Source organism: Pyrus communis, chromosome 4 (assembly GCF_963583255.1).
Source record: "Pyrus communis chromosome 4, drPyrComm1.1, whole genome shotgun sequence".
Taxonomy (NCBI): Eukaryota; Viridiplantae; Streptophyta; class Magnoliopsida; order Rosales; family Rosaceae; genus Pyrus; species Pyrus communis.
In genome coordinates this window covers 23,543,007-23,687,185 of record NC_084806.1, presented here as the reverse complement: position 1 = coordinate 23,687,185, position 144,179 = coordinate 23,543,007, and the positions used below count along the sequence as shown (strand labels likewise).

The window sequence follows — 144,179 nt, the reverse complement described above, 5'->3', positions numbered from 1 at the left end:
TTAAGTGGTTTAACACTTCAACACTCAATGATTCAAAATCATCATAAGTCCATGTTGATGGACTATTTTTGTCAACCAACCATTATGTTCTAAACATAATTACAAACTTTCAAGAGTTGTTCAAGGCAACTCTCATTTCTTCATACAACAATTTGTATTTGAAGAATTATGACATTAAAAGTGTTGTCCTTCTCATGTTAGACTTATCTAACATATTCTTCCAATGATACATTATCAATAGGAAGATTGTGAGGATGAGACTACTTAGTTACATCTACAAGCCATTAAAGACAATCTATGGGTTTGTAGAACTAAGTTCGGAAATTAAAGCATTCGGCTTTTCTTTGTCAAGTTTTGGATAGCGTTTGCAAATATATTGGTAAACAAATACATAACGAATATAAATTGATTGATTTTAAGCCATTTGATTCGGGTCTTTAAATCAAATAGCACCACCCACTATTTTTGGCAAATTCCATATCCCTTATCGGAATTCGAGAGTTTTGTTGAACTCTTAGCGGGGTATAGGAGACTCACCATTACCAAGCCCACCTCACGATGATATGATATCGGTTAGCAAAAATAATGATGAGAGAATAACACTTTACTCATTTACAACTCTTGTAATTACCCATCTAGTTTGGCCTCTAGAGAATGTGGGCTCACGATGATACGATATCGGCACCATTGCACTTAGTTAAGTTATTCCCACCATGCTTAGTTCATGAAGGGGTTCAAGAATAGCCTCACAATGATATGATATCGGCCATCCTCGTTGCCTACACTTACCTCATCATATGTTTATAGACTCCTCCTGAGTGTAAGCATGCACTTTGTACTCCCCCATGATAGGGTGAAGCCGGTGTACAAGTCACAAACGATTGGAGCCCACCACGGTGGAAGGCCTAGAAGAAATGTTCAAAACATCTCTCGTTTATCAACTTAATATTCGTTTGTTGAGGGTTTTAGGTCTCATCACATATATATATTCATTTTAATCATATTAAAAGAACATGGCCCTATCATAACTATTGGTCCAAGTTAATATGATTTAGTAGCATATAATACTCCCACAGTTTCGTTGAAACAAGCGAGACTATATGGAACTACTAACGAACGCATTGCATCCTCATATGGACTATATAGTCATATTAGGTTTTAGGATGATTATGAACCGTTTGATTTGATCCAACACGAGCCTTGTGTTGGACCTTGGGTTTAAGGTAGATAGTTGTTGATTTTAGTTACGCGTTTAATCCAATTAAACCGTTATTTCCTATTGGGCGTTGGACACAACTATTCCAATTTGCATACATATAAACAAAGAGGAATACATGAAATAATAAGAAGGGCTTATGCCCTTTTACAACACAAATAATGGGCTTATGCCCTTTACAACAAATTGAAGGACTTATGCCCAATACAACAACTTGAATTAATCAAATTACATTCAAATCTACATTACTTAAAACCCAAGCATTCATAATGTAAATCGGCTAATCACATAGCTCAATTATCGAGGCCTTTGGTTCATAATCACCCTTTTCTTAATTAACTAAATTAACTAAGAAAGCAACTTTAAACAATTGGTTTTTGGATCCATAGAATTGATTTAAATGAAACTAAATATAATGAAAATCAAATTCTCATTAAAGAGACAAAACAATTTTTGTTCTCATTTTGTTTTGGGCCAAAAACAATGACCACAACAATTTGGGTCACTTTGTTAAAACAAAAACTTTTGGGGTCAAAATGCAAATACACAAAAGTATCAAAACTTTATATAATTGCACAAAAGTCCCTCCAACACCTTTTCCAAAGGTGGCCGGCCATATTGTTGAAAATTTGAAAAAATCTAAAGTTTTGTAAGTGGTTTTTGGTAGGTGAGACAAAGGTGACTTTGATGGTTTGTAAGAGGGTTAATATCCTAGGGTACTTAGGGGTTCCAAAAAGCACTTTAAAACCATTTTAACAAGACTAACAAGAACCCAAAAAATCACCCTTTGGATTTGGCCGAAAATCCCAAAACACTTGGCACCAACTTTTAGTTCCAATATTCATGCTTTAATGAAATACATCTACAACATTTGAGATGCTAAATTTTCAAGCAAAATTTATATTCAAAGCAAGAACAAAGCTTGTAACATTTACAACACTTCAATCACAAAATATGAAAAATCACAAAACCCAAAAGGATCCACCATAAACTAGGCCTAGGCTCTGATACCACTTGAAGGATTATTTTGGAAGATGACATGTTCATTTAAGCAACATCATTAGCATGCAATTAACAAATTAAAGGCGGAATCATGCTAGGATGCACTTAAAAACAAAACATTACCCATGAATGTTCAAAGCCTAGTAAAATGGTGAACCAATAATCAACTCAAAACAAAGTGAGTTGAAATATATACCTTTGTAGATTCCTCTTTGTATTTAAACAAAGGCTAATCACCCAAAGAGAGGGCCTTCATTCCTTGCATCTTAGATCTATGGATTTGGATGGATGAAAAAGGTTTCTCCAAAGTTCCCAAAATTGAGAACCTCTAATGATTCATCACCAAGGCATAATGAAGAAGAAATGAGTGACCTTGGAGGAGTTTGATTGCTAGATGATCCCTCCAAGGTGGCCAAAATTTTAGAGAGAAAGGAGAGCTTGTGTTCTCATCCTTTCCCCAAAAACAACCCTTAATGAATTTTAGGCTATAAAGTCCTTTATATAGTCCCTTCAAATAAGTGACCTAATGGACCAAAAGCCCTATTCTTCTAACATGGCCGGCCTATAGGGTTTATTGGGCTTTCAAGCCCTTTGTTTATTCAAGTTGTCATACAACTTGAGTTAATGGGCTTGACATTCAAATCCCATTGGGCCTTGCGGCCCAAAACTAACCCGAGGTCTTTAACGAACTTATTCGTTTGATTAATTAACATATTAATTAATCCTAGCCTTAGATAAATAATTAAACCATTTAATTATTCTTACTCATCTCCGTTGTTTCTTCAAACTCTACCTTACTCGGTGAACGATCCATTAGGTTCCTTTTAGCGAGGCAGTGGGCGATTAAAACTCTTTCTAATCGATTGTGAATTGAAACTTACTTTCAATTCTCCCGTTAGTGATAATACACTTTTAGGGCTTCCACAAACCATGGTTGACGCCTAGCAGCATGTCATGGTTACCCAAGCTAATCAGAAGAGGTGGAGAACCTATTCAGTTTTAGGATTACAAATGCAATACGGTATTTCTCTAATACAATACTCTTGACCACATTGTTTGGTTTGATAGTTTATTCATGTCTACTATCCAATGTGAGTCTTGTTCTTATATGATTACCTTGAATGTGATTTGGAACACATTCCTAAATCTCATTCATACTTTGGCCAAAGATTCTTAATCATATCATAGAGTATTCTCCCTCAAACAGTTTGAAGGTTAGAGATCCCTTGTTGCGCATTCACTTGCCTCCATGGCTAAGTGGCTTAACCCCAACGATGCCGTGGCCACCCTCCTGATGGAGTGACTTTGACATAATCAAAGATTAAGGACCTAACCACAAGACAACTGTGATGCCTCAGGTCAAAAGACTAATTTGCATTATCCCAACCATGAGTTCTCATGTGACATGAATATGAGAACTCTTCGTTGATCGTGTTCAGTGAACTCATTCTCTATTGAGCACCTACGTACTTGTCTTGATGTCACACACACCAATGACTCGAGACTAGTCACTCTCCCTGAGAGAAGACATAACACGTACTGATCTTAACGGACTGTCAATGCCCAATTGACAATCCTATGATCAGGAACGTTTAGGATGTGTCAACGAAAGAATGGTCTCATGAATCTAACTTCTTTAGATCGCATTCTTCCAATCACATATTCCTTGGACTTATCGTTTAAGCATATAACATTTATATGAGACGGCTCAAACAATAATCTTTGCCCTTTACATTTAAACTACATTAGTTTAACTTTGTGAAATGTCCGTAAAGTATCATCATATGATTGGTTTTAGGGCACATTTCCAACATGTCCTTGCATGGTGCACATGCCACATACACTTGCTTTTTGCACTTTGGATCCATCAACAACCTGTGACACAAGAACAGTGAGATTAACCAATTAAGATTGAATTTCAGAAATTGCACTTACCTTCACTTGTGGTTGCTGCCGTGAGGTGTCCCTTTGTCCAACTCCCTCGTATTGTTGTGCATTCAAGGCTCGATTGGCAATTAGGGTCTTGGCAGCAACGGGTGTTTTGTCAATGAAATCTCCTCCCACCGAGGCATTTAGCATTTTACTTTCAATTGGAAGAAGTCCTTCGTAGAAATAATGAATTAGAAGCTCTTCTTTCATTTCATGTTGAGGGCATGATGCAACTAGAGTCTTGAAACGCTCATAATACATTGGAAAAGATTATCCTTGGTTTTGTTGAATGCCACTAATCTTCTTCCTCAAAAGAATGACACTTGAAGTTGGGAAAATTTTCTCTAAGAATGCTCTCTTCATGCTTTCCCAAGAGGTGACGGTTCTAGGTGCCAATTCATGCAACCAATCCTTAGCTTTTTCCAAAAGAGAGAATTGAAAAGCTTTCATCTTCAAAATATTACCATCCACGTTGTCACATCCCAACCCGGGACGGATCACTTCCCGGGCCCACTCCACCATCGTAGCACGATATTGTCCGCTTTGGGCTTACCATTCCCTTACGGTTTTGTTTTTGGGAACTCACGAGCAACTTCCCAGTGGGTCACCCATCATGGGATTGCTTTAGCCCCCTTCTCGCTTAACTTCGGAGTTCCTACAGAACCCGAAGCCAGTGAGCTCCCAAAAGGCCTCGTGCTAGGTAGGGATGGGAATATACATTTAAGGATGAATCCCCTGGGCGATGTGGGATGTCACAATCCACCCTCCTTAGGGGCTCGACGTCCTCGTCGGCATACACGCGGCCAGGGTTAGGCTCTGATACCAATTGTCACATCCCAACCCGGGACGGATCACTTCCCGGGCCTACTCCACCATCGTAGCACGATATTGTCCGCTTTGGGCTTACCATTGCCTCACGGTTTTGTTTTTGGGAACTCATGAGCAACTTCCCAGTGGGTCACCCATCATAAGATTGCTCTAGCCCCCTTCTCGCTTAACTTCGGAGTTCCTACAGAACCCGAAGCCAGTGAGCTCCCAAAAGGCCTTGTGCTAGGTAGGGATGGGAATATACATTTAAGGATCACTCCCCTGAGCGATGTGGGATGTCACACACGTTGATTGGGGTCATGCTTGAACATACCATTTCAAATTCCTTCGAGTGCTTGTTTGGATCTTCCATGGACAACCCATGGTATTTAGGAATATGATGCAGCAAGCTAGACTTTAATTCGAACTCATCGGTCTTGTCTTGGGCTGCCCTAAGATATTGAATGCATAGGGGTACAACATTGGCCAATCCCGAGGTGGAAAGTTCCTTGATTGCTCGATTATCTGCAGCCATGATTTGTTCTTCCTCTAATTCATGAGCCGTGGCCTCTTCTTCCTCTTCAAATTCAGATTCTGAGCTAGAACTAGGTGGATTAGGTTCTGGCTCTTTCCTCTTCCTTCTCAAAGTTCGTTCAAAATCGTTGTCAAAATCAAAGATATGCTCACGAACCGGTTGAGAACTTCGAGTCATAAACTAGTACCTAAAAACAAGAAAACAAAACAAAGTCAGAAACTAAAACAAAATACATGAAAAAGAAACAGGGGGGATTAGCAAAGTTGCTAATCCCTGACAATGGTGCCAAAAATTTGATGTGTTATAAAGTAGCACTCAAATCAAACCCTCTTATTGACAATTGTAGTAAAGATGTAAGTAGGGATCATTCTAGGTCGGGGATTAGGAGGGATTGCTAATCTACTTAAAACTGACTCAAAAACACAAAACTAGGCTAAAAAACACTTCACTAGACTCAAAGAACTCAAAACAAACTAAAGAGACTTGAAACAACACAAAATAATCAAATAGACTCAAACTAGACGCTAAAGGGTGATTTGGACAAAAGTTGATTTTAACTTGACTCCAAACACTTAGAAACACAAGTTTGGACAGATTCTAAGTAATTTGACACAACAAAGTAAAGGGGATTGGATTTTTGACGAATTTAAAACTTAAACAAACAAATTGCGGAAACTAAGTAAAGGGATATGAATTTGGGTGAATTGATGGGTGATTGGCTAGCTAGAGGGTTCTTCTCCACACATGACACATATCCATACAAATCGATTTCCAATTATTATTCCAATAAACCATGAACCTCAACGCCCCAGATTAACCGTGAACAACACTGATTAACCCTCAGATTTTCCTTAAATCATTGAATTGGATGGAATACGCATCAACAACCAAATTATTCATCAATAGTTCCCTACATGAACATCATAATAGAGATACAATCAAAGTTTATTAAGCTTTGTGAAAATCATAAGCATTGACAAGGCATTCGTAACTATGAAAAGCATGATACTCTTGCCAGGAATTTACTTAACACGATTGTGACTAGCAACCTCCACTACTTGCAAATATAAGTTCATAATGATTAGGTGAAAATCCCTTATATTTTAGCATCAAATTCATGCATGCAAACTAATTAGGCCTCCTTAATCAACATACAAGAATAAGTTATCAATCAAGTAGTTAAGCAAATTGCATTCACAATTTATGAAACAATAATTGGATGAAATCAATTCATATCACATATATGTTCATGGCTTTGAATTCTCCTCTAGCCAAAATGAAATTAGTTCCTCATATTCGCACTTAAACAAAGAAAACTTAAATTAAACATTGAAAACAAAAGATAGAATACACTTAAGAACGTTCCAACAATCCAAAACTTGAATGGCAAGCATGGCTCCAAGGGTCTTCTCTCTATTCTCCTTGAAAAGTTATGGCACAAGGTGTGTGTGTATGAAATTAGGTGATGGTGTGACATGGATAGGTGGTGCGGCTTGTGTATGTGAGGGATGGATGGCTGAATGAATGAATGGTTATGGGATGATTGAATGGTGAATCCAATCTGGTCGTTTTGTGTGGCAGATTGTATATATTTTAGGAGAGGAAAGGAATGGATTAATTAAATGTTCTGGGAAAGATTTGGACCCAAAATCCTCAAGGAAAAAGGGTAATTAAATCAAAATCCAAGAGAGAAAAGGGTAACAAGGGTGCGGCAAGGAATGGGAAAGGGTTTGCCTTGCACAGCAAGGGAAAAGGAAAGGAAAAATTGGTGCGGCAAGGACTGGGAAATAGGACTAGGTCTTCTAAAACATATATTTAAATGTCCTAAATTAATTAGGGATCCTCCTTGCAACTGGAACTTAGGTAGTGAAGGATTAGGATTGACTAAGTCAAAATAAGGAAGTTTGACTCATGTTTCCTTCTTTCTTGCTAATTCCTTGTCTTCCAAGTCTTGAATTAATTTCTTCAACTCTTTAGCATATTCCTAGCCCTTCTTGAACTTCAATTTCATCCATCCACATTGCTCCAAGCATGTGCTAACCATTCCAAGCCCAAAACTGCTCCAAAATGCTCCAAATTGCCTTTTCTTGCCACTTTAGTGATAAGAGCATATTTAGGCGACTTAGTTAGCTTGTTTTGTTACATTTATGTTGTTAGTTCATGGTTATTTTAGTATTTTGAGCTATTTTCGTGTGTTTGTAGGTTCAAATGGCTAAAGTAACAAGAAAGTGCATTTTGGTGCATTTTGGAGCAGTTTTGGGCTTGGAATGGATAGCATATGCAAGAATTCAAGGTGGATGGACGAAATTGAAGACCAAAGGAGGCTAGGAATGAATAAAGAGATGAAGAAATGAAAATGAAGAACTAAGAGTTCAGAATGGGAAACCAAAGTTTCAAATTTTGAAAGTTTCTATTCTTGGCTTAGAAGTTTCCTAATCCTACCTCACTTATGTTCTAGTAAAAAAAAAGGGTTCCAAAACATGTTAGGTTGCTAAATAACATGTTTCTAGAAATCCTAGAACCTACCATAGAGGTTGCCGTACCTACCTATGGATCCCTTATTCCTTGCCGCACAAGGTAGCCTAAATCCTTACCTAATTTTGAGCCTTAAAACACATTCCTATTCTATTCTAATTCCTTGCCGTGCAAGGGGATTATTTCTTCCCTATTTTGTGTCCCAAGATCACATTCCCTTTTAATCCTAATCTCTGCCTCACCCTACATTCCTTTTCTCTCCTACTTTCTGGCTTTAATCTTCCTTTCCCTTTTCTTGCCACATGTCACCTTCCTATTATATTTAATTTCTGATCTTACTTACTTATTTTGATAGTTTCTGACCCTTATCACCCTTTGCCGCACCCATACACACATATACTCATTCACATACACAACCAGCCATTATTCATCCTTGAAGACATCATTCACCTATTCAGCCATCATCCTTCCCTTCCACACCACAATTCCACAACTTCCCTTCACCATTCAACCAACCATACACCACAACCTAATTTCACACCCATTCACCCTTGTGCCGTAGCAAAGAAAAAGGAGAGAAGACCCTTGGATGTTTTGGCCATTCAAGTTGGATTGTTAGAGCATTTCTAGGTGTATTCAATATTTGTTTTCAATGTTTAAATTAAGTTTTCTTTGTTTTGCTGTGAACATGAGAGGCTAAACTCATTTTAGCTAGAGGAGAATTCTAAACCATGATTATATTTGCAATATAAATTGATTACTTTCAGTTGTGATTTCATAAAATTGTGAATGCAATTTCCTTAACTGCTTGATTGATAACTTATTCTTGTATGTTGATTAAGGAGGCCCGCTTAGTTTGCATGCATGAATTTGATGCTAGAATATAAGGGAGTTTCACATAATCGTTATGAACTTATATTCACAAGTAGTGGAGGTCGCTTATAAACGATCGCGTTAAGTAAATTCCTAGCAGGAGTATCATGTTGTTCATAGTTACGAATGCCTTGTCAATGCTTATGGTTTTCACAAAGCTTAATGATCTTTGATTGTATCTCTATTATGCTTTTCATGTAGGGAACTTTTGAAGAATAATTTGGGTTAACGATGCGTATCCCATCCAATTCAATGACTTAAGGAAAATCTGAGGATTAATTAGTGATGTCACGGTTAATCTGCGGTGTTGAGGTTTATGGTTTATTGAAAAAGCAACTGGAAATCAATTTGTATGCAAGTGTGTCATGTGTGGAGAAGGACCCTCTAGCTAGCTTATCACCCATAGTTTTCCCCAAATTCGTCCAAACTTTGTTTAAGTCTTTAAGTTACTTGTTTTTACTTTAAATTCGTCAAAAACCCAATTCCCTTTACTTTGTTGTGTCAAATTAGTTAGAATCTGTCCTATTGTGTGTTTTTAAGTGTTTTGAGTCAAAACTAATTCAATTTTCGTCCAAAGTAAGTCCTAGAGCCTAGTTTGAGTCTACTTGATTGTTTTGTGCTGTTTTGAGTCTTTTCAATTTGTTTTGAGTTATATAAGTTTAGTTAAGAGTCTTTGAGTTTATTTAAGTGTTTTTAAGCCTAGTTTTGTATCTTTGAGTCAGTTTTTATTAGATTAGCAATCCCTCCTAATCCCCGGCCTAGAACGATCCCTACGTACATCTTTACTACAATTGTCAATAAGAGGGTTTAATTTGAGTGCTATTATTTATCACATCAAATTTTTGGCGTCGTTGCCGGGGATTAGCAACTTTGCTAATCCCCCGTTGTTTCTTTTTGTTTCTTTTTCATATGTTTTGTTTTAGTTGCTGACCTTGTTTTGTTTTCTTGTTTGTAGGTACTAGTTTATGACTCGTAGCTCTTAACCTGTTCGTGCAAACATCTTGGACTTTGAGCGAACTTTGAGAAGGAGGAGGAAGGAGCCAGAACTTAACCCACCAAGTTCTAGCTCAGAATCTGATTTTGAGGAGGAAGAGGAACCCACGGCAAAAGAGGAAAAAGAAGTACAAGTCATGGTAGCGAACAATCAAACAATCAAGGAGCTTTCCGCCTCGGGAATGGACAATGCCGCACCCCTATGCATCCAATATCCTAGGGCAGCTCAAGATAAGGCCGATGAGTTTGAATTAAAGTCTAGTTTGCTGCACCACATTCCAAAGTTCCATGGGTTATCTATGGAGGATCCAAACAAGCATTTAAAAGAGTTCGAGGTGGTGTGTTCAAGCATGACTCCAATTAATGTTGATAGCAATATTTTGAAGATGAAGGCTTTTCTATTCTCTCTTTTGGAAAAGGCTAAAGATTGGTTATACGAATTAGCACCTGGAACTGTCACTTCTTGGGAGAGCATGAAGAGAGCATTTTTAGAGAAATTCTTCCCTACTTCAAGAGTCATTCTTTTGAGGAAGAAGATTAGCGGAATCCAACAAAGCCAAGGAGAGTTTTTTCTAGCATATTATGAGTGTTTCAAGGCCCTTGTCGCATCATGCCCTCAACACCAAATGAAGGAAGAGCTTCTACTTCAATATTTCTATGAAGGCCTTTTTCCAATTGAAAGATAAATGCTCGATGCTTCAGCGGGAGGTGCATTGGTTGACAAAACTCCTATGGCAGCAAAGACACTAATTGCAAACCGCGCGTTGAATGCACAACAATACGAAAGAATTGGGCAAAGGGACCCCCCACGGCAGCAAGTAAAGGAGGTAAGTTCCACTTCAAACATTCAATCTCAATTAGCTAATCTTACTTCTATTGTGTCTCAGATGGCCGAAGGAATGAGGATGCAAGGACCCAATGTATGTGGCGTGTGTTCTATCCAAGGACACTTCTTTGAAAAGTGCCTTCAATTGATTGAGAATGGGGGATGGGAAAGTGCAAATGCTATTGGATTTCCAAGCCAAAATCAGCCACGGAATGATCCATATTCCAACACATACAATCCGGGCTGGAGAGATCACCCAAATTTCAAGTGGAGGGAGCCTCAACAACCCCAACAAGAAGGAGGATTTAGGCAACAACCCCCGGACTTCTATACAAAGCCATTCACACCAAATCAACCCCAAACACAACCTGCCCAAACAAATTCAGGTACATCTTTGGATCATGATACGCTTATTAAGTTACTCACCAATTTGTCTCAGGGGCAAGAAAATCAAAACAAAGCAATGCAAAATCAAGACAAAAGGGTGGACCACTTGGAAAAGCAAACTCGACAGATTGTGGAGTTCGTAGGATAATTTCGAGACCAAGGCAAACTCCCTAGTTCAACCATTGTAAATCCAAAAGGAGCATTTGAAACCGCCAATGCTATCACGTTATGAAGTGGCAAGGAAGTTGGAACCACCCCACAACCACCCAAATCAAGCCAAAAAGAAGAGGACAAGCTGCTGCACAAAGAGGATGAGCAAGGCCAAGCCACGGAAAGGGTAGAACCACCCTTGCCGCATCCTCATAGGGAGTTCAAATCATCCACCAAAGGTAAGGTACATCCAAATTCAATTGTTTTGAATGTTATTCCACCAAATTTGCCTTTCCCTCGCAGATTTTTACAATCAAAGAAGGAAGAGAATGACAAGTACATTCTTGAGACATTTAGAAAAACGCAAGTCAATAGTCCACTCCTTGATGCAATCAAGCAAGTTCCAAAGTATGCCAAGTTCTTGAAAGAGCTTTGCACAACAAGGAAGAAGATTTTGAACAAGGAAGTAGTGCATGTAAGTGAACATGTCTCTACCATGTTACAAAGGAAATTGCCTCCTAAATGCAAAGATCCAGGTAGTTTCACTATCCCTTGTGTAATTGGTAATAAAAGGTTTGAGCATGCTATGTTAGACTTAGGTGCATCCATTAATGTCATGCCTTACTCTATTTATGCATCTATGAAGTTAAGAGAGCTTAAAAATGATGGAGTTATTATTCGATTAGCCGATCGTTCTAATGCATATCCAAAAGGAGTTTTGGAAGATGTTTTGGTGCAGGTTGATCATTTAAACTTTCCGGCTGATTTTTATTTGCTTGAAATGGAAGATTCGGCTCATTCTCCACCATTGCCACTCCTACTTGGAAGACCATTCATGAAAACAGCCCAAACCAAGATTGATGTGGCCAAATGAGCATTAACAATGGAGTTTGGTGGTGATATAATTAAATTCAATGTTTTTGAATCTATTAAGCACCCTAATGATGTTCATCCTTGTTTTGTCATTAATGTGAATAAAGATATAGGGCAGGAACAATCAACACCTATCAAGAAAGATGCATCTAGCACTACCATCGAAGAAGGAATTGGAGTGGAGGCCCTAAGAACATCCAATCTGGGCGAGAGTTGCCATAGTGATTTTGTTGACAGTGCTACCACTTTTGAGCCTCCATCACAATATGTTTGTAAGCCTCTAACCCCAATTCCAATTCCCATTTCAACTAATAGGTTGTTACCTTCTTTGGTTCAGATTTCCAATCTATTTCAAGGTGGTGGGAGTGTTTACATGGACTTTAGGAAGCTCAATACCACAATCAAGGAGGATCACAATCCCCTTCCATTCATAAAGCCTTACCACGACCTTTTTGAGGAGCATATGGTGGAGGAAATACCCCTCCATGCCGTGGGCTCCAATGAATCTTAAGAGGAGGTATCGTCCGGCTGGAAGACGTTAAAGCAAGCGCTTCTTGGGAGGCAACCCATGCATTCAAATAAAGAAGACCTAGGAATATCCAACAATCCACAACCAGATTTGCGTTCTTAATCTCTCCTCTTTATTGCTTTTACTTTGCCATAATAGTTGTGTTTGTTAGTTGTGTTGTTTGTTTGATTATGTGTGAGTCTTTGTTTGAAACATTGAGGACAATGTTTAGTTTAAGTGTTGGGGGGGGGGTGTTAAACAAGTTGTTTTTGCATGATTTTCGTGGGATTTTATCACCTATCACTTCTAATGTTGTTTCTCACTGTTTTTAAGTGTTTTTAGTGTGTTTTGAAGTGTTTTTATGTGTTTTGAACAGAAAATACGAAAATTTGTAAAAAAAAATTGAAAAACCCAAAAAGAGTTGTTTTAGAGTTGTTTTTATGTGTTTGTTTGTGTCTTAGGGTACCTTCCAACACAATGATGAGGATTTGGTTTTTAATTGCATGACTGTTAAAGAAAGTTACAAACATGGATGGAAGTTTGATTTGCTCTTTGGTTTATGCTTAATTGTAGTTGTTGTTTACGAATTCGCATGTAATTACAAAGAAAAAAAATCAGTTTTTGTAACATGCTTCAATTTGTTTTTGCATGATTTTCGTGGGATTTTATCACCTATCACTTCTAATGTTGTTTCTCACTGTTTTTAAGTGTTTTTAGTGTGTTTTGAAGTGTTTTTATGTGTTTTGAACAGAAAATTTGAAAATTTGAAAATTTGAAAAAAAAATTGAAAAACAGTTTTGAAAAGCCCAAAAAGAGTTGTTTTAGAGTTGTTTTTATGTGTTTGTTTGTGTCTTAGGGTACCTTACAACACAATGATGAGGATTTGGTTTTTAATTGCATGACTGTTAAAGAAAGTTACAAACATGGATGGAAGTTTGATTTGCTCTTTGGTTTATGCTTAATTGTAGTTGTTGTTTACGAATTCGCAAGTAATTACAAAGAAAAAAAATTGTGACATCCCACATCGCCCAGGGGAGTGATCCTTAAATGTATATTTCCATCCCTACCTAACACGAGGCCTTTTGGGAGCTCACTGGCTTCGGGTTCCGTAGAAACTTCGAAGTTAAGCGAGAAGGGGGCTAGAGCAATCCCATGATGGGTGACCCACTGGGAAGTTGCTCGTGAGTTCCCAAAAACAAAACCGTGTGGGAATGGTAAGCCCAAAACGAACAATATCGTGCTATGGTGGTGGAGCGGGGCCCGGGAAGTGTCCCCCTGGGCGGGGATGTGACAATTGGTATCAGAGCCTAACCCTGGTCGTGGTGTGCCGACGAGGACGTCGGGCCCCTAAGGGGGGTGGATTGTGACATCCCACATCGCCCAGGGGAGTGATCCTTAAATGTATATTCCCATCCCTACCTAGCACGAGGCCTTTTGGGAGCTCACTGGCTTCGGGTTTCGTAGGAACTTTGAAGTTAAGCGAGAAGGGGGCTAGAGCAATCCCATGATGGGTGACCCATTGGGAAGTTGCTCGTGAGTTCCCAAAAACAAAACCGTGAGGCCCAAAGCGGACAATATCATCCTACGGTGGTGGAGCGGGCCCGGGAAATGATCCGCCCCGGGCCAGGATGTGACAATTTGGTATCAGAGCCTAACCCTGGTCGTGGTGTGCCGACGATGACGTCGGGCCCCTAAGGGGGGTGGATTGTGACATCCCACATCGCCCAGGGGAATGATCCTTAAATGTATATTCCCATCCCTACCTAGCACGAGGCCTTTTGGGAGCTCACTGGCTTCGGGTTCCGTAGGAACTTCGAAGTTAAGCGAGAAGGGGGCTAGAGCAATCCCATGATGGGTGACCCACTGGGAAGTTGCTTGTGAGTTCCCAAAAACAAAACCGTGAGGGAATGGTAAGCCTAAAGCGGACAATATCGTGCTACGGTGGTGGAGCGGGCCCGGGAAATGATCCACCCCGGGCCGGGATGTGACAAAATCATTTTTTGTAACATGCTTGAAGGAAGGAACTCAAACTAACGCTACAACCCCGAGAGACTTGAGCCTAAACTTTGCTTGGAGAGTTATAAATCTGTGGATTATTGTTTTCTAAAGTTGTTGCATGATTTCATTATTCTTTGCTTGGTTGCTACTTAGAATGCGTTTCATCATTATAGTTCCAAATACTAGAACTCATGCCCATTTCATTCAAAGCATGATATTGATTGCATAACATACAATAAGATGAAGTTGTTTAGTTAAACCAAAGCCAAAAAGCCTAAACGTTTTGCATATTGATTGTAGGATTAACCATTTTGAGCTTTATCTAGCCTATTTTCTTTGTTAACCACATTATCCTCACCTAGCCTAGATTAGGATTATCCATACCCTTGTTTTTAAAGGATAGTGAAGCATGACTTAGAAGGAATTCCTTTTGACTTACATATTGCAGAAAACAATTGTGGGAGAGTTTAAAAGGGCACGGCAAAGAAAGAAAGAAAAAAAAAACAAAAAAAAAAAGAAGAAAAGTTGTGAAAAGAAAGAAAAAGAGTTAAGAAATAAGTGAGAATGAATTCACAAGTATTGGTTGAAAGTTTGAATTTGACCTTAAGTGTTGTATGAACTCTTCCCTTGTGTTAAGTTAATTTCTGCCATCAAAAGTGAGTTTAAGTGTCAATTTCATACTTTGCTTCCTATTGCTTTAAGAACGTTTTATTATTCTTTACCTTTCTTTGTTAGCCAATACCTTAGCCTCATTACAACCCTTGACTTCTATCTTTATGTTATGTGTTCAATATGTGGAGTTTGAAATTGGTATGAGCATATGGAATTCCTGGTTCTCATTCTAAGTAGTAGCATTCCATTCATGAGATCATATACATGTCATTGTAATAATTCCAGAAAATGCTTTCTTTGTTATAACATATGTGAGTGCTAGTCTACATGTTTACATCAATCTTCTCACATATACCTAGTATGGGGAGTGTAGTAAAAAAATCTGTGTGAAAATAGAGAGTATATCTAGTGAGGAATTGAGGGAGTTCTCTAAGGCATGTTACTACATTCAAAATGTTGTTTTAATCAATTAATTGTGAGCTAGTAAGTGGTAACTATGGTTAAGTGTTTGCTCAAGTGTAAAGAGAGCTAAAATATGTGGGAGTAGTGTTTTTTAATGTGTCATGTTCATTGGAAATCCCTGAGGTAAATGTTGGAAGGTCTAGATTGTGTTTTATTTGGTTTGTTTATTTGTTTTGCTCGAGGACTAGCAAAAGCTAAGTGTGGGGGAATTTGATAGGAGCATATTTAGGCGACTTAGTTAGCTTGTTTTCTTACATTTATGTTTTTAGTTCATAGTTATTTTAGTATTTTGAGCTATTTTCGTGTGTTTGTAGGTGCAAATGGCTAACGTAGCAAGAAAGTGCATTTTGGTGCATTTTGGAGCAATTTTGGGCTTGGAATGGATAGCATATGCAAGAATTCAAGGTGGATGGACAAAATTGAAGACCAAAGGAGGCTAGGAATGAATAAAGAGATAAAGAAATGAAAATGAAGAACAAAGAGTTCAGAATGGGAAACCAAAGTTTCTATTCTTGGCTTAGAAGTTTCCTAATCCTACCTCACTTATGTTCTAGCCAAACAAAAGGGTTCCAAAACAACCCAATTTCACCATTCAACCAACCATCCACCACAACCCAATTTCACACCCATTCACCCTTGTGCCGCAGCAAAGAAGAAGGAGAGAAGACCCTTGGACGTTTTGGCCATTCAAATTGGATTGTTGGAGCGTTTCTAGGTGTATTCAATCTTTGTTTTCAATGTTTAAATTAAGCCTTCTTTGTTTTACTGTGAACATCAGAGGCTAAACTCGTTTTAGCTAGAAGAGAATTCAAAACCATGATTATATTTGCAATATAAATTGATTACTTTCAATTGTGATTTCATAAAATTGTGAATGCAATTTACTTAACTGCTTGATTGATAACTTATTCTTGTATGTTGATTAAGAGGGCCCGCTTAGTTTGCATGCATGAATTTGATGCTAGAATATAAGGGAGTTTCACATAATCGTTATGAACTTATATTCACAAGTAGTGGAGGTCGCTTATAAACGATTACGTTAAGTAAATTCCTGGTAGGAGTATCATGTTGTTCATAGTTACGAATGTCTTGTCAATGCTTATGGCTTTCACAAAGCTTAATGATCTTTGATTGTATCTCTATTATGCCTTTCATGTAGGGAACTTTTGAAGAATAATTTGGGTTGACGATGCGTATCCCATCCAATTCAATGACTTAAGGAAATCTGAGGGTTAATTAGTGATGTCAGGGTTAATCTGGGGTGTTGAGGTTCATGGTTTATTGAAAAAGCAACTGGAAATCAATTTGTATGCAAGTGTGTCATGTGTGGAGAAGGACCCTCTAGCTAGCTTATCACCTATAGTTTTCCCCAAATTCGTCCAAACTTTGTTTAAGTCTTTAAGTTACTTGTTTTTACTTTAAATTCGTCAAAACCCCAATTCCCTTTACTTTGTTGTGTCAAATTAGTTAGAATTTGTCCTATTGTGTGTTTTTAAGTGTTTTGAGTCAAAACTAATTCAATTTTCGTCCAAAGTAAGTTCTAGAGTCTAGTTTGAGTCTATTTGATTGTTTTGTGTTGTTTTGAGTCTTTTCAATTTGTTTTGAGTCATATAAGTTTAGTTAAGAGTCTTTGAGTTTATTGAAGTGTTTTTAAGCTTAGTTTTGTATCTTTGAGTCAGTTTTTATTAGATTAGAAATCTCTCCTAATCCCCGGCCTAGAACGATTCCTACTTACATCTTTACTACAATTGTCAATAAGAGGGTTTAATTTGAGTGCTATTATTTATCACATCATTTAGCCCTTTGGTCTTACAAACACACGAAAATAGCTTAAAATACTAAAATAACTAGGAACTAACAACATAAATGCAAGAAAACAAGCTAACTAAGTCGCATAAATATGCTCCTATCAAACTAGAACCATAAGAATGCGTACTCAAAAGGTCAAAAGCTTATTGGGTGTCAAAAGTACATAGTTTTTTTATTTGGAGTGCATTTGGACTATTTTCTTCATAAATAAGAACAAACAAGCGGGTGTTTGACACCTATAGCAACTTAAGCAAAAAAGCACATATAATGCACTACTATGACATAAGAATGAGGTCTGAAAAGGTCAAATGCATACTGGGTGTCAAAAGTACAGAGTTTTTCTATTTAGAGTGCATTTGGACTGTTTTCAGCATTAATAAAAACAAATGAGCGTGCGTTTGAAAACCATTGGAACCTAAGCAAACAACACACATATAATGGGCTACTAGGACCATAAGAATGAATACCCAAAAGATGAAAAGCTTATTGGGTGTTAAAAGTATAGAGTTTTTCTTTTTGGAGTGCATTTTTACTGTTTACGGTGTAAATGGACACAAACGAGCCTGCGTTTGACACCCTTTGGAAGTTAAGGAAAAAAAAAACACATATATTGCGCTACTAGGATCATAAGAATGAGTACTCAAAAGCTCAAAACCTTACTTGGTGTCTATTTGGAGTGCATTTGGATTGTTTGTATAATTAATAAAAACAAACGAGCATGTGTGCGACACCAGTTGGAACTTAAGAAAATAAGCACATATAATGTGCTACTAGGACTATAAGAATGAGTACTCCAAGAGATCAAATGCTTATTGGGTGACAAAAGTACACAATTTTTCTATTTGCAGTGCATTTGGACTATTTTTGGCATTAATAAAAACAAACGAACGTGTGTGTGAGATCATTGGAACTTAAGAAAATAAACGCATAAAGCACTAGGACGACCATAGGAATGAGTACTCAAAATAAAAAAGCTTATTGGGTGTCAAAAGGACATAGTTTTTCTATTTGGAGTGCATTTAGACCGTTTTTGGCATTAGTGGAAACAAACAAGCGTGCGTTCGTCACCCCTTGGAACTTAAGCATATAAACACATATAATGCGCTGCTAGGACCATAATAATCGGTACACTCAAGATCAAAAGCTTATTGGTTGTAAAAAACTTAGTTTTTCTATTTGGAGTGCATTTGGATTGTCTTAGGTATTAATAAAAACAAACGAGCGTGCTTTTGACACCCATTGAAACTTAACCAAAAAAACACATCTAAAGTACCAATAAAAACAAACGAGCGTGTGTTTGATACCCATTGGAACTTAAGCAAATAAACACATATATTGTGCTATTAGGACCATAAGAATGAGTACCCAAAGATCAAAACTGAGAAACTAACACACAAATTATACCCTATAAATTATGCAATCGTAGTATGAGCAAGTAGGGATCGTTCTATTCCAGGGTTTAGAAGGGATGCTAATCAACACAAATTAAACTTATAAAAATGAAAACTAAGTTAAACTAAAAACAAAACAATAATTGGGGGATTTGGACGAATTTAATTAAAATGAAAGTAAAGTACAGCAAGTAAATTAAGTTGTGAATGAAATATGGATGCAAGGATAGCTAAAGGATTCTTGTCCACACATGAAACATATGCATACAAATTGATTTCCAGTTATTCTTCCTATAAACCATGAATGATAATGCCCCAAATTCATTGTGAACAACACTAATTAACTCTTAGATTTTCCTAAGTTCATTAAATTGGACTCAGCGACGCAACCAAATTATTCTTCTCAAGTTCCCTAACTATGAAGAGCATGATAGAGATGCATCTCAAAGATCATTAAGTTCTGTGAAAATCATAAGCATTGACAAAGCATTCGTAACTATGAAAAGCATGATACTCCTACCAAGAATTTAAATTGGACTCAGCGACGTAACCAAATTATTCTTCTCAAGCTCCCTAACTATGAAGAGCATGATAGAGATACATCTCAAAGATCATTAAGTTTTGTGAAAATCATAAGCATTGACAAAGCATTCGTAACTATGAAAAGCATGATACTCCTACCAAGAATTTACTTAACTCAATCATGACTAGTGACTTTTACTACTTACAAATATAAGTTCATAACGTTTAGGTGAAATTCCCTTATATTCTAGCATCAAATCCCTGCATGCAAACTAAGTGTGCACCCTTAATAAACATACAAGAATAAGTTCTCTATAAAGCAGATAAGTAAATCGCATTTATGTTTTAATGAAACAATAATTGGATGTAATCAATTTATATAGAACATTTGATCATGGCTTCGAATTCACCTCTATCTAAAAAGAAATTTAGTTACACATGTTCATCATAACTGAAAAGCAATCTAAAATAAACATTGAAACTTAAAACAAAGATAGAAAGAACTCTAAAAATTCAAGCAACTTCAATGGATGAATGGTAGGCATGGCACACTCTAAAACATGCAGAAATTTGATATATATAGGGAGGGAATGGTTGAATCCAAGGAGGAAAAGGTTTTGGCCTTTTGAATTATTTTAGGACTCTAAGAATCAGGTAGAGAGTGTTGAAATGTGATTAAGATTCCTCCTTGCAGCTGGAGATAAGATAAGATAAGGTTGGATAAGATAGGATAAGATAGGATAAGAGAAGATAAGATAAGATAATGTTCCTCTCCAACTAGGAGTCCTTTTTCTTGTGTAATTCCTTATCTTCCAAGCCTCAACTTTAATTTCTCCAGATTTTAGGACATATCTAGCACCATTTAAACACCAAAAACGTCCAAACTATATGCTGTCTGATAACTCATATAGTTCATACATTTATACCATCCATTCCTAGTCCCTTTGTGATATTTTTGAGTTCAACTATTTGCATTTTACCCTCTTTTGTGTTAGTGTTTAGCTTATTGATGTGATATAAATTAACACACAAATTAAACCCTCGTTTTGATAGTTGTAGTATGTGAAAGTAAGGATCATTCTAGGCCGGGGATTAGGAAGGATGCTTGTAACAGCCCGTTCCGAAAATTTTAAAAACGTACGCGTGAAAAGACGATTTTGCCCCTAGTGTGATCTCTTTACGTTTGTGGTTGTTTTTGGGTTTTTGTTGGCATGTTTTGGGCCACACACACACTAACCTACACCCCACACCCTTTCCCCTATCCCTGCACCCTGTCTCGAGCTCCCTTTCCTTCCCATTTCCCATCCAAACGTACGGACACACACACAAACACATCAAATCCTCACAGATCGAAGAAACAAAGTACATAACCATGCTCGTGAGGCTCGTAGGAGTCCAACCATACCCATTTCAGGTAAGAATACCTTCGTTTTCACGTCGAACTCGGGATACCCGATTTTGGGTAATGTTCATGCACACGTAATTTCTCATGGTTTTGGGAATTTCAAGCTTGTAGGAAGCTTGGTGAGGTCCTTAGGAGACTCGGGGTGGTTCATTTGAAGGTTTTGGACGTTGGGATCACGAGTGTCGAGGTTGGCCGGAGTTGGGGTGATTTTCTAGGTGAGATTTTGTGGATTTTAGCACTTGAAAGTAGTATGATTTTGTTCCTCTCGTTGTAAGCTTCATTTTGGTACCAATTTTGTGAAATTTGGTTGAAAAACGAAGAAGATATCACGATTTGAAAATTTCCTGATTTTCCGGCGCCGTCGCCGGTGCCGGAGCCTCGCCGGAGAAGACGACGGAATATTCCTAACGCCGTTGACGGTTACCGTTAGGGATAACGGAATATTCCTGACGGCGTCAACTGACGCCGTCAGCGTGCCAGGCACGTGCCTGCGCGTGGCCTGCGCATGTGGCCGTGCCTTGGCCGGCGCGAGGGGGCGCGTGCGACGGTGAAAAATTATTTTAAAAATATGGGGATGTTCCTGAGGTTGAGTAGATCACGTTGATGTATTCATGCACCCCATTTGAGCATTGTATGAGAAGTTATTTCTAAAGGTTCGTTATGTGTTTTAAAATTAACGTTTTTATAGTTGTTTCGCATATAGGTGAATCCTATCCCGAGGACGAGCGTGGTCACTCGAGGCAGGGGGGTTACGACCCTTCCACATACCAGTGAGTGGGCTTTTGGTTTTCCGTATATACCTATATACTTATATTTTCCCAGAAATTGATTTAAACGTTTATTAGTTTTATGCCATATATTATATTGCCGTTTGTTATGCATGGTTAGTTGCTTTTATATATGTATATGTATTGGTGCTGTGGACGCACAGGTAAGCGCCAGGTAAGTGTAATTTATGTTTACGTTCAGTAGTGATGTGAGATGCATAGAGAGCTCATAACCTGCACCCACGGTGTTAGTGCTCCCGCCCAGAGTTGGGCACAGTCTTTCACGTGATGTTCACCTCCCGCACCACACGCTCAGCTTGGATCCAAGTTAGGTGCACAGTCCTGTCGTACAGACCACTTTAGGTGGTTCCGACTCGTAGGTGACCCGCGACTATTTGCCCAGCCTTCACGTGATCGTAGCACACGAGCGTATATATATATATTACACCCAGGCCTGTCGTACTGACCACTTTAGGTGGTTCCGACTCGTGTGCAGATCTAGTTACTGAGATTGAGACTTGAGCTCTAGATTCAGCCGTGCAGGTCACGTTAGGTGACTCCGGCTGACAGTTTATATGATATTGATCTGTTATTACCTGAGCACTTGCATTTCTTTTTGAGGTTTTGGCATAGCATATTCTTGAGCATTGGTATATGTATCTACATATCTATTTCTGGGAAGTATACAGGTTTTACGGCGAGGGGTTAGAATGTATTTAATAAATGGTTTTCGAAAAACCTTGTTTTTGCCCACTCACGCTTTTGTTTTGCGCCCCTCCAGGTTCTAGTTGGCTAGCACGTTTAGTGGTTTCCCTGAGGATTTTCCTGGCATATCTGACAGACGATCACCAGCGTAGGACCACCTTCGGGTGTACTTTTGTTGCGTCATATTTCTCCCGGACTGCTTTAGGCTTTATGCTCTGAACTTAGCGTCACACTTACACTTGCATTTGTTATTGCTTTATGTAAACCAGTTTTTATTTATTCGTATTACTACTTCTATTATTATTTTATTAGCTTCCGCACTGTGCACATGGTTACGTCACTTCCACGTGACGGCCAGCATGCCCTGATCTCAATTGGGGTGTGTCAATGCTAATCTCTCAATTTAAACTCTAAAACACTAAAATAGACTCTAAAATAGAAAACTAGACTCTAATGACTCAAAACAAACTAGCAAGACTCAAAACAGAAAGTAAGAGTGACTTTGACTCAAAACACTAAAAGAAATAAATTCAAAAGGTTCTAACTAAGTAAACACGAAATATTAAAAGGGGAATTGGTTTTGACGAATTTAAAGTAAAAGCAAACAGATTTAAAGACTCTAAACAACTTTGGACGAAATTAGGTGTTTTAATGGGTGAATGGCTAGCTAGAGGGTCCTTCTCCACACATGACACATATGGATACAAATCGATTTCCAATTACTATTCCAATAAACCATGAACAACAATGTCCCAAGTTAATCGTGAACTGCACAAATTAACCATCAGATTTCCCTAATTTCCTTGAGTTGGACTCAGCGACGCAATCAAATTATTCTTATCAAGTTCCCTCTATGAACAACATAATAGAGATACATATCAAAGATCATTAAGTTCTATGGAAATCATAAGCATTGACATGGCATTCGTAACTATGAAAAGCATGATACTCTTGCCAGGAATTTACTTCACAAGATCGTGACTAGCGACCTCCACTACTTGCAAATATAAGTTCATAACGATTAGGTGAAAATCCTTTATATTTTAGCATCAAATTCATGCATGCAAACTAAGTGTGCACCCTAAATCAACATACAAGAATAAGTTATCAATCAAGCAGTTAAGCAAATAACATTCATGTTTTACGAAACAATAATTGGATGAAATCAATTCATATCACATATATGTTCATGGCTTTGAATTCTCCTCTAGTCAAAACGAGTTTAGCTCCTCATGTTCGCACTTAAACAAAGATAACTTAAATTAAACATTGAAAACAAAAGATTGAATACACCTAGAAACGCTCCAACAATCCAAACTTGAATGGTAGGGCACGGCTTTAAGGGTCTCCTCTCTTTTCTCCTTGCAAGGCTGCGGCACAAGGGTGTTTGTGTATGAAATTAGGTTATTCTGTGTGATGGATGGCTGGTGTGAATTGTGTTGAAGGATGGATGAATGGTGTGTCCCTTTTGTGCAGCAAAAAGGCATAAAAATGAAGGGAAAAAGCAAGGCATTAATTAATTAATTTTTGGGAAAGATTTGCTCTCCAAATCCTCAAGGAAAAAGGGTAAATAAATGTCAGAATCCAAGAAGGAAAAGGGAAACAGAATGCGGTAGATCCTAGAGGAAAAGGGAAAGGGGTTTGCAGCAAGGTGATAGGAGCATATTTATGTGACTTAGTTAGCTTGTTTTCTTGCATTTACATAGTTAGTTTCTATTTATTATAGTGATTTAAGCTATTTTTGTGTGTTTGTAGGTTGTCCAAATCACTTTCTAGTACTTGTTTTGAGTCAATTTAACTTAATTTGTGTGATTTCAGTCTATTTAGCTTGTTTTGAGTTGTTAGAGTCCCATTTTTTGTTTTTGAGTCTAGTTTAGTGTTTTAGAGTTTAAGTTGTGTAGATTAGCATCCCTTCTAATCCCCGGCCTAGAACGATCCCTACTTACACATACTACAATTATAGGGTTTAATTTGTGTGCTATCTTATATCACATCACAAGGAATGGTTGTTCTAAAAGGAATAGGTGCGGCATCCCTTAAGGAATAGGATTAAGCCTTCTAGAAACATATATTTAAGTGTCCTAATATAACTAGGGACCCCCCTAACAGCTGGAACTTAGGTAGTGTAGGATTAGGATTGGCTAAGACAAAATAAGATAGTTTGGCTCATGTTTCCTTCTTTCTTTGCTGAGCTCCATATCTTCTTTGTCTTGAATTAATTCTTCCATCTCTTTAGCATATTCTTAGCCCTTCTTGAACTTCAATTTCGTCCATCTACCTTGCTCCATGCATGTGTTATCCATTCAAAGCCCAAAATTGCTCTAAAATACTCCAAATTGCCTTTTCTTGCCACTTTAGCCAATTGAACCTACAAACACACGAAAATAGCTTAAATCACTATAATAAATAGAAACTAACTCATTAAATACAAGGAAATAGGCTAACAAAGCCACATAAATATGCTCCTGTCACTTATCGTATTTCGGAGCTTAATTGAGGACAAATAAGGCAAAATGGTACTAAAAGTGGAGAATTAAATAAGGATGCTGATCTGGACAAAGAATTAAAAGTGGAAACCGAATATGGTGATGAATATGGCTCTTTATAAGACCAATAACAGCAGAAAAACGTGGGAATTAAATACCCAATTACTGGGCTGTATTGGCAATCTGTAACAACCTTTTTAACCTTATAAAATTGAGAGTTTCAGCCACTTTTACACAAGTTTCTCCTTGGGGACGCCCATAGCTCTCTCTCTTCTCTTTCTTTGGCCTTTCTTCCAGAAACAAAATCCTTTCTCCATTCACCATCCGCAGCCACCAAAGAAACCACAACCGAGCTATTCTTGGAGAAGTTCAACATCAGAATTGCTTCTAGGGGGTTTCTTCTATGAACTTTAATTTCACTCATGTTTTTCTTGATATTAATATATTTTATAATCATGTCGTGTAATTAAGTTCATAGGTGTGGATTTCGATGTAGCATTGCAAACCTAGTTTATGTTATTACGTTAAAGTATTCAAATTACCAATCTGTGTTCTTGTTTCATTCACCGATTTTATAATATAATTTGTTTGTTAATCTTAATGTTTGATCACCATTAGGGCTGCTTACAAATTATTTGATCAAGGTTTTAGTACACATCATGCTTAATCTTGGTAGACATGTGAATGAATGAAGAAACTACTATGCATACATCCTGCCATGTGATTTCTTCGGTTCTTTGAAGTTTTCTTCTTCTTAATGGATTCTTATTTGGTAATCTAAGTTGAGCATCACAACTAGGTTACAGATTAGGAGTACTTGATCACAACCACACATCAAATGGATGATCATAAATGAGTAAAACAAACCCTAGTTGCAAATTGGAGAGTTGAATGTGTTTTGACTTAATTTTCATGGAATTGGCTTGTAATGGTGAAATCGGTAACCCTAGTTCCATTTCCTTGTCAACATTATAATGTGTACCACACATGCACAAATTAGTTTTAGGACATACACTGGAAAAATGGCTGCAATTGTTAGAAATATTCACTTCAAGGTTGTGGAACATCACTTCAAAGGTTTGTTCATGCATATGCATTTCATGTTTAACTTACTGATGCATTTTGACTAGTGACCTTGTCTCGTTAGAATGTCTCGTTGCTGTCCAACTAGTTGGGCACGTAATTTAAGACAGCCCACATAGGTTGACTGGCACCCTTTTTACGAGACTGAGCTTTTCACCATTGATCTACTTAGATTGCTTCTACATTTGACAAGTGTCCTTTATGTCTTTGATTGATGAACAAACATTTTTGTTCATTAGGGTTATGTGGGTTTCATTTGTTTTTTGGTTGGGGGAGATTAATTTTAGAGATAAACATTGTTTTTCATCTCCATCTTAAACCCCCTAGGAGGATCAAGCATTTTTCTGGGTAATGTTCTTCATTGAATATTCATAAATCTATCTTTGAAATTGCTTGCTTAAATGTTTTTATATGCTCATTTGTTTTGGCTAGGAAGTTTACATTTTCTAAAAAGAAAGTTTTTAGCTTTGAGGTACCTCTTGTGTTTGATAGGAGCATATATTATGCGACTTTGTTATCTTATTTCTTTGCACCTACTTAGTTAATTTCCATTTATTTTGGTAATTTAAGATATTTTCGTATTATTGTAGGTCTAGTTGGTAAAGATAACAATAAATAGATAAATGGAGCAATTTGGAGCAGTTTTTGACCTGGATTAGATAGTAGGTGTGGATAGAATATGGGCTGGACGTTTTTGGTGTTTAAATAGTGTTAAACATGTGCTAAATTTGAGGCTTGGAAGACAAGGAAGTACATAAGAAAGAGGAATCCTAGTTGGAGAGGAACATTATCTTATCCTACCTTATCCTATCTTATCCTATCTTATCTAACCTTATCTTATCTCCAGCTGCAAGGAGGAATCCTAATCACATTCCAACACTCTCTACCTTATTCTTAGAGTCCTAAAATAATTCAAAATGCCAAAACCCTTTCCTCCTTGGATTCAGCCTTTCCCCTCCCTATATATATGAAATTCCTACACGTTTTAAGGTGTGCCATGCCTACCATTCATCCATTCAAGTTGTTGGAATTTTTAGAGTTCTTTTTATCTTTGTTTTAAGTTTCAATGTTTATTTTAGATTGTTTTTCAGTTATGATGAACATGTGTAACTAAGTTTCTTTTTAGCTAGAGGTGAATTTGAAGCCATGATCATACGCTTTTATAAAAATTGATTACATCCAGTTATTGTTTCACAAAACATGATTGCGATTTACTTATCTGCGTTATAGAAAACTTATTCTTGTATGTTTATTAAGGATGCATACTAAGTTTGCATGCACGGATTTGATGTGAAATAAACTAACACACAAATTAAACCCTCTTTTTGATAGATGTAGTATGTGAAAGTAGGGATCGTTCTAGGCCAGGGATTAGGAGGGCTGCTAATCTACACTAATTAGACTCAAAAACAGAAAACTAGACTCAAGCAACTCAAAACAAACTAAATTGAATCAAATAACACAAAACTAAGTTAAATTGACTTAAAACATAAACTAGAGAGAAGTTTGAATGAAAATCAAATGAAAATCAAACTAAAAGGACTCAAAATACTAAATGGGGATTTGTTTTGACGAATTTAAGATTTAAACAAACAAACTTGCAGAAACAAACTAAAGGATACGAAATTGGGTGAACCAAAGGGTGAAAGGCTAGCTAGAGGGTCCTTCTCCACACATGACACATATGCATACAAATCGATTTCAAGTTATTATTCCTATAAACCATGAATGACAATGCCCCAAATTAATTGTGAACTACACAAATTAACTCTCAGATTTTCCTAAACTCATTGAATTGGACTAAGCGATGCAATCAAATTATTCTTATCAAGTTCCCTATATGAACTGCATGATAGAGATACATATCAAAGATCATTAAGTTCTATGAAAATCATAAGCATTGACAAGGCATTTGTAACTATGAACTGCATGATACTCCTGCCATGGATTTACTTAGCACAATCATGACTAGTGGTTTCCACTACTTATAAATATAAGTTCATAACTATTAGGTGAAATTCCCTTATATTTTAGCATCAGATTCATGCATGCAAACTAAGTAGGCCTCCTTAATCAACATACAAGAATAAGTTATCAATCAAACAAATAAGTAAATTGCATTCATGCTTTACAAAACAATAATTGGAAGAAATCAATTCATATTACATATATGTTCATGGCTTCGAATTCACCTCTAGCTAAAAAGAAATTAGTTCCACATGTCCATCATAATTGAAAACCAAATTAAAACAAACATTGGACTAAAACTAAGAATAGAATACACCTAGAAACGTTCCAGCACTCCAATGGCAGATTGCACAATCCTTGGATGCAGCATGGCTCAAAACTCTTCTTCTCATTCCTTCCTTGCTACGACACAAAGTATAATTTCTCTCTTAGGCTCTCTCTAATTTTGTGCGGCAGATTTGTGATGTATTTATAGGGCTAGGGTTCTACAGCACAAATCCTTGGAGGACACGACTAGGGTGTTGTGGCAAATTCTTAGGGGAAGGATAGGGCTTCTAGAACCAAATATTTAGGTGATTTAATGTGAAATTGATTCCCCCTTGTAGCTGGAATTAAGGTAGGATAAGACTTGGATAGGATAAGATAAGATAAGGTTGGATAAGGTTTGGATAAGATAAGGTAGTTTGGATAATATTTCCTTCTTTTTAGCTAATTCCTTATCTTCCAAGTCTTGAATTAATTTCTCCAGATGTTAAGACATTCCTAGCCTTTTTTGATCTTCAAAAACATCCATCCACATCGCTCCATGCATGTGTTATCCATTCCAAGCCCAAAACTGCTCTAAAATGCTCCAAATTGCCTTTTCTTGCCACTTTTGCCATTTGGACCTACAAATGTAGGGAAATAGGCTAACAAAGTCACATAAATATGCTGCTATCAGGATTCGATGCTAGAATATAAGGGAATTTGACCTAATCATTATGAACTTATATTTGTAAGTAGTAAAAGTCACTAGTCATGATTGAGTTAAGTAAATTCTTGGCAAGAGTATCATGCTTTTCATAGTTATGAATGCTTTGTCAATGCTTATGATTTTCACAAAGCTTAATGATCTTTGAGATGTATCTCTATCATACTTTTCACAGTTAGGAAACTTGAGAAGAATAATTTGGTTGCGTCGCTAAGTCCAATTCAATGAACTTAGGAAAATCTGAGAGTTAATTAGTGTTGTTCACAATTAATTTGGCGCATTGTCATTCATGGTTTAGAGGAAGAATAACTGGAAATCGATTTGTATGCATATGTTTCATGTGTGGAGAATAATCCTTTAGCTATCCTTTCATCCATATTTCATTCACAACTGTTGTGTTCCTTTCAAATGCAAATATAAAGATAGTAGAACGGCACAAGTAAGGGTGTCAAACCATATAGACTGATTAGACCTCTACAAATTACTTGCTTTATGTGAACCCTAACTAAACAATGAAAATGCAAACTGAATTTAGATTTTTCAATTGAAAACTAAAGTAACTTACAATGCAAGAAAGATAAAAATAAAAATAAAAATAATGGGAATGGAACTAAGGATACCGATTTCACCGTTACAAGGCAATTCCATGAAAATTAAGTCAAAATGCATTCAACTCTCCAATCTGCAACTAGGGTTCATTTCACTCATTTATGATCATCCATTTGATGTGTGTTTGTGATCAAGTACTCCTAATCTACAACCTAGTTGTGATGTTCAACTTAGATTACCGAATAAGAATCCATTAAGAACTAGAAAACTTCCAAGAACCAAAGAAATCACATGGCAGGATGAATGCATAGCAGTTTCTTTATTCATTCATATGTCTACCAAAATTAAGCATGATGTGTACTATAACCTTGATCCAATAATCTGTAAAAGACTATCACATCCCGACCCAGGCTTCCACCATATCTTGGGCTCGACTCCATTGTAGCACGATATTGTCTGCTTTGGGCCCTGACCACGCTGTCACGGTTTTGTTTCTGGGAACTCACATGAGAACTTCCCAGTGGGTCACCCATCTTGGAAATTCTCTCGCCTAAACTCGCTTAACTTCGAAGTTATGATAGAACCCGAAACCAGTGACCTCCCAAAAGGCCTCGTGCTAGGTATAGATGGGAATATACATATAAGGCTTACATGATCCACTCCCCTAGGTGGTATGGGATGTTAGAATCCACCCCCCAGCCCGGGCCCCCACCACATCCCGGGCTGGACTCTACTATAGCACGATATTGTCCGTTTTGGGCTTACCATTCCCTCACAGTTTTGTTTCTAGGAACTTATGAGCAACTTCCCAGTAGGTCACCCATCTTTATCCCAAGTTGACTAACGGAGAAGGGTGATGTGCCTTATATGTACATGCCTACCTCCATATAGCACGAGACCTTTTAGGAGCTCACTGGCTTCGGTTCCATTGGAACTCCTGATAGGAGCATATTTATGTGACTTTGTTAGCCTATTTTCTTGCATTTACTCAGTTAGTTTATATTTATTAGAGTGTTTTAAGCTATTGTCGTGTGTTTGTAGGTTCAAATGACAAAAGTGGCAAGAAAAGGCAATTTGGAGCATTTTAGAGTAGTTTTGGGCTGGAATGGGTAGTTTGCGTATGAAGGACAAGGAATGGACGTTTTTGGTGCTTAAAAGGTGCTAGGAATGTGCAAGGAATCAGGAAGAATTAATTAAGGCTTTGAATCAGCTGAAAACAATGAGACCTTATCCAATCTTATCTTATCTAAACCTTATCCAAACTAAACTTATCTTATCTAATCCTAATCTTATCTTACCTTATCTCTAGCTGCAAGGGGGATTCCTTATCATATTAAACCACCTCTTATCTGATTTCTAGGAGTCCTAAAACAATGCTAAGAATTAATCATTTTCCTCCACAAACAATGTCATGTATCTGCCCTATAAAATGCACAGCTTTGCCGCAAAGTTGAGAGGAGAGCCTAAGAGAGAATTCAAGAGGAAAATACAAAGAGTGTCGCAACAAGGAAGGAAAGAGAAGAAAAAGCTTGGTGTTGTGACCTGCAATCTGCCATTGGATTGCTAGAGTGTTTCTAGGTGTATTCTATCCTTAGTTTTATTCCAATGTTTGTTTTAATTTGGTTTTCAATTATGATGAACATGTGGAACTAATTTCTTTTTAGTTAGAGGTGACTTCAAAGCCATGAACATATATGTGATATGAATTGATTTCCTCCAGTTATTGTTTCGTAAAACATGAATGCGATTTACTTATATGTTTGATTGATAACTTATTCTTGTATGTTGATTAAGGATGCATACTTCGTTTGCATGCATGAATTTGGTGCTAAAATATAAGGGAATTTCACCTAATCGTTATGAACTTATATTTATAAGTAGTGGAAGTCATTAGTCATGATTGTGTTAAGTGAATCCATGGCAGGAGTATCATGCAGTTCATAGTTACAAATGCCTTGTCAATGCTTATGATTTTCATAGAACTTAATGATCTTTGATATGTATCTCTATCATGTAGTTCATCTAGGGAACTTGATAACAATAATTTGATTGTGTTGCTGAGTCCAATGCAATGAATTTAGGAAAATCTGATGGTTAATTTGTGCAGTTCACAGCTAACTTGGGGCATTGTCATTCATGGTTTATTGGAATAATAATTGGAAATCGATTTATATGCATATGTGTCATGTGTGGAGAAGGACCCTCTAGCTAGCTTTTGACCCATTAATTCATCGAAATTTCATATTAACTTAATTTGTTTTCTATAATCTACTTAGTTTTAGTTAAATTCGTCAAAACAACCCCCATTGAGTAATTTGAGTCTTTTTAGTTTAATTTTTGTCCAAACTTTGTGTTATTTGAGTCAATTTAACTTGTAATGAGTTGTTTGAGTCCAGTTTTCTGTTTTTGAGTCTAATTAGTGTAGATTAGCATCCCTCCTAATCCCTGGCCAAGAACGATCCCTGGCCAAGAACGATCCCTACTTTCACATACTACAACTATCAAAAAGAGGTTTTAATTTGTGTGCTATTTTATATCACATCAAATTTTTGCACCGTTGCTGGGGATTAGTAAAATTGCTAATCCCTCTATTTTTTGTTTATTTTACTTTTGATATTTGATTTAGTTTTCTTTCTTTGATTTTAGGTACTAGAGAAGCAAGACATGACAATTGCTAGTCTTTAAGCTCAAATGGCAAATCTTACTTCTCAGTTGTCGTAGTATATCGAAAGGACCAGAATGCAAAGTGTCCCTACATTTGGTGTGTCCTATAGGTAAAGATATCAAACTCATCAACGTCCTCAATTAACTGAGAATGGAGGTGCTTGGGGTTATCAAGGCCACAATCAATCAAGGAACAACCTGTTTTCCAACATTTACAATTCAGATTGGAGAGATTATTCAAATTTTATATGGAAGGAACATCAACAATTTCAACAATTCCAATCGAATTCAAGTATGTCCATGGATAATGATAAAATTCTTGATGTACTAACGTCTTTGATGCAGGGCTTACAAAACCAAGCTAAGGAGATAGCCGAATTGAAAAATCAACTTGGAGAGATCGCAGAATTCATGGAGCAAATTCAAGAACAAAGTGAACTCTCCAACTCAACTATTGTAAATTCAACGGGAGGTTTTGAAACCACCGATGCCATCACGTTGAGAAGTGGCAAGGAGATTGGAACAAGTCCACAAACTTCAAAACCAACCCAAGAGGAGGATGAAAAGTTGCTGCAACAAGAAGAAAGAGCCACGGCAATGGAAGAACACCCCTTGCCCCAACCTTCTAAGGCTCCTATGCCATCCAATTCAGGTAAGGTTGTTCCAAATTCAATTCTTTCTAACCCCATTCCACCAAATGTCCCTATTCCTTGCAAGTTCATGATTTCCAAGGAAGACGAGAGTGAAAATGACACTTGGAAGCCCTTCCAAAGGTGCAAAGTAATATCCCGATTCTTGGTATAACAAATCAAGTTCCAGAATGTGTTGAATTGTTCAAAGAACTTTGTACAACAAGAAGAATGATTCAAGAGAAAGAAGTGGCTGAGGAATATCAAGAATTCATTAAAGAGGATGTACTTGAGATAACCAACCCTAAAGAAGTTGGATTTTATGACACACGACAAGTCACAACCCTCACACCAAATCTGGCCAAGTGCAAAGTTCTTGGAACTTTCAAAGAAGTGGTGTTTGTCCTTGAGTTCTTGTCAGAGCACACACGTAAACTGAAGGAAAATTTATGTCCTAGCTAAGAACATGTAAAGAACATTTGAATACATAGGCAAACTATTAACAAATTAAAGTAGGCATGCATCCAAAAACAATTCATAAAACCCATGACTTTCAAAGCCTAGTATATGGTGAACCATAAGACTCTTTAACAATATTAAAGGAAATAAGAACTTAGAGATTCTTTACCCTTGAAGCTCATCCTTGATTGCACAAGGGATTCACCCAAGTGGAGGGCCTTCAAGTCACCTCCTTGCTCCTTGGATCTTCCTTGTGATTTCCTCCCTTTTAGTGCTCCTTTTCTTCTTTGAGGATTTGAGGATTTGTTCTCCAAAACACCAAAGGTTTGGTGTCTCTAAGTCTCCACACCAAAGATGTAGTGTGAAGATGAAATGGATGACTTAGGGAAGAATAGATTGCTAGATGTTCCTCCCCTAAGTGGCCGGCCTCTATGTAGAAAATGAGAGAATATGTTTCACCCAAATTCAATTAGAAAACCCTAATGTGAAACAAAGCTATAATGTTGATTTTATACTTCATTTCATGTGAGTGGCAAACTTGTAATTAATACAAGTTTGCTACCCCTCACCCTTATGGCCGGCCATATGTTGTTATTGGGCTTAATTGCCCATTTTGGTTTAGTTGTCATACAACTTAAACATAATGGGCCTTGTGGACCAAAACGTTTTTGTGCCCCAAAGCCCAAAACTAACTTAAACGCCCAATACGAACGTTTCGTACGTTTCGTATAATTAATTAACTATTTAATTAATCTTGACCATTCTTCAATTAAACCATTTAATTGCTTATCCATTTCATATAATTTCTTCACTTATATCCTTACTCGGTATACGATCCATTAGGTTCCAATTAGCGAGGTAGTGGGCGATGTTACTCTTAACGATCGATTGTGAATTGAAACCACATTTCAATTCTCCCTTAAAATTAGTGTTTGCTAATCTTTAGGGCTTCCACAAACCATGGGTGACGCCTAGCAGCACGTCATGGTTACCCAAGCTAAGTAGAAGTGGTTGGAGAACCTATCCAGTTACAACTACAATGCAATACGGTCCTTCTCTAATACAATACTCTTAATCACATTGTTTAAGTGATAGTTTGTTTCATGTCTACTATCCAATGTGATACTTCTCTATATGATTCAATTGAATAAGATTTGGAACAAGCTTCCTTAGTCATATTCATATGCTTTGGCCAAAGACTCTCGAATCATATCTTAGAGTATTCTCCTTCCACCATGGAAGGTTAGAGATCCCTTGTTGTGCATTCATATGCCTACATGACTAGATAGCTTGACCCCAACAATGCCGTGGACACTCCAATGGAATTCCGTTGACATAATCAAAGATCAAGGACCTAACCATTAGACATCAATGATGCCTCAGGTCAAAGGACTACTTTGCATATTGCAACTATCGAGTTCTCACATGACATGTATGTTCGAACTCTCATTTGATCGTTGTTCAGTGTACTCGATTACTCTTTCGAGCACCTATGTGTTTGCCTTAGTGTCCAACACCAAATGACTTGAGACTAGTTCATACTCACGCTTGAGTCGACATAACACATACTAACCTTAGCGAATTGTCAATGCCCAATTGGCAATCCTATGGCTAGGAACGTTTTAGGAATGAACATAAGAGAAAGGTCTCGTTAATTTAACTAACTTAAATCACTTGTCTCTTAGATCAAATACATTCCTTGGATTCCCTTATTGCTTAAACACAAGATACTATAAATAGTGATTAACAATAAGCTTTGCCCTCTATTAAACATATAAAAGTTTAACACAATAAGTATTCCAAAAAGCTATTACATCAAATGAGTGGCTTTGTGGGCATACTTCCAACAATCTCCCACTTGCACTCAAAGCCATCCTCCCATGTATCTAATACCCATCTTTTCCATATGGTGGTCAAGTTGGATTTGAGATATTGGCTTCGTTAGTGGATCTGCTACGTTATCGGCTGAAGCAACTTTGAGGATGTTAACTTTCCCCTCGGCAGCATATCTTCTAATGATATTAAAGCGCCTATCAAAATGCTTGTTCTTTTGATGTGCCCTGGGTTCCTTGGCTTGAGCTATCGCCCCACTATTATCACAGTACAAAGTTACTGGTGATGTAATGGTTGGAACCACTCCAAGTTCAGTGATGAACTTCTTCATCCAGAACGCTTCTTTGCCGGCTTCAGCTGCAGCGACATATTCAGCCTCTGTCGTGGAATCAGCAATTACACTTTGTTTCTTGCTTTTCCAGCTGACAGCCCCACCATTCAGAGTGAATACATATCCGGAGTTGGAACTTCTATCATCGACGTCAGATTGGAAATCTGCGTCTGTATAGCCTTCCACTCGCAACTCTGTCGCTCCTCCATAAACGAGGAACATGTCCTTAGTTCTTCTTAAGTACTTAAGGACCGTCTTGACAGCTGCCCAGTGTTCTGATCCTGGGTTAGATTGATATCGACTAGTAATGCTCACAGCATATGCGATATCAGGCCTTGTGCATATCATGGCATACATAAGACTTCCTATGGCGGAAGCATAAGGAATCATATTCATATGCCGTATCTCTTCAGGAGTCTTAGGTCCCATGGACTTAGAAAGATGAATTCCATGTCCTACAGGAAGAATACCTTTCTTAGATTGCTCCATCTGGAACCTACTTAGCACCTTATCAATGTACATAGATTGGGATAATCCAATTAATTTTCTGGATCTATCACGATAGAGCTTTATCCCAAGTACATAAGATGCATCTCCTAAATCTTTCATGTGGAAGGTTTTGGACAACCACACTTTTACAGAAGAAAGTACTGCAGTGTCATTCCCGAATAGTAATATGTCATCTACATATAACACTAGGAATACAACTGCTTCCCCAACGACTTTTTGATAAACACAATTGTCGTCTTCGTTTTGAGTAAAACCAAACGATGTGATTTCAGTATCAAAAACGAATGTTCCAGCTCCTGGAGGCTTGCTTAAGTCCATAAATGGACCTCTGAAGCTTGCATACCTTAGTCTTTTCAGACTTGGACACGAAACCTTCGGGTTGAGCCATATAAAGCTCTTCCTCTAGGTAGCCGTTCAGAAAGGCTGTCTTCACGTCCATTTGCCGGATTTCATAATCATGGTACACAGCTATAGCAAGCAAAATCCGAATGGACTTAATCATGGCTACAAGAGAGAAAGTTTCTTCATAGTCAATCCCTTCTCGTTGCCTGTAACCTTTGGCTACTAGTCTAGCCTTATAAGTCTCCACGTTCCCATCAACGCCTATCTTCCTCTTGAATACCCATTTATTTCCAACAGGTACTATACATTCTAGAGGGTCTACAAGAGTCCAGACCTGATTTTGATACATGGAATCCATCTCGGATTTCATGGCCTCATGCCATCTCTTTGAATCAATGTCGGACATTGCTTCAGTAAAGTCCCTAGGGTCCTCCTTTGTGTCATTGTCACCTAGAAGGTGCAATTCCGCAAATTCATTGTCTAAGCCATACCTCTTAGGTGGCTTACTAACCCGTTCAGATCTACGTGGAGCTAGGGGTTCAGGAATAGGGTTGTCAACATGTCGTGTGCTTGTTTGTGGTTCATCATTAATCTCATTAATTTCCATCATTTTACTTATAGTTCCTTTGAGAACAAATTGTTCCTCAAGAAACATAGCAGTTCTGGCGACAAAGACTTTCTGGTCGTCAGGATGGTAGAACTCATATCCCATAGTTTCTCTAGGATATCCCACAAAATAGCACCTTACTGATCTCGCTTCAAGCTTAGTAGCTTCAAGCTTCTTGACATATGCTTCACAACCCCAAATCTTAATATGCTTAAGACTTGGCTTTATGCCATATCTCATAGGGCGTTTGTGAAACTGATTTGGAAGGTACTCTATTAAGCAAGTAAGCTGCTGTATATAGAGCGTATCCCCAGAATGTTACTGGTAGATCAACGGAACTCATCATAGAACGAACCATGTTCATCAAGGTTCGATTTCTCCTTTCAGAAACTCCATTAAGTTGTGGAGTTCCCGGTGGAGTCCACTGTGATATTATTCCACACTCTTTGAGATAATCTAGGAACTCATTACTCAGATATTCACCCCCTCGATCTGATCTTAGGATCTTTATCTGTTTCCCAGTTTGCTTCTCAACTTCATTCTTGAATTCTTTGAACCTTTCAAAGGATTCTGACTTGTACTTCATAAGATACACATAGCCATACCGAGAGTGATCGTCGGTGAATATGATATAGTAGGAGAAGCCTCACCTCGACGTAGTAGACATAGGTCCACATACGTCAGTGTGGATTAACCCTAGAATTTCAGTGGCACGCTCTCCTTTCCTAGTGAATGGAGATTTGGTCATCTTCCTTTTCAAGCAACATTCACAAGTACCCATCTGGTCATTACCTAACGGGCGGAAATATCCGTCTTTCGACATCTTGCGAATCTTATCAAGGTTCACATGTCCAAGTTTAAGATGCCACATCTTTTCTTGATTAACTTTTTCTCTAGCCCTTTTGGGTATTGAGGTATTCCCGTTTTCAATACAGTGCAAACCACTATTCGTCTCTTGGTGAAAAAGTCCCTCTATCATATTACCATGAGAGATAATACGACCGTTCAAGTATAAAGTGCAACTCATTTTGTCAAACAATACTGAGTGCCCATCTCGTAAAAGCTTAGAGATAGAAATCAAATTCTTTATACATGAAGGAAAATATAAACAATTTTTAAGTTCCAAGACTTCCCCAGAGGGTAGTTTAAGCATATAGGTGCCTATTGCTTTTGCAGAGATTTTAGTGCCGTTCCCAACTCGCACAACTATCTCCCCATTGCGCATTGTCTTGCTCTCTGCTAGTCCCTGCATCGTATTACAGATATGTTGACTAGCGCCTGAATCAAATATCCAGGAATTGGAGCTCACTGTAAAAGCACTTTCTATGACCGAAATAGTGTCTTCAAAAGTTCGTGTCATAAGGCTCGCAATGCGCACCCTGTATTTCTTCTTCCAACGTTCATCTTTTCCACAATGAAAACATGTTCCTTTGGATTTCTTTGCCTTCTTCTTATGTAACCTTTTCCTTGTTTTTGCATTCTCACTCCCACTGTCCTTTTTGAAACATTTTTCAAATTTACAGCACATGTCAATCATCTCGTTAAAAGTATGATCGAATCTATTCACTTTATAGTTTACAATAAACTTAGTGAAATCATCCGAGAGATATGCAAGGAAAAAGTCTTGGGCCATTTTGTCAAGTATAATGGTGGGTAGTATTTTAGGCATGTCGTTAACTACATAACATAATAGAAATCGTATTAGATTGTTGAGTACCTACTTGATTGGGTCTTGAATCAAATAGTACCACCCACTATTTTTGGCAAATTCCATATCCCTCAATAGAATCCAAGAGTTATGTTGAACTCTTAGCGGGGTATGGGAGACTCACCATTACCAAGCCCACCTCACGATGATACGATATCGGTTAGCAAAAATAATGATGAGAGAATAACACTTTACTCATTTACAACTCTTGTAATTACCCATCTAGTTTGGCCTCTAGAGAATGTGGGCTCACGATGATACGATATCGGCACCATTGCACTTAGTTAAGTTATTCCCACCATGCTTAGTTCATGAAGGGGTTCAAGAATAGCCTCACAATGATATGATATCGGCCATCCTCATTGCCTACACTTACCTCATCATATGTTTATGGACTCCTCCTGAGTGTAAGCATGCACTTTGTACTCCCCCATGATAGGGTGAAGCCGGAGTACAAGTCACAAACGATTGGAGCCCACCACGGTAGAAGTGTTGGAAATGTGCCCTAAAACCAATCATATGATGATACTTTACGGACATTTCACAAAGTTAAACTAATGTAGTTTAAATGTAAAGGGCAAAGATTATTGTTTGAGCCGTCTCATATAAATGTTATATGCTTAAACGATAAGTCCAAGGAATATGTGATTGAAAGAATGCGATCTAAAGAAGTTAGATTCATGAGACCATTCTTTCGTTGACACATCCTAAATGTTCCTGATCATAGGATTGTCAATTGGGCATTGACAATCCGTTAAGATCAGTACGTGCTATGTCTTCTCTTAGGGAGAGTGACTAGTCTCGAGTCATTGGTGTGTGTGACATCAAGACAAGTACGTAGGTGCTCAATAGAGAATGAGTTCACTGAACACGATCAACGAAGAGTTCTCATATTCATGTCACATGAGAACTCATGGTTGGGATAATGCAAATTAGTCTTTTGACCTGAGGCATCACAGTTGTCTTGTGGTTAGGTCCTTAATCTTTGATTATGTCAAAGTCACTCCATCAGGAGGGTGTCCACGGCATCGTTGGGGTTAAGCCACTTAGCCATGGAGGCAAGTGAATGCGCAACAAGGGATCTCTAACCTTCAAACTGTTTGAGGGAGAATACTCTATGATATGATTAAGAATCTTTGGCCAAAGTATGAATGAGATTTAGGAATGTGTTCCAAATCACATTCAAGGTAATCATATAAGCACAACACTCACATTGGATAGTAGACATGAATAAACTATCAAACCAAACAATGTGGTCAAGAGTATTGTATTAGAGAAAGACCGTATTGCATTTGTAATCCTAAAAACTGAATAGGTTCTCCACCTCTTCTGATTAGCTTGGGTAACCATGACATGCTGCTAGGCGTCAACCATGGTTTGTGGAAGCCCTAAAAGTGTATTATCACTAACGGGAGAATTGAAAGTAAGTTTCAATTCACAATCGATTAGAAATAGTTTTAATCGCCCACTGCCTCGCTAAAAGGAACCTAATGGATCGTTCACCGAGTAAGGTAGAGTTTGAAGAAACAACGGAGATGAGTAAGAATAATTAAATGGTTTAATTATTTATCTAAGGCTAGGATTAATTAATATGTTAATTAATCAAACGAATAAGTTCGTTAAAGACCTCGGGTTAGTTTTGGGCCACAAGGCCCAATGGGATTTGAATGTCAAGCCCATTAACTCAAGTTGTATGACAACTTGAATAAACAAAGGGCTTGAAAGCCCAATAAACCCTATAGGCCGGCCATGTTAGAAGAATAGGGCTTTTGGTCCATTAGGTCACTTATTTGAAGGGACTATATAAAGGACTTTATAGCCTAAAATTCATTAAGGGTTGTTTTTGGGGAAAGGATGAGAACACAAGCTCTCCTTTCTCTCTAAAATTTCGGCCACCTTGGAGGGATCATCTAGCAATCAAACTCCTCCAAGGTCACTCATTTCTTCTTCATTATGCCTTGGTGATGAATCATTAGAGGTTCTCAATTTTGGGAACTTTGGAGAAACCTTTTTCATCCATCCAAATCCATAGATCTAAGATGCAAGGAATGAAGGCCCTCTCTTTGGGTGATCAGCCTTTGTTTAAATACAAAGAGGAATCTACAAAGGTATATATTTCAACTCACTTTGTTTTGAGTTGATTATTGGTTCACCATTTTACTAGGCTTTGAACATTCATGGGTAATGTTTTGTTTTTAAGTGCATGCTAGCATGATTCCGCCTTTAATTTGTTAATTGCATGCTAATAATGTTGCTTAAATGAACATGTCATCTTCCAAAATAATCCTTCAAGTGGTATCAGAGCCTAGGCCTAGTTTATGGTGGATCCTTTTGGGTTTTGTGATTTTTCATATTTTGTGATTTAAGTGTTGTAATGTTACAAGCTTTGTTCTTGCTTTGAATATAAATTTTGCTTGAAAATTTAGCATCTCAAATGTTGTAGATGTATTTCATTAAAGCATGAATAATGGAACTAAAAGTTGGTGCCAAGTGTTTTGGGATTTTCGGCCAAATCCAAAGGGTGATTTTTTGGGTTCTTGTTAGTCTTGTTAAAATGGTTTTAAAGTGCTTTTTGGAACCCCTAAGTACCCTAGGATATTAACCTTCTTTTGAGTTGTGAAAATTTGAGTTTTTGGTGAAAGAAAACATCCATGGAGCTATTATGAGTTTTCATGTATGTTCTTCATATTTCTTGAAGTTCTTACCAAGAACAAAAAGTTTTGAAGTTTTGATTCAAAAGTTTTATGTTTTTCATAAAGTTTTGTTTTTCAAATGGTGGGTGATAGTTATTGGTGAGATGTGACTAAAAGAATTTTAAAGTTTTATAAAAAACATTTTCTTACAAACCATCAAAGTCACCTTTGTCTCACCTACCAAAAACCACTTACAAAACTTTAGATTTTTTCAATTTTTCAACACTATGGCCGGCCACCTTTGGTAAAAGGTGTTGGAGGGACTTTTGTGCAATTATATAAAGTTTTGATACTTTTGTGTATTTGCATTTTGACCCCAAAAGTTTTTGTTTTAACAAAGTGACCCAAATTGTTGTGGTCATTGTTTTTGGCCCAAAACAAAATGAGAACAAAAATTGTTTTGTCTCTTTAATGAGAATTTGATTTTCATTATATTTAGTTCCATTTAAATCAATTCTATGGATCCAAAAACCAAATGATAATTGTTACATTCAATTTAATTAGTTAAAGTGTTAATTAATTAAAGGGTGATTATGAACCTTAGCCTACGATAATTGAGCTATGTGAATGGCCGTTTCAAATTTGTTTGAACCATGGGAATGAGTAGATTAGATTTTGGTTGTAATTTGATTTGATCAAATGTTGTAAAAGGGCATAAGCTCTTCTTTACTTTAAAGTAATTAGTTATATTCAATTGTTGTAAAGAGCATAAGCTCATATTTACTTTGAAGTACTTCTTTCTTGCTTTATTTGATATGCATGAAATGAAGTAGTTGGGTCCAACGCCCTAAGATAACACGCCTTAATGTGATTAAACGCGTAACTAAAATCAATCTCCATCCCTAGTCCGAGATTCAACACAAGGCTCGTGTTGGATCTAATCAAAGGTTCATAGTCATCCTAAGGCCCTAAGGCAACTATATAGTCCATCAATGAATGCAAACCTTATGTTAGTAGTATCATATACTCTTGCTTTAAAAACCGTTTTAAAAACTTAGTGGGAGTATTATATACAACTAAATCAATCATATGGACCAATAGTTGTAATAGGACCAAAATTGTTTTAATTATGATTAAAATGAATATATATATGTGATGAGACCTAAAACCCTCAACAAACCATTATTAAGTTGATAAGTGAGAGATGCTTTGAATATCTCTTCGTGGCCTTCCACCGTGGTGGGCTTCAATCGTTTGTGACTTGTACACCGGCTTCACCCTATCATGGGGGAGTACAAAGTGCATGCTTACACTCAGGAGGAGTCCATAAACATATGATGAGGTAAGTGTAGGCAACGAGGATGGCCGATATCATATCATTGTGAGGCTATTCTTGAACCCCTTCATGAGCTAAGCATGGTGGGAATAACTTAACTAAGTGCAATGGTGCCAATATCGTATCATCGTGAGGCCACATTCTCTAGAGGCCAAACTAGATGGGTAATTACAAGAGTTGTAAATGAGTAAAGTGTTATTCTCTCATCATTATTTTTGCTACCCGATATCGTATCATCGTGAGGTGGGCTTGGTAATGGTGAGTCTCCCATACCCCGCTAAGAGTTCAACAAAACTCTCGAATTCCGATGAGGGATATGGAATTTGCCAAAAATAGTGGGTGGTGCTATTTGATTTAAAGACCCGAATCAAATGGCTTAAAATCAATCAATTTATATTCGTTATGTATTTGTTTACCAATATATTTGCAAACGCTATCCAAAACTTGACAAAGAAAAGCCGAATGCTTTAATTTCCGGACTTAGTTCTACAATCCCATAGATTGTCTTTAATGGCTTGTAGATGTAACTAAGTAGTCTCATCCTCACAATCTTCCTATTGATAATGTATCATTGGAAGAATATGTTAGATAATTCTAACATGAGAAGCACAACCCTTTTAATGTCATAATTCTTCAAATACAAATTGTTGTATGAAGAAATAAGAGTTGCTTTGAACAACCCTTAATCAACACAAACTTTAGTGCTTGTTTCTTTGTTACATAAACAAGGAACTTTTGAAGTAAGCACAAGGGCATGGACGCTTTATGTGCCATGATTCTTCACTTACAAATTGTTGTATGAAGAAATGAGAGTTGCCTTGAACAACTCTTGAAAGTTTGTAATTATGTTTAGAACATAATGGTTGGTTGACAAAAATAGTCCATCAACATGGACTTATGATGATTTTGAATCATTGAGTGTTGAAGTGTTAAACCACTTAACGAGACGGAAATTAGGCAAGGACTTCACCTTTGTGTCCCTATCCTAATGGTTCACTAAGTTTATTGTAAACTATATAGTGAACAATAACCACACACTCTCCAAATTGTTTGATGTGTATAACACAATTGAAATAAGTTTCAAGAGAGATAGTGGGAATTTAGGGACCATGACTATTGTAGTCAAAGGAGAAGTCAAATGAAGAAGGCAAAATAACTCCAAGGGAACAAACTTTCTTTATGAAAGGATGGACATTGGAAGGGGTATTTGCAAGAAATGTCTTGCAAGTGTCAAGAACACACCTTTCGAAGGTGTTGTAATAAGTTCTTGAAATAGTTCAAAACAGTTGGTTCTTCTACTTGAATGCTTGATTCCGTATTAGTAACTATGTTTTACAATTGTTGTAAAAGTGTGCTAATAAAAAGTAGAAGATTAATGAGAGAAGAGAAAGTACTTCACATTCGGCAAGTGAATAAAATATAGATCTCTGCGAAAGCGGATTGTACTTACTTCCTCATATGAACTACCAAAGAAATTGGAAAATACTAAAGATTGTCTTTACATTCCAATTTTAAGGAACTTAAATCCGTCACTATAGTAGAGATGGATAAATGTTTTGTTTGACAAAACATTGTTCTTTATTAATCAATAATTAGATTATTGTAATTTAATTGGTTGTCTCTATAGTAGAGATGATGTGGTAGTTTAACTGTTTAGAATACGATGATGCTTAAAACCCAAAAGGTTGCAAGGTAGTGACTAATCCCAACTGAGTTGTGATACCTCTAAAACATAAGTTACGAGTTGGTCATAGATGGATGCTTTGGATCGTTAGATCCGGATCCAATACCTTCTTGTTAAAATTGTATAGAGGTGAAATGTTCGAATCTTTATTCTTTTGGAAAGAAGAAAGAATCACAAAGTTGTTGAGGTTAATTCACTTAGATGTTAGTGGCACTTGTCCACAACATAATACTACTCATGTTGTATGACATTCACCGAAGATCACTCTCGGTTGGACTATAGTTTATTTTGAATAAACACAAGTCCGAATACTTTGCAAAAGATTTCAAAGAATTCAAGAAATGTAAGTAGATGAGTAAGACGTCTAAAGTATTTACCTCCTTAGATTTGATCCAAGGAAAAAGTAACACTTTAGATTAATTTCCTTGAAAAATATCAAGGAAAGTAGCATCGTAAGATAATGAATTTCTCCATTAGGAGAAGAATGAACATGAATAAGATTTAGTTCTTTGGACATTATCAATTACCCATATATATATGATATATACTTCTAAGACAACCTAGTTCCTATACCACAAGCTCCAAGGTAGTCCAGAAGGATTTATAAACCATCTCAGTTGAATGGTTTGAACTTTATGACTATGTCATAGAGTTGCACCTCTTAATTCGAAAGAAATAAGAATGAAAATCCTTATGACTACATTGAGTGTATATACGATATATACTCAAGGAAATGGTAAAGTACCATTTGACCCGAAATAATGAAACCTTCACAGCTAATTGGTAGCTTAAGGTGACTACACTCAAAGAGAATGGTTGACTTTGAAGAAACCATCTTTGACGTAGTCTTGGTTTCAATTAATTCGAAGATTGCTAGCTACAACTAAATAGTGATTTAATGTTTGGACATAATATGGGTTTCCGAAACCATTATTAAGATAGTCTTGATAATATATGTCTAAAACTATAAATCACAAGACAGGTTAGTTGTAGAGATCCATCCATCATGGATCTTAGCAAGCTAGTGGGAGCTATAAGCGTCTTATGAGAAAAGATCAATTGTTTGATTTCTCATAAAGATGTAAATGAATCTTTTGTTTACTAGGTTTACAAAAGATTAGTGGGAGTTAATCGTATTCCTAAAATTAAATATATATATATATATATATGATATATTAATTTTTGGAAATGAAAAGAGTACTTCTTCGTTAAAGTTATTCTATAACGATAGAATGTATATGGGAGATATAGTCTATATAATGGAATGGAAATCTATAATGATATATTTCAAGATATAATTGGATTATATCAATCCCTAAAATAGACAAGAGATGCTAGGAAGTTTCTCATTTGATGATAAACTTCAATTAGAATGACAATTCTAGTGAGACTAGGAAGTTGTTCTTCTCAAAGGGAATGTACCCTTTGACTCCCAAAGAAATAATGCGTAAATAGAATCCTTTATGCATAAGCAGAAAGGTGATTTATGTATTTCATATTGTATGAAAAACATTGATATAAGATGTACCTAGAAAGGTACAAGACAATATCAGTGCAAGCCCAGGATCAGAACCATGGCAACTGTCAAGTGAGTCCTTAAGTATTTGAGAAATACTAAAGGATATATTACTCAATAATTGAGAAAGAATTAGAGTAACGTAATGGAAGCGTAAATGTATTAGATTATGAATCTAATCCATCATTGGATATTTCTTCATTATGAATGAAGAGATAAACAGATATCTCTTTATTATGACTAAAAGGATATTTGGATGGAAACATTAAAGTAATGACTTTAGTGTGTTCCATTATGAATGCAAAATATATTGCCATATAGAAGTTTACAACAATGTTGTTTGGATGGGAAAGTTCATTTATGAACTCTCTATTCGGTTCCAACCAGAAAGTGTATGACACTAATGGGGCGATAGCTCAAGCCAGGGAATCAAGGTCTCATCAAGGTCCGAACTCAAATGAGAGACTGAACCACATGATTGGGAATCATGAATAATGGTGACGTCGTTATTCTCAAGGTTGCTTCTATGGATAACATATAGATATCCATCTTGTTTAGGCCTACTACTCAGCCATTTATGAAATGAATTACAGAAGAGGTATCATCACTGATAACCAAGCTGATTGGCTCTAGTGCAAGTGGGAGATTGTTGGAAATGTGCCCTAAAACCAATCATATGATGATACTTTACGGACATTTCACAAAGTTAAACTAATGTAGTTTAAATGTAAAGGGCAAAGATTATTGTTTGAGCCGTCTCATATAAATGTTATATGCTTAAACGATAAGTCCAAGGAATATGTGATTGAAAGAATGCGATCTAAAGAAGTTAGATTCATGAGACCATTCTTTCGTTGACACATCCTAAATGTTCCTGATCATAGGATTGTCAATTGGGCATTGACAGTCCGTTAAGATCAGTACGTGCTATGTCTTCTCTCAGGGAGAGTGACTAGTCTCGAGTCATTGGTGTGTGTGACATCAAGACAAGTACGTAGGTGCTCAATAGAGAATGAGTTCACTGAACACGATCAACGAAGAGTTCTCATATTCATGTCACATGAGAACTCATGGTTGGGATAATGCAAATTAGTCTTTTGACCTGAGGCATCACAGTTGTCTTGTGGTTAGGTCCTTAATCTTTGATTATGTCAAAGTCACTCCATCAGGAGGGTGTCCACGGCATCGTTGGGGTTAAGCCACTTAGCCATGGAGGCAAGTGAATGCGCAACAAGGGATCTCTAACCTTCAAACTATTTGAGGGAGAATACTCTATGATATGATTAAGAATCTTTGGCCAAAGTATGAATGAGATTTAGAAATGTGTTCCAAATCACATTCAAGGTAATCATATAAGCACAACACTCACATTGGATAGTAGACATGAATAAACTATCAAACCAAACAATGTGGTCAAGAGTATTGTATTAGAGAAAGACCGTATTGCATTTGTAATCCTAAAAACTGAATAGGTTCTCCACCTCTTCTGATTAGCTTGGGTAACCATGACATGCTGCTAGGCGTCAACCATGGTTTGTGGAAGCCCTAAAAGTGTATTATCACTAACGGGAGAATTGAAAGTAAGTTTCAATTCACAATCGATTAGAAATAGTTTTAATCGCCCACTGCCTCGCTAAAAGGAACCTAATGGATCGTTCACCGAGTAAGGTAGAGTTTGAAGAAACAACGGAGATGAGTAAGAATAATTAAATGGTTTAATTATTTATCTAAGGCTAGGATTAATTAATATGTTAATTAATCAAACGAATAAGTTCATTAAAGACCTCGGGTTAGTTTTGGGCCACAAGGCCCAATGGGATTTGAATGTCAAGCCCATTAACTCAAGTTGTATGACAACTTGAATAAACAAAGGGCTTGAAAGCCCAATAAACCCTATAGGCCGGCCATGTTAGAAGAATAGGGCTTTTGGTCCATTAGGTCACTTATTTGAAGGGACTATATAAAGGACTTTATAGCCTAAAATTCATTAAGGGTTGTTTTTGGGGAAAGGATGAGAACACAAGCTCTCCTTTCTCTCTAAAATTTCGGCCACCTTGGAGGGATCATCTAGCAATCAAACTCCTCCAAGGTCACTCATTTCTTCTTCATTATGCCTTGGTGATGAATCATTAGAGGTTCTCAATTTTGGGAACTTTGGAGAAACCTTTTTCATCTATCCAAATCCATAGATCTAAGATGCAAGGAATGAAGGCCCTCTCTTTGGGTGATTAGCCTTTGTTTAAATACAAAGAGGAATCTACAAAGGTATATATTTCAACTCACTTTGTTTTGAGTTGATTATTGGTTCACCATTTTACTAGGCTTTGAACATTCATGGGTAATGTTTTGTTTTTAAGTGCATGCTAGCATGATTCCGCCTTTAATTTGTTAATTGCATGCTAATAATGTTGCTTAAATGAACATGTCATCTTCCAAAATAATCCTTCAGGAAGGCCTACGAAGAAATGTTCAAAACATCTCTCGTTTATCAACTTAATATTCGTTTGTTGAGGGAGTAGTTTTGGGCTACATCAAAAATCATTTTAATCATATTAAAAGAACATGGCCCTATCATAACTATTGGTCCAAGTTAATATGATTTAGTAGCATATAATACTCCCACTGTTTCGTTGAAACAAGCGAGACTATATGGAACTACTAACGAACGCATAGCATCCTCATATGGACTATATAGTCATATTAGGTTTTAGGATGATTATGAACCGTTTGATTTGATCCAACACGAGCCTTGTGTTGGACCTTGGGTTTAAGGTAGATAGTTGTTGATTTTAGTTACGTGTTTAATCCAATTAAACCGTTATTTCCTATTGGGCGTTGGACCCAACTATTCCAATTTGCATACATATAAACAAAGAGGAATACATGAAATAATAAGAAGGGCTTATGCCCTTTTACAACACAAATAATGGGCTTATGCCCTTTACAACAAATTGAAGGACTTATGCCCAATACAACAACTTGAATTAATCAAATTACATTCAAATCTACATTATTTAAAACCCAAGCATTCATAATGTAAATCGGCCAATCACATAGCTCAATTATCGAGGCCTTTGGTTCATAATCACCCTTTTCTTAATTAACTAAATTAACTAAGAAAGCAACTTTAAACAATTGGGTTTTGGATCCATAGAATTGATTTAAATGGAACTAAATATAATGAAAATCAAATTCTCATTAAAGAGACAAAACAATTTTTGTTCTCATTTTGTTTTGGGCCAAAAACAATGACCACAACAATTTGGGTCACTTTGTTAAAACAAAAACTTTTGGGGTCAAAATGCAAATACACAAAAGTATCAAAACTTTATATAATTGCACAAAAGTCCCTCCAACACCTTTTACCAAAGGTGGCCAGCCATAGTGTTGAAAAATTGAAAAAAAACTAAAGTTTTGTAAGTGGTTTTTGGTAGGTGAGACAAAGGTGACTTTGATGGTTTGTAAGAAAATGTTTTTTTTTATAAAACTTTAAAATTCTTTTAGTCACATCTCACCAATAACTATCACCCACCATTTGAAAAACAAAACTTTATGAAAAACATAAAACTTTTGAATCAAAACTTCAAAACTTTTTGTTCTTGGTAAGAACTTCAAGAAATATGAAGAACATACATGAAAACTCATAATAGCTCCATGGATGTTTTCTTTCACCAAAAACTCAAATTTTCACAACTCAAAAGAGGGTTAATATCCTAGGGTACTTAGGGGTTCCAAAAAGCACTTTAAAACCATTTTAACAAGACTAACAAGAACCCAAAAAATCACCCTTTGGATTTGGCCGAAAATCCCAAAACACTTGGCACCAACTTTTTGTTCCATTATTCATGCTTTAATGAAATACATCTACAACATTTGAGATGCTAAATTTTCAAGCAAAATTTATATTCAAAGCAAGAACAAAGCTTGTAACATTTACAACACTTAAATCACAAAATATGAAAAATCACAAAACCCAAAAGGATCCACCATAAACTAGGCCTAGGCTCTGATACCACTTGAAGGAAAATTTATGTCCTAGCTAAGAACATGTAAAGAACATTTGAATACATAGGCAAACTATTAACAAATTAAAGTAGGCATGCATCCAAAAACAATTCATAAAACCCATGACTTTCAAAGCCTAGTATATGGTGAACCATAAGACTCTTTAACAATATTAAAGAGAATAAGAATTTAGAGATTCTTTACCCTTGAAGCTCATCCTTGATTGCACAAGGGATTCACCCAAGTGGAGGGCCTTCAAGTCACCTCCTTGCTCCTTGGATCTTCCTTGTGATTTCCTCCCTTTTAGTGCTCCTTTTCTTCTTTGAGGATTTGAGGATTTGTTCTCCAAAACACAAAAGGTTTGGTGTCTCTAAGTCTCCACACCAAAGATGTAGTGTGAAGATGAAATGGATGACTTAGGGAAGAATAGATTGCTAGATGTTCCTCCCCTAAGTGGCCGGCCTCTATGTAGAAAATGAGAGAATATGTTTCACCCAAATTCAATTAGAAAACCCTAATGTGAAACAAAGCTATAATGTTGATTTTATACTTCATTTCATGTGAGTGGCAAACTTGTAATTAATACAAGTTTGCTACCCCTCACCCTTATGGCCGGCCATATGTTGTTATTGGGCTTAATTGCCCATATTGTTTTAGTTGTCATACAACTTAAACATAATGGGCCTTGTGGACCAAAACGTTTTTGTGCCCCGAAGCCCAAAACTAACTTAAACGCCCAATACGAACGTTTCGTATAATTAATTAACTATTTAATTAATCTTGACCATTCTTCAATTAAACCATTTAATTGCTTATCCATTTCATATAATTTCTTCACTTATATCCTTACTCGGTGTACTATCCATTAGGTTCCAATTAACGAGGTAGTGGGCGATGTTACTCTTAACGATCGATTGTGAATTGAAACCACATTTCAATTCTCCCTTAAAATTAGTGTTTGCTAATCTTTAGGGCTTCCACAAACCATGGGTGACGCCTAGCAGCACGTCATGGTTACCCAAGCTAAGTAGAAGTGGTTGGAGAACCTATCCAGTTACAACTACAATGCAATACGGTCCTTCTCTAATACAATACTCTTAATCACATTGTTTAAGTGATAGTTTGTTTCATGTCTACTATCCAATGTGATACTTCTCTATATGATTCAATTGAATAAGATTTGGAACAAGCTTCCTTAGTCATATTCATATGCTTTGGCCAAAGACTCTCGAATCATATCTTAGAGTATTCTCCTTCCACCATGGAAGGTTAGAGATCCCTTGTTGTGCATTCATATGCCTACATGACTAGATAGCTTGACCCCAACAATGCCGTGGACACTCCAATGGAATGCCGTTGACATAATCAAAGATCAAGGACCTAACCATTAGACATCAATGATGCCTCAGGTCAAAGGACTACTTTGCATATTGCAACTATCGAGTTCTCACATGACATGTATGTTCGAACTCTCGTTTGATCGTTGTTCAGTGTACTCGATTACTCTTTCGAGCACCTATGTGTTTGCCTTAGTGTCCAACACCAAATGACTTGAGACTAGTTCATACTCAAAATTGAGTCGACATAACACATACTAACCTTAGCGGATTGTCAATGCCCAATTGGCAATCCTATGGCTAGGAACATTTTAGGAATGAACATAAGAGAAAGGTCTCGTTAATTTAACTAACTTAAATCACTTGTCTCTTAGATCAAATACATTCCTTGGATTCCCTTATTGCTTAAACACAAGATACTATAAATAGTGATTAACAATAAGCTTTGCCCTCTATTAAACATATAAAAGTTTAACACAATAAGTATTCCAAAAAGCTATTACATCAAATGAGTGGCTTTGTGGGCATACTTCCAAGTGTTATTAGTATGCATATGTATTCAAATGTTCTTACATGTTCTTAGCTAGGACATAAATTTTCCTTCAAGTGGTATCAGAGCCTAGGCCTAGTTTATGGTGGATCCTTTTGGGTTTTGTGATTTTTCATATTTTGTGATTTAAGTGTTGTAAATGTTACAAGCTTTGTTCTTGCTTTGAATATAAATTTTGCTTGAAAATTTAGCATCTCAAATGTTGTAGATGTATTTCATTAAAGCATGAATAATGGAACTAAAAGTTGGTGCCAAGTGTTTTGGGATTTTCGGCCAAATCCAAAGGGTGATTTTTTGGGTTCATGTTAGGCTTGTTAAAATGGTTTTAAAGTGCTTTTTGGAACCCCTAAGTACCCTAGGATATTAACCCTCTTTTGAGTTGTGAAAATTTGAGTTTTTGGTGAAAGAAAACATCCATGGAGCTATTATGAGTTTTCATGTATGTTCTTCATATTTCTTGAAGTTCTTACCAAGAACAAAAAGTTTTGAAGTTTTGATTCAAAAGTTTTATGTTTTTCATAAAGTTTGGTTTTTCAAATGGTGGGTGATAGTTATTGGTGAGATGTGACTAAAAGAATTTTAAAGTTTTATAAAAAACATTTTCTTACAAACCATCAAAGTCACCTTTGTCTCACCTACCAAAAACCACTTACAAAACTTCAGAATTTTTCAAATTTTCTCTCAAATGGCCGGCCACCCTTTAGAAAAAGGTGTTGGAGGGACTTTTGTGCAATTATATAAAGTTTTGATACTTTTGTGTATTTGCATTTTGACCCCAAAAGTTTTTGTTTTAACAAAGTGACCCAAATTGTTGTGGTCATTGTTTTTGGCCCAAAACAAAATGAGAACAAAAATTGTTTTGTCTCTTTAATGAGAATTTGATTTTCATTATATTTAGTTCCATTTAAATCAATTCTATGGATCCAAAAACCAATTGTTTAAAGTTGCTTTCTTAGTTAATTTAGTTAATTAAGAAAAGGGTGATTATGAACCAAAGGCCTCGATAATTGAGCTATGTGATTGGCCGATTTACATTATGAATGCTTGGGTTTTAAGTAATGTAGATTTGAATGTAATTTGATTAATTCAAGTTGTTGTATTGGGCATAAGTCCTTCAATTTGTTGTAAAGGGCATAAGCCCATTATTTGTGTTGTAAAAGGGCATAAGCCTTTCTTATTATTTGATGTATTCCTCTTTGTTTATATGTATGCAAATTGGAATAGTTGGGTCCAACGCCCAATAGGAAATAACAGTTTAATTGGATTAAACACGTAACTAAAATCAACAACTATCTACCTTAAACCCAAGGTCCAACACAAGGCTCGTGTTGGATCAAATCAAACGGTTCATAATCATCCTAAAACCTAAAACGACTATATAGTCCATATGAGGATGCAATGCGTTCGTTAGTAGTTCCATATAGTCTCGCTTGTTTCAACGAAACAGTGGGAGTATTATATGCTACTAATTCATATTAACTTGGACCAATAGTTGTGATAGGCCCATGTTCTTTTAATATGATGAAAATGTTTTTGATGTAGCCCAACACTGCTCCCTCAAATAAAATGGATATTAAGTTGATAAGCGAGAGATGCTTTGAACATCTCTTCGTAGGCCTTCCACCGTGGTGGGCTCCAATCGTTTGTGACTTGTACACCGGCTTCACCCTATCATGGGGGAGTACAAAGTGCATGCTTACACTCAGGAGGAGTCCATAAACATATGATGAGGTAAGTGTAGGCAACGAGGATAGCCAAAATCGTATCATCGTGAGGTTATTCTTGAACCCCTACACGAACTAAGCATGGTGGGAATAACTTAACTAAGTGCAATGGTGCCAACATCGTATCATCGTGAGGCAATGTTCTCTAGAGGCCAAACAAGATGGGTAATTACAAACGTTGTAAATGAGTAAAGCGTTATTCTCTCATCATTATTTTTGCTAACCAACATCGTATCATCGTGAGGTGGGCTTGGTAATGGTGAGTCTCCCATACCCCGCTAAGAGTTCAACATAACTCTCGGATTCTATTGAGGGATATGGAATTTGCCAAAAATAGCGGGTGGTACTATTTGATTCAAGACCCAATCAAGTAGTTAATCAACAATCTAATACGATTTCTGTTATGTTATGTAGTTAACGACATGCCTAAAATACTACCCACCATTATACTTGACAAAATGGCCCAAGACTTTTTCCTTGCATATCTCTCGGATGATTTCACTAAGTTTATTGTAAACTATAAAGTGAATAGATTCGATCATACTTTTAACGAGAAGATTGACATGTGCTGTAAATTTGAAAAATGTTTCAAAAAGGACAGTGGGAGTGAGAATGCAAAAACAAGGAAAAGGTTACATAAGAAGAAGGCAAAGAAATCCAAAGGAACATGCTTTCATTGTGGAAAGGATGAACGTTGGAAGAAGAAATACAGGGTGCGCATTGCGAGCCTTATGACACGAACTTTTGAAGAGACTATTTCGGTCATAGAAAGTGCTTTTACAGTGAGCTCCAATTCCTGGATATTTGATTCAGGCGCTAGTCAACATATCTGTAATACGATGTAGGGACTAGCAGAGAGCAAGACACTGCGCAATGGGGAGATAGTTGTGCGAGTTGGGAACGGCACTAAAATCTCTGCAAAAGCAATAGGCACCTATATGCTTAAACTACCCTCTGGGGAAGTCTTGGAACTTAAAAATTGTTTATATTTCCCTTCATGTATAAAGAATTTGATTTCTATCTCTAAACTTTTACGAGATGGGCACTCAGTATTGTTTGACAAAATGAGTTGCATTTTATACTTGAACGGTCGTATTATCTCTCATGGTAATATGATAGAGGGACTTTTTCACCTAGAGACGAATAGTGGGATGCACTGTATTGAAAGCGGGAATACCTCAAAACCCAAAAGGGCTAGAGAAGAAGTTAACCAAGAAAGGATGTGGCATCTTAAACTTGGACATGTGAACCTTGAAAAGATTCGCAAGATGTCGAAAGACGGATATGTCCGCCCATTAGGTAATGACCAGATGGGTATTTGTGAATGCTGTTTGAAAGGGAAGATGGCCAAATCTCCATTCACTGGGAAAGGAGAGCATGCCACTGAAATTCTAGGGTTAATCCACACTGACGTATGTGGACCTATGTCTACTATGTCGAGAGGAGGTTTCTCCTACTATATCACATTCACCGACGATCACTCTCGGTTTGGCTATGTGTATCTTATGAAGTACAAGTCAAAATCCTTTGAAAGGTTCAAAGAATTCAAGAATGAAGTTGAGAAACAAACTGGGAAACAGATAAAAATCCTAAGATCAGATCGAGGGGGTGAATATCTGAGTAATGAATTCCTAGATTATCTCAAAGAGTGTGGAATAATATCACAGTGGACTCCACCGGGAACTCCACAACTTAATGGAGTTTCTGAAAGGAGAAATCGAACCTTGATGAACATGGTTCATTCTATGATGAGTTCCGCTGATCTACCAGTAACATTCTGGGGATACGCTCTATATACAGCAGCTTACTTGCTTAATAGAGTACCTTCCAAATCAGTTTCACAAACGCCCTATGAGATATGGCATAAAGCCAAGTCTTAAGCATATTAAGATTTGGGGTTGTGAAGCATATGTCAAGAAGCTTGAAGCTACTAAGCTTGAAGCGAGATCAGTAAGGTGCTATTTTGTGGGATATCCTAGAGAAACTATGAGATATGAGTTCTACAATCCTGACGACCAGAAAGTCTTTGTCGCCAGAACTGCTATGTTTCTTGAGGAACAATTTGTTCTCAAAGGAACTATAAGTAAAACGATGGAAATTAATGAGATTAATGATGAACCACAAACAAGCACACGACATGTTGACAACCCTGTTCCTGAACCCCTAGCTCCACGTAGATCTGAACGGGTTGGTAAGCCACCTAAGAGGTATGGCTTAGACAATGAATTTGCGGAATTGCACCTTCTAGGTGACAATGACACAAAGGAGGACCCTAGGGACTACACTGAAGCAATGTCCGACATTGATTCAAAGAGATGGCATGAGGCCATGAAATCCGAGATGGATTCCATGTATCAAAATCAGGTCTGGACTCTTGTAGACCCTCCAGAAGGTATAGTACCTGTTGGAAATAAATGGGTATTCAAGAGGAAGATAGGCGTTGATGGGAACGTGGAGACTTATAAGGCTAGACTAGTAGCCAAAGGTTACAGGCAATGAGAAGGGATTGACTATGAAGAAACTTTCTCTCCTGTAGCCATGATTAAGTCCATTCGGATTTTGCTTGCTATAGCTGCGTACCATGATTATGAAATCTGGCAAATGGACGTGAAGACAGCCTTTCTGAATGGCTACCTAGAGGAAGAGCTTTATATGGCTCAACCCGAAGGTTTCGTGTCCAAGTCTGAAAAGACTAAGGTATGCAAGCTTCAGAGGTCCATTTATGGACTTAAGTAAGCCTCCAGGAGCTGGAACATTCGTTTTGATACTGAAATCAAATCGTTTGGTTTTACTCAAAACGAATACGACAATTGTGTTTATCAAAAAGTCGTTGGGGAAGCAGTTGTATTCCTAGTGTTATATGTAGATGACATATTACTATTCGGGAATGACACTGCAGTACTTTCTTCTATAAAAGTGTGGTAGTCCAAAACCTTTCACATGAAAGATTTAGGAGATGCATCTTATGTACTTGGGATAAAGCTCTATCGTGATATATCCAGAAAATTAATTGGATTATCCCAATCTATGTACATTGATAAGGTGCTAAGTAGGTTCCAGATGGAGCAATCTAAGAAAGGTATTCTTCCTGTAGGACATGGAATTCATCTTTCTAAGTCCATGGGACCTAAGACTTCTGAAGAGATACGGCATATGAATATGATTCCTTATGCTTCCGCCATAGGAAGTCTTATGTATGCCATGATATGCACAAGGCGTGATATCGCATATGCTGTGAGCATTACTAGTCGATATCAATCTAACCCAGGATCAGAACACTGGGCAGCTGTCAAGATGGTCCTTAAGTACTTAAGAAGAACTAAGGACATGTTCCTCGTTTATGGAGGAGCGACAGAGTTGCGAGTGGAAGGCTATACAGACGCAGATTTCCAATCTGACGTCGATGATAGAATTTCCAACTCAGGATATGTATTCACTCTGAATGGTGGGGCTGTCAGCTGGAAAAGCAAGAAACAAAGTGTAATTGCTGATTCCACGACAGAGGCTGAATATGTCGCTGCAGCTGAAGCCGGCAAAGAAGCGTTCTGGATGAAGAAGTTCATCACTGAACTTGGAGTGGTTCCAACCATTACATCACCAGTAACTTTGTACTGTGATAATAGTGGGGCGATAGCTCAAGCCAAGGAACCCAGGGCACATCAAAAGAACAAGCATTTTGATAGGCGCTTTAATATCATTAGAAGATATGCTGCCGAGGGGAAAGTTAACATCCTCAAAGTTGCTTCAGCCGATAACGTAGCAGATCCACTAACGAAGCCAATGTCTCAAATCCAACTTGACCGCCATATGGAAAAGATGGGTATTAGATACATGGGAGGATGGCTTTGAGTGCAAGTGGGAGATTGTTGGAAGTATGCCCACAAAGCCACTCATTTGATGTAATAGCTTTTTGGAATACTTATTGTGTTAAACTTTTATATGTTTAATAGAGGGCAAAGCTTATTGTTAATCACTATTTATAGTATCTTGTGTTTAAGCAATAAAGGAATCCAAGGAATGTATTTGATCTAAGAGACAAAGTGATTTAAGTTAGTTAAATTAACGAGACCTTTCTCTTATGTTCATTCCTAAAACGTTCCTAGCCATAGGATCGCCAATTGGGCATTGACAATCCGCTAAGGTTAGTATGTGTTATGTCGACTCAAGCGTGAGTATGAACTAGTCTCAAGTCATTTGGTGTTGGACACTAAGGCAAACACATAGGTGCTCGAAAGAGTAATCGAGTACACTGAACAACGATCAAACGAGAGTTCGAACATACATGTCATGTGAGAACTCGATAGTTGCAATATGCAAAGTAGTCCTTTGACCTGAGGCATCATTGATGTCTAATGGTTAGGTCCTTGATCTTTGATTATGTCAACGGCATTCCATTGGAGTGTCCACGACATTGTTGGGGTCAAGCTATCTAGTCATGTAGGCATATGAATGCACAACAAGGGATCTCTAACCTTCCATGGTGGAAGGAGAATACTCTAAGATATGATTCGAGAGTCTTTGGCCAAAGCATATGAATATGACTAAGGAAGCTTGTTCCAAATCTTATTCAATTGAATCATATAGAGAAGTATCACATTGGATAGTAGACATGAAACAAACTATCACTTAAACAATGTGATTAAGAGTATTGTATTAGAGAAGCACCGTATTGCATTGTAGTTGTAACTGGATAGGTTCTCCAACCACTTCTACTTAGCTTGGGTAACCATGACATGCTGCTAGGCGTCACCCATGGTTTGTGGAAGCCCTAAAGATTAGCAAACACTAATTTTAAGGGAGAATTGAAATGTGGTTTCAATTCACAATCGATCGTTAAGAGTAACATCGCCCACTACCTCGCTAATTGGAACCTAATGGATCGTACACCGAGTAAGGATATAAGTGAAGAAATTATATGAAATGGATAAGCAATTAAATGGTTTAATTGAAGAATGGTCAAGATTAATTAAATAGTTAATTAATTTTACGAAACGTTCGTATTGGGCGTTTAAGTTAGTTTTGGGCTTCGGGGCACAAAAACGTTTTGGTCCACAAGGCCCATTATGTTTAAGTTGTATGACAACTAAAACAAAATGGGCAATTAAGCCCAATAACAACATATGGCCGGCCATAAGGGTGAGGGGTAGCAAACTTGTATTAATTACAAGTTTGCCACTCACATGAAATGAAGTATAAAATCAACATTATAGCTTTGTTTCACATTAGGGTTTTCTAATTGAATTTGGGTGAAACATATTCTCTCATTTTCTACATAGAGGCCGGCCACTTAGGGGAGGAACATCTAGCAATCTATTCTTCCCTAAGTCATCCATTTCATCTTCACACTACATCTTTGGTGTGGAGACTTAGAGACACCAAACCTTTGGTGTTTTGGAGAACAAATCCTCAAATCCTCAAAGAAGAAAAGGAGCACTAAAAGGGAGGAAATCACAAGGAAGATCCAAGGAGCAAGGAGGTGACTTGAAGGCCCTCCACTTGGGTGAATCCCTTGTGCAATCAAGGATGACCTTCAAAGGTAAAGAATCTCTAAATTCTTATTCTCTTTAATATTGTTAAAGAGTCTTATGGTTCACCATATACTAGGCTTTGAAAGTCATGGGTTTTATGAATTGTTTTTGAATGCATGCCTACTTTAAAGTGTTATTAGTATGCATATGTATTCAAATGTTCTTACATGTTCTTAGCTAGGACATAAATTTTCCTTCAGGATATTGGTAACCTACAAAAAGACAAGGAAACCAAGACCACGAGTAATACAGCCAAATGTGGAACAAAGAAGAAATCACCACGGCCGCAACAATGCGAAGCCTAAAAGAAACATAAAGCATAATAAAACAACATATGCTAGGGAACCTATGGAGCAGGAGCCACGCATCCCCGTTTCCTTGCGTGAGTACTTCCCGAATGACTTTTTCCAACAGTGCACTACCGTGGCCTGTCACATGGTTGAAGTAGAAATAGAAGAGCCCTCAAAAGGCAAAGCTATCACCACTGAGGTAGAAAAGACCCTCACACCTGAAGAAGGTCTGCCAACACACTTTAGCATCGAGGAAGCGCTACCATTGCCAAAAAAGATGCGAAGAGCACTAGCAGCAGTCTTGGCAGGTCCCGGCAACCACGAAGTGCAAGAAAGTAACGACGAAGGCTCGAAGCTTCAGCCACATGAATGTGCCACATGTTGTGCCACCCATGACGTAATTAACTTCACTGACGAAGACCTACTGCTGGGATCAAAGCCTCACAACCGTCCTCTCTTCGTCTCAGGATACGTAAGTAAATACAAAGTCAACCGCATGCTTGTGGATGGTGGGTCGGCCATAAACATCATGCCAAAATCAACAATGACCATAATCGGCATCAAGGTGAATGAACTATCCCTGAGCCGTCTGCTGATCCAGGGTTTTAACCAAGGAGGACAAAGGGCGATGGGCATGATCCGAGTAGAGATGACCGTGGGTGAGCTCAAATCAAGCACGATATTCCACGTGATTGATGCAAGGACTTCCTACAGCTTGCTCTTAGGAAGACCTTGGATATACGCAAATGGGGTAGTGCCGTCCACCCTTCACCAATGCCTAAAATTTTACCGAGAAGGAGTGAAGGTGATCCAAGGTGATACCAAGCCATTCACCGAAGCCGAATCACACTTTGCAGACGCCAAGTTCTACATGGATGAAGACATGATACCCGAAGCCCTTCCGGAAGATATCAGATCCACGGGCAAAGCAACACCTAAAAAGCAGGAGTGGCAAGTCATGCCTAAAAAGCAAAAAGAGCAGACTGTGCCATCTTCAAGCAAAGACGATGACGAGTTTGCTAAACCTACAACAACCAAAGGGAGTAGGATGCCGTCAGAAGAACCGAACGCACCCATATTTCGATATATCCCGATGTCAAGAAGAAAGAATGGTCAATCTCCATTCGAAACTGGAACAAGAAAAGCCGACACACAGTGGCACGCAGATAATGTGAAGTTGCTCAAGACAAATGCAGTTTTTCCTTTGACACAGCTAGGGGGTGCTAAAGTCGCAAGACTACCACAAGGCTTCATAAAAGCTCTACCAAAGAAGGTGGAATCAAGCTTTCTTCCAACCAAGAGGACTGAGGAAGGTTTCGACCCTAATGCCTACAAACTCATGTAAAAGGCCGGGTACGACTTCGCTTCTTCTGCGGTGGCTGGAAAGAAGGTTTCAAACACTGTCAATGACGAAGAACGTAACCTTACCAAAACTCAAAAGAAGTTGAAGGAGCATGGTTACGGAGTTGACAACAACAAAGCCGGACTTGGTTTCACACCAAATGCACCTGTGATGATTTCAAACAAAGCGAAAAACACTAGCACTCAATACGTCAGTGTGAGCATTGAACAAGACCAAGAAGAGCCTAAACCCTCCCCTCGGACGTCGGTCTTCGATAGGATGAGCCATTTGATGCGAGAATTATACGCACACATAAATTAAACCCTATTTGTGACAATTGTAGTAATGATGTAAGTAGGGATCGTTCTAGCCGGGGATTAACTAGGGGTGCTAATCTAATATAAATTGACTTAAAAACACAAAAACTAAACTTAAAGACTCTTAATAAGACTACTATGACTCAAAACAGATTTGAAACACTCAAACTGCCTAAAACAATCAAATTGACTCAAACAGAAACTAGAACTTGATTTGGACGAATTTGAAAGTGTTTATGACTCCAAATGCTTAAAGACACAAAATAAAACAGATTTGAATGACTAAGACTCAACAAAATAAGGGGGGATTGTGTTTGGACGAATTTAACTAAATGGGCAGATTGTAATTTAAAGGCAGAATGTAAATATGAATGATTTTAAGACAAAATGTGATAGAATTGAATGGATGGGAAGCTAGCTAAGGGGTTCATCTCCACACATGTTATACTTGCATATAAAATGATTTCCAATTGCTTTTCAATAAACCAAGATTCTCAACGCCCCAGATTAACCGTGAATTGCACTAATTAACCCTCAGATTTTCCTAACGTTATTGAATTGGATGATTGCATACGACAACCCAAAACATTCCCCACAAGTCCCCTACATGATTGCATGATAGAGATACAAGCAAGAATCATTAAGTTCTATGAAAACCATAAGCATTGACGAAGCACTTGTTACTATGATTGCATGAAACTTATGCCAAGAATTTACTTAACGCGATTGAGATCATCAACCTTTACTACTTGTGAATATAAGTTCATAACTATTAGGTGAAACTCACTTATATTCTAGCGTCATATTCATGCATGAAAATTAAGCGTGCACTCTCAATAAACATACATAAATAAGTGTAATTCACATAGATAAGTAAATTGAATTCACAACTTATGAAATGCAATTAGAAGTAATCAAATCATATCGCAAGCATAAACATGTATTTCGAATCCCCCCTAGCCAAGGGGGGGTTTAGTTCCTCATACGTACAAGACAAAGAGAATTGAAATTAAACATTGAAATCAAAGGAAAAGAAACACCTAAACATTCCAACAACTCAAACTTGAATTGTATGAACGTTTAGGCCCTCTTCTCTTCCTCTTTGTTGCGACACAAGGTCTAAGGATAGGTTTTGGGGTGGTATTTGTATGGAGGAATGGTTGTGTGATGGTGTGAAGTGTGTATGAATTTATGGAATGGTGGAGGAAGGCACGGCACAAAGGGATGAGTGCTGGAATGAATGTGTTTTTGCACGGCAAAGGGAAGTCTTTGGTGTCTATTTGTGTATGAATGAATCCCCCTTTTTTGTGGCTGCAATGGATGTTTATTTATAGGTGGATGAATGATTAAAAGAGGGAATATGACAGCTAGGAGGGAATGATTAAAGAGGGAATGCATGTGGAAGTGTGGCTGCAATGAAGGAGAAAAGCTGGAAAATGCTTTCTGTTTTGCACGGCAAAGGATTTGTGTTAGGTGATGGGTGCATGTGTTAGCATCCCTTCTAATCCCCGGCCTAGAACGATCCCTACTTACACATACTACAATTATAGGGTTTAATTTGTGTGCTATCTTATATCACATCACAAGGAATGGTTGTTCTAAAAGGAATAGGTGCGGCATCCCTTAAGGAATAGGATTAAGCCTTCTAGAAACATATATTTAAGTGTCCTAATATAACTAGGGACCCCCCTAACAGCTGGAACTTAGGTAGTGTAGGATTAGGATTGGCTAAGACAAAATAAGATAGTTTGGCTCATGTTTCCTTCTTTCTTTGCTGAGCTCCATATCTTCTTTGTTTTGAATTAATTCTTCCATCTCTTTAGCATATTCTTAGCCCTTCTTGAACTTCAATTTCGTCCATCTACCTTGCTCCATGCATGTGTTATCCATTCAAAGCCCAAAATTGCTCTAAAATACTCCAAATTGCCTTTTCTTGCCACTTTAGCCAATTGAACCTACAAACACACGAAAATAGCTTAAATCACTATGATAAATAGAAACTAACTCATTAAATACAAGGAAATAGGCTAACAAAGCCACATAAATATGCTCCTGTCACTTATCGTATTTCGGAGCTTAATTGAGGACAAATAAGGCAAAATGGTACTAAAAGTGGAGAATTAAATAAGGATGCTGATCTGGACAAAGAATTAAAAGTGGAAACCAAATATGGTGATGAATATGGCTCTTTATAAGACCAATAACAACAGAAAAACATGGGAATTAAATACCCAATTACTGGGCTGTATTGGCAATCTGTAACAACCTTTTTAACCTTATAAAATTGAGAGTTTCAGCCACTTTTACACAAGTTTCTCCTTGGGGACGCCCATAGCTCTCTCTCTTCTCTTTCTTTGGCCTTTCTTCCAGAAACAAAATCCTTTCTCCATTCACCATCCGCAGCCACCAAAGAAACCACAACCGAGCTATTCTTGGAGAAGTTCAACATCAGAATTGCTTCTAGGGGGTTTCTTCTATGAACTTTAATTTCACTCATGTTTTTCTTGATATTAATATATTTTATAATCATGTCGTGTAATTAAGTTCATAGTTGGGGATTTCGATGTAGCATTGCAAACCTAGTTTATGTTATTACGTTAAAGTATTCAAATTACCAATCTGTGTTCTTGTTTCATTCACCGATTTTATAATATAATTTGTTTGTTAATCTTAATGTTTGATCACCATTAGGGCTGCTTACAGATTATTTGATCAAGGTTTTAGTACACATCATGCTTAATCTTGGTAGACATGTGAATGAATGAAGAAACTACTATGCATACATCCTGCCATGTGATTTCTTCGGTTCTTTGAAGTTTTCTTCTTCTTAATGGATTCTTATTTGGTAATCTAAGTTGAGCATCACAACTAGGTTACAGATTAGGAGTACTTGATCACAACCACACATCAAATGGATGATCATAAATGAGTAAAACAAACCCTAGTTGCAAATTGGAGAGTTGAATGTGTTTTGACTTAATTTTCATGGAATTGGCTTGTAATGGTGAAATCGGTATCCCTAGTTCCATTTCCTTGTCAACATTATAACGTGTACCACACATGCACAAATTAGTTTTAGGACATACACTGGAAAAATGGCTGCAATTGTTAGAAATATTCACTTCAAGGTTGTGGAACATCACTTCAAAGGTTTGTTCATGCATATGCATTTCATGTTTAACTTACTGATGCATTTTGACTAGTGACCTTGTCTCGTTAGAATGTCTCATTGCTGTCCAACTAGTTGGGCACGTAATTTAAGACAGCCCACATAGGTTGACTGGCACCCTTTTTACGAGACTGAGCTTTTCACCATTGATCTACTTAGATTGCTTCTACATTTGACAAGTGTCCTTTATGTCTTTGATTGATGAACAAACATTTTTGTTCATTAGGGTTATGTGGGTTTCATTTGTTTTTTGGTTGGGGGAGATTAATTTTAGAGATAAACATTGTTTTTCATCTCCATCTTAAACCCCCTAGGAGGATCAAGCATTTTTCTGGGTAATGTTCTTCATTGAATATTCATAAATCTATCTTTGAAATTGCTTGCTTAAATGTTTTTATATGCTCATTTGTTTTGGCTAGGAAGTTTACATTTTCTAAAAAGAAAGTTTTTAGCTTTGAGGTACCTCTTGTGTTTGATAGGAGCATATATTATGCGACTTTGTTATCTTATTTCTTTGCACCTACTTAGTTAATTTCCATTTATTTTGGTAATTTAAGATATTTTCGTATTATTGTAGGTCTAGTTGGTAAAGATAACAATAAATAGATAAATGGAGCAATTTGGAGCAGTTTTGGACCTGGATTAGATAGTAGGTGTGGATAGAATATGGGCTGGACGTTTTTGGTGTTTAAATAGTGTTAAACATGTGCTAAATTTGAGGCTTGGAAGACAAGGAAGTACATAAGAAAGAGGAATCCTAGTTGGAGAGGAACATTATCTTATCCTACCTTATCCTTTCTTATCCTATCTTATCTAACCTTATCTTATCTCCAGCTGCAAGGAGGAATCCTAATCACATTCCAACACTCTCTACCTTATTCTTAGAGTCCTAAAATAATTCAAAATGCCAAAACCCTTTCCTCCTTGGATTCAGCCTTTCCCCTCCCTATATATATGAAATTCCTACACGTTTTAAGGTGTGCCATGCCTACCATTCATCCATTCAAGTTGTTGGCATTTTTAGAGTTCTTTTTATCTTTGTTTTAAGTTTCAATGTTTATTTTAGATTGTTTTTCAGTTATGATGAACATGTGTAACTAAGTTTCTTTTTAGCTAGAGGTGAATTTGAAGCCATGATCATACGCTTTTATAAAAATTGATTACATCCAGTTATTGTTTCACAAAACATGATTGCGATTTACTTATCTGCGTTATAAAAAACTTATTCTTGTATGTTTATTAAGGATGCATACTAAGTTTGCATGCACGGATTTGATGTGAAATAAACTAACACACAAATTAAACCCTCTTTTTGATAGATGTAGTATGTGAAAGTAGGGATCGTTCTAGGCCAGGGATTAGGAGGGCTGCAAATCTACACTAATTAGACTCAAAAAGAGAAAACTAGACTCAAGCAACTCAAAACAAACTAAATTGAATCAAATAACACAAAACTAAGTTAAATTGACTTAAAACATAAACTAGAGAGAAGTTTGAATGAAAATCAAACTAAAAGGACTCAAAATACTAAATGGGGATTTGTTTTGACGAATTTAAGATTTAAACAAACAAACTTGCAGAAACAAACTAAAGGATACGAAATTGGGTGAACCAAAGGGTGAAAGGCTAGCTAGAGGGTCCTTCTCCACACATGACACATATGCATACAAATCGATTTCAAGTTATTATTCCTATAAACCATGAATGACAATGCCCCAAATTAATTGTGAACTACACAAATTAACTCTCAGATTTTCCTAAACTCATTGAATTGGACTCAACGATGCAATCAAATTATTCTTATCAAGTTCCCTATATGAACTGCATGATAGAGATACATATCAAAGATCATTAAGTTCTATGAAAATCATAAGCATTGACAAGGCATTTGTAACTATGAACTGCATGATACTCCTGCCATGGATTTACTTAGCACAATCATGACTAGTGGTTTCCACTACTTATAATATAAGTTCATAACTATTAGGTGAAATTCCCTTATATTTTAGCATCAGATTCATGCATGCAAACTAAGTAGGCCTCCTTAATCAACATACAAGAATAAGTTATCAATCAAACAGATAAGTAAATTGCATTCACGCTTTACAAAACAATAATTGGAGGAAATCAATTCATATTACATATATGTTCATGGCTTCGAATTCACCTCTAGCTAAAAAGAAATTAGTTCCACATGTCCATCATAATTGAAAACCAAATTAAAACAACCATTGGACTAAAACTAAGAATAGAATACACCTAGAAACGTTCCAGCACTCCAATGGTAGATTGCACAATCCTTGGATGCAGCATGGCTCAAAACTCTTCTTCTCATTCCTTCCTTGCTAGGACACAAAGTATAATTTCTCTCTTAGGCTCTCTCTAATTTTGTGCGGCAGATTTGTGATGTATTTATAGGGCTAGGGTTCTACAGCACAAATCCTTGGAGGACACGACTAGGGTGTTGTGGCAAATTCTTAGGGGAAGGATAGGGCTTCTAGAACCAAATATTTAGGTGATTTAATGTGAAATTGATTCCCCCTTGTAGCTGGAATTAAGGTAGGATAAGACTTGGATAGGATAAGATAAGATAAGGTTGGATAAGGTTTGGATAAGATAAGGTAGTTTGGATAATATTTCCTTCTTTTTAGCTAATTCCTTATCTTCCAAGTCTTGAATTAATTTCTCCAGATGTTAAGACATTCCTAGCCTTTTTTTATCTTCAAAAACGTTCATCCACATCGCTCCATGCATGTGTTATCCATTCCAAGCCCAAAACTGCTCTAAAATGCTCCAAATTGCCTTTTCTTGCCACTTTTGCCATTTGGACCTACAAATGCAGGGAAATAGGCTAACAAAGTCACATAAATATGCTGCTATCAGGATTCGATGCTAGAATATAAGGGAATTTGACCTAATCATTATGAACTTATATTTGTAAGTAGTAAAAGTCACTAGTCATGATTGAGTTAAGTAAATTCTTGGCAAGAGTATCATGCTTTTCATAGTTATGAATGCTTTGTCAATGCTTATGATTTTCACAAAGCTTAATGATCTTTGAGATGTATCTCTATCATGCTTTTCACAGTTAGGAAACTTGAGAAGAGTAATTTGGTTGCGTCGCTAAGTCCAATTCAATGAACTTAGGAAAATCTGAGAGTTAATTAGTGTTGTTCACAATTAATTTGGGGCATTGTCATTCATGGTTTAGAGGAAGAATAACTGGAAATCGATTTGTATGCATATGTTTCATGTGTGGAGAATAATCCTTTAGCTATCCTTTCATCCATATTTCATTCACAACTGTTATGTTCCTTTCAAATGCAAATATAAAGATAGTAGAACGGCACAAGTAAGGGTGTCAAACCATATAGACTGATTAGACCTCTACAAATTACTTGCTTTATGTGAACCCTAACTAAACAATGAAAATGCAAACTGAATTTAGATTTTTCAATTGAAAACTAAAGTAACTTACAATGCAAGAAAGATAATAATAAAAATAAAAATAATGGGAATGGAACTAAGGATACCGATTTCACCGTTACAAGGCAATTCCATGAAAATTAAGTCAAAATGCATTCAACTCTCCAATCTACAACTAGGGTTCGTTTCACTCATTTATGATCATCCATTTGATGTGTGTTTGTGATCAAGTACTCCTAATCTACAACCTAGTTGTGATGTTCAACTTAGATTACCGAATATGAATGCATAGCAGTTTCTTTATTCATTCATATGTCTACCAAAATTAAGCATGATGTGTACTATAACCTTGATCAAATAATCTGTAAAAGACTATCACATCCCGACCCAGGCTTCCACCATATCTTGGGCTCGACTCCATTGTAGCACGATATTGTCTGCTGATAGGAGCATATTCATGCGACTTAAATGGCTTGTTCTCGTGCATTTACGTTATGTTTCATTAGTTATTTTAGTACTTTAAGCTATTTTCGTGTGTTTGTAGGTCCAAAGGGCTAAAGGAGCAAAAAGATGCATTTTGGAGACTTTTGGAGCACTTTTGGGCTAAGGATGGATAGCTTATGCTTGGAGCCAAAGTGTTGGACGAAATTGAAGACCTAATTGAAGACCAAAGTGTTGGAACCTTGTTCCCTTTAGTTTTAGGACATTTAAACCTTTCCTATATCCTTAGCCGTGCATAACTTTCCAACATTCCACTCCTTCATTTCAGCCACACTCCCACATATCATTACTTATCATCACCACTTATCACTTATCATAATCACATATCATACACTTATCATCACCACTTATCACCTAACACAAAACCTTGCAACCACATCCATTCCACTTCATTGCACATGCATCAAAATACACACCTTTCCAACCTAGCATTCATCATCATTCCACACCTCCATGGCAGCCACCAACCAACCTAGCTGTCATGTTTCCCCTTTCATCATTCCCTCACATTCTTTAAATCAGCCAACACATGCTTTCACATGCATTTTTCAGCACCAAAGAATCCTTGCCGTGCACATTCACCTTCATTTCCAGGTTGTCCCCTTGCATTGCAGCCACATATTCATTGCACATGCATTTCCAACCCACATGCATCCTTTAATCATGCAAACATGCAGCCACATTCCCTCCTAGCTGTCATGTTCCCCCCATTTCACCTATAAATAAGCATCCATTGCATTCATTCTAATGCATTCTTCCATATTCAGAAAATCATCCATTCACACCACTTCCTTGTGCCGTGCCTTCCCTACTAATCCAAACACCATCACACCACCTCTCATACACATTCATTCATTCCAGAAATTCGTCCAAACCTCTCCACACCCTTGCCACAGCCACCAAACACCTTTCTCCTTAGTTTTAAGCTTTGCCGCACCATCCCCTTCCCCTAAACACTACTACATCCCTCCATAACCATGCATCCATACACCTAAGGCCCTAAACCTGTCCTTAGACCTTATGCTGCAACAAAGAGGAGGAGAAGAGGGCCTAAACGTTCATACAATTCAAGTTTGAGTTGTTGGAATTTTTAGGTGTTTCCTTTTCCTTGATTTCAATGGTTAAATTTACTTATCTTTGTCTTGTACGTATGAGGAACTAAACCCCCCCTTGGCTAGGGGGGGATTCGAAATACATGTTTATGCTTGCGATATGATTTGATTACTTCTAATTGCGTTTCATAAGTTGTGAATTCAATTTACTTATCTATGTGAATTACATTGATTTGTGTGTGTTTATTGAGAATGCGCGCTTAATTTTCATGCATGAATATGACGCTAGAATATAAGTGAGTTTCACCTAATAGTTACGAACTTATATTCACAAGTAGTGGAGGTTGCTTATAAACAATCGCGTTAAACGAATTCTTGGCATAAGTTTCATGCGTATTCCATAGTAACGAATGCCTCGTCAACACTTATAATTTTCATAGAGCGTAATGATTCTTGCTTGTATCTCTATTATGCAATCATGTAGGGGACTTTGTGGGGAATGTTTTGGGTTGTCGTATGCAATCATCCAATTCAATAACGTTAGGAAGATTTGAAAGTTAATTTAAGCGGACCTAATTAACTTGGAGCGTTGAGAATTCATGGTTTATTGAAATGCAATTTGAAATCGTTTTATTATGCAAGTGTAACATGTATGGAGATGAACCCCTTAGCTATTCTATCATCCATTCATTCCATTTCATCAATTTCATATTTACATTCTGTTTTAATTTGTTCATTTAATTTAATTTCGTATAAACCTAAATCCCCCTTTACTTTAATGTCAAATTAGTTAGAAATCAATTTAGTTTGTGTTTTTAAGAGTCTTGAGTCAAGTTACAACTTAATTTCGTCCAAATGTGTGTCTATACTCAAAACTGCCCAGAAAGTGGTTTTTAGGCAGATTTGAGTGTGTTTGTGCTATTTTGAGTCTTTTGATTTGTTTTAGTGTTTTAAAGTTTAGTTTTGCATTCTTTGAGTCTAGTATAGTGTTTTATATTGTGTTTTTACGTTATTGAGTCAAATCCAAGTGATTAACAATCCCTCCTAATCCCCGGTCCAGAACGATCCCTACTTATACTTATACTACAATTGACAAAAAGAGGGTTTAATTTGTGCGCGTATAAATTGACGCATCAAATTTTGGCGCCGTTGCCGGGGATTAGCAAATTTGCTAATATCTTGGATTGTTCGTTTCTATTATGTATTTTAGTTTTAGTTTTTGATTTGTGTTTTGTTTGTTGAATTCAAGTACTAGAGAAGCACAACATGGCACTTGATAATGCTTCTCTTTTGTCACAGCTAATGGAAAGGTCCCAAATGCAAAGCGTTGATATAGTTGATCTTCAATCAAGGAATAACGTGTTTTCCAATACTTACAATTCAGATTGGAGTGATCATTCAAACTCTATGTGGTGGGAACCTCAACATGTTCAAGAAGAAGGATATTGGCAGCCATATGAAGAGTTCTATTCAAGACCTATACACCCACCACAACCTCATATTCAATATGCCCAACCAAATTTAAGTTCGTCAATAGATTATAATCAAAAGCTTAATGAATTAATTTGTTTGGTGCAGGGCTCACAAAATCAAGACAATGAGGCTCAACAAGAATGATATTGGCAGCCACCATATGAGGAGTTCTATTCAACGCCTATGTAGCCACCACAACCTGCCCAAAGCAATGAAATCCAACCTCAAAACAAAGAGAGGCAAAATCAAGACAAAAGGTTGGAGCATTTGGAAAAGCAAATTGGGCAGATAGCGGAGTTCGTAGGACAATTTTGCGACCAAGGCAAACTCCCTAGTTCAACCATTGCAAATCCGAAGGGAGGAGTTGAAACTGCCAAGGAAATCATCTAGAGAAGTGGCAAGGAGGTTGGAACGGACCCTCAACCATCAAATCACAAGGAAGAGGAATACACCCAAGCCACGGAAAGGGTGGAAACACCTTTGCCGGAGGCACCTATTGCTCCTACGCCATCTAAATCAGGTGAGGTTGTTCCAAATTTCATTATTTCTAACCCCGTTCCAACAAATATCCCTATTCCTTGCAGGTTCATGAATTCCAAGGGCAAAGTTCCTGAAATGTTCAAAGAAGATGTGTTTATCCTTGAGTTCATGTCGGAGCACACAGGTAAGCCGCTTCCCCGAATTTCAATTTTCTTTTATACTAACATGTTGTTGATGATTCAGGCACCCAATCTTAAATTTAAACTATTACCGGATCATTTCAAATATCACCTTCCATTCAAAGATAAATTCCATGCCGTTTGCTTCTAAAAAAAAAAAAAATAAAAAAAATAAAAAAATAAATAAAAGCATGTAACTTTCACAAAGGTTGTTTACGTGAAGCCCCACTACGTGGCACAACTCTAGAAGCAGGAGGCATCGGAGCGGAAGGCATCGGAGCAGGAGGCATCGAAGCGGAAGGCATCGGAGCTAGATCATTCGAGGCCACAATACTTGGTGGAACGCTGGATGACCCAGGAAAAATGTGCCTCTGGAAGAAAGCCGCAAGCCTTTGACGGTCACTTTGTATCCGACCTTCAGATTCTTGCAGCTCATCAAGCTTCCTCTTCATGCCCGTCGAATAGTTGTTTGCAAGCACGTGCAAACTTCTATTCTCATACTTAAGTTGTTTGATCTCTTGCTTGAGACTTTCCACCTCTGCCATCAACGATTCAACCTGACGGGACCGAGCAAGCAGGCGTTGGCCCATGTTGGACACAGAGCTCGCACACTGAACACTAAGAGCGAGGGACTCTTGAACGGCCAACTCATTGGACCGTCCTGACAGCAGCCTACTATCTTTTGGAGTGAGGAGGTTCCTAGCTACTATTGTAGCTATTGTGGCGTCCTGCATCACGGAGTCTTCACCTGTAAGAGGACCGTTAGAAGATAAGAAAGAAGGGCGCCATACGTTACCTTGACGCGGCGCGCCCGTATCACTGCTGAGACTCAATTCTAAGCTAAGGTTCGATGGGTTTGCCATTTTTTCAAAGAGAAGGGTTGGATGGAATAAAATTTCAAAGGGCCGGAGACGATGTTCAAGAATGGGCAATCTTCAGAGTGTGTATGTTGGCGGTGATCGATACCTCTATAAAAAGCCAAGGCGACGCGTCCACCGATTCAAAAAAGCCGGAATTTCCGGCGTAAGTTAGGCGACGCTTTCTCGGCTTTTCAGAAGATGCGTTCAACTTTGTCAAAAGATTTCTTCTTTTCAGAAAACACGTGGAGGCCATCATCGCAACTACACATCTTTAGCCGACAAGCGCAAAGTCCGGCGACGCTTTCTCTGCTTTTCAGAAAACGCGTGCAGCTTTGTCAAAAAGAGCCGCATCCGCACTACTACGTGTCGCTCAGAAATCGAAGGGGCGCCTGCTCAGAAATCGAAGAGGCGCCTGCTCAGAAATCAAAGAGCCGTCGTTCAGATATCGAAGAGACGTTTGTCGACAAGGGTAAAAGAACAGTACCACCACTTGCTTTTGAGAAATCCTTATATATGTCGACCTTCATCTTTTGTGGCAAGGCAGACCTGAAGAAAATGCCCAACTCTTCCTCACCTCTGAGGGCGCACTCCCAGCAAAGCCTTTCGAAATACTCAATTTTTTCTTCTTCCCCTAAAATGATACCAGATGCTTGGAGTACAGATGACCCAGGAGGAAACGATAGATTGAAGCATGTGCTGATTCATTCACCGCTTCTTCAAAAGCAAAGGTATCTCATATCATCAAGGTCAAAAGCAAAAGTATCTCATATCATGCTCTTTCCCTGTCTTTTTCTTTGTCCTTGTTCTTACTCGCATGGCAAAGTGAAAGAAGCAATCAGCCGGCACTTGGAGTCAGTCTTTCGATCTGGAGCCGACTGCCTGGAATCTATTCCTGGTTACTTACCTAGCGTTGCTCTCGAGTAGTCATCTTCAACGGTTGATACACTTCCAGAGAAGGGACCACTCCTGCAAAGATTGAACAAAGAAACAGATAAAAGGGGTAAGCTTAGACCTTCGGGGGAGAACAAAAGAATCTTGCTGCCCAGTTCAAGAGTAGCACAAAGGAAAATCAACGAGTGGAGGAGACCAAAAGAATCCTCCAGCCCAGTTCAAGAGTAGCCTGTGGAAAATCAACGATGGGAGGAAACCAGTTCAAGATTAAGCCTGTGGAATCACCGAGATCAATGCCTCAATGCAATCACCAAGGAGAAGAAGGAATTTACACTCCATAACCAGATTTGCGTCCCTAAACTCTTCTCTTTGTTAGTTACATTCTGCCATGTTTAGTATGTTTAGTGCTTTTTGTGTGTTTACTTATGTTTTGTGTGAATCTATGCTTAAAACATTGAGGACAATGTTTGATTTAAGTGTGGGGGGGGGGGGGGGGGGGTAACTAAGTATATTTGATGCAAATTCGTGGGATTTTATCACCCATAACTTAAAATGTTGTTCCTTGCTGTTTTAAGGTGTTTTTAAGTTGTTTTAGAGTGTTTTAGTATGTTTTGTTTTTATAACTCCGAAAATCACATAAAAATTTGAAAAACATGTTTTGAAAAGCCTAAAAAGAGTGTTTTGAGTCGTTTTTGTGTGTTTGTGTCTTAGGGTACCTTTCCAACACAATGATAAGGATTTGGTTTGTAATTGCATGACTGTTAAAAAGAGTTATAAACATGGAGAAAAGTTTGATTTACTCTTGGTATATGCTTGGTTATGGTTATAATGTATGACTTCACATGCAATCATAAAAGAAAAATTCGTTTTTGTAACATGCTTGAAGGAAAGAACTCAAACAAACGCTACAACCTTGTGAAACTTGAGCCTAAACGTTCTTTGGAGAGTTATAATCTGTGATTCTTTGTTTTCTAAAGTTGTTGCATGATCTCATTATTCCTTGCTTGGTTGCTACTTAGAATGCAATTGTATCATGATAAGACTAAATGCTAGAACTTATATCCGTTTCATTCAAAGCATGACATTGAATTGCATAATATATATCAAGATGAAGTTGTGTAGTTGCCACCATAGCCAAATAGCCTTACTTCCCATATTTCGTATATATTAGTTTTAACCCCGTTGAGCCTCGTTTAGCCTATTTTCTTTGCTAACCACATCACCCCTTACCTAGCCTAGAGTAGGATTTTCCTATACCCTTGTTCTTAAAGTATAGTGAGCATGACTTAAATGAATTCCTTTTGAGTTACATTATGCAAGAAAATGAGTGTGGGGGAGTAAAAGTTTGTTCTTACGTTTATATGTATGTTTTGAGATTCAAAAGAAAAAGAAGAAGAAAAGAAAAAAAAAAGGAGTGAAAATAAGTAAGAATGAACTCACGAGCGTTGATGGTTGAAGAAAGGGTCCAAAAAGTTGAATATGGCCCTAAGTTTTGTGTGACTTTCCCTTGGGTGTTCAAAGTTGACTTCTGCGTTCTTAAGGGAATTCTAAGTGCCTAATTCAATACTTTGCTCACTATTGCTTTAAGAATGTTTGTTTATCCTTCACCTTTCATTGTTAGCCAATACCCTAGCCCCGTTACAACCCTTTGACTTCTATCTTGAGTGTTATGTGTTTCAAAATGTGGAGTTTGGAATTGATATGAGCTTATGGAATCACTGGTTCTCATTCTAAGTAGTAGCATTCCATTCATGAGATCATATTCATGTCATTATCGTAAATCCAGAAAATGCTTTCTTGGTTATAACATATGTGAGATACTAGTCTTTCATGTTTACATCAATCTCTCACATATAACTAGTGTAGGGTGTGTAGTCAGAAAATCTGTGTGAAAATAGAGTGCATTCTAGTAAGGAATTGAGGAAATTCTCTAAGGCATGTTACTACATTCAAATCATGGTTTTAAATGCTTAATTGTGAACTAGTATGTGGTGACTATGATTAAGAATGTACTTAAGTGTAAAGATGGCTAAATCTGTGGGAATAATGATTTTTAACTTGTTATGTGCATTGGAAATCCGTGAGACGATTGTTGGAAGGTGTAGGTGGTGTTTTGTTCGTTTTGTCTAGTTTCGTGTTCTTTTGTTGTTTTGTTTTGCTCGAGGACTAGCAAAAGATAAGTGTGGGGGTATTTGATAGGAGCATATTCATGCGACTTAAATGGCTTGTTCTCGTGCATTTACGTTATGTTTCTTTAGTTATTTTAGTACTTTAAGCTATTTTCGTGTGTTTGTAGGTCCAAAGGGCTAAAGGAGCAAAAAGATGCATTTTGGAGACTTTTGGAGCACTTTTGGGCTAAGGATGGATAGCTTATGCTTGGAGCCAAAGTGTTGGACGAAATTGAAGACCTAATTGAAGGCCAAAGTGTTGGAACCTTGTTCCCTTTAGTTTTAGGACATTTAAACCTTTCCTATATCCTTAGCCGTGCATAACTTTCCAACATTCCACTCGTTCATTTCAGCCACACTCCCACATATCATTACTTATCATCACCACTTATCACTTATCATAATCACATATCATACACTTATCATCACCACTTATCACTTATCATAATCACATATCATACACTTATCATCACCACTTATCACCTAACACAAAACCTTGCAACCACATCCATTCCACTTCATTGCACATGCATCAAAATACACACCTTTCCAACCTAGCATTCATCATCATTCCACACCTCCATGGCAGCCACCAACCAACCTAGCTGTCATGTTTCCCCTTTCATCATTCCCTCACATTCTTTAAATCAGCCAACACATGCTTTCACATGCATTTTTCAGCACCAAAGAATCCTTGCCGTGCACATTCACCTTCATTTCCAGGTTGTCCCCTTGCATTGCAGCCACATATTCATTGCACATGCATTTCCAACCCACATGCATCCTTTAATCATGCAAACATGCAGCCACATTCCCTCCTAGCTGTCATGTTCCCCCCATTTCACCTATAAATAAGCATCCATTGCATTCATTCTAATGCATTCTTCCATATTCAGAAAATCATCCATTCACACCACTTCCTTGTGCCGTGCCTTCCCTACTAATCCAAACACCATCACACCACCTCTCATACACATTCATTCATTCCAGAAATTCGTCCAAACCTCTCCACACCCTTGCCACAGCCACCAAACACCTTTCTCCTTAGTTTTAAGCTTTGCCGCACCATCCCCTTCCCCTAAACACTACTACATCCCTCCATAACCATGCATCCATACACCTAAGGCCCTAAACCTGTCCTTAGACCTTGTGCTGCAACAAAGAGGAGGAGAAGAGGGCCTAAACGTTCATACAATTCAAGTTTGAGTTGTTGGAATTTTTAGGTGTTTCCTTTTCCTTGATTTCAATGGTTAAATTTACTTATCTTTGTCTTGTACGTATGAGGAACTAAACCCCCCCTTGGCTAGGGGGGGATTCGAAATACATGTTTATGCTTGCGATATGATTTGATTACTTCTAATTGCGTTTCATAAGTTGTGAATTCAATTTACTTATCTATGTGAATTACATTGATTTGTGTGTGTTTATTGAGAATGCGCGCTTAATTTTCATGCATGAATATGACGCTAGAATATAAGTGAGTTTCACCTAATAGTTACGAACTTATATTCACAAGTAGTGGAGGTTGCTTATAAACAATCGCGTTAAACGAATTCTTGGCATAAGTTTCATGCGTATTCCATAGTAACGAATGCCTCGTCAACACTTATAATTTTCATAGAGCGTAATGATTCTTGCTTGTATCTCTATTATGCAATCATGTAGGGGACTTTGTGGGGAATGTATGCTTGTCACGTGTAGAAGATGCGTTTTGAAGTCCCTTAATATAGATGTCAACCCAAGGGCCGTCGAGGCTTGATCTTGAATTGGGCTGGAAATTTCTTCAAGGGCCATCGAGGCTTGATCTTGAGTTCGACTGGAAGATTTTCTGGTTTCCTCCAATCGTTGATTTTCCACAGGCTTAATCTTGAACTGGGCTGGAGGATTCTTTTGGTTTCCTCCAATCGTTGATTTTCCTTTGTCCTACTCTTGAACTGGGCAGCAGGATTCTTTTGGTCCCCCCCCGAAGGTCTGAGCTTACTCCTTTTTTTTCTGTTTCTTTTTTCAATCTCTCCAATTCGTATTGAAGAGGGTTAGAGGATAGCTCAGCATATGCAGTTGTTGCTTGTTTCCACATGCTTCAATGTATCATTTTCACTTGCCTTACTTGCTCCCCTTTGCAGAAGTGGTCCCTTCTCTGTAAGTGTATCAACCGTTGAAGATGACTACTCGAGAGCAACGCTAGGTAAGCAACCAGGGAATAGATTCCAGGCAGTCGGTTCCAGATCGGAAGACTGACTCCAAGTGCCGGCTGATTGCTTCATTCACTTTGCCATGCGAGTAAGAACAAGGACAAAGGAAAAAACAGGGAAAAAACATGATATAAGATACTTTTGCTTTTGACCTTGATGATATGAGATACCTTTGCTTTTGAAGAAGCGGTGAATGAATCAGCACATGCTTCAATCTATCGTTTCCTCCTGGGTCATCTGTACTCCAGGCATCTGGTATCATCTTTGGGGAAGAAGAAAAAAATTGAGTATTTCGAAAGGCTTTGCTGGGAGTGCACCCTCAGAGGTGAGGAAGAGTTGGGCATTTTCTTCAGGTCTGCCTTGCCATAAAAGATGAAGGTCGACATATATAGGGATTTCCCAATAGCAAGTGGTGGTACTGTTCTTTTACCCTTGTCGACAAACGTCTCTTCGATTTTTGAACAAGCGTCTCTTCGATTTCTGAGCGAGCGCCTCTTCGAAAAAGTAGTCACGGGTGCGGCTCTGTCACCACGCTTGTTGGCAAAGGCGCGTAGTTGGGATGATAACCTTCACGTGTTTTCAACTTTGTCAGAGATCTTTTGACAAAGTTGAACGCGTTATCTGAAAAGCCGCGAAAGCGTCGCCGAACTTCACGCAGGAAAATCCGGTTTTTTGAATCGGTGGTCGTGTCGCCTTGGCTTTTTATAGAGGTATCGATCACCTCCAACATGCACACTTTAAAGATCGCCCGTTTGTGAAAATCGTCTCCGGCCCTTTGAGAATTAACTCCATCCACCCTTCTCTTTGAACACCTTTGAAAAATGACTAACCCATCGAACCTTTGCTTAGATTTGAGTCTCAGCAGTGATCCGGTTGCGCCCCGTCAAGGTAATGTATGGCGCCCTTCTTTTTTATCTTCTAATGACCCTCTTACAGGTGAAGACTTCATGATGACGGATGCAACAACAGCTACGATAGTAGCTAGGAATCTCCTCACTCCTAAAGATAGTAGGCTGCTTTCAGGACGGTCCGATTTGTTGGCCGTTCAAGAGTCCCTCGCTCTTAGTGTTCAGTGTGCAGGCTCTGTGTCCAACATGGGCCAACGCCTGCTTGCTCGCTCCCGTCAAGTTGAATCGTTGATGGCAGAGGTGGAAAATCTCAAGCAAGAGATCAAACAGTTTAAGCACGAGAATAGAAGTTTGCACGTGCTTGCAAATAACTATTCGACGGGCATGAAGAGGAAGCTTGATGAGCTGCAAGAATCTGAAGGTCGGATTCAAAGTGACCGTCAAAGGCTTGCGGCTTATCTCCAGAGGCACCTTTTTCCTGGGTTATCCAGCGTTCCACCAAGTATTGAGGCCTCGAATGATCTATCTTCGATGCCTCCCGCTCTGATGCCTCCCGCTCCTAGAGTTTTGCCAAGTAATGGGGCTTCACGTGAACATCCTTTGTGAAAGCTTCATCTTTTTTTTTTTTTTTTTTTTTTGTACGCACTTGTAATTTCTCGGAGATCAATGGACATGCTTTATTTTATTCAGTGTATTGTGCTAAATACAGATAAAACATATATATATCACCCAGATTTTTTTTTTTTTTTTTTTTTCTTCTTCTTCTTCTTCGGTGGCGCTGATCCACCAAAGATTTTTTATTTTTTATTTTATTTTATTTATTTATTTTATTTATTTTTTATTTTTTATTTTATTTTTTTGCTTTCGGTGGCGCTGATCCACCAAAGATGTTTTTTTTTTTTTTTTTTTTTTTTTTTTTTTTTTTTTTATATTTTTTTTTTATATTTTTTTTTATTCTTTACTTTCATCATTACTTCCCAACATCATCATTTCCTTTTACTTTATTTTATTATTTTTATTATTTTATTTTTTTTTATTTTTTTGCTTTCGGTGGCACTGATCCACCAAAGATGTTTTTTTTTTATTTTTTATTTTTATTTATTTTTTATTTTTTTATTCTTTACTTTCATCATTACTTCCCAACATCATCATTTCCTTTTACTTTATTTTATTATTTTTTATTCTACATCGTCATTTTTTTTTCTTTATAAGAAGGTTGAGGCTGCCAAACCGACGAAGAATCCAGGAACGCATCGAAAGTCTGCTTTGCTTGACTCAGTCTCCACGGGCCTCAAATTGTTACAAAACTTCCATTGATAGCACATGCGGAAGGCGGTTTGGCAGCTGGTGCTGTCTTTGAAAGATGCTTCCCAACATCATCATTGCTACCTCTTTTTTATTAAGGTGCTTCCTAACATCATTATTGCTATTTTTTTTTTTATTCTTTTGAAAGATGCTTCCCAACATCATCATTTTTTTTTTTTATTATTATTTTTTTTTATATATGGTGATCTACAAGGCTGAGGCTGTCAAACCGACGAAGAACCCAGGAACGCATAAATTGGTGATGTAGAAAGAGTGGTGTTGTGCAAAGATTGCAAAGGGATTTTGCTGTGTAATGCATTTTGGTCACAGTCTTCCCCTGGTAGTGACGTTGCCGTGCCTCTTGCCGCTGCTTGGAGCTTGTTGCAGTGTGTCACTTTTACCGTGTGGGGTTATGCAAAAGACTGCAGCGAGTTTATGTTGTGTAGTGCCTTTTGATCATAATTTTCCTCGGTGGTGACGTTGTTGTGCCTCTTGCTGCTGCTTGCTGCACCGTCATCGCTGCACTGTTCGCTGCACACCATTGCACTGTCTGTTGTCCTGCTGTTCAAGTTTTGTGGCTGTTTTTTTTTTTTTTTTTTTTTTTTTTTTTTTTTTGATGATTTTGCCGTACACAGTTTATGCTCTTGCGGGCCAGGAGCGTTTGGTTATCGCCTTTTAGGCTCGTGCGGACGAGGAGCTTTTGGTGTCGTTTGCAGTTTTAACTCGTGCAGACAAGGAGCTTTTGGTGCCGTTTGCAGTTTCAGCTCGTGCAGACAAGGAGCTTTTGGTGTCACCTTTTAGGCTCGTGCGAACGAGGAGCTTGTGGTGTCGTTGTGGATTCAGCTCATGCAAGCAAGGAACGTTTGTTGTCGCCTTTTATGCTCGTGCGGACAAGGAGCTTTGGTTGTCGCCTTTTAGGCTTGTGCGAACGAGGAGCGTTTGTTGTCGCCTTTTATGCTCGTGCGGACAAGGAGCTTTTGGTGTCACCTTTTAGGCTCGTGCGAACGAGGAGCTTGTGGTGTCGTTGTGGATTCAGCTCATGCAAGCAAGGAGCGTCTTGGTGCCGTTTGCATTTTCAGCTCATGCAGGCAAGGAGCGTTTGTTGTCGCCTTTTATGCTCGTGCGGACAAGGAGCTTTGGTTGTCGCCTTTTAGGCTCGTGCGAACGAGGAGCTTTGGTTGTTGTTGTGGATTTGTCAAGCGATCTGGGAGAGGCGTTCCTCGCAATCTTTATAGGAAGGAGCCTTGACCGAGTGATTGAAGAAGTCTTTGGGGAAGAAATCGCACATCATGATGGCAACGAACGATCTTTGTGTCATAATTTCATCATCCTCAACATTTTCATGTAGCTTTGAAGGTTGACGGTAGCTGCTTTGCCCCCTTTCCGATTGGTGAACTTGTGGACAAGACATATGTTTCTTGTGCATTTTCTTTGGAGTGACATAAGTCCATCCTTCAACTTCACTTGACTTGACTGACATGGTTTTGGAGCATGCCCCCAGCGGTTGAGGTGAAGATTTCGAGTTCAAAGAGCCAGAAGTGACGGTGGTATAGTTTGACTTCACCACATCATTAAGATCTAGCTCGATGATCCCTTTCTGAGCCAACTTCATGATGAGATCTTTTAGCAAGAAGCACTTTTCCGTCGGATGACCAATGAAGCGGTGGAATTTACAGTACCTTGGACTGTCAGTACGGTTCATATCTTCCGGCCGTTTGCACTCAGGTAGGTCGATCACCTTTTTGTCAAGCAAGTTTTTCAACATGGCAACCACGTCAGAGTCGGGGAATGGATAAGTCTTCTCCTCAAGCTCCTTCAAAGTGCGTCTACGTATCTCTTGATCACGAAAAGCTTCGGTTTGAATCGCCTTGCCTTGTGTATGGATTTTGACTGGAGTTGTGTTGACCGTCATTGCTTCCTTGGTGGGTTTCCACGCAGCCTTATCCACCTTTGGCCCCAAAACTTTGTCATTCTTGTAGTCGGCGATCTGTTCTTTCTTCCCATGACGGGTGATGCTTAACTCCATATCATGGGCGCGGGTGGCTAGCTCCTCAAATGTTCGTGGTTTGATGCCTTGAAGGATGTAGTGTAGTCCCCACTGCATACCTTGAACGCACATCTCAATGGCGGAGGTTTCAGAAAGCCGATCTTTGCAATCCAGGCTTAATGAACGCCATCTATTGATGTAGTCGATGACAGGTTCATCATTCCACTGTTTCGTACTAGTCAGCTCCAGCATGCTCACAGTGCGTCGAGTGCTGTAGAAACGGTTGAGAAATTCCCTTTCTAGCTGATCCCAACTGTTCATAGACTCGGGTTCGAGGTCGGTGTACCAGTCAAATGCGTTACCTTTCAGAGAGCGCACGAACTGTTTGACGAGGTAGTCTCCCTCCGTCCCAGCATTGTTGCAAGTTTCAATGAAATGGGCGACATGTTGCTTTGGGTTGCCTTTTCCATCGAACTGCATGAATTTTGGGGGCTGATAACCCATTGGCATCTTCAAAGCATCAATCTTCTTGGAGTAAGGCTTTGAGTACAGTACTGAGTCATGTGAGCTTCCTTCGTATTGTGTCTTGATGGTGCTTGCGATCATCTCTTGTAGCTGCTGGATAGAGAGAGATTCCATGAACGCCGTTGCTTGGTCTAGCTTCAGCTTCTCTTCGACTTTCTCCACTGGAGGCTCCTCTTCTTCGTCGACTTCTTTCTTTAATGGACCAACATTTGGGTCGACTTTCATGTCGAGCCGCGCATCTAGTTGGTTGATGAGTGCGGCGATCTGCAAATCCTTCTCTTCCACAGTCCGTGTAAGCTTTGTAATTGCTTCGCTCATTTAAGCCAGTTGTTCTTCAACAGAGGTGACGCCGATGGTCATGACTTGTGCAACCAATAGACATGACTTTCCTTCAGACATCCATAGTGCTGATGAAGAACCCCATTGGCCATTTTGGGATGTCATCTTGTGTGCCTCAATAGCATGCTTTGGTGCCCCTAGCAAGGTCAGGTGGATGACCGACTCGCGCCTTTGATGCTGCTCTTGCTTGCTTAGCAGTACCAACTTTGCAGCGGCATGTTGAGGAGTGGTTGTGGCACCAATGGATGCTCCATTTGTGGCGAAAGTGCTTATGCTTCTTCCCTTGGTGGTTGCAAGAACGGCTTGTCCTTTGCTTGATGCCATTGATTTTGGAGGTGTGCTTTGGTTGTTGTCAACTCCGTAACCATGCTCCTTCAACTTCTTTTGAGTTTTGGTGAGGTCACGATCTTTGTCATTGACGGTGTTTGAAACCTTCTTTCCAAGATTTGAAGAGGAAGCAAAGTCATGCCTAGCCTTTGACATGAGTTCGTAGGCATTTGGGTTAAAGCCTTCTTCGGTCTTCTTAGTTGGAAGAGAGCTTGGTTTCACTTTGACGCCATGCTGTGCCTCCAGACGGTTGATGAGTCCGGCGGTTTGCAAGTTTTTCTCCTCTGCAGTCTTTATCAGCCTTGCAATTGTTTCCTTCATCTGAACCAGCTGTTTTTCAATGGAGGTAGTGCCGATAGTCATGACTTGTTCTTTGTTTGAAGCCATGGACTGTGCTTGAATATCTTGAACGGAGACAGAGATGAGAGGTAGAGATTGTCCCATTGGGCGTGCCAAATTTGTAAACACGAAAAAAGATTCCTGAAACAAGAAACAAGAATACGCGTACAAAATATATTTGGTGTTTAATGATTTTGGGGTTACAATCTCTTTGTAATTTGATCCTCTGATTCTATCTTCGTAGGGTGTAGGTTTGTGGATGAGTTGTTGATCCAAAGGGCCGTCGGGGCTTGATCTAAGGATGAACAGTTGATGAACGGATCTTCGAGGGCTTTTGGGCTTGATCTTGAAGACTGGGTGTATGGATTTCTTCAAGGGGCTTTTGGGCTTGATCTTGAAGGTTGATGGATGAGCGGATCTTCAAGGGCTTTTGGGCTTAATCTTGAAGAACGATTGGATGTGTGGATTTGTTGAGGTTGTTGATCCAAAGGGCCGTTGGGGCTTGATCTTAGGATGAACGGATGATGAATGATGAACACTTCTCTTCAAGGGCCGTCGGGGCTTGATCTTGCAGAATGAACAGATGATGAACGATGAACACTTCTCTTCAAGGGTCGTCGGGGCTTGATTTTGAAGGAAGATTTGACGAAGAACGAAGATAGCTTTCTTCGGGATTTGCTTGAGAGCTTTAGAGTTTCAAGGCTTCAAGGTTTTGGTGTGATGTAAACTCCCTTCTTTCTTTTTTCCTTTCTCTCCTCCCCCCAAAATGAATGCCTTGGCTTCCTATTTATAGAATTCCAAAACTTGATTTTTGGATTTAAATAATCAGATGAAATAAATCATTTCTGCCAGGTATTGACACGTGTCCTATTTGATGACTTTTCCAATTTATTTCGATTTTTCGTTGAGTCACACGCTACATGTAAAATTTATGTGACACGTGAGCGTTGAAATTTTAATTATTGGTCAACATTCATTTCACCGAAATTTTGATGTCTACACCTGTATCCTTAGGATCCGTATTATCTGAGTGGCTACCAGAGTAGATATCAGCAGTACCCTGAAAAGTATATTCCATATCCTCCTTATCCAGTCGACGGATTGCAGTGGCATTCGAGAGTACAGCCTCAGCAGAGAGATGGTGCTTCTAACAACGCAGGGTCGTCGAGATAGATTGGTCAGACTGGATAGGGCCGTAGCTTACCTGGACTTAGTTGTCAGTCGAGTAGAGGTCGAGGTGGTCGGCAGCAGCCTCAGGGCCATATCTATAACCTCACCATTCAGGATGCCCAGAACAACCCAGATTTAATCATGGGTACGTTAAATATCCTTGGTTACTTTGTGAGAGTGTTGATTGATTGTGGTGCTACTCATTCAGTTATTTCTCATACATTTGCTCAATTAACTCAACTTAATCCCACATCTCTCGGGTTTGAGTTAGAGTTTTTGATGCCTAGAGGAGAGACGTGTCAAGTGGACTGGATGTACCCAGGGTGCCCGGTGTTAGTGGAGGATGAGGTTATGCCAGCTAACCTCATTCCGTTGGATATTGTTGAGTTTGATGTCATTTTGGGCACTGATTGGCTACACTTTAATCGAGCCAATATTGATTGTTATGAGAAGAAAGTTACGTTTCATCGCCCGAGGCTACCTATGGTTACGTTTGTTGGCGAGCGTAGCGGCGTGAGAGACGCCATTATTTCGGCAGTGAGAGCCAAGAAGTTGCTACAAAAGAGTTATCAAGGATATCTGGCACATGTTGTACTGAACGATAACGTTTCTAGCTGTGTGGAGGACATTAGAACGGTTAGGCATTTTCCCGACGTGTTTCCAGATGATCTACCAGGATTGTCGACGGATCGTGATGTAGAGTTCGCTATCTACTTATTGCCAGGTGCAGACCCTATATCCATGACTCCCTATCGGATGGCTTCTGCTGAGTTGAGAGAGCTGAAAATTCAGTTGCAGGAGTTCCAGTCTTGTTCGTGCGAAAGAAAGATGGTACCTTAAGGCTGTGTATAGATTACCGGCAGCTAAACCGGGTGACGATTAAGAACTGTTATTTGTTGCCACGAATTGACAATTTGTTCAATCAGCTATGAGGAGCTTGCATGTTTTCAAAGTTCGATTTAAGGTCAGGCTACTATCAGCTGAAGATTAAGAGTGAGGATGTCCCTAAGATGGCGTTTAGAGCCCGTTATGGTCACTATGAGTTTTTAGTGATGCCATTCGGGTTAACTAACACACCTGCTGCTTTTATAGATTTGATGAACCGGGTGTTTAAGCAGTACTTGGATAGGTTTGTTATTGTTTTTATCGATGACATTTTGATTTATTCCAAATCCAAAGCAGATCATGTGAGACATCTTACTTTAGTGTTGAAGAAACTGAGAGAGCATCGGTTATACGCTAAATTCAGTAAATGTCAGTTTTGGTTAGATCAAGTAGCGTTCTTGGGACATGTTATCTCAGCTCAGGGTATTCAGGTGGATTCCCAGAAAATTGCAGCGGTGGAAAATTGGGAGCAGCCACGAACAGTTTTTGAGGTACGGAGTTTCCTTGGTTTAGCAGGCTATTATAAACGGTTTGTTCAGGATTTTTGCGTTATTGCGTTACCACTTACGAGGTTAACCAGAAAGAATGTCAGATTCAAGTGGGATGATAGTTTTAGCAGAGTTTTCAACACTTGAAGTACTGTCTCGCTCATGCACCGGTGTTAGCACTTCCAGATGATAGTGGTAACTTTGAGATCTACAGCGATGCGTCGTTGAATGGTTTGGGCTGCGTACTAATGCAACACGGCAGGGTTATCACTTATGCTTCGAGACAATTGAAGCCTCATAAGGTAAAATATCCTACTCACGATCTTGAGTTGGCGGCGATCATGTTTGCACTAAAGATTTGGAGACACTATCTTTATGGTGAGAGATGTAAGATCTTCATAGATCACAAGAGTCTCCAATACCTGTTTACTCAGCGAGATTTGAACCTTCGCCAATGGAGGTGGATAGAGCTGCTAAGTGATTACGACTGCACGATCGAGTATCACCCAGGACGTGCAAATGTGGTGGCTGATGCACTTAGTCGGAAATCTCAAGGCAGAATTGACGTTTTTCGCGCAAGCCGTGTTCCTCTTCTTGTTGATTTAAGGTCGACTGTATACTCGAGGCACAAATGGATGATGATGAAACTCAAAAGCTGAGTCGGCTAAGAAATAAGGGGAAAAAGAGAGATCTTCGGATTTGAGAATTAGACGACATGCTTATGCTAGAAGGTAGAATGTTTGTATCGAACAACGCGGAGTTAAAGAGGGATATTTTGGATGAAGCACACGTATCGGCATATGTTATGCACCCGGGGAGCACTAAAATGTATCATACCATACAACCATTTTACTATTGGCCGAGTATGAAAAGAGAGATTGTTGAGTATGTTAGCAGATGTATTGTATGCCAGCAGGTTAAAGCCGAGAAAAAGAAGTCGTTTGGACGAATGCAGCCACTTCCCGTTCCACAGTGGAAATGGGAAAATATTACCATGGATTTCGTGTATAAGCTTCCTCGTACACGAAATGGTTATGATGGTGTTTGGGTAGTGGTTGATCGATTTACCAAGTCCGCACATTTTATTCCAGTTCAAGAGAAGTTTTCCCTGAAACGATTAGCTGAGCTTTTTGTGTCGAAGATCGTTAAATACCATGGTGTACTAGTCGACATCATCTCTGATCGAGATCTGAGATTTACTTCTAAATTCTGGATAGCATTTCAAGAAGCTCTTGGTTCGAGATTACTGTATAGTATGACATATCATCGTCAAATAGATGGGTAATCTGAGACGACCATTCAAACACTGGAGGATATGCTGAGATCCTTTGTTTTGCAGTTTGGCGATGCATGGCATAAACGTCTAGATCTGATGGAGTTTGCCTACAACAACAGCTACCATTCGAGTCTTGATATGTCACATTTCGAGGCATTGTATGGTAAATCCTGTAGTACGCCGTTGTTTTGGTCAAAGGTAGGCGAAAAAGTTTTGGAGGGCTCAGAGATAGTGGATGAGACTACCCAAAATACTCAAGTAATCAAGTCTAACCTGAAAGCGGACCAGGACTGTCAGAAGAGCTTAGCGGATAGACATGCCATTGATCGGACCTATAAAGTAGGTGATTGGGTATTCTTGAAGCTGTCCCCGTGGAAGGGTGTTGTACGATTTGGGAAAAAGGGGAAATTGAGTCCCAGGTATATCGGACCGTACGTGATCACTGAGCGGATCGGCGAAGTAGCTTATAGACTTGAGTTACCTTCAGCGTTGTCTCGGGTGCACGATGTATTTCACATTTCGATGCTTCGTCACCATGTCTCAAATCCATCCCATGTGCTACCTCCACAGCCGTTGGAAATTAATCATGATTTGACTTACGACGAGGAGCCGATGACTATTCTAGACTGGAAAGATAAGGTTTCGAGGAACAAGACAGTGCGTTTGGTGAAGATTTTATGGAGGACTTACTCAATGGAGGAGGCTACTTGGGAGACGGAGGATCGAATGAGAGATTTGTATCCCCGCTTGTTTTTTTTATTACTAGTGGTTTGTTTTGTTGTGTAATTTTGGGGACGAAATATTCTTAAGGTGGGTAGGTTATGACAGCCCGTCCCGAATTATTTGTAACGTTAATGTGAAAAGATGATTTTGCCCCTGGACGTTAATTGGTGTTGTAAAGTGTTGTTTGTTTTGTTTTGCTTGGGGGCTGCCATCTGGACCACACACTCACACACACCCATCATTTTCCCTCGTGACTCTCTCTCCTTTCTCTCTCGGACTTTCTTCCATTTCCTTTGCAAGTGTATGGACAACTTTGAAGCCAACATTCCATGCACGGATCAAAAGTTTGAAGGTTGGTTTTGGACTCCTTGCAAGCCCAGGAACTCATCCATACCATTTTTATAACGTGAAACCTTCGAAAACTCGTGAACTCGAGAACCCAGTTTTGGTGCACTGTTCATGCACTCGTGATCGCGGAGGTTTCATCGCGTTTTGAGGTTGTAGGAAGCTTTAGGACATCTTCACGAAGCTTGGGGAATAATTTTGAAGTGTTTTCGACGTCGGGAAGCTCGAGTTCATCGAGTTGCAGGTTTGGTCGAATTATCGAGGTTCCTCCGGCGAGATTCCGTTGGATGTAAGTTCCAAAAGTGGTAAGGTTTTGTTCTACTCTATAAGCTTCATTTTGGTACAAATTTCATGGAATTTGGTTGAGAAATGAAGAAGATATTAAGGTTTGAAGTTTTTCCAGAAACCGGCGAAATTTCGAGTTGCAGACGGCGGCGACCGGCGAGGCTCACCAGAGAAAGAAGCGAATATTCCATCAAAGTTAACAGAATATTCTGTTAGGGTTTTAACGGAATATTCCCTAACAGCTTTAGGGTTTCCACACGCGTGCCAGGCACGTGCCCGTGCGTGGCCAGCGCGTGGCGGCATGTGAGAGGTCGGAAAATTATTTTAAAAATATGGGGATGTTCGTAAGGTTGAGTAGAGCCTGTTGGTATATTCAAACACCCCATTTGAGCAATTTATGAGAAGTTATTACCTAAGGTTGGTTATGTGCATTAATTTGACGTTTATATAGTTGTTTTGCATATAAGTGAGGACTATCCGGAGCACGAGCGCAGCCACGTGAGGCTCGGGGCTTACGATCCTTCTACGTATCAGTGAGTGGGCTTTTGTTTTCAGTATATATATATATATATATATATATATATATTGATTGGTATCTTTCCAGAAATTACGTTCTAATGGTTTATAATTGAAATGCCATGTCGAATATCGTCGTTATTATTATTGTGATTGTGTTGGTTATGCTTTGGTGCCACGGACGCTCACGTAAGTCAGGTGAGTATGTTGTTAGTGATAGATGTGGTGTTGATGAGATTGAGTTATAGCTTATATTCCTGCACCTCAGTGTTTGTGCTTCTCCAGAGTAGGGCCTAGCCTTCACGTGATCGTTCACCTCCTGCATCGTACGCTCACCTTGGATCCAAGGCAAATGCCAGCCTATCGTACAGACCATTTTTGGTGGTTTCGACTCATTGGTGACTTGCGATACATCACACAACCTTCACGTGATCGTAGCATTAAGCGTAATTAGATACACCAGCCTATCGTACAGACCACTTTAGGTGGCTTCGACTCATGTGCAGGATAGTGGTTAAGGAGCTATAGTTTCAGCCATACAGGTCATTTTAGGTGACTCCGGCTGACATACTGATATTACTAGCATATTATGATTTGTTTTATCTCACCTGCTTGATGCTTATACTATTTGTTTGGGTATTCTGACACGGCATATTCTGGCATGGCATATTTGAGCTTTATCGTTTTAGCATGATTTGATATACGAGTACGTATAATATTTTCTGGAAAGTATACAGGTTTTACAGAGAGGAGCTATTACTTGATATTGAAATGGTTTGAAAAACAAACTTTGTTTTTGCCCACTCACGTTTTCTGTTTTGCGCTCTTCCAGGTTTTAGGTAGCGAGGACGTGGGTGACGAAAGAGGCATCGAAGCCTTTCTGATAGAGCACCCTCCATGTAGGACTTTCTAGTTAACACTTGTGTAGTATTGTTTATTTTGGACTGCACCTAGGATACTTGAACTTCTACTTTGCATTTTGCCTTCTATGTTTGTCACTAGTACTCACTGATCTTTTTATTGTAAATTATATTGTCAACTTTATTTTTCTCGTATTTTCACTCTTTTACTCCCGCATTACGCACTTGGCTACGTCAACCTCACGTGACGGCCAGCACGCCCCAAACTTTGGATTTGGGGTGTGTCACTATCTATATTGAAGGTTGGGTTGTGTAAATTGATTTTCCTGACTACGAAAATCCTCAATGGAAATGGTATGTGAAATTTGCCAAAACACTTGCCCAACGGATTTTCGGCACTTTGCTCAACGAATATTCACCCTAAACCTCAAACCCTAAAGACTTTAACCTACGGAATGTTCTATGATTCTATCAAGAAAGACGCCTTTACTCGATGAATCTTTTGGATTCCATCAGGCAAAACTTCAATTAGTTTTTTTAAACAATAAGATAAATGGGCATTTGGACTTAGATAAAATTAATAGATAATTATATTTAGCACATTATAATATTACATCAGTGAACGCTCAGTCATTGTCGAGATACTCATTTAATTCCTTATTATTCTCTGTAATATCATTTTCATTGCTTTACTCATGGCTTCTATCTTTAAACAAGGAATTCCGCATAACTGGTGGTAGGCGCCCAAGGTCAATAGATAATGCACCTATATCAATTTTGGGACACCTAACAACGCGAATGGTGAGTGAACGATGTGGTTGTTCCGTACTTCGGGAAGGTTTCGGGTGGTTGCAGATGAATTCTCTTGGTGAACATTTTAGTCCTCATCAATATCCTCATTATCGTCCTACTGTGGGTCCAGGAAGTCCCAAATATTTCTGTGTAATATGAATTCTACTACTTCCCAACCACCCCTCGCCTATGGATCTTCTAGGTAGAATACTTGTTTTGCCGTATTGGGAAGACGTAGGGATTATCCTCAAATCACCGGGTGTTTGTGTTTACCGATAACAAGTACATATCTTAAATGAGACTAGTTGCTTTGTCTAGGTTCATACCATACCAATGACACTTGAACAACATTACCTCCTTGTAGTTTGTGTATAACAATTGAACCGCACTTAAAAGTCTACTAAAAAATGGGTATTCTCATTTACACTCGAGAAAAAACTCCACCTATTTTGATCAGTGCACAATTTATTGTCTCGGTCAGCTGTTAAGAATTTAACTTCGTTCATGTGACAACCAGCATACGTTTTGACTCTAACAGGATCGCATATAGCAAAATCTAACTACCACTAAATATGTAAGTTTTTGCAAAAGACAATCAATTTTACTTAAAAATAAAAAAAACTTACATGCTCAGCAAACATACGCAGAAACAATTGTCTATAGATTTCAACCCAGGTTGAAGGATATTGGGTCTTCATCAATGCCTCATGTTGTTCGAGGAATGGTGAGACTTCATCACAATTGTTTAATATGAACAAGTAAGCCACCTCCAAGTGAACTTCTTTGAACAGTTCAAACAAAGGTCATTTGCCGAATGAGCTTGATGGTTCATATAAGAAATATTAACAAATGTACTGACAAGGTCACCTCTCATACTATAGATGTATCATTACGTGAACCATACTTGTGAAAAAAATACCAGTGGATATATTTGCTCTACCGGGCATAGATGTACCTAATATCTTCGATCATTTCATTTACATCCGGCTTTCGTAACGTTTAAGCATATAGTTTATGAAAGAACCAAGACAAATATACAACCACCTCAACAATATTGGGGTTCAACTAGGGTCGAATACCAATCGGAATGAGCCGCTGCAGTATGATGACAATCATGACTCTTAAAATCCGACATCGTACTAGTGTCCATTTTAACGTATCTTGATATATTGTTAGCATACCCATCTGTAAATTTCACACCTTCTAGCCACTTCAAGAACTTCTTGTTGTCATTTAGATTAAATGTATAATTTGCGTTCTTTTTCTTGTATTTACTATTCACTAATCTAGACCACAAGTTGGACCTTATGCCTATTGCTTGGATAAAAATACGAGTCTTCATGGTGTCCTTCGATTTTCCCTCATTAAGCAGAGTTGTTCCCACCATGTTATTGCAAACAATTTTCTCAATATGAATAGAATTAGCAATGTTTCGGATTTTCAATTTTGGCCTGTATTCCAAGTAAAAAAATATACTCTTTTGTGTCTAATTTAGTTGTTCCATTGGTCTTGATCCTTCCCTAAATTGGAGCATATTCAACTTAGACAATATCTCATCTCCGGGTAGTTCTCTTGGTTTAGGCCGATACATTGTTGTCCCATCAAATGTTTCAGGCTTGTTACGCCACTCATGATCCCAAGGGAGCCACCTTTGATGACTCAAGCAGCATACATTTCCAGCATGCCAAAAAGACAATGTCCTCATCGTATGTTGGGCAATGCCATATGACCTTTGGTGCTCCATCCTGACAACATACCATAAGTTGGGAAATCATTAATTATCCACATAAATGTGACTCGCTAAATTAACATTTCCTTAGTGGGCCTGTCATACATTCATACCTCATTTTTCCATAAATCTATCCTCATCAATCAACGGCAGAAAATAAACATCAATGGAATCATTGGGTGATCTGGGCCCTAGGTATTAAAAGACTCGTGATCGTAATTTCTTTCTTAATGCACCTTTTGGGGGTGTGTTATAAGGAAGAACCGCTGAGAGATGTCCTTATTCGAAAAATTTCAAAACAGATCGAAGCTATTAGAAGCAAGTCCTAACCTGACATTCTTGGCTCTAGGGCAAAATCGAGATAGATTTTACCAAATTTTGTCCACGCTTCATCAGCCAGATGACGCAAAACATCATTGTCACCCTCCTTATGCTACCCTATATCAAATGCAGTGTGGGTCACAGTACATTCTCTGTATTCTTGGCTTAAGTGGAAAATAACGCAACACCTTGTTTGGAATCTTGTTCTTTCGACATTTTGCTTCGTTGTACTTTGGACAACTATCTAATTTCTTGAATTCACCATAAAGCAATATACAATTATTCTTACGTGCATGGATCTTGTATATTCCAACCCAAGATCTTTCAAGATCCTCTTCAATTGTTCATATTACACTCTACTTTCATGTGCACCAACTCTACAACGACTATTAGGACGGAAAAAATCTTCACAACAAGGGTACAATTCTCATTGAGCTTCCTTTTAACATTTTATCGTACTTCTTGGGGTCTATGGACGGCTTTTAGTCCATATTGAGAAGCATTAGGGAAAGCATCATTCAATATGTCCATCACTTGATCGTCGTCAACATTGCCAGATGAAGAAGGTTCATGCCTCACTGTCCCATTGCCGAAAGACGTTGACGCTATAATGGCCGATTCTTTATAATAATAAGTCCAATTGGAATAAGTGTGCATCATGCCATTAATATACAAGTGATATCGAACGTCGTCTAGTGTCATCTAAACACATTGTTACATTTCACACAAGGACACGTCATCCGATTCTGAGCACTGACATGGTTGCTTACAAATTGAATAAAGTTGTTGAGCCCATCTAATATTGGTCACAATTTCTATCTTGCAACTTGATTAACTCTTTGTCCGTTGTGTATGTTTTGAGAGAATTTAGTCATTATAATGATTCGATATTTGCTTCAACGCCCCCCTTATGCCTCAGCTAATGATCCTATCCCATTCAAAAGTGCACTTTATGTGTTGTGATTTGCAACTCACATGACTATTTCTGATCGCAAAAAATTCGGCAGCATCTCTCAGGGGTTCCCCAAGTGGACGACGTAGATATTTTGAACAAATATCTAGTATGCACTCAAAGAACATTAGGGGATACAACTGAATTTTCCACGAACTTAGCCACGTTCACCGCAAACCCTAAACACATACTAGTCCATTCAAAATTGTTCAAACTGGACAATGCAATAATCAGTTAGATTGTGGAGCTGCATACTGCATCTACACGCGCATCCAAAAGATTGTCAAACAAGTCTAAGGTTTTTTCAAATTTATTGTACGAAGTTAATTATGTTGATTAACTTCGTATAAGCAGTTATGAAATTTAAAAAAAAATCACACCATAACTTTCACAAATCAAATTTACCTAAGCTACATAGATATCACAATTAAACAAAATCAAAATTTCACATAACACACAATTTCAACATATATAAATATTACAACTAAACAAATACAAACTTGCTATTTTGTAATTAAGAGGCAAATACATACTGTTTGGGAAATTTTCTTCCAATCCAATCACAAACCTACAACAACCAAAATTAATAAATCACACATTCAGGTAAACAAATATTCAATAAATAAAAAGAAAACAACCTTAAATTAATTGGGAAAGGGAAAGATGGAGGAGAAGGGTGTGTGAGTGTACAAACCTATTTGATGAATACAGGTTTGCCCGACAAATCTTTCTGTCGGGCAACCACTAAGAAAACGTCGAGTAAAGTTTTTTTAGATGGATTTTTTAGACGTCATTGTGGGGCCTTTGGCCAACGACATAAAAACTTGGGCCAACGAACCAAATTGTCGGGCAAAGATAACCTAGCTGTCGAACCTCCATTTCGTTGGGCAAAACCTTCTGATATTACATGCCATTTTTCCCCTTTTCGCGCCAAAACATTGCTCGACGAATTCCACCTTGCCCTACGATTCCTCTCCTTGCATAAAGGTTTTCAGTAAACCTTGAATGTTGACCAGCTTTGCCCTACCAATTGAAAGATTTATTGGATAAAATTACTTTACTCGACGAAATATGGTTCGTTAGGAAAAATCTTGTAGGGCAAACCCTGATTTCTGTTAGTGAAACCTCCCAAAACTTTTAATAACATTAATAAAATTTACTATGAGTTTGTGCTATTTATGAGGCTAGTTTTCTATTTTATATATGGAAACAATATCTTATATTCTAAACCCTAGGCTAGCTTTCTAAAGTTTTCTAACTCCTACATACTTTACCATGGACGACCTAATTAAAGATCAATAACAAGTAGAGGAGAATGTCATTTTTGTGAAAGAATTGTGCGACAACATAAGACTATATATGTTGTGAGACTGTATAACGTAAACATTGACAAATTTCATTCATTTTTCAACAGGATGTTTATTTTAGTATCAATATAAGTATAGCAGGATAACACCATCAACCGACCAACAAGCATTTATGTATACTCTACAATTTACTTCACTATTTTAGTTTAGAGAAGCCGGAGTCCTAGTCCTAGGCTTGGGCTACATGCTCTTGACTGAGAATATGATTGCATTAGGAAAGAAAATACATACGCCAAAAAATATATTGAATACAACGTTTTTCTTTCTCATTTCCATACTGGATGTTCTACTGCAAAAGAGTTAAACGTTTTGTATGTTAAACCCACGTTTCTAAAATCTTTAACCTTTTGAAGTTAATACAGCCCGGCATAAAAGACAGATGTGTTGCGTAAAAAGTTTTTGAATTGTATTTGTTATTGTATTTGAATTGTTTTTGTATGTACGGTTAATTGTATATACATTATATTATTGTCTTGCATATTCATGTTTCTATGTTTTCGTATTATCTCTCTTATTATTGCTCATTTTATTTAGGAAACAAATTTCAAAATCTATATAGTTGATAGCCATAAATTTGAAAATTTAAAATAATCTACTGATACAAAATACATTGGTGATCATTACCATCACTTGAAGATAGTGAGCAAAAATCCACCCATTTTATTTAACTTAGTGTAACCAAAGCATGACAGGTACTTGATTATGATCGATAAAGATGCAAAACACTATTTTTCGTCATAAGCATATTACGATGCAGACCGTTTGAAAAATATATGTTCATTCTTCACATGGATAATTGATATATACTAATGAGGACAATATCAACAGATTACAAAAGGATTTCTTTTTCATTATACCCATATAAAATCACGTCACTAGAAAGAAAAAGAAAAAGCTAAAAGAGCCAAAAAGAAATAAAGGGTAAATAAGAAAAGGAAAGCACCATCTTGTCAAAAGAAGTTCAGTTAGTGCACAGTGTCAGCCTGTGTGCATTATGATCTATGACTGTCTGTCCACCTCATCTCTATTCAATTAAAGTTGTTCACTCCCATGTGCATGCAAACCCCAAAATTTGTCCTCCTTCAGTTCAATTTCATAGTGACCGAAAAAAATGGTGGCGTACTCGTGTATAGAAGTATAGAAGTCTTTCTCCCTCGCATTCTCTTGTCTGAGATATATATCAGCCAAATTATTCCATACCAAAAATTGGTGTCTGAAAGAGGTTAGTCTTTGCATGAGTGTGAAATGTGTGAAGACTTGGCCCAGTCCAAGTTCCATAACCAGAAGAAGTTTCATAACCATTGTTACTATTTAAGGCAATGGTTGTAGCAAATGGGATTAAATCAGTACCAGTACCAGTACTAGTACTTTGTTCTTGTTGTTGGTGTTGCAATTGTTGTTGGTGTTGCTGGCCATCTACATTGAAGTTACCATAGTACGCATTGTTGGTTTCGGAGACAGAAGTACGAGAAGTTGAAGAGAAGTCCATGTTGAATGGTAGTGGTGACGAGTTGTTTCCATAAGACCCATTGGCACAAGATTGGAACAAGGATGATATTGGTGCATCTAAAACAGTGCTAGGATTTTTGACATTGCTTAGAGAAAGGTTGTTGCCGAAAATGTTGGACCAGTAATCTGATGCTGAGTCTTGTTTTAGGGGGATTGCAAAGTTTAGTGTTGAGGACCTAGTATTGAATTTTGAATGTCTATATTTGTATATGTGTGTAACTTACAAGGAAAGCTCATATAAATGAGCGGAAGAAAGGAAAGCAAAACATAAAGAAAGAAAAAGCAAAGCATGAAACATAGAAGCAGAAAACATGGAAGGAAGCATGGAAAAGTAAAAAGCAAAGCATGAAACATGGAAGCAGAAAACATGGAAGGAAACATGGAAAAGTAAAGTTTCTTCCAATACTCCCCCTCAAGCTGGATCAAAGGGATTAATTGATCCAAGCTTGAACAAAAGATGTTGAAAATCAGCATAGGGTAATCCTTTTGTGAAAATATCCGCAAGTTGATCATGACTGCGCGTGTAGTGAGTGTCGATCACCTTGGACTGAACTTGATTTCTGACGTAGTGACAATCAACTTCAATATGTTTAGTTCGCTCATGGAATACAGGATTCGATGCAATGTGCATCGCGGCCTGATTATCACAGTGTAGGGACATGGGTTGTTGATGAGGAAAACCTAAAGTCAACAGAAGGCTTTTGAGCCAAATAAGTTCACAAGCAGTGGACGCCATAGCACGATACTCTGCCTCTGCACTAGAGCGTGCAACAACAGTTTGTTTCTTGCTTTTCCAGGTAACTAGGTTGCCTCCCACAAACGTACAAAACCCAGTGGTAGACTTGCGATCGAGAGAATTGCCTGCCCAGTCAGCATCGGTATAGCCTGAGATCTGAGTGTGACTATTGTTGCGCATAAGAATTCCTCTACCAATGGAACCCTTAAGATAACGTAGCACACGATGAACAATCTTCAAATGATCCATGCTTGGGGAGTGCATTAACTGGCTAACAATGCTGACAGCATATGATATATCAGGACGTGTGATAGTCAGATAAATGAGTTTGCCAACCATTCTTTGATAGTAACTTAAATTGGGAACTGGATCACCGTGAGTTTTTAGCTTCAAGTTGCTATCCAAGGGGGTACGAGCAGGCTTGCAATCTGTCATTTTTGCTTCGTGAAGAAGATCCATGACATACTTGCGTTGGTTGAGGAAGAAACCCTTGTGAGAGTGTGCCATCTCGATGCCCAGAAAGTATTTGAGAGTGCCAAGATCCTTGATAGCAAACTTGTTGTTGAGATACTGTTTAAGAGAATTAATCTCTGACATATTATCACCTGTCACAATTAGATCATCAACATAAATGAGCACAACTAGTTTACCCACTAAGCTAGAACGAACAAATAGGGAAGAATCCGCAATACTTCGACAAAAACCAACCCTTTCCAGAACATGACTGAGCTTGGCATACCATGCACGTGGACTTTGCTTGAGACCATAAATGGATTTATGGAGTTTGCACACCATTTCTGGATTGTTTGATTGAGGATGACCTGTGGGTAGCTTCATGTAAACCTCTTCTTCAAGTTCACCATGCAGGAAAGCATTTTTAACATCCATTTGAAAGAGAGGCCATGCATTGTTAATTGCAACCGACAACAATACTCTAACAGTGTTCATTTTTGCCACCGGAGCAAATGTCTCTTTATAATCGACGCCATAGGTTTGTGTAAAACCTCGAGCAACCAAGCGAGCCTTATTCCTTTCGATTGTGCCATCTGAATGAAACTTAGTTTTGTACACCCAACGACTCCCCACTGCCTTCTTTCCTTTTGGAAGTTTCACTATAGTCCATGTGTTATTTTCATGGAGGGCTTGAAGCTCCTCTGCCATAGCATTTCTCCACTCACTGTAAAGATTAGCTTCTTGAAAACTTTGAGGTTCTCGAGCTTCATTAATGGCACTTAGGAATGTAGCAAAAGAAGATGAAACTTTGCTATAATCAATAACATCAGTCACGGGATACCTGGCAATGTAGGTCACATAATCATGCAACTTGGATGGAAGTTTCCTCTCTCGTGCAGGATTGCGACGAACTGTAGGAGATTGAACTACAGGTATTTGAACAACATCATGGTTGGAAGGATCACTGAAGGGTGCAGTGTGAATCTCTGATGAGGAAGGGTTTTCATCTTCAAGATGTTCCACCGAGTGAAGGTTAACATCATCCGGCACATGATCACTAGGAGTGCATGTTGCATCTTCTCCGTTTGGATATGGAAAAGGAAATAAGTCCATCAAATGTTCCCCCTGTCTAGAGTAATCCAGTGATTGTGAGAAGTAAGGAACATGTTCTTCAAATTTAACATCCCTTGAAACAACCATTTTTCTAGTTGTTGAATTATAGCACTTGTAACCTTTTTGGGTAGATGAATAACCTAGAAAGACACATTTGGCAGCCCTTGGGTCTAGCTTGTCACGATTTTGAGTTTGAATGTGAACAAAGCATGTACACCCAAAGACTCTCAAATGGGAAAAGTTGATCTTTCTATTTTTCAAGACCTCATAAGGTGATTTAAAATTCAACACTTTACTAGGCAATCTATTGATGAGATATGATCAACCACATGATGTGTGGACTTGATCAAATGTTCCTAATCATAAACCTAAGTGTGATGTGCAACTTTGGTCCCTAATCAAGAACATGACACGCACAAGAAACTTTCATAAAACCAAAGGAAACACTCGGCAGGTTGTTTGCAAAGCATTCCCTTCATTCATTCACATCTCCACCAAGAGTATGCATGATGTGTGCTTTACTCTTGGCTAAACAACCTGTGGTTAAATCAAATGGTGATCAAACATTAAAATCAACACACAAAGTCACAATTAAATCAGAGAATGAAACAAGAAATAGATGGATCAACTAAGCATTCTGAAATAACTACATGGCAATCTTGCAAGGCTACATCGAATCCCTAGAAAGAAATTAGTTACACTTCATGTTTACAGAATGTTTGATATAAAAATATACAACATGAATGAACATAGAATTAAGGAGAAAGAACCCTTGAAGCAAAACTGATGTCGAAATCCCTTAAGAGTTGCCTTCGGTGTTGGTGCTCCAAGTGTGTTGTAAATGAAGGTGGAGCGGCTAAGGTTGAATGGTTTCTGCGAATGGGAGAGTGTATGGACAGTTTCTGCGAATGGGAGAGTGTATGGAATGGAATGAAGCCGAGAAGAGATTGTGTAGAAATGGAAGGGGATTTGCGGCAAAGGGGAAGTGTTTGTGTTGTGTGTTGTGTTGTGAATGGAATTTCTGTGATGAATGGAATCCATTGTGGCTGCAATGCATGCTTATTTATAGGTAAATGAGAGGGAACATGACAGCTAGGAATAGGTGGAAATGTGGCTGCAAGTTTGGTGAATGATTATGAGTGAATGCATGTGAATGTGGCTAGGTTGGAAAGCTGGAATTGCATGTGAAAGCTGGAATTGCGTAAGGGGTACACGGCATGGGATGTTTGGTGCTGGAATTGAATGTGAAAGCATCTGCAATGAATATGTGGCTGCATGTGGGTGAATGTGTGGCTGATTTGTGGTTCAATGATGAAATAGATGGGAGTGCATGTGGGTGAATTAAAGGATGGAATGCATGTGCAATGAGTGGTGTTGTTGGTGTGTGAAAGTGATTGCTGAAAATGAATATGTATGAAATGATAGTGTTTTGCACGGCTAGGTGTTGTGGTTTTGGGAAAAAGGTGGATGAATGTGCATGTGAATTAGGTTGTGAAAGCATGTGGATTAGGTGGAAATGTGTAGATGATTATGAGTATGATAAGTGATAAGTGTATGGTTATGATAAGTGATAAATGAATGTATGATATGATAAGTGGTGAATGATATGTGGTGAATGATAAGTGGTGAATGATAAGTGGTGAATGATAAGTGGTAGTGTTTAAGTGTTTAAAATAGGGAACAAAGCCCTTCCTTGCATGGCAAGGAAGGGAGACACAAGGAAACACACGACATTGTCCTAAGGTTGCAAGGAATGTTGTTTTTGTGTTCTAAAATGCGTAGGAGTCTTCAATGATGCTCAAACATGAGGTCTTTTAGTATTTAACTTTCCTACTTCAACTCTTCAATTTCGTCCATCCTCTTGGCTCCAAGCATATGATATCCATTTCAATCTCTAATTTGCTCCAAAAGGCATCCTTTTGCATACTTTGCCCTTAGAACCTGAAAACACACAAAAGAAGCATAAAGGACTAAAATAACTAAAGAAACATAACGTAAATGAACTAGAACAAGCCATTTAAGTCGCATGAATATGCTCCTATCAAATATTTTGATTGATGTTTTCCTTCTTCGTGCTAGAATATGTTTAGTATAATGGCACAAGTAAGGGTGTCGAATCAACAGGGACTAATTGGACCTATACAACTACTTGTTTTGCAAGAACTCTATAAGAGAAATAAAACTAATCAACTTAGGCAGATTTGTTGTTGTAACTTGAAAGCACAAGAAAATGAAGTAGACACAAATAAATGAATCAACAACTAATAAAATGAGATAGCACAAATGGAGATGAAGCTAGGGATTCGGTTTCACCATTGCTAAGCCAAGTCCATGCTTGTTAAATCAGATTATACTCATCCATCTACCTATTTCTTGGGTTTGTTTCACTTAGATATGATCAACCATATGATGTGTGGACTTGATCAAATGTTCCTAATCATGAACCTAAGTGTGATGTGCAACTTTGGTCCCTAATCAAGAACATGACACGCACAAGAAACTTTCATAAAACCAAAGGAAACACTCGGCAGGTTGTTTGCAAAGCATTCCCTTCATTCATTCACATCTCCACCAAGAGTATGCATGATGTGTGCTTTACTCTTGGCTAAACAACCTGTGGTTAAATCAAATGGTGATCAAACATTAAAATCAACACACAAAGTCACAATTAAATCAGAGAATGAAACAAGAAATAGATGGATCAACTGAACATTCTGAAATAACTACATGGCAATCTTGCAAGGCTACATCGAATCCCTAGAAAGAAATTAGTTACACTTCATGTTTACAGAATGTTTGATATAAAAATATACAACATGAATGAACATAGAATTAAGGAGAAAGAACCCTTGAAGCAAAACTGATGTCGAACTCCCTTAAGAGTTGCCTTCGGTGTTGGTGCTCCAAGTGTGTTGTAAATGAAGGTGGAGCGGCTAAGGTTGAATGGTTTCTGCGAATGGGAGAGTGTATGGACAGTTTCTGCGAATGGGAGAGTGTATGGAATGGAATGAAGCCGAGAAGAGATTGTGTAGAAATGGAAGGGGATTTGCGGCAAAGGGGAAGTGTTTGTGTTGTGTGTTGTGTTGTGAATGGAATTTCTGTGATGATTGGAATCCATTGTGGCTGCAATGCATGCTTATTTATAGGTAAATGAGAGGGAACATGACAGCTAGGAATAGGTGGAAATGTGGCTGCAAGTTTGGTGAATGATTATGAGTGAATGCATGTGAATGTGGCTAGGTTGGAAAGCTGGAATTGCGTAAGGGGTACACGGCATGGGATGTTTGGTGCTGGAATTGAATGTGAAAGCATCTGCAATGAATATGTGGCTGCATGTTGGTGAATGTGTGGCTGATTTGTGGTTCAATGATGAAATAGATGGGAGTGCATGTGGGTGAATTAAAGGATGGAATGCATGTGCAATGAGTGGTGTTGTTGGTGTGTGAAAGTGATTGCTGAAAATGAATATGTATGAAATGATAGTGTTTTGCACGGCTAGGTGTTGTGGTTTTGGGAAAAAGGTGGATGAATGTGCATGTGAATTAGGTTGTGAAAGCATGTGGATTAGGTGGAAATGTGTAGATGATTATGAGTATGATAAGTGATAAGTGTATGGTTATGATAAGTGATAAATGAATGTATGATATGATAAGTGGTGAATGATATGTGGTGAATGATAAGTGGTGAATGATAAGTGGTGAATGATAAGTGGTAGTGTTTAAGTGTTTAAAATAGGGAACAAAGCCCTTCCTTGCATGGCAAGGAAGGGAGACACAAGGAAACACACGACATTGTCCTAAGGTTGCAAGGAATGTTGTTTTTGTGTTCTAAAATGCGTAGGAGTCTTCAATGATGCTCAAACATGAGGTCTTTTAGTATTTAACTTTCCTACTTCAACTCTTCAATTTCGTCCATCCTCTTGGCTCCAAGCATATGATATCCATTTCAATCTCTAATTTGCTCCAAAAGGCATCCTTTTGCATACTTTGCCCTTAGAACCTGAAAACACACAAAAGAAGCATAAAGGACTAAAATAACTAAAGAAACATAACGTAAATGAACTAGAACAAGCCATTTAAGTCGCATGAATATGCTCCTATCAAATATTTTGATTGATGTTTTCCTTCTTCGTGCTAGAATATGTTTAGTATAATGGCACAAGTAAGGGTGTCGAATCAACAGGGACTAATTGGACCTATACAACTACTTGTTTTGCAAGAACTCTATAAGAGAAATAAAACTAATCAACTTAGGCAGATTTGTTGTTGTAACTTGAAAGCACAAGAAAATGAAGTAGACACAAATAAATGAATCAACAACTAATAAAATGAGATAGCACAAATGGAGATGAAGCTAGGGATTCGGTTTCACCATTGCTAAGCCAAGTCCATGCTTGTTAAATCAGATTATACTCATCCATCTACCTATTTCTTGGGTTTGTTTCACTTAGATATGATCAACCATATGATGTGTGGACTTGATCAAATGTTCCTAATCATGAACCTAAGTGTGATGTGCAACTTTGGTCCCTAATCAAGAACATGACACGCACAAGAAACTTTCATAAAACCAAAGGAAACACTCGGCAGGTTGTTTGCAAAGCATTCCCTTCATTCATTCACATCTCCACCAAGAGTATGCATGATGTGTGCTTTACTCTTGGCTAAACAACCTGTGGTTAAATCAAATGGTGATCAAACATTAAAATCAACACACAAAGTCACAATTAAATCAGAGAATGAAACAAGAAATAGATGGATCAACTGAACATTCTGAAATAACTACATGGCAATCTTGCAAGGCTACATCGAATCCCTAGAAAGAAATTAGTTACACTTCATGTTTACAGAATGTTTGATATAAAAATATACAACATGAATGAACATAGAATTAAGGAGAAAGAACCCTTGAAGCAAAACTGATGTCGAAATCCCTTAAGAGTTGCCTTCGGTGTTGGTGCTCCAAGTGTGTTGTAAATGAAGGTGGAGCGGCTAAGGTTGAATGGTTTCTGCGAATGGGAGAGTGTATGGACAGTTTCTGCGAATGGGAGAGTGTATGGAATGGAATGAAGCCGAGAAGAGATTGTGTAGAAATGGAAGGGGATTTGCGGCAAAGGGGAAGTGTTTGTGTTGTGTGTTGTGTTGTGAATGGAATTTCTGTGATGAATGGAATCCATTGTGGCTGCAATGCATGCTTATTTATAGGTAAATGAGAGGGAACATGACAGCTAGGAATAGGTGGAAATGTGGCTGCAAGTTTGGTGAATGATTATGAGTGAATGCATGTGAATGTGGCTAGGTTGGAAAGCTGGAATTGCATGTGAAAACTGGAATTGCATAAGGGGTACACGGCATGGGATGTTTGGTGCTGGAATTGAATGTGAAAGCATGTGCAATGAATATGTGGCTGCATGTGGGTGAATCTGTGGCTGATTTGTGGTTCAATGATGAAATAGATGGGAGTGCATGTGGGTGAATTAAAGGATGGAATGCATGTGCAATGAGTGGTGTTGTTGGTGTGTGAAAGTGATTGTTGAAAATGAATATGTATGAAATGATAGTGTTTTGCATGGCTAGGTGTTGTGGTTTTGGGAAAAAGGTGGATGAATGTGCATGTGAATTAGGTTGTGAAAGCATGTGGATTAGGTGGAAATGTGTAGATGATTATGAGTATGATAAGTGATAAGTGTATGGTTATGATAAGTGATAAATGAATGTATGATATGATAAGTGGTGAATGATAAGTGGTAGTGTTTAAGTGTTTAAAATAGGGAACAAAGCCCTTCCTTGCCATGCAAGGAAGGGAGACACAAGGAAACACACGACATTGTCCTAAGGTTGCAAGGAATGTTGTTTTTGTGTTCTAAAATGCGTAGGAGTCTTCAATGATGCTCAAACATGAGGTCTTTTAGTATTTAACTTTCCTACTTCAACTCTTCAATTTCGTCCATCCTCTTGGCTCCAAGCATATGATATCCATTTCAATCTCTAATTTGCTCCAAAAGGCTCCAAAAAGGCATCCTTTTGCATACTTTGCCCTTAGAACCTGAAAACACACAAAAGAAGCATAAAGGACTAAAATAACTAAAGAAACATAACGTAAATGAATGAGAACAAGCCATTTAAGTCGCATGAATATGCTCCTATCAAATACCCCCACACTTAGCTTTTGCTAGTCCTCGAGCAAAACAGAAAAACAAAACAAAACGAAACGAAACAAAACAAACCAAAGACAATCTTAAACCTTCCAACAATCGTTTCAAGGATTTCCAATGCACATGACAAGTTAAAAATCATTATTCCCACAGATTTTAGCCATCTTTACACTTAAGTACATTCTTACTCATAGTCACCACATACTAGTTCACAATTAACCATTTAAAACCATGTTTTGAATGTAGTAACATGCCTTAGAGAATTCTCTCAATTCCTTACTAGATGTACTCTCGTTTTTCACACAGATTTTCTGACTACACACCCTACACTAGGCATATGTGAGAAGATTGATGTAAACATGTAGACGAACACTCACCTATGTTATAACAAGGAAAGCATTTTCTGGATTTATGATAATGACATGAATATGATCTCATGAATGAAATGCTACTACTTAGAATGAGAACCAGTGATTCCATAACGAATTTTTCGTTTATGATTGCATGTGAAGTCATACATTATAACTGATGCGAGATTTATACGCACACAAATTAAACCCTCTTTTTGACAATTGTAGTAATGATATAAGTAGGGATCGTTCTGGACCGGGGATTAGGAGGGATTGTTAATCACTTGGATTTGACTCAAAAACGTAAAAACACAATATAAAACACTATACTAGACTCAAAGAATTCAAAAATACTTTAAAACATAAACTAAATTGATTTCTAATTAAATTTAACAATAAAGTAAAGGGGGGATTGTGTTTGGACGAGATTAAATTAAATGGACAAATTGTAATTAAAGGCAAAATGTAAATATGAATGTGATGAAAATATGGATGATGGAATAGCCAAGGGGTTCTTCTCCACACATGTTACACTTGCATACAAGATTGATTCTCAGTTGGTCTTTCGATAAATTATGAAACTCAATGCTCCAAGTTAATTAGGTCCGCTTAAATTAACCGTCAAGTTTTCCTTAAGTTAATGAATTGGATGGGTTAGCGCAACGCAATTCACCACATTCTTCAAAAGTCCTTTACGTGAACAGCACAATAAAGATACAATCAAAGATCATTAAGCATTATGAAAACTATAAGTGTTGACGAGGCCTTCGTTACTATGGAATACGCATGAAACTTATGCCAAGAATTCGTTTAACGCGATTGTTTATAAGCAACCTCCACTACTTGTGAATATAAGTTCGTAACTATTAGGTGAAACTCACTTATATTCTAGCGTCATATTCATTCAAATGGTTAAACAAATTGAATCCACAATTTATGAAATTCCAACCAAAAGTAATCAATTCATATTGCAAGCATAAACATGTATTTTGAATCACCCCCTAGCTAAAGGGGGTTTAGTTCCTCATAACTTTGAAATCAAAGAAACATCTAAACATTCCAACAACTCAAACTTGAATTGTATGAACGTTTAGGCACTCTTCTCTTCCATTACAAAACAAAGAAAATTGAATTTAAACATTGAAATCAAAGAAACACCTAAACATTCCAACAACTCAAACTTGAATTGTATGAACGTTTAGGCACTCTTCTCTTCTTCGTTGTTGTAGCACAAGGTCTAAGGTGAGTTTTTTTTGGGGGATGAGGAGTGGTTGGAATGAAGAGAAAATATGCAGAAAATGAAGGGATATGCACGGCAAGAATGGAGGTATTTGTGGTGTGTTGTGTATGAAAATGAGATGTGACATGAATGAATGAATGCAAGGGTATTTATAGGAGTAGTGGAGGGAACATATGGCTATGTCATTTGTAGGTGAAGTAGGTGGATGTTGTAGGTGAAGTAGGTGGATGTTGTAGGTGAAGTACATGTGTTTAAATGGTTGAAATGTGTAGATGATTATGAGTGATAAGTGATAAGTGTATGATATGTTAAGTGATAAGTGAATGATTATGATAAGTGATAAATGAATGTATGATATGATAAGTGGTGAATGATATGTGGTGAATGATAAGTGGTAGTGTTTAAGTATTTAAAATAGGGAACAAAGCCCTTCCTTGCATGGCAAGGAAGGGAGACACAAGGAAACACACGACAATGTCCTAAGGTTGCTAGGAATGTTGTTTTTGTGTTCTAAAATGCGTAGGAGTTTTCAATGATGCTCAAACATGAGGTCTTTTTAGGATTTAACTTTCCTACTTCAAGTCTTCAATTTCGTCCATCCTTTTGGCTCCAAGCATATGATATCCATTCCAATCTCTAATTTGCTCCAAAAGGCTCCAAAAGGCATCCTTTTGTATACTTTGCCCTTAGAACCTGAAAACACACAAAAGAAGCATAAAGAACTAAAATAACTAAAGAAACATAACGTAAATGTACGAGAACAAGCCATTTAAGTCGTATAAATATGCTCCTATCAAATACCCCCACACTTAGCTTTTGCTAGTCCTCGAGCAAAACAGAAAAACAAAACAAAAAGAACAAAACACAACCTACACCTTCCAACAATCGTATTAGGGACTTCCAATGCACATGACAAATTAAAAATCATTATTCTCACATATTTGAGCCATCTTTACACTTAAGTACATTCTTACTCATAGTCACCACATACTAGTTCACAATTAAGCATTTAAAACCATGTTTTGAATGTAGTAACATGCCTTAGAGAATTCCCTCAATTTCTTACTAGATGTACTCTCGTTTTTCACACAGATTTTCTGACTACACACCCTACACTAGGTATATGTGAGAAGATTGATGTAATCATAAAAACGAACACTCACATATATGTATTTCAAAGGAAGCAATTTCTGGAGTTAATAAGCATGTTTAGATATGATCTCATGAATGGAATGCTACTACTTAGACGCGAGAACCAGTGATACCATAAGCTCATACCAAGTTCAAACTCCACAAATTGAAATACACAACACTCAAGATAGAAGTCAAGGGTTGTAACGGGGCTAGGGTATTGGCTAACAATGAAAGGTGAAGGATAAACAAACATTCTTAAAGCAATAGTGAGCAAAGTATTGAATTAGGCACTTAGAATTCCCTTAAGAACGCAGAAGTCAACTTTGAACACCCAAGGGAAAGTCACACAAAACTTAGGGCCATATTCAACTTTTTTGGACCCTTTCTTCAACCATCAACGCTCGTGAGTTCATTCTTACTTATTTTCACTCTTTTTTTTTTTTTTTTTTTTTTTTTTTTTTTTTTTTATGAATCTCAAAACATACATATAAACGTAAGAACAAACTTTTACTCCCCCACACTCATTTTCTTGCATAATGTAACTCAAAAGGAATTCATTTAAGTCATGCTCACTATACTTTAAGAACAAGGGTATAGGAAAGTCCTACTCTAGGCTAGGTAAGGGGTGATGTGGGTTAACAAAGAATAAAGGCTAAACGAGGCTCAACGGGGTTAAAACTTACAATAAATACGAAATATGGGAAGTAAGGCTATTTGGTTATGGTGGCAACTACACAACTTCATCTTGATATATGTTATGCAATTCAATGTCATGCTTTGAATGAAACGGATATAAGTTCTAGCATTTAGTTCTATCATGATACAATTGCATTCTAAGTAGTAACCAAGCAAGGAATAATGAGATCATGCAACAACTTTAGAAAACAAGAAATCACAGATTATACTCTCCAAAGAACGTTATAGGCTCAAGTCTCTCAGGGTTGTAGCGTTTGTTTGAGTTCCTTCCTTCAAGCATGTTACAAAAACGATTTTTTTTTTTTCTTTTATGATTGCATGTGAAGTCATACATTATAACCATAACCAAGCATATACCAAGAGTAAATCAAACTTTTCTCTATGTTTATAACTCTTTCTAACCGTCATGCAATTATAAACCAAATCCTTAACATTGTGTTGGAAGGTACCCTAAGACACAAACTCACAAAAACGACTCAAAACACTCTTTTTAGGCTTTTCAAAACAATTTTTCAAATTTTTATGTGCTTTTCGGAGTTATAAAACAACACACACTAAAACACTTTTAAAACAGTGAGAAACAACATGTGAAGTGATAGGTGATAAAATCCAACGAATTTGCATCAAATATACTTAGTTACCCCCCCACACTTAAATCAAACATTGTCCTCAATGTTTTAAGCATAGATTCACACAAAGCATAAGTAAATACACAAAAAGCACTTAAACATACTAAACATGGCATAATGTAATTAACAAAAAGAAGAGTTTAGAGACGCAAATCTGGTTATAGAGTGTAAATTCCATCTTCTCCTTGGTAATTGCATTGAGGCTTTGATCTTTGTGATTCCACAGGCTTACTCTTGAACTGGTTTCTGCCCATCGTTGATTTTCCTTTGTGCTACTTCTTGAACTGGGCAGCAGGATGGTTCTTTTGGTCTCCCCCGAAGGTCTGAGCTTACCCCTTTGGTCTGTTTCTTTGTTCAATCTTTCCAATTCGTATTGAAAAGGGTTGGAGGATAACTCAGCCTATGTTTGTCTCCACATGCTTCAATGTATCATTTTCACTTGCCTTACTCGCTCCCCTTTGCAGAAGTGGTCCCTTCTCCGGAAGTGTATCAACCGTTGAAGATAACTACTCGAGAGCAACGCTAGGTAAGCAATCAGGAATAGATTCCAGGCAGTTGGCTCCAGATCGGAAGACTGACTCCAAGTGCCGGCTGATTGCTTCTTTTACTTTGCCATGCGAGTAAGAACAAGGACAAAGAAAAAGACAGGGAAAGAGCATGATATGAGATACTTTTGCTTTTGACCTTGATGATATGAGATACCTTTGCTTTTGAAGAAGCGGTGAATGAATCAACACATGTATTTGTTGTGCTGCTTCCTCCTGGGTCATCTGTACTCCAGGCATCTGGTATCATCTTTGGGGAAGAAGAAAGAATTGAGTATTTCGAAAGGCTTTGCTGGGAGTGCGCCCTCAGAGGTGAGGGAGAGTTGGGCATTTTTTTTTTCAGGTTTGCCCTGCCATAAAAGACGAAGGTCGACATATATAGAGATAATATCAAGTGGTGGTACTTTTTACCTTTGTCGACAAACGTTTTGATCCCGCAAATCCGGCTTTTTGAAATAATGGCGCCTCTTCGATCTCTGAACACGCCTCTTCGATTTCTGAGCAGGCGCCCCTTCGATTTCTGAACGACGCCCCTTCGCTTTCTGAACGACACGTGGTAGTGCAGATGCGGCTCCTTTTGACAAAGCTGCACGCGTCTTCTGAAAAGCTGAGAAAGCGTCGCCGAACTTTGCGCTTGTCGGCTAAAGATGTGTAGTTGTGATGATGGCCTCCACGTGTTGTCAGATAAGAAGAAATCTTTTGACAAAGTTGAACGCGCCTTCTGAAAAGCCGAGAAAGCGTCGCCTAAATTACGCCGGAAATTCCGGCTTTTTGAATTGGTGGACGCGTCGCCTTGGCTTTTTTATTGAGCTATCGATCACCACAACAAACACACTCTGAAGATTTCCCATTCTTGAAAATCGACTCCGGCCCTTTGAAATTTAACTCCATCCCTTCTCTTTGAACACTTTTGAAAAATGGCAAACGCATCGAACCTTAGCTTGGAATTGAGCCTTAGCAGTGATACGGGCGCGCCGCGTCAAGGTAACGTATGGCGCCCTTCTTTCTTTTCTTTTAACGGTCCTCTCACAGGTGAAGACTCCGTGATGCAGGACGCCACAACAGCTACAATAGTAGCTAGGAACCTCCTCACTCCAAAAGATAGTAGGCTGCTGTCAGGACGGTCCGATGAGTTGGCCGTTCAAGAGTCCCTCGCACTTAGTGTTCAGTGTGCGAGTTCTGTGTCCAACATGGGCCAACGCCTGCTTGCCCGCTCCCGTCAGGTGGAATCATTGATGGCAGAGGTGGAGAGTCTTAAGCAAGAGATCCAGCAGCTTAAGTACGAGAATAGAAGTTTGCATGTGCTTGCAAATAACTATTCGTCGGGCATGAAGAGAAAGCTTGATGATCTGCAAGAATCTGAGGGTCGAATTCACAGTGACCGTCAAAGGCTTGCGGCTTGTCTCCAGAGGCACCTTTTTCCTAGGTCGTCCAGCGCTTGGCCAAGTATTGAGGCCTGGAATGCTCTAGCTCCGATGGCTTCCGCTCCGATGCCTCCCGCTTTTGCGCCTTCCGCTCCTATGCCTTCCGCTTCTATTCCTTCTGCTTCGACGCCTCGTAGCGGGGCTTCACGTAAACATCCTCTGTGAAGGCTCCATCTTTCTCCATGTTTAGTATCTTTTTTTTTTTTTTTTTTTTTTTTTTTTTTTTTTTTTTACATAAATAAAATCAAACGCCATGGAATTTATCTTTGAATGGGCGGTGAAACTTGAAATGATCCGGTAATAGTTTAAATTCCAGATTGGGTGCCTGAATCATTAACCACATGTTAGTATAAAAGAAAATTGAAATTCGGGGAGGCGGCTTACCTGTGTGCTCCAAAATGAACTCCAGAATAAACACCCCTTCGAAAGTTATGACTTGTCCCGTGTCATAAAATCCAACTTCCTTGGGAATTGTGGTTTCAAATATGTCCTCTTTGATGCCTTCTACATCTTCTCCAGCCACTACCTTCTCTTGAATCATTCTTCTTGGTGTACAAAGTCCTTTGAAGAATTCAACACCATCTAAAACTTGCTGTGTTGCACCAAGAATTTGAATAGCATTTTGCACCTTTGGGAAGGCTTGCACGATGTCCTTTTTACTCTCTTCTTGGTTGGGAATCAAAAACCTGCTAGGAAAAGGGACATTGGGTGGAATAACATCAGAATAACATGGAATTGGGACGTCCTTACTGGTGGTGGGTGGTTTAGAGGGCTTAGGGGGCTGCGGCAAGGGTTGTTCTACCCTTGCCGTGTGCATGTCTTCTTCCTCCTCCTCAATTAGCAGCTCTTCATCCACTTCTAGGCTATGTTTGGACATTTTTAGGTCAGCTCCAACCTCCATAACACTTCCCAAAGTGATAGCATTATGGATTTCAAAATCTTCCTTCGAGTTTTCAATAGTTGAGTTGGAGAGTTCACTTTGCTCTTGAATTTGTTTCATGAACTCCATAATCTGCCCAAATTGCTCGTCCAATTTGCCCAACTTCTTGTCTTGATTTTGTTCGTCCTGCGTCAAAGAGGTTAGTAATTGAAAATTTTTATCATTATCCATGGACATACTTGAACTTGATTGGAATTGTTGTGGGGGAGGTTGTGGTGGCTGCATAGGTGTTGTATTGAACTCCTCATATGGTTGCCAATATGCTTCTTGTTGAGCCTCCTTGGCTTGATTTTGTGACCCCTACGCCAAAGAATTTGATTATAATCTATTGGCGAACTTGAATTTAATTGAGCATATTGCATATGAAGTTGTGGTGGCTGCATAGGTCTTGAATAGAACTCCTCATATGGTTGCCAATATGCTTCACTTTGAACTTGTTGATCTTCCCACCATATAGAGTTTGAATGATCCCTCCAATCTCTTTGTGGACATTGATTGGCTTGAAATCCTTGCCTATATGAAGCACCAAATGTAGGGACACTCTGCATTGTGGTCCTTTCGGCATACTGCGACAATTTAGAAGTAAGATTTGCCAATTGAGCTTGAATGCTAGCAAAATCCATATCTTACTTCTCTAGTACCTAAAATCAAAGAAAGAGAACTAAATCAAATATCAAAAGTAACAACAAACAAAGAAAACAACACTAAGTTAGAAACTAAAACGAAAACAACTAAACCAAAAAAAAAAAAAAAAAAAAAAGAACCAAGGGATTAGCAAAGTTGCTAATCCCCGGCAACGGCGCCAAAATTTGATGCGAGATTTATACGCACACAAATTAAACCCTCTTTTTGACAATTGTAGTAATGATATAAGTAGGGATCGTTCTGGACCGGGGATTAGGAGGGATTGTTAATCACTTGGATTTGACTCAAAAACGTAAAAACACAATATAAAACACTATACTAGACTCAAAGAATTCAAAAATACTTTAAAACATAAACTAAATTGATTTCTAATTAAATTTAACAATAAAGTAAAGGGGGGATTGTGTTTGGACGAGATTAAATTAAATGGACAAATTGTAATTAAAGGCAAAATGTAAATATGAATGTGATGAAAATATGGATGATGGAATAGCCAAGGGGTTCTTCTCCACACATGTTACACTTGCATACAAGATTGATTCTCAGTTGGTCTTTCGATAAATTATGAAACTCAATGCTCCAAGTTAATTAGGTCCGCTTAAATTAACCGTCAAGTTTTCCTTAAGTTAATGAATTGGATGGGTTAGCGCAACGCAATTCACCACATTCTTCAAAAGTCCTTTACGTGAACAGCACAATAAAGATACAATCAAAGATCATTAAGCATTATGAAAACTATAAGTGTTGACGAGGCCTTCGTTACTATGGAATACGCATGAAACTTATGCCAAGAATTCGTTTAACGCGATTGTTTATAAGCAACCTCCACTACTTGTGAATATAAGTTCGTAACTATTAGGTGAAACTCACTTATATTCTAGCGTCATATTCATTCAAATGGTTAAACAAATTGAATCCACAATTTATGAAATTCCAACCAAAAGTAATCAATTCATATTGCAAGCATAAACATGTATTTTGAATCACCCCCTAGCTAAAGGGGGTTTAGTTCCTCATAACTTTGAAATCAAAGAAACATCTAAACATTCCAACAACTCAAACTTGAATTGTATGAACGTTTAGGCACTCTTCTCTTCTTCGTTGTTGTAGCACAAGGTCTAAGGTGAGTTTTTTTTGGGGGATGAGGAGTGGTTGGAGTGGTTGGAATGAAGAGAAAATATGCAGAAAATGAAGGGATATGCACGGCAAGAATGGAGGTATTTGTGGTGTGTTGTGTATGAAAATGAGATGTGACATGAATGAATGAATGCAAGGGTATTTATAGGAGTAGTGGAGGGAACATATGGCTATGTCATTTGTAGGTGAAGTAGGTGGATGTTGTAGGTGAAGTAGGTGGATGTTGTTGAAGTAGGTGGATGTTGTAGGTGAAGTAGGTGGATGTTGTAGGTGAAGTACATGTGTTTAAATGGTTGAAATGTGTAGATGATTATGAGTGATAAGTGATAAGTGTATGATATGTTAAGTGATAAGTGAATGATTATGATAAGTGATAAATGAATGTATGATATGATAAGTGGTGAATGATATGTGGTGAATGATAAGTGGTAGTGTTTAAGTGGTATGATATGATATGATATGTGGTGAATGATAAGTGGTAGTGTTTAAGTGGTGAATGATATTAGGAAGGGAGACACAAGGAAACACACGACAATGTCCTAAGGTTGCTAGGAATGTTGTTTTTGTGTTCTAAAATGCGTAGGAGTTTTCAATGATGCTCAAACATGAGGTCTTTTTAGGATTTAACTTTCCTACTTCAAGTCTTCAATTTCGTCCATCCTTTTGGCTCCAAGCATATGATATCCATTCCAATCTCTAATTTGCTCCAAAAGGCTCCAAAAGGCATCCTTTTGCATACTTTGCCCTTAGAACCTGAAAACACACAAAAGAAGCATAAAGAACTAAAATAACTAAAGAAACATAACGTAAATGTACGAGAACAAGCCATTTAAGTCGTATAAATATGCTCCTATCAATAACCATAACCAAGCATATACCAAGAGTAAATCAAACTTTTCTTTATGTTTATAACTCTTTTTAACCGTCATGCAATTACAAACCAAATCCTTATCATTGTGTTGGAAGGTACCCTAAGACACAAACACACAAAAACGACTCAAAACACTCTTTTTAGGCTTTTCAAAACATGTTTTTCAAATTTTTATGTGATTTTCGGAGTTATAAAAACAAAACATACTAAAACATTCTAAAACAACTTAAAAACACCTTAAAACAGCAAGGAACAACATTTGAATTAATGGGTGATAAAATCCCACGAATTTGCATTAAAGTAATGGGTTACCCCCCCCCACACTTAAATCAAACATTGTCCTCAATGTTTTAAGCATAGATTCACACAAAACATAAGTAAACACACAAAAAACACTTAAACATACTAAACATGGCAGAATGTAACTAACAAAGAGAAGAGTTTAGGGACGCAAATCTGGTTATGGAGTGTAAATTCCCTCTTCTCTTTGGTGATTGTATTGAGGCTTGATCTTGGTGATTCCACAGGCTTACTCTTGAACTGGTTTCCGCCCATCGTGGATTTTCCTTTGTGCTACTCTTGAACTGGGCAGCAGGATTCTTTTGGTCTTCCCCGAAGGTCTGAGCTTCCTCCTTTTATCTGTTTCTTTGTTCAATCTTCGCAGAAGTGGTCCCTTCTCTGAAAGTGTATCAACCGTTGAAGATGACTACTCGAGAGCAACGCTAGGTAAGCAATCAGGAATAGATTCCAGGCAGTTGGCTCCAGAACAGAAGACTGACTCCAAGTGCCGGCTGATTGCTTCTTTCACTTTGCCATGCGAGTAAGAACAAGGACAAAGAAAAAGACAGGGAAAGAGCATGATATGAGATACTTTTGCTTTTGACCTTGATGATATGAGATACCTTTGCTTTTGAAGAAGCGGTGAATGAATCAGCACATGCTTCAATCCGCCGTTTCCTCCTGGGTCTTCTGTACTCCAGGCATCTGGTATCATTTTTGGGGAAGAAGAAAAAATTGAGTAGTTCGAAAGGCTTTGCTGGGAGTGCGCCCTCAGAGGTGAGGAAGAGTTGGGCATTTTCTTCAGGTCTGCCTTGCCATAAAAGATGAAGGTCGACATATATAGAGATAATATCAAGTGGTGGTACTGTTCTTTTACCCTTGTCGACAAACGTTTTGATCCCGCAAATCCGGCTTTTTGAAATAGTGAGCGCCTTTTCGATTTCTGAGCAGGCGCCCCTTCGCTTTCTGAACGACGCCCCTTCGCTTTCTGAAGGACACGCAGTAGTGCGGATGCGGCTCCTTTTGACAAAGCTGCACGCGTTTTCTGAAAAGCAGAGAAAGCGTCGCCGAACTTTGCGCTTGTCGGCTAAAGATGTGTAGTTGCGATGATGGCCTCCACGTGTTTTCTGAAAAGAAGAAATCTTTTGACAAAGTTGAACGCGTCTTCAGAAAAGCCGAGAAAGCGTCGCCTAACTTACGCCGGAAATTCCGGCTTTTTGAATCGATGGACGCGTCGCCTTGGCTTTTTATAGAGGTATCAATCACCCCAACATACACACTCTGAAGATTTTCCATTCTTGAAAATCGACTCCGGCCCTTTGAGATTTAACTCCATCCACCCCTTCTCATTGAACACCTTTGAAAAATGACTAACTCATCGAACCTTAGCTTAGATTTGAGTCTTAGCAGCGATCCGGTTGCGCCCCGTCAAGGTAATGTATGGCGCCCTTCTTTTTTATCTTCTAATGGTCCTCTTTCAGGTGAAGACTCCATGATGACAGATGCAACAACCGCTACGATAGTAGCTAGGAACCTCCTTACTCCTAAGGACAGTAGGCTGCTTTCAGGACGGTCCGATGAGTTGGCCGTTCAAGAGTCCCTCGCTCTCAGCGTTCAATGTGCAGGCTCTGTGTCCAACATGGGCCAACGCCTGCTTGCTCGGTCCCGCCAAGTGGAATCGTTGATGGCAGAGGTGGAAAGTCTTAAGCAGGAGATCAAACAACTTAAGTACGAGAATAGAAGTTTGCATGTGCTTGCAAATAACTATTCGTCGGGCATGAAGAGGAAGCTTGATGAGCTGCAAGAATCTGAGGGTCGAATTCACAGTGACCGTCAAAGGCTTGCGGCTTATCTCCAGAGGCACCTTTTTCCTGGGTCATCCAGCGTTTGGCCAAGTATTGAGGCCTGGAATGCTCTAGCTCCGATGCCTTCCGCTTCGATGCCTCCCGCTTCGATGCCTCCCGCTTCGATGCCTTCCGCTCCGACGCCTTCTTCTCCGACGCCTCGTAGTGGGGCTTCACGTAGACATCCTTTGTGAAGGCTCCATCTTTCTGCCATGTTTATTTTTATTCTTTTTTTTTTTTTTTTTTTTTTTTTAATCAAATCAAACGGCATGGAATTGATCTTTGAATGGAGGGTGATACTTGAAATGATCCGGTAATGGTTTAAATTCTAGAGTGGATGCCTGAATCATTAACAACATATTAGTATAAAAGAAAATTGAAATTCGGGGAGGCGGCTTACCTTTGTGCTCCGACATGAACTTAAAAATAAACACCCCTTCGAAAGTTATGACATGTCCCGTGTCATAAAACCCTTTTTCATAGCAACCCAATAGTTTGTCTACAAACATAGCCCTCATATACATTCGTATTAGTAAGCAAAAACACACTTAACCAAAACTAACACAACTAACACAAAAAAAAAAAAAAAAACACAAACCTTCCATCCCACACCCAAACCTAACCAAAGCATTGTCCTCGATGCTTAAAATTGTATGTAATGCAAGTAGGCAAAGAATATGGAATGGTGACAACATAAACACAAAATGAGGAAAGAACACAAACCACACTAGGTTGCCTCCTAGTAAGCGCTTTATTTAATGTCTAGGCAAGACATGGTAGCTTGTTCACGGTGTTGTAAACTCAAGAAAATCTACAACTTGATAAACTTGCTCTTCCTCCACTTTCTCCAAATATGGTTTCAATCGCTGCCCATTGACTTTAAAAGAGGTGCCATTCTTCATGTTTGCTATCTCCACAGCTCCGTGGGGAAATGTTTGCAGCACCTTAAATGGTCCCACCCACCTAGACTTCAATTTACCTGGAAAAAGTCTCAAACGTGAGTCATACAACAGTACTTTCATACCTTGGTGAAACTCCTTCCGTAGGATGGCCTTGTCATGATAGAGCTTAGTCCGTTCCTTGTAGATTTTGGCATTCTCATATGCTTCATTTCTGAGTTCTTCCAACTCATTAAGTTGGAGCTTCCTTGCTATTCCAGCATCCTTGTAATCAAAGTTGAACTTCTTGATGGCCCAATATGCACGGTGTTCAAGCTCCATTGGCAAATGACAAGCTTTCCCAAACACAAGGCGATAAGGACTCATGCCAATGGGGGTCTTATATGCTGTTCTATATGCCCATAGTGCATCATTCAACCTCAGTGACCAATCCTTCCTTGTAGGGCTTACGGTCTTCATCAAAATGTTCTTGATCTCCCTATTGCTAATCTCCACTTGTCCTGAGGTTTGAGGATGGTACGGGGTTGCCACTTTGTGGTTGATGTTGTACTTCTTCATCAAGGATTCAAAGGGTTTGTTGCAGAAATGGCTGCCACCATCACTAATAATAGCTCTTGGGGTTCCAAACCTACAAAAAATCACATCTTTAAGAAAATTCAAAACAACCTTATGATCATTAGTTATTGTAGCAATGGCTTCAACCCATTTGGATACATAATCTACTGCCACTAATATGTATAAGTAACCAAAAGAGGATGGAAATGGTCCCATGAAATCGATTCCCCAAACATCAAAGAGCTCCACCACCAAAATGTTGTTCAATGGCATCTCATTTCTTCGGCTAATGTTCCCCATTTTCTGGCACCTATCACACTTAGAACAAAAATCAAAAGCATCTTTGAATAAAGTAGGCCAAAAGAAACCAGATTGTAAAACCTTTAGAGATGTCTTTTTGGCACCAAAATGTCCTCCACATGCCAATGTATGGCTGAACGTTAGAATGCTTTGTTGCTCACTCTCTGGGACACACCTCCTAATGATTTGGTCAGGGCAATATTTAAACAAATATGGTTCGTCCCAAACGTAGTGCTTTACCATGGCAAGGAACTTCTTTCTTTCCTGAAAAGAAAGGTCATTTCTAATTATACCACAAACAAGATAATTAACAAAATCAGCATACCATGGTTCTTTTTCTTGAATAACAAGGAGTTGTTCATCTGGAAATGATTCATTTAGAGGCAAAGGTTGTCCAACTCCATGGTTTTCATTGAGCCGTGACAAATGGTCAGCCACAACATTATCACTTCCCTTCTTATCTCGAATTTCCAAGTCAAACTCTTGTAGTAAGAGTATCCATCTAATTAAGCGTGGCTTAGCATCCTTTTTTGTCATCAAGTACCTAAGGGCTGCATGATCAGAAAACACAATAACTTTAGATCCAACAAGATATGACCGAAACTTCTCTAAGGCAAAAACAATAGCAAGCAACTCCTTTTCAGTTGTGGAATAGTTAAGTTGAGCATCATTTAGAGTCCGGCTTGCATAGTAGATCACGTGTGGGAGCTTGTTCACCCTTTGCCCTAAAACTGCACCAATAGCATAGTCAGAGGCATCACACATTAATTCAAAAGGTAAAGACCAATCTGGTGCCATAATAATAGGGGCCGAGGTTAATTCATGTTTCAAAGTATTGAATGCATCCATACAAGCTTTATCAAAATGAAATACAACATCTTTAGCTAACAGATTGCATAATGGACGAGTGATCATTGAAAAGTTCTTAATGAAACGACGATAAAAACCCGCATGTCCCAAGTTGGAGAGATCATCCCAATCTTTCGTGGAAGAACAACAATCAATTCCAAAACTTCCAACCAAAACCTACACTTGAAGATATGGTTAAATTGTTAGCCCAAAATCACTTTCACACACCAACAACACCACTCATTGCACATGCATTCCATCCTTTAATTCACCCACATGCACTCCCATCTATTTCATCATTGAACCACAAATCAGCCACACATTCACCCACATGCAGCCACGTATTCATTGCACATGCTTTCACATTCAATTCCAGCACCAAACATCCCATGCCGTGTACCCCTTATGCAATTCCAGCTTTCACATGCAATTCCAGCTTTCCAACCTAGCCACATTCACATGTATTCACTCATAATCATTCACCAAACTTGCAGCCACATTTCCACCTATTCCTAGCTGTCATGTTCCCTCTCATTTACCTATAAATAAGCATGCATTGCAGCCACAATGGATTCCATTCATCACAGAAATTCCATTCACAACACAATACACAACACAAACACTTCCCCTTTGCCGCAAATCCCCTTCCATTTCTACACAATCTCTTCTCGGCTTCATTCCATTCCATACACTCTCCCATTCGCAGAAACTGTCAATACACTCTCCCATTCGCAGAAACCATTCAACCTTAGCCGCTCCACCTTCATTTACAACACACTTGGAGCACCAACACCGAAGGCAACTCTTAAGGGATTTCGACATCAGTTTTGCTTCAAGGGTTCTTTCTACTTAATTCTATGTCCAACTCCATGGTTTTCATTGAGCCGTGACAAATGGTCAGCCACAACATTATCACTTCCCTTCTTATCTCGAATTTCCAAGTCAAACTCTTGTAGTAAGAGTATCCATCTAATTAAGCGTGGCTTAGCATCCTTTTTTGTCATCAAGTACCTAAGGGCTGCATGATTAGAAAACACAATAACTTTAGATCCAACAAGATATGACCGAAACTTCTCTAAGGCAAAAACAATAGCAAGCAACTCCTTTTCAGTTGTGGAATAGTTAAGTTGAGCATCATTTAGAGTCCGGCTTGCATAGTAGATCACGTGTGGGAGCTTGTTCACCCTTTGCCCTAAAACTGCACCAATAGCATAGTCAGAGGCATCACACATTAATTCAAAAGGTAAAGACCAATCTGGTGCCATAATAATAGGGGCCGAGGTTAATTCATGTTTCAAAGTATTGAATGCATCCATACAAGCTTTATCAAAATGAAATACAACATCTTTAGCTAACAGATTGCATAATGGACGAGTGATCATTGAAAAGTTCTTAATGAAACGACGATAAAAACCCGCATGTCCCAAAAAACTTCTTACTCCCTTAACGGTTATGGGAGCTGCCATATTGGTGATGATGTCAATTTTGGCTTTGTCCACCTCCATTCCTTGGCTAGAGATTACATGCCCCAACACAATTCCTTGTTTCACCATAAATTGGCACTTTTCCCAATTGAGAACCAAATTTGTTTCCTGACATCTTTGAAGTACTAAAGAGAGATGGTTAAGACATTCATCAAAAGAGGAACCAAACACTGAAAAGTCATCCATAAATACCTCAATGAATCTTTCTACCATGTCAGAAAAGATTGCCAACATGCATCTTTGGAATGTTGCTGGAGCATTGCAAAGTCCAAAAGGCATTCTCCTATATGCAAATGTGTCAAACGGGCAACTAAAGGTAGTTTTCTCTTGATCCTCCGGAGCAATTGCAATTTGATTGTAACCTGAGTAACCATCAAGAAAACAATAGTGTGAGTAACCTGCCAATCTCTCAAGCATTTGATCTATGAAAGGCATAGGAAAGTAATCTTTTCTAGTGCTAGAATTCAACTTCCTGTAATCGGTGCAAACACGCCAACTAGCCGTGGGTTTTGTGGGCACAAGCTCTTTGTTTTCATTCTTCACCACCGTGATTCCCACCTTCTTAGGTACCACCTGAATAGCACTCACCCATTTGCTATCAGAAATGGGATATACGATCCCCACATCTAACAACTTCAACACTTCATTCCTCACAACTTCCTTCATGTGTGGATTGAGCCTCCTTTGTGGTTCACGGGTTGACTTTGCTCCTTCTTCCAAAAGAATCCTATGCATGCACATGGTAGGGCTTATTCCCTTGATATCTGCAATAGACCAACCAATAACTGATTTGAACTCTTTTAACACCCTAATTAGTTTATCTTCTTCATTTGGGGTGAGGTCAGAAGTTATGATAACTGGAAGAGTTTCAAATTCAGCTAGATATGCATACTTTAGATGTGGTGGAAGTGGTTTAAGTTCAAGTTTTGGTGCCTTAACAGTGGAAGGGGTTAAATGTGACCTCGATGGTTCTAAAGGCTCTAAAAGAGGTAAAATATTCAAAGGATACGGTGCCAATGCTTCCAAGGCAGCTACCTCTTCCATGAGTGCATCTTCTTCATCAAACTCATCTTGAGATTGACTCAAAACAGTTTGTAATGGTTCATTAGATTGTGCCTGCAAGAACTTAGAGAAAACAAGCGAATCAAGCACATCAATGGCATAACAATTAAGAGATGAAGAAGGATGTGAAAGAGACTCAAACACTTTGAATTGAACGGTCTCTCCTAGCACTGTCATAGTGAGGAGTCCATTTTGCACATCAATGATGGTCTTGGCCGTGGCCATAAACGGTCTCCCAAGCAAAATAGGCAACTCTCGGTCATGTATAGGAGCTTCTTCCATGTCCAACACTACAAAATCCGCAGGCAAGATTAGTTTATCAATTTGAACTAGAATATCCTCTACTATACCTCTTGGATATTTCACGGATCTGTCCACAAGTTGTAATGAGATGGTGGTGGCTTTCAATTCCCCCAAACCTAGTTGAAGGTACACGGAATAAGGCATTAAGTTGATGCTAGCACCCAAGTCAAGCATTGCCTTCTCTACCTTCTTGTCCCCTATGGTGATGTTGATAGAAAAACTTCCTGGATCCTTGAGCTTTGGTGGAAGTTTTCTTTGCACATCACACTTAGGTTCATGATTAGGAACATTTGATCAAGTCCACACATCATATGTTTGATCATATCTAAGTGAAACAAACCCAAGAAATAGGTAGATGGATGAGTATAATCTGATTTAACAAGCATGGACTTGGCTTAGCAATGGTGAAACCGAATCCCTAGCTTCATCTCCATTTGTGCTATCTCATTTTATTAGTTGTTGATTCATTTATTTGTGTCTACTTCATTTTCTTATGCTTTCAAGTTACAACAACAAATCTGCCTAAGTTGATTAGTTTTATTTCTCTTATAGAGTTCTTGCAAAACAAGTAGTTGTATAGGTCCAATTAGTCCCTGTGGATTCGACACCCTTACTTGTGCCATTATACTAAACATATTCTAGCACGAAGAAGGAAAACATCAATCAAAATGCTTGTTAAATCAGATTATACTCATCCATCTACCTATTTCTTGGGTTTGTTTCACTTAGATATGATCAACCATATGATGTGTGGACTTGATCAAATGTTCCTAATCATGAACCTAAGTGTGATGTGCAACTTTGGTCCCTAATCAAGAACATGACACGCACAAGAAACTTTCATAAAACCAAAGGAAACACTCGGCAGGTTGTTTGCAAAGCATTCCCTTCATTCATTCACATCTCCACCAAGAGTATGCATGATGTGTGCTTTACTCTTGGCTAAACAACCTGTGGTTAAATCAAATGGTGATCAAACATTAAAATCAACACACAAAGTCACAATTAAATCAGAGAATGAAACAAGAAATAGATGGATCAACTGAGCATTCTGAAATAACTACATGGCAATCTTGCAAGGCTACATCGAATCCCTAGAAAGAAATTAGTTACACTTCATGTTTACAGAATGTTTGATATAAAAATATACAACATGAATGAACATAGAATTAAGGAGAAAGAACCCTTGAAGCAAAACTGATGTCGAAATCCCTTAAGAGTTGCCTTCGGTGTTGGTGCTCCAAGTGTGTTGTAAATGAAGGTGGAGCGGCTAAGGTTGAATGGTTTCTGCGAATGGGAGAGTGTATTGACAGTTTCTGCGAATGGGAGAGTGTATGGAATGGAATGAAGCCGAGAAGAGATTGTGTAGAAATGGAAGGGGATTTGCGGCAAAGGGGGAGTGTTTGTGTTGTGTGTTGTGTTGTGAATGGAATTTCTGTGATGAATGGAATCCATTGTGGCTGCAATGCATGCTTATTTATAGGTAAATGAGAGGGAACATGACAGCTAGGAATAGGTGGAAATGTGGCTGCAAGTTTGGTGAATGATTATGAGTGAATACGTGTGAATGTGGCTAGGTTGGAAAGCTGGAATTGCATGTGAAAGCTGGAATTGCATAAGGGGTACACGGCATGGGATGTTTGGTGCTGGAATTGAATGTGAAAGCATGTGCAATGAATACGTGGCTGCATGTGGGTGAATGTGTGGCTGATTTGTGGTTCAATGATGAAATAGATGGGAGTGCATGTGGGTGAATTAAAGGATGGAATGCATGTGCAATGAGTGGTGTTGTTGGTGTGTGAAAGTGATTTTGGGCTAACAATTTAACCATATCTTCAAGTGTAGGTTTTGGTTGGAAGTTTTGGAATTGATTGTTGTTCTTCCACGAAAGATTGGGATGATCTCTCCAACTTGGGACATGCGGGTTTTTATCGTCGTTTCATTAAGAACTTTTCAATGATCACTCGTCCATTATGCAATCTGTTAGCTAAAGATGTTGTATTTCATTTTGATAAAGCTTGTATGGATGCATTCAATACTTTGAAACATGAATTAACCTCGGCCCCTATTATTATGGCACCAGATTGGTCTTTACCTTTTGAATTAATGTGTGATGCCTCTGACTATGCTATTGGTGCAGTTTTAGGGCAAAGGGTGAACAAGCTCCCACACGTGATCTACTATGCAAGCCGGACTCTAAATGATGCTCAACTTAACTATTCCACAACTGAAAAGGAGTTGCTTGCTATTGTTTTTGCCTTAGAGAAGTTTCGGTCATATCTTGTTGGATCTAAAGTTATTGTGTTTTCTGATCATGCAGCCCTTAGGTACTTGATGACAAAAAAGGATGCTAAGCCACGCTTAATTAGATGGATACTCTTACTACAAGAGTTTGACTTGGAAATTCGAGATAAGAAGGGAAGTGATAATGTTGTGGCTGACCATTTGTCACGGCTCAATGAAAACCATGGAGTTGGACAACCTTTGCCTCTAAATGAATCATTTCCAGATGAACAACTCCTTGTTATTCAAGAAAAAGAACCATGGTATGCTGATTTTGTTAATTATCTTGTTTGTGGTATAATTAGAAATGACCTTTCTTTTCAGGAAAGAAAGAAGTTCCTTGCCATGGTAAAGCACTACGTTTGGGACGAACCATATTTGTTTAAATATTGCCCTGACCAAATCATTAGGAGGTGTGTCCCAGAGAGTGAGCAACAAAGCATTCTAACGTTCAGCCATACATTGGCATGTGGAGGACATTTTGGTGCCAAAAAGACATCTCTAAAGGTTTTACAATCTGGTTTCTTTTGGCCTACTTTATTCAAAGATGCTTTTGATTTTTGTTCTAAGTGTGATAGGTGCCAGAAAATGGGGAACATTAGCCGAAGAAATGAGATGCCATTGAACAACATTTTGGTGGTGGAGCTCTTTGATGTTTGGGGAATCGATTTCATGGGACCATTTCCATCCTCTTTTGGTTACTTATACATATTAGTGGCAGTAGATTATGTATCCAAATGGGTTGAAGCCATTGCTACAATAACTAATGATCATAAGGTTGTTTTGAATTTTCTTAAAGATGTGATTTTTTGTAGGTTTGGAACCCCAAGAGCTATTATTAGTGATGGTGGCAGCCATTTCTGCAACAAACCCTTTGAATCCTTGATGAAGAAGTACAACATCAACCACAAAGTGGCAACCCCGTACCATCCTCAAACCTCAGGACAAGTGGAGATTAGCAATAGGGAGATCAAGAACATTTTGATGAAGACCGTAAGCCCTACAAGGAAGGATTGGTCACTGAGGTTGAATGATGCACTATGGGCATATAGAACAGCATATAAGACCCCCATTGGCATGAGTCCTTATCGCCTTGTGTTTGGGAAAGCTTGTCATTTGCCAATGGAGCTTGAACACCATGCATATTGGGCCATCAAGAAGTTCAACTTTGATTACAAGGATGCTAGAATAGCAAGGAAGCTCCAACTTAATGAGTTGGAAGAACTCAGAAATGAAGCATATGAGAATGCCAAAATCTACAAGGAACGGACTAAGCTCTATCATGACAAGGCCATCCTACGGAAGGAGTTTCACCAAGGTATGAAAGTACTGTTGTATGACTCACGTTTGAGACTTTTTCCAGGTAAATTGAAGTCTAGGTGGGTGGGACCATTTAAGGTGCTGCAAACATTTCCCCACGGAGCTGTGGAGATAGCAAACATGAAGAATGGCACCTCTTTTAAAGTCAATGGGCAGCGATTGAAACCATATTTGGAGAAAGTGGAGGAAGAGCAAGTTTATCAAGTTGTAGATTTTCTTGAGTTTACAACACCGTGAACAAGCTACCATGTCTTGCCTAGACATTAAATAAAGCGCTTACTAGGAGGCAACCTAGTGTGGTTTGTGTTCTTTCCTCATTTTGTGTTTATGTTGTCACCATTCCATATTCTTTGCCTACTTGCATTACATACAATTTTAAGCATCGAGGACAATGCTTTGGTTAGGTTTGGGTGTGGGATGGAAGGTTTGTGTTTTTTTTTTTTTTTTGTGTTAGTTGTGTTAGTTTTGGTTAAGTGTGTTTTTGCTTACTAATACGAATGTATATGAGGGCTATGTTTGTAGACAAACTATTGGGTTGCTATGAAAAAGGGTTTTATGACACGGGACATGTCATAACTTTCGAAGGGGTGTTTATTTTTAAGTTCATGTCGGAGCACAAAGGTAAGCCGCCTCCCCGAATTTCAATTTTCTTTTATACTAATATATTGTTAATGATTCAGGCATCCACTCTAGAATTTAAACCATTACCGGATCATTTCAAGTATCACCCTCCATTCAAAGATCAATTCCATGCCGTTTGATTTGATTAAAAAAAAAAAAAAAAATAGAATAAAAATAAACATGGCAGAAAGATGGAGCCTTCACAAAGGATGTCTACGTGAAGCCCCACTACGAGGCGTCGGAGCAGAAGGCGTCGGAGCGGAAGGCATCGAAGCAGGAGGCATCGAAGCGGGAGGCATCGAAGCGGAAGGCATTGGAGCTAGAGCATTCCAGGCCTCAATACTTGGCCAAACGCTGGATGACCCAGGAAAAAGGTGCCTCTGGAGATAAGCCGCAAGCCTTTGACGGTCACTGTGAATTCGACCCTCAGATTCTTGCAGCTCATCAAGCTTCCTCTTCATGCCCGACGAATAGTTATTTGCAAGCACATGCAAACTTCTATTCTCGTACTTAAGCTGTTTGATCTCCTGCTTAAGACTTTCCACCTCTGCCATCAACGATTCCACTTGGCGGGACCGAGCAAGCAGGCGTTGGCCCATGTTGGACACAGAGCCTGCACATTGAACGCTGAGAGCGAGGGACTCTTGAACGGCCAACTCATCGGACCGTCCTGAAAGCAGCCTACTGTCCTTAGGAGTAAGGAGGTTCCTAGCTACTATCGTAGCTGTTGTTGCATCTGTCATCATGGAGTCTTCACCTGAAAGAGGACCATTAGAAGATAAAAAAGAAGGGCGCCATACATTACCTTGACGGGGCGCAACCGGATCGCTGCTGAGACTCAAATCTAAGCTAAGGTTCGATGAGTTAGTCATTTTTCAAAGGTGTTCAATGAGAAGGGGTGGATGGAGTTAAATCTCAAAGGGCCGGAATCGATTTTCAAGAATGGAAAATCTTCAGAGTGTGTATGTTGGGGTGATTGATACCTCTATAAAAAGCCAAGGCGACGCGTCCATCGATTCAAAAAGCAGGAATTTCCGGCGTAAGTTAGGCGACGCTTTCTCGGCTTTTCTGAAGACGCGTTCAACTTTGTCAAAAGATTTCTTCTTTTCAGAAAACACGTGGAGGCCATCATCGCAACTACACATCTTTAGCCGACAAGCGCAAAGTTCGGCGACGCTTTCTCTGCTTTTCAGAAAACGCGTGCAGCTTTGTCAAAAGGAGCCGCATCCGCACTACTGCGTGTCGTTCAGAAAGCGAAGGGGCGTCGTTCAGAAAGCGAAGGGGCGCCTGCTCAGAAATCGAAGAGGCGCTCACTATTTCAAAAAGCCGGATTTGCGGGATCAAAACGTTTGTCGACAAGGGTAAAAGAACAGTACCACCACTTGATATTATCTCTATATATGTCGACCTTCATCTTTTATGGCAAGGCAGACCTGAAGAAAATGCCCAACTCTTCCTCACCTCTGAGGGCGCACTCCCAGCAAAGCCTTTCGAACTACTCAATTTTTTCTTCTTCCCCAAAAATGATACCAGATGCCTGGAGTACAGATGACCCAGGAGGAAACGGCGGATTGAAGCATGTGCTGATTCATTCACCGCTTCTTCAAAAGCAAAGGTATCTCATATCATCAAGGTTAAAAGCAAAAGTATCTCATATCATGCTCTTTCCCTGTCTTTTTCTTTGTCCTTGTTCTTACTCGCATGGCAAAGTGAAAGAAGCAATCAGCCGGCACTTGGAGTCAGTCTTCTGTTCTGGAGCCAACTGCCTGGAATCTATTCCTGATTGCTTACCTAGCGTTGCTCTCGAGTAGTCATCTTCAACGGTTGATACACTTCCAGAGAAGGGACCACTTCTGCAAAGATTGAACAAAGAAACAGATAAAAGGAGGAAGCTCCGACCTTCGGGGAAGACCAAAAGAATCCTGCTGCCCAGTTCAAGAGTAGCACAAAGGAAAATCAACGATGGGCGGAAACCAGTTCAAGAGTAAGCCTGTGGAATCACCAAGATCAAGCCTCAATACAATCACCAAAGAGAAGAGGGAATTTACACTCCATAACCAGATTTGCGTCCCTAAACTCTTCTCTTTGTTAGTTACATTCTGCCATGTTTAGTATGTTTAAGTGCTTTTTGTGTGTTTACTTATGTTTTGTGTGAATCTATGCTTAAAACATTGAGGACAATGTTTGATTTAAGTGTGGGGGGGTAACCCATTACTTTAATGCAAATTCGTGGGATTTTATCACCCATTACTTCAAATGTTGTTCCTTGCTGTTTTAAGGTGTTTTTAAGTTGTTTTAGAATGTTTTAGTATGTTTTGTTTTTATAACTCCGAAAATCACATAAAAATTTGAAAAAACATGTTTTGAAAAGCCTAAAAAGAGTGTTTTGAGTCGTTTTTGTGTGTTTGTGTCTTAGGGTACCTTCCAACACAATGATAAGGATTTGGTTTGTAATTGCATGACGGTTAAAAAGAGTTATAAACATAAAGAAAAGTTTGATTTACTCTTGGTATATGCTTGGTTATGGTTATAATGTATGACTTCACATGCAATCATAAAAGAAAAATTCGTTTTTGTAACATGCTTGAAGGAAGGAACTCAAACAAACGCTACAACCTTGTGAGACTTGAGCCTAAACGTTCTTTGGAGAGTTATTATCTGTGATTCTTTGTTTTCTAAAGTTGTTGCATGATCTCATTATTCCTTGCTTGGTTGCTACTTAGAATGCAATTGTATTATGATAGAACTAAATGCTAGAACTTATATTCGTTTCATTCAAAGCATGACATTGAATTGCATAACATATATCAAGATGAAGTTGTGTAGTTGCCACCATAGCCAAATAGCCTTACTTCCCATATTTCGTATTTGTTGTAAGTTTTAACCCCGTTGAGCCTTGTTTAGCCTTTATTCTTTGTTTACCCACATTATCCTCACTTAGCCTAGTGTAGGACAGTCCACACCCTTGTTCTTAAATGATAGTGAGCATGACTTAAATGAATTCCTTTTGAGTACATTATGAAAGAAAATGAGTGTGGGGGAGAGAATGTTTTGTTCTTAAGTGTTTATGTATGTTTTGAGAGGCAAAAGAAAAGAAAAAAATTGTGAAAAACATATAAAAAAAAAAAAAAAAGAAAAAAGAAAAACAGAAAAGAAAAGAAAGAAAGAAAGAAAGAAAAAAAGAGCTTGATCTCCCTTTTTGTTCAAAAGTTGAGTTTTCATTCAAAAGGGAATTCTAAGTGCCTAATTCAATACTTTGCTCACTATTGCTTTAAGAATGTTTGTTTATCCTTCACCTTTCATTGTTAGCCAATACCCTAGCCCCGTTACACCCCTTTGACTTCTATCTTGATCGTTATGTGTTCAATAATGTGGAGTTTGTAATTGATATGAGCTTATGGAATCACTGGTTCTCATTCTAAGTAGTAGCATTTCATTCATGAGATCATATTCATGTCATTATCATAAATCCAGAAAATGCTTTCCTTGTTATAACATATGTGAGTGTTCGTCTCCATGTTTACATCAATCTTCTCACATATGCCTAGTGTAGGGTGTGTAGTCAGAAAATCTGTGTGAAAAACGAGAGTACATCTAGTAAGGAATTGAGAGAATTCTCTAAGGCATGTTACTACATTCAAAACATGGTTTTAAATGCTTAATTGTGAACTAGTATGTGGTGACTATGAGTAAGAATGTACTTAAGTGTAAAGATGGCTAAAATCTGTGGGAATAATGATTTTTAACTTGTCATGTGCATTGGAAATCCCTGAAACGATTGTTGGAAGGTTTAAGATTGCCTTTGGTTTGTTTTGTTTCGTTTCGTTTTGTTTTGTATTTCTGTTTTGCTCGAGGACTAGCAAAAGCTAAGTGTGGGGGTATTTGATAGGAGCATATTCATGCGACTTAAATGGCTTGTTCTCGTTCATTTACGTTATGTTTCTTTAGTTATTTTAGTCCTTTATGCTTCTTTTGTGTGTTTTCAGGTTCTAAGGGCAAAGTATGGAAAAGGATGCCTTTTGGAGCAAATTAGAGATTGAAATGGATTTCATATGCTTGGAGCCAAGAGGATGGACGAAATTGAAGACTTGAAGTAGGAAAGTTAAATACTAAAAGACCTCATGTTTGAGCATCATTGAAGACTCCTACGCATTTTAGAACACAAAAACAACATTCCTTGCAACCTTAGGACAATGTCGTGTGTTTCCTTGTGTCTCCCTTCCTTGCCATGCAAGGAAGGGCTTTGTTCCCTATTTTAAACACTTAAACATTACCACTTATCATTCACCACTTATCATTCACCACATATCATTCACCACTTATCATATCATACATTCATTTATCACTTATCATAACCATACACTTATCACTTATCATACTCATAATCATCTACACATTTCCACCTAATCCACATGCTTTCACAACCTAATTCACATGCACATTCATCCACCTTTTTCCCAAAACCACAACACCTAGCCGTGCAAAACACTATCATTTCATACATATTCATTTTCAGCAATCACTTTCACACACCAACACCACTCATTGCACATGCATTCCATCCTTTAATTCACCCACATGCACTCCCATCTATTTCATCATTGAACCACAAATCAGCCACACATTCACCCACATGCAGCCACATATTCATTGCACATGCTTTCACATTCAATTCCAGCACCAAACATCCCATGCCGTGTACCCCTTATGCAATTCCAGCTTTCACATGCAATTCCAGCTTTCCAACCTAGCCACATTCACATGCATTCACTCATAATCATTCACCAAACTTGCAGCCACATTTCCACCTATTCCTAGCTGTCATGTTCCCTCTCATTTACCTATAAATAAGCATGCATTGCAGCCACAATGGATTCCATTCATCACAGAAATTCCATTCACAACACAACACACAACACAAACACTTCCCCTTTGCCGCAAATCCCCTTCCATTTCTACACAATCTCTTCTCGGCTTCATTCCATTCCATACACTCTCCCATTCGCAGAAACTGTCCATACACTCTCCCATTCGCAGAAACCATTCAACCTTAGCCGCTCCACCTTCATTTACAACACACTTGGAGCACCAACACCGAAGGCAACTCTTAAGGGATTTCGACATCAGTTTTGCTTCAAGGGTTCTTTCTCCTTAATTCTATGTTCATTCATGTTGTATATTTTTATATCAAACATTCTGTAAACATGAAGTGTAACTAATTTCTTTCTAGGGATTCGATGTAGCCTTAGTAAATGGTAATCTAGTAAACTTAGAAAAATGACAAACATCACAAGGACTTGTAACTTTGCACATATTTGGGAACAAGGTGGATAGAACTTTTTCAGAAGGATGTGCTAGACGTTGGTGCCAAAGTTGTTGTTCTTGAGCTAAGCTTGAAGTGACTTGAAAATCCTTGGGAACTTGAATATGCTTGGAAAGATAGTAGAGACCATTTAAGAAAAATCCTTCACCAATCGTCTTCTTGGTGACTACATCCTGAAAGATCACATTTTTGGGAGAGAAAATGGCAAGACAATTTAATGAGTTTGTGATCTTGCTAACAGATAAAAGTTGAAAAGGGAATGAGGGAACATAAAGAGCCTCAGACTCGACATCACTTGAGATCAAATGTATTTTTCCTTTTCCCACAACCATAGCATTTTTTCCATTGGCAACTGACACTTGGGATGGAATAGAAAATTTTTCAAATTTATGCAAGTTTGTAGACTTGTTAGTCATATGATCAGTGGCTCCAGAATCTAAATCCAATAATCATGCACATTACCAATGCTGAGAGCAGTTGAGAAGGAGTGTAAGATACCTGGGATGTCCCTTTGTACCACGCCTTCATTTCCAGCCAGGAAGCCAGCAAACTGTCCTAGTAGTGCAGTTTGATTGTTGTCACACTGATTTAGTGGTCCTTCACTATCTCCAAGACCTTGTTTCTTGTGAAGAAACATAGCAAACTCGTTGATCAGTGCAGCTGGATTAGTGGTGAACTTTAGTGCTCCATCAGAAGAAGTTGTGGCAACATGATTTGCCTTGTAAGAAGGGTTGTACGAGCCTTTCGAGACACCTTTGTTATCCCTAGGAAACTTTGGTTTTAACTCTGGATGAAGAATCCAGCATCGGTCTCTTGAGTGCCCACCAGCATCACAATGGCTACATTTTAAGCCAGTTTTCTTTCCTTTGTAGCCTCTCTCCTCACCAAGTTTTTGGTTAGAGAAGTAAGCCCTAGCTTCTGGTATATTTGCCTTCATGTCCAAGGTCATGACTTTCCTTCGAACCTCTTCTCTTTGAATTGTGGCACACACACTTGAAAAAGAAGGCAGGTCGGGATTCATGAGGATATGGCTTCGAAGATCTTCGAATTCAGGGCTCAGGCTTGCTAGGAGTTGGAATATTTTGTCTTCCTCGGCTCTTTTAGTTAGCACAGCAACGTCGATGGTGTGTGGTCGATACACATTCAGCTCGTTCCACATAGTGGTCAGCTTTCCAAGATGTTGCACAAATGGCTTCCCTTCCTGTTGCAAACCAGCAATGTCCTTCTTTAACTGAAACACTCTAGCCGCATTGTTCTGATTTTCATACATTTCCTTGAGATTTTTCCAAAGAGTCATGGAGGATTCAGCATAGCTAAAAATTTCTGCAATCTTACGATCCATGGAATTCAGTAGCCACGACATGACCAACTGGTCTTTGCATAGCCAAGCATCATACTCCGGTGAGGTAGTCTCAGGCATTGGAATAGCACCATTAACATAACCAAGCTTTGATCGTCCTCCCAGAGCAAGAGAAACTGCTCTCTCCCATGGAAGATAGTTAAACTCATTTAGCAAGACAGAACTAAGACGTTGATTTGGGTTGATATCAATATCTGAGTGTGGTGATGGTGGAGTAGCATGAAAGCTGTCTCCTTCCAAATTTACTAAGCTTTCTTCAGCCATGATTGAAGGACAAGAAGCTCACAAATCTCTCAAGAGAACACCACAGAGACAGTCCGGTTAGGGTCACTGCTCTGATACCATATTGAATTTTGAATGTCTATATTTGTATATGTGTGTAACTTACAAGGAAAGCTCATATAAATGAGCGGAAGAAAGGAAAGCAAAACATAAAGAAAGAAAAAGCAAAGCATGAAACATGGAAGCAGAAAACATGGAAGGAAACATGGAAAAGTAAAAAGCAAAGCATGAAACATGGAAGCAGAAAACATGGAAGGAAACATGGAAAAGTAAAGTTTCTTCCAATACCTAGGTTGTTGAGATGCAAAGATCATTGAGGATGCGAAGGTGAGATCTCGATCATCAGCTGAACGGTTACCTTCGATGCTCTTGCTATCAGAATCGAATGAGTTTTTGGATTTTCCGGGCATTCCACCTATGGGAAGGTTGCTGTTGGCAATGCTCTTCACGTCGTAGTGGCTCATATCAAAGTTGGTCACGGCGTTTAGGCCTCGGAACTTAATGGCCGCAATGTCATAGGCCTCAGCTGCTTCTTCTTGAGTGGCTGTTCGACACAAATTAATTAAAAGTCCTTATCAATTAGCAACACAATCAAATATGGTTTTAAACCCTTGAACAATTTGTTCGAGGAAAAATGTTAAGGGAATTACTGAAAGTGCCAAGGTAGAGATCTTTGTTGCCTGCAACCCTTCCTATTCTTGCCTGCCATCTTCCATGTTGATGATGCCTGAAATAAATTCGGTATTAATTAAAAGTAAAGCAAATAAAAATTAAAAAAAATTAGAAGAAAAGAAAATATTATTTAGTTCTAGTTTAAAATCAAGCACTACAGACAATAAACAAGTTGGAAACGACAAACCTATTGGGTTTTAATTAAAATAAAAGTAAATTCAAATTCAAAAAAAATTAGAAGAAAAGAAATATTATTTAGTTCTAATTTAAAATCAAAGCACTAAATACAATAAACAAGTTGGGAAACACAAACCTTGTGACCCCTCTGTAAATAGAAGCTCCTCTAGAAAATCCACTACTTTTCCTACAACGTAGAAAAAAAAAATACATAAACAACCAAATCTTCAAAATAATAACACCAAGAAAATTCCTAAAAAAATAAAAAGTAAACGAAACCATATAGAGTATATCTCCTTAAAAAAACTATAAAAAAAGGGTTAAAAATAATAGTACCTTCGAAGAGAAGCAACAAATTCCTGCCTAGTCATATTCTTCATCTCCCACAATTCCTTCTCATAGTTAGTAACCTTCAAAATTGATAACGAAGTTAGATCAAATATTTTCAGCGAACATAAATAAATGAAATATAAATAGATATGTAATAATGAAACAATGTAAATGAATATTTATTGCATGCAGCTGATCTTACTGGAAAGTTTGTGGTGGTGGTCGGACCCCAGTACTTCAGAGCTGCCAGATCGTAGGCTCTTGCTGCTTTTTCTTCTTTCTCATAACCACCTACAAATATTCACAAAATTCAAGCAATGTAAATACATATTTATTTATTTAATTACTTTTTCAACAATGAGAATCTAAATAGAAAAGAATCTGACCCATGATGTGGTGCATTCATGCAAAGAATAATTGTTGTGCTACAGTAACCAAAATCTGTTGTGAATCTTAAAATTTGATGATCAGGAGCCGGATCCCTTCCGGATCATTTGGAATTGAGTCCACTCATCAAATGATCCGAACTATTAAAATTTTATTGAACGGTTACAATTATTATAATTTTTAGAAGGGTTTCTGTTTGTAGTCATTGAATCAAATTTCAATAGATTGGATCATTTGATGAGTAGGCTCAGTTCCAAATAATCCAGAGGGGATCCGATTCCTGATGATCATATCCTTTCATGTACTTGATAATAATGATCTTATTGATAATGGCCATAAATTGGTCGAAGAGGATTCTCTTCCTTTATTCTGTTCTTTTTAAATTTTCTTTCATTTTCTCCTCCTACTTGATCAATTACGATTAAACTACGTCTAACATCTTATATAAAAAAATTTATAGAAAAAAAAGTCAAAAAGCAAAATGTGAGAAAAAGAGAGAGGAATGCGATGGAAATAATAGAATAGAGAATCTTACTCAGTAAAACGTGAAATTAGTTACTCACCCAAATAAACTGCAGAGGTGAAGTTGATGATGATGATGATTAGAGCATATCCATAAGAGCAATCATTTGCGTCATGTACATGGCGGACAAAACAAACAACCCACATCACAATCTTTACCAGTCATGAAACTACAAACACAATGCGCACAATAGCAGTGGTATCCACTTCAAACCTAACATGCGCCTAAGGTGTCAAAAGCAAGATGATCCAATCTCAAACTGTGCTCTTTCTTGGGATTGTTCTGATCCTTCTGGATGATCAGAACCGTTCGCTGAAATAGATCCAGAGGACCCATTTTATCTTGTGTCATATATTGTACACCTTAAGCGCACGTTAGAATCACAAAGAACCTTCAAACCCTAGAAGAGATTATTACATAGTAGAAAATGAAAATTACCTTGCCTGCCCTTCCTACTTTGTCCTTCTCTTCTGCAACTGGTATCCCACAGATGCGCTTCATATCTTCCTGTCCACCTATGCCTAAACATTCAAACCCGCGCCACCAACCCCCAAACAAACAAAGATTAGTAACAAGAAGAAAATATTCTCAAAAATTACAATAGTAAAATCATTATAAAAAGTATGAACTTGTGATTAAGTTGTACGTAGCTCTAGTAGTTAGGAGCATTACCGTATGACGCCTCGGTAAATGGATGTGCGCTGCCCGAAGGTGTCAGAGGGTTTTTTGGGGATGGGATCGGAAGAGGCGAGAGGGTGGTGGTTTTTCGGTTTGGTTGCTTGTAGAGTATCGGTTGTGGTGGTGGTAGCGATTGTGGAGAAACCTCGGAGGAAGCTAGCAGCTATGGTTTTGAGCTCGGGATCGTAAATCCGGTTTTCAGACAAAGCGAGCGGAGCTGTTTGATGATGATGATCAGCAGTAGAAAACTGAGGGAGTGAGGTCGGTGTGACGGTGGTGGTGAAGGTGGTGCAACCTCCGAGAAAGTCCTCAAGCTTTGAGCCGTTCACTCCGGAACTGAAGATGGAGAGGTCAGTTGCTGAAGTTGGACTTGCACCTTGACGATGGTGATCGGCGACAGTACCTGTAAGACCAAAAAAAAGATTGATATAATACATGTGTTAGAAATAAAATAGAATTAGGGGGGGGGGGGGAGAGAGAGAGAGAGAGAGAGAGAGAGAGAGAGTGATTTTGGGGACCTGCTGAGTGGGTTGGGGAATTGGAGGTGAAGGCCTCGGAGAAGGAGAGATCGTGAGAAGGCTGGTGATGATGAGAGTGGTTGGAAAGAGAGAAGCCGAGGAGCCAGTTCTGAGGAGAAGAATCCATGGTTTTTGTGTTTTTCAATATTAATTTTGATGATAGATAGATAGACATGCGTGACATATGAGAAGTTTGTGGGATTTCTTTGTCTTTGGAAGAAGAGCTAACAAAATACCCAAGTGAATGTGAAAGTGTGTCAATTAAAGTTAAGTTAAAATGAACACAGATATTGAGGAGGTGATAGCAGAAAACTAGCAGTAGCGGTCGAACTAGAGTATTCTTTAGTATTAGTAGAAGAAGAAAGACGTGAAGAGGTGAGATGAATGAATCGAAAGAGAAAGAGAGTCCTATTAAGGGTTGCACGAGGATCGAGATTCTTTTTAGTGAGAGAGAGAGCAAGGAAAGCAAAGTGGAAGCTTTTGATGGGATGACTAAGCGGTGTGTATTTCTCTCTCTACTTCTTTAGGGAATTTTTTTTTAGTTTGTCTAAAAAATTAGAGCTAATATGGAATATGTATTCTTCTATATTTCACAAAAGGAATTTGCACATGTTATATACAATTTTGAATTGTGCCAAATTAAGAAAATACAAGACATTTAATAAAAGAATATTCAGATACAATCTTCCAGTAAATGAGAAGATACTCAACGGTGATCATGTGTAACTGCCTGATTTGAATTGTTGATATCTGGTGTAGAGGTTATTTCCATGATTTTAGGAGATTCCCTTTTATGCCCCCGCAAGATGGTGGTCCCATTAGAGACACCGATCTTGGACGAGGAAGGGCTTTTGTGAGGACATCTGCAAGTTGATCCTAAGTAGAAACATGTGACATCCGAAGAAGGCCACGATTGACACGATCACGAACAAACTAAAAATCAAGTTCAATGTGCTTCATGCAAGAATGAAGGACGGGATTGACACAGTAGAAAGTAGCCCCAATATTGTCGCAAAAAATGGTTGGTTTATCCATTAAAGAGACACCAAGCTCACGGAGGAGGGATTGAACCCAAGCTAGTTCAGCAGTAGGGGAGGCTATGGCGTGGTACTCTACTTCTGTAGACGAACGAGCGACAGAATGTTGTTTACAAGAACTCCAAGAGATTAAATTACCACCAAAATAAATAACATAACTAGTAGTGGACTTACGGTCAACACGATCACCAACCCAGTTAGCATCTGAAAAAGCATAGAGACGGGATGAGACACTATGATGGAGGAGAAGACCATGAAAGATAGTGTCTTTCAGATAGCGAAGGAGACATTTCAGGGCCTGCCAATGAGACTCAGTTGGTCGATGCATGAACTGTGAGAGTTTGTTGACAGTAAATGAGATGTCAGGGCGGGTGAGACTCAGATATTGCCTTTGTCTTTGTTAATAGCACATCACCATCCCGACGAAAAATAAAGAGAAAGGCATCTGAGATAGCATTAACAAATCCCTGATTAAGCACAAAAGAGCTCAACTCCTTATACCATGATCAGGGTGCCTGCTTGAGGCTATATAAAGCTTTGCGGAGTTTGCAAACATAACTTGGAAAATTAAAATCACCGAATCCGGGAGGTTATGACATATAAACATCCTCAGAGAGTGAGCCATGCAGAAAAGCATTGTTCACGTCTAATTGACGAAGAGGCTAACCATGAGTGAGAGCCAAATGAAGAACAAGACAAATTGTGGTGGTTTGACAACCAGGCTGAATGTGTCCGAGAAATCCACTCCAGGACACTGGTGAAAGCCTTTAGCAACAAGGCGTGCTTTGTACCTATCAATACTGCCATCAGAATGCCTTTTTATGTGGAATACCCATTCGCACCCAATAAGATTCCATGTGGGTTGAGGGGGAACAAGCTCCCAAGTACCATTGCAGATTAAAGCATTGAACTCGTCGGACATGGCTGCACGCCAAAGAGGATCTTTGATAGCCTGAGAAAACACATGTTGGTTCAATGGGATAGGGAAATGGATGTTCGGTGGCGGTGCAAAGTTGTTTGGGTTTAAAAATATTATTTTTGGCTTGAGTGGTCATGGGATGATTGTTTAAATTATTTGGTGGTAGTGGGGGTGGGGGTAAGGGATTGATAAGTAGAGTGAATGGGGACGGTGAGGAAGTAGGGCTGGCAGGTGTAGTGATGTTGGTTAGGAGGTAGTATTAGACAATGATAGTGTAGTCAAAGAGGGTTGGGTTAATGATGGGGTGGGTCCGTGGGGTTGTAGGGTAATGAAATTGGCAGGTCGTGTTGGTAGGGAGATGAGGTTAATGTGATGTGTTGTTGAGGAGGTGGGGCATGGGGAATTTAGTGGATGAGCAGCAGCATGTGGTGATGGTGTGGGGGAGAAACACAACGCCAAGACGTCTGATGACATATGAGTAGCAGCATGCTGAGAGGTGGAAGTGGGTGATGGTACATTGGCAACCTAAATAGGAATACTTGTGACAGCGAGAATGACAGTAGACCATGCTAATGAGTTGGGGGGACAAACTTGAGGAACTACAGAGTCACAAGAAGAGAAGGGAAATGTGTTTTCGTCAAATTGAACGTGACGGGAAACAAACACACGGCGGGAAGAGATATCAAGACATAAATAAGCACTTTGAGTAGAGGAGTAACCAAGAAAGAGACATGGACGAGACCGAGGAAGAAGCTTGTTAGAATTATAGGGTCTTAACTAGGGGAAACATAAGCAACCAAAACCCCGAAGCTTAGTCTAGTTAGGAAGATCACCAAAAAGAGCTTTGTAGGGAGAAATATTATTGAGAACATGAGTAGGCATCCTATTAATAAGATACACAGCAGTTTTGAAAGCATATGACCAATAAGTGATAGGTAAAGATGCTTGATGGAGAAGTGTTAACCCTATTTCGACAACATGTCGGTGACGGCGTTCAGCAACACCATTCTATTCAGGAGCGTGAGGAAGAGTGGTGAGATGAGTGATGCCATTGGTGACTAAAAAACTTTTGAGTCTAACATATTCTCCACCACCATCAGAGTATAAGGTGATTATTTTGGTGTGGAAGTAATTTTCAACGAGAACCTTAAAGGTTGTGAAAATTGATGAAACATCAAATTTGTGTTTCATGGGATAAAACCAAATATATTTTGTGAAATGATCTACAAAGATAACATAGTATGAAAAGCCATCGGTAGATAAATAAGGGGCAAAGCCCTAAACATCACTATAAATTAGTTCAAGGGGACGCTTACTAACAAGTGAAGAATGCCCAAACAGGAGCTTGTGGCTCTTATTACAATGACAAGAAGTGCAAATAGATGGATTTGAAGACATAGTAATGGATGAGGTACGTAAAATTTGGAGAAAAGTTCGATGATTGGGGTGATTGAGTCGACAATGCCACAAATTGGAGGAGTCCACCACACCCACCATAGCTTGTATTTGAGATCGGGATATGGGCATCAAGCATGGCCACTTATATGTATCGTCCTTATTCGGGCCTTAAACAAGTGTCGCCCTCGTGTTCAGATCCTTGACAAGAAAGAAATCATGGCAAAGTTCAATAGAGGTTGCATTTTTTTTTATTAAACTTAGCAATGGAAATTATATCACGCGAAATGGAAGGAACACACAGGACATCATATAATCGAAAAAGTGTGGTGGAGGGAGAGGGGATGATGTGGAACCAACATGGGTAAAACTCAAACCTTTTCCATTACCAATAATAATCTCATCTGGGCCATCATAGGAGGTGGAATCCGGGATGTTCCTGGAATCAAAAGTGACGTAGTGAAAAGCACCCGAATCTAGTATCCAAGGAAAAGATGTGGAGGAGCGGGCAGTGGTGTGGTTGACCATAGGTGGAGCAAAGGAGCTTGAAGAAAGATGAGGGTAGAGTTTGGCACTATGCCCTTGAGTGCCACACTATTGGCAAAAACCACGATATCCCGTGCCAGAACGCTGATTATTAGTGGTGTTGTTGTTGTAGTGGTTAGCACGATGAGAATTGTTGGCGGTATTATTTGGACGTTGGTTGGAGGCTTGTGTGGATCACGAGCCACGGTGGGTGAAGCAGGAATTTTGAGCAACAAGGGTAGTCATAGGTGCTACAACATCTGTTGTAGTATCCCGTTTGATGAAAGCTTCATGTTTAATGGGTTTGTCATACAAATTCTCAAAGGAGATGAAGGTATCACTAGCCTGAACAACGACAGCGATTTCTTTAAAGTCGGGTCAAACACCATTGAGAACATGTAGAACAATATCATCGTCAAAGAGTGGGACATCAATAATGGCAAGCTCATCAATGATGGCTTTGACAACTTGTAGAAAAACAAACACAGGCTGTGTATCACGACGCATGAGCGTAAGACGCTCTTTTAGAGTTAGAACCCGATAGTGTGTTTTGTTAGCGTAAAGCTTGATCAGCTTGTCCCAAGCATCCTTAGAGGTTTTGGAGGAGGCAATGAAAGATATGACATGATAAGAGACAAAGGCTAAAAAGCGTGTAGGAGCAGCTAATCTTGACAAATCCAAAATTTATAGGACGTAGCAGAAGAGGTAGCAAGACATGGTTTGATCCATCAATATAACCCATCAAGTCATACCTAAGAAGTAGGGCATTGAATTGAGCTCGCCATGAAGGAAAGTTGGTGGGTGTGAGTTTGAGAGGCAATTGAGCTAATATGGAATGTGTATTTTTGTATATTTCACAAAAGGAATTTACATGTGTTATTACAATTTTGAATTGTGCCAAATTAAGAAAATACAAGACATTTAACAAAAGAATATTCAGTTACAATCTTCGAGTAAATGAGAAGATACTCAATGTGATCATGTGCAACTGCCTGATATGAATTGTTGCTATATGGTGGAGAGGTTTTTTCCATGATTTTAGGAGATTCCCTTTTAATACAGTTCGATACATTAAGTGTCAAATATTAATAGTTGAATATTTAAAAAAAAAGTATTACTTTAGAGCAAGTCCAGTAGGGCCTTTAGCTTGATGGACCGTGGATTGCATAAGAGCAAATTGTTGGGGCAATCAAGTCCAGGCCATGCGGGCTTCAGCGCCGAAGGGGGCCTGAGCGACAAGCCTGGCACGAATCGCTGGCTCGAGAGCTCGAGGTGAAGATGATGCAACACTGACGTCAGGGCTCACTTCCTACTCCTCCCCTCCTCGCTGCTCGCTTCCTTTCCCTGGTTTCTATTGCTGTCATTTCTCTCTCATCGCCCCTTACTCAAAACGTGAAGAGGCTTCATATTCGAACCTCAATCAGAGAACCATGATCCCCGTCGTTCGATTCACCAATCAAACTAAGCTCATTGATGTCCCCTTCCATTTGAACTTTGTCTTCCTCGACCTCAATTTTCGACGGCACGAGCTTTATTTTAATGTTGGAATTGCATTTCTTGAATGCCCAATTGTGAATGTTGAAGTTTAAATTGGTTTCAAATAGTATGGGAAGTGAGAAAATGGCCAAGAGATTGTCTTTGGGTGGCATAATGAGGACGAAGCTATCCGACATCACCAATTTGCAGGCTACAAAAACGATGAGCAATGAGGACGGATTTGCTTAGTGGGTAAAATCTAATATTTTATTGCCTATAGCCAGGGCTATTCAATTTTAGGGGTGGAGATTCAAAGGGCAGTTACTATTCACTGGATGGATTCAATAGTGAATAGCCCTAGGGGGCCTTTGCAACGCTGGAGTTGCTCTTATTCTAGTTTTAGAAAGAGTGAAGGGTGATATTCGTGTGTATGATCGTAGGGAAGCAAGAGGGAGAGTGAGCGGATACCATGACCCATAAGTAGGATGATGCGTATGACTTTTCTTTAGGACTTAAAATCCCTTCCATTCCATCTTTCATTGTTGCGTGTTATTTCCTTTTGTCTCCTAGTAGAAAATATTCTTCCATGAAACGGAGTTACCACAGGCAATAATTGAGTTGTGAGTCTTGTGACACCTTATAATAACTCGTCACTAACTTGTTATTAGAGGATCATAGATATCTATGTGCCCCGTAGTAGCTTCATTCTACAAGAGAAACCCTTTCTCCTAAATTGTTACGTAATCACTATACCTTCAATTTAATTTAGGTCATCTTAAGTTGGTTTCATGTCAACCATGTTGCTATAGTTTGTAGCATTTTAGTTAAGGATAATGCTAGAATGATCATATTTTGTAAATGAATGATACTTGGTTACTTAAAGGATGAGTAGGAACTCTTACTCAAAACTCTTCATTTCTAATTCATATACCTTCGTGTATATGATCAAAACCGCTCATATTATAAGTCACTCTATAAAGGTCATGTCTGCAAAAAAAATCAATTAAAACTAAGGTTATTTAGTCATCAAATTGTATAAAAACAAGATGGACAGAAATGGTAAAAGAAGTTGGGGTTTCACCATAAAACTAATTGGCAGTACAGGGAGGAACCCAACCTTTTATAAGCCCTTGCAAGGTTTCTCCTCTCACTAATGTGGGTCTCTTTTACCTTCACATTCTCACAAGGCTCCTCACATGCTAGCGAATTATCAAGCCAAACACGTAGACAACATGAATTGGGTGACGTGGAGCACATATGGCCGTTGGACTTATCACTGGGGCCAACCTGGCTCTAATACTATGAAGAAGTTAAGGCTCCACCATAAAACCAATTGGCAATCTGGGAGTAGCCCAACATCTTATAACCCCTTGCAAGGTTTCTCTTTTCACCAATGTGAGACCATTTTACCTTTATATTCTCACAAAAAGCATTACAAACCGTCTATCTATTTTCTACCATTTTGCCTTTATAATATGAACGGTTCTAATTATAAGCACAAAATTTTGTAAATAAAGCATGAAGAATTTTGAGTAGAAACTCCTACTTATGTTTAAGTAGCCAAGCATTACTCTGTCAAACTTCTGTTGTTGTCAATAACAGTTCAACGTTCCCATCTCTGGTCCTCGTCCTTCTTTCCTATGCGCTTCCCTGGTCTCCTACGGAGACACCAATCTAGTATTGCATTTTATAATCAATTGCTCCACATTTTAGTGTCTTTGTGTTGTACGGTTGTTTTGGTTGTGTTCTTTCGGCCAATTGGCTTTCAAACAAATATATTTAACTCAAAATAAAGAAATTAGAGAAAGTTTCTACTGGATTTCAATGAGAATTGGCTAAAATTTTTAAATCCGTCGAGAAATTTGATGAAAGCAAATATGCTACCATTACTTCCTTCTCAAGCATAAATCATTCAATCAGAATATGAAAACCACCAAGAAGAAAATAAAAACCCAGAAATACCCATAAAAGATCAACAAATTATACAAATAACCTATAGTGAACTGAAAAATCAAGGATGGTGGAGGCCACCACACATGGCAAGCAATCTAGATGATGTTATTTCGAAATCAAATAAGCAAGGTTCTAAAAGACGCTATGCGCTAGTCGGGTGGCTGGTTGATGTCTAGCTTCTAGATGACTAGACAAAACCTAGGCGGGGGCCTAGGCGGATTTAAGTAATTTAGTATAAATTGTGTAAATAAGTGCCTATTCATACTTGAAAAAAAAAAAAAAAAAACATAACTGTATTGTGCTACATCAATTGCAAAATAAAATGACATATCATTATAAAGTATTAGAGCATATTGAAAATATAGGGAACAAGCATATAATGAGTGTTCATTCAAGTATTTAACAAGTCTCTTACATTTTACTAACAAAATAAAATGCCAAATAAAAGTTATCAATTTTCTATCTAAGTGAGAGTTGCGACCTAGGCAGGTTTAGTTGGGCTAGGCGGGCGCCTAAGCAGGCTAGGCGGACGCTTAAGCTGGTCTAGGTGCACTTTCTTAATTTTCAAATGCCTAGTGACTAATCAGGGCAGTGGCCAATCACCTAGTGCCCAGGCAGGATTTAGGCGGCGTTAGGTGGGGCCTAGATGGTGCTAGGTAGGGATTTTTAGAACAGTGCAGTTATCAGCAATTTTTTGGATCCCCTTTTCTCCCTTTTCAAACATAAAGAAGAAGAAGAGATTGACGAAGTTTTTCTTTTCTAGTTTTCGGGTCCCAATATTATAAAATTTTAAGAATGTAATTTAATTGAAACAAGAAGAGCCATGTGTTTAT

At 38.5% G+C, this 144,179-nt stretch overlaps 4 protein-coding genes across 4 annotated transcripts; 2 read left to right on the top strand and 2 right to left on the bottom strand.

Moving 5' to 3' along the window:
- Nucleotides 1-34,706: 34,706 nt before the first annotated feature.
- Nucleotides 34,707-35,646, bottom strand: LOC137730694 (secreted RxLR effector protein 161-like). The gene has a single exon (XM_068469659.1). The coding sequence runs from the start codon at nucleotides 35,644-35,646 to the stop codon at nucleotides 34,918-34,920; it is 729 nt and encodes a 242-aa protein (XP_068325760.1). The 3' UTR covers nucleotides 34,707-34,917.
- Nucleotides 35,647-84,018: 48,372 nt separating this feature from the next.
- On the top strand, nucleotides 84,019-84,717 carry LOC137732850 (uncharacterized). The gene has a single exon (XM_068472113.1). It carries the CDS (start codon nucleotides 84,019-84,021, stop codon nucleotides 84,715-84,717), a length of 699 nt encoding a protein of 232 aa, XP_068328214.1.
- A 170-nt stretch (nucleotides 84,718-84,887) lies between these two features.
- LOC137732849 (uncharacterized) lies at nucleotides 84,888-88,186 on the top strand. Its single transcript, XM_068472112.1, has 5 exons — nucleotides 84,888-85,253; nucleotides 85,400-85,864; nucleotides 86,590-87,263; nucleotides 87,799-87,883; nucleotides 87,998-88,186. Exons 1-5 carry the CDS (start codon nucleotides 84,888-84,890, stop codon nucleotides 88,184-88,186), a joined length of 1,779 nt encoding a protein of 592 aa, XP_068328213.1.
- A 7,419-nt stretch (nucleotides 88,187-95,605) lies between these two features.
- On the bottom strand, nucleotides 95,606-136,168 carry LOC137730628 (AP2-like ethylene-responsive transcription factor AIL5). Its single transcript, XM_068469607.1, has 10 exons — nucleotides 136,042-136,168; nucleotides 135,518-135,926; nucleotides 135,284-135,366; nucleotides 134,886-134,894; nucleotides 134,138-134,226; nucleotides 133,942-134,015; nucleotides 133,742-133,792; nucleotides 133,407-133,483; nucleotides 133,045-133,300; nucleotides 95,606-96,101 (listed from the first exon to the last, which is right to left on the bottom strand). The coding sequence occupies exons 1-10, from the start codon at nucleotides 136,166-136,168 to the stop codon at nucleotides 95,606-95,608; spliced, it is 1,671 nt and encodes a 556-aa protein (XP_068325708.1).
- Between the last annotated feature and the right edge of the window lie 8,011 nt (nucleotides 136,169-144,179).

Bases quoted from the DNA above. Each gene is read 5' to 3' on its own strand.
- LOC137730694 (XM_068469659.1), bottom strand. From the start codon at position 35,646: ATGGGACCTAAGACTCCTGAAGAGATACGGCATATGAATATGATTCCT.
- LOC137732850 (XM_068472113.1), top strand. From the start codon at position 84,019: ATGGGTACGTTAAATATCCTTGGTTACTTTGTGAGAGTGTTGATTGAT.
- LOC137732849 (XM_068472112.1), top strand. From the start codon at position 84,888: ATGGCGTTTAGAGCCCGTTATGGTCACTATGAGTTTTTAGTGATGCCA. The intron at 85,865-86,589 runs GTATACTCGAGG...TTTGTTTTGCAG, and splicing joins TTGTTGATTTAAGGTCGACT to TTTGGCGATGCATGGCATAA. The intron at 87,884-87,997 runs GTAAGTTCCAAA...AAGTTTTTCCAG, and splicing joins CCGGCGAGATTCCGTTGGAT to AAACCGGCGAAATTTCGAGT.
- LOC137730628 (XM_068469607.1), bottom strand. From the start codon at position 136,168: ATGGATTCTTCTCCTCAGAACTGGCTCCTCGGCTTCTCTCTTTCCAAC. The intron at 135,927-136,041 runs GTCCCCAAAATC...TTGGTCTTACAG, and splicing joins TTCCCCAACCCACTCAGCAG to GTACTGTCGCCGATCACCAT. The intron at 96,102-133,044 runs GTATTGGAAGAA...ATTCAATACTAG, and splicing joins TTTGCATCTCAACAACCTAG to GTCCTCAACACTAAACTTTG.